Source organism: Pholis gunnellus (assembly GCF_910591455.1).
Source record: "Pholis gunnellus genome assembly, chromosome: 14".
Lineage (NCBI taxonomy): Eukaryota > Metazoa > Chordata > Actinopteri > Perciformes > Pholidae > Pholis > Pholis gunnellus.
In genome coordinates, this window is record NC_136541.1 from 11,308,494 (window position 1) to 11,422,517 (window position 114,024).

The window sequence follows — 114,024 nt, forward strand, 5'->3', positions numbered from 1 at the left end:
ATTTATTCGATTGAGGCTGAGCCGAGGTAAAGTTGACTAAAGGCGAACCAAGCCTGAAAATCCTCATCCCACCCCATCACACTGTGTTTGTTACAATACATCTCCTAAAGAGCCATTAGCCCACTGCTGATAGTCAGTGAGGCCGGCCAGCCATGTAGCTTGTGCAGCATCTGAACATCACCACCATTTGGCCAGCTGGCCACCTGGCAAAGGGACAAGATGGGGAGTGGGCTAAAGGGAGTTGGCCGGATAGGAGCAATTACGAACGCAGGCTGGATCTGGCAGAAGGTGCCCTTTAGCAGGCAAAGGGGGGAGGCCAAGAGGGATAAATGAATAAAAAAATGGAGAGAGAGGGAAGTAGGGCACAAAAGCTGGAACAAAAACTGATACAAAAACAAATAATTAAATCCCTTTGTTTGAATGCTACCCAGTGAGAACTGTATAAGCCTGATAGCGCTGATAAGGGTAACACGATTCTACTTTTAAACAAGTATTTTCTAATTTGGATGCAGGATTTAGACAAACAAAAGCATCATGGCCTTATTACAAGCTGTGGTTTCACAAGGGTTGAGTTGCACGTTAAAAAAAAACTGTCCTTTGTTTGACTTAATCTCTGGTGCGCTACTCAGTGGAAAAGTCTAGCGCAGCAAGGGAAGAATCTCTTTTTTCAGAAAAGGAAAAGAGATTCAGGCTAGAGTCTGGATTGTAAATGTTTCTATTCGGAGTGCCAGATTGCAAACACTTCAGTCCATGTTGGACTTTCCTCAGTGAAAGAGGAGACATGTACCCTTTAATGAGTGACTCTACAGGTGCGCCTATAGTCATCTAGGGCTTGATTGAATGCACACGAGAGCAGCAGGTCAAGTCATTAGAGACACACCAGAACATAACAAATCCATAACATTGATGAATTACAGGCTCTTTTGAGATGAGCTGCGCCTCGCCTGGAAAGTGGACGACAGCAGGCGGCGGCAGCAGGAGGTGTTGAAAAAAAGAAATTTGCGGTCAAGTCGGAGTCAGTTTACAGCTGCCTTCAAAGAATAAACAGGAAGTCACCGAAACATCCTATTAGATCCGATCTGTAGGCTACTTGTAGTTTAGAGACCTCGTTCGGATTTATTCATACGAGTTTGTAAATATATATTTATGTGGAAACTTGCGTATATCTGCATTGTATGCTATCCTTTGTTCTTTTATGTCTGCCTGTGAAACCCTTTGCTGCTCGTCTTGATATGTGTTATATAAATAAGCTTTATTATGATCAATTACACATGTTTTTAGATTAAACCTTCATTTCACAACATGAGACTAATAGCCAACAATCTAGCGTTTATTACAATTACATAAAATGGGATTTTCTACAAAACGTAGTGTTCGTTGTCTAATCTAAGAGCCAATCAGCTCTTCCCCCATCATGCCCTGGGTCATACAGTCGGTGGAAAGCAACTGAGGCCGCCTCAATCTCGTGAGGTTATCGTCGACCACTTGTTCACGACGTCAGAGCAAGTCGGGATCAAGTCGTTCACAAATCGAACTAATTGTGCGGCTATCGCCGGTGATCGATTCTGCGCAGGACTGGCTCGTCTCAAACGAGCCTAATGTCATACACATACAAATGCTCCAGTTTATATGCTGGAAATGGGGACGCGCTGGTACAGAAGGACAATAAGAGTGTCACATATTTAATTATGGCCACTGAGGTGTAGTTTTTTTAAGTAGGAAGATATATAAACCTTACTTGAAGGAAAACAAAACTTAAGAGGTTGTTATTGTCAGAAAAGGATTCATTTTATTTATTTTTATTAGATAATTGCTATCATTTACAGACGTATATTAAATACATATTATCTATCAAAATGGTTGAGACCAAAAATGGCTTCAAACCACAATTTCATAGAGAGAAATTAGAGGCACATTAAGTGTTTTGACTACATGATTAAGCAAACATGGAGAAGCATCTCATATGTTCAAAATGTTCACTGATGTTGCATATAAGCATATTAAAGACGATGGATGTTTCAGAAACAATATCAGACTTTAGGATGATAGGTTAAGAAGATTAACAACATAACAGGATATTTAAAACTATATATATATTCTACGCAGTGAGCGTGCTCCAATTTTAAAGTAGCAGCTGGAATTAAAACGTCATCGATCTCTCAAGATCAAACGAAAGTTTTCCTTGAGCAAAGTGCAACCGGAGGAATCCTTGAAGTGCTGCTCAGAGGACACAACGCTCGCCTCGGGTCTCACAGCTTGGCCTTCCCCGGAGTAACCTGCAGGTTCTGCAGCTTCATAGCGATGCCCATGTTCCCCGTGATCTTCAGCTTCCCTTTGAAGAATGCCTGCAGACAGGAGTAAAAAGGATCAAGATTAGAACGTCTAACTTCATCAGATTGCAATTTTAATAAAAAACATTAGGTGAAAAAGAAAACCTGACATTTTTTTTGACAAACATCTACTTCCATATTGGAAAAGACGCTTTTAAGTGAGCCACTATAAAAGGGTATTGGCTAGATCAACATGCATGGTTGTTGGAAATTCTTTTATGCTCTTTGTCCTAAAACAAATTCCCCGAGAGACAATTTAGGTTTCAGTCATCCAACATGCACTTCAAGTTAACACCCATCTGCACTACAAGCAGGCGAGGGCCGTTTGTTCAGCTCAGTGACATTTAGCAGAGGGCTGAGACTAATCTTTTAAATACACATCTCGAATTCTGCAGTCCGTCTTCTCAGACAAGAAGGTGGACCGCTGGAGCACACAAGCCTCCGAGAGAAGGCTGCTACGGGCAGAGATGTCGAACAGGTACACTGGTACATTCCCATCTATGTTCTATCAAATGCAGCCTTTTCTTTTTAAGATCATGCAACACGACCCAATGAGCGGTTTAAAAAAAAAAAGAGACTACATTCAGACTCAGAAACGTGCAGCTTTGAGCCTCTAGATATCACTCGGAAGTCTACCGCAACTCATTATTTTGAATAAACTCCCCTCTCTATTCCGTTAACACCAGCTGTTTGGTAAATGTTTGAAACGGTTTATTCGTTCCCTAAAACTATAGAGGCCCATGGCTTTGGTGCTCAGAGGCTGTAGAGAGTTGCAGAACAAGTCACCTACAGCTCCACAGCCAGAGGGTTACATGCTACCACATGGACACATTATTTACCTGAGCTCACCACTCCTGCACAATAAAAGCCATGTGGGGATCATGATGAAAAATAAATAAAAACATGTCCTACTTGCTCAATATCAGTTCTAAGAAAATACACTAAAATCCTGAATTACTCCATCTAAATGTAAACCATTTTCTTATTCTTTTATCATCTGTTAATTCATTAACCATCTTACACTCACTGCATTATCCAGTTGTGTGTATATAAAAGTGAGTTAATGGTGTTTTTTTATTTATTTGGCATCACAACAGGCAGTGTTTCATCTATACACCTACATGATATTTATGTTTCTCTGCATCGGTCTGTGTGCTTTCTAATTGCCAGCTGGATGCAGCTGCGCTGGCAGGAAAGCTTCAGTCAAAACTTGCAATTTGCAAAATATTCACAGCAGTGTTGATCATTTTTCCCCAGAGCTTATGGGGAGGCCAGCGCAATTAACATCTACACACCGGTAATGACAATTCACAGCTCTGAGTTTTGTTGCTTTAAGAAGTGCGCTGACTGACTAAATGGAAAACGTGCCTATACAGAAACCAATCAAATGGATTAAGTTGGTTAGCGGGTGGCAGACCGGGATGTATTTAGCGCATAACACGCAACAGACCGCTCTTAGTGAAAAGAAATATATGTCAATGGGAAGAGACAACAGATGGGTTTGGCTGATCAAAAAACCTGCACCAGAACCGAGAGCATTTCAGGACTTGTCTTATGGGTTTAATATAATAGTGCGTTAAAACACAAATCCGAGGAACCTGTTTGTGTTGGTGAAAACAAACTCTGGTGCTTTTTTTTGTTTAGTTTTTGGGTGTTTAGTTCCATCACTTTGTTTGGTGTGAAAGCAGTCAATCAAACTGAACATCTGGACCAAGGTCCCTCCCCAACTGGACTGTGGTGCAGTTTGTTTATGGTGTGAAAGCAGAAGTGGAGGACAGCTGACGGGTGATTTCAGCATTACATTTGATGGATATTGTCAATTGTTCGTAAATCGATCCTGTATATTTACATTATTGTACTATTCATATTTATGAATTGATTCTGTGAACCGTATAAGCGTCACCATGCGAGTACAGATGGATGCGGTTAATGTATAACTACACACCGTTTGTGGATTCAACTTTCCCGTCATCAGCTCCATAAGATCCTCGTCACTCATGGATAAGGTGCAGTCGGCCTTTTTACCTAAAAGAAAAATTAAGAGGCTTTTTCACCGTGGCTCACTACCACAATTTATCAAATGCATTATAATTAAAAAATTCCCGCAAACAGAAACAAATGCATATTTACTGTTCCTTACACACACACACACACACACACACACACACACACACACACACACACACACACACACACACACACACACACACACACACACACACACAAAGGAAAAATAACCGCTATGTGCAAAGAACAGAGACACAAGAGGAGAATGTTAGTCACCATTATGGCAATGCTCGAAATAGAAAGCACTTAAGAATACATTTGGCATTTGGATGAAACTTCCATTTGTGTAAAAGCACACAGGTCCGATGCAGTTTCTTCCACTGAAGTAGCAATCCAAACACTCAAAACTCAAAAAGCATTATCAAAATTGTTTGAAGGCAGGCTGCAGCATGCTCCACGGGAGATCCAAATCCAGGGGGCGAATACACACCTGATCTTCTCTGACGTAAACAGCCTCTGAGGTCTGCACTCACTCTCTAAGTGTCCTTCCAGTTCTCTGGAAATCATTTACTACATTTTCTATTTTACTTCTCGACAAAAAACACTTTAAAGTGAGACTAAGTACATTTTCCTGTGTACTCGAGGTACCCTAAAGATGATGCCAGCGTGTTTACTTCCCGTTTTTCTTTTGTGATCATTTCCATCTGTGATGTGTTATAAAATGTAGTGTAACATTAGGAAGAGAGAATATTTTCTACTGGTCAAACCAGACCAAGTAAGGCTGTAGCCAGACGTTTCTTTCCATTTTCGGAACAGGAAGTCAGGTGGAGAGTCAATGGTACTCTCAGAAATAATAGTTTGGATCCAGAGAGCATCACAAGATGAGGCAGCCTAATGAAAACAGCCAAAGGGGCTATTTCTGTGTGTGTGTGTGTGTGTGTGTGTGTGTGTGTGTGTGTGTGTGTGTGTGTGTGTGTGTAACACGCATGACTTCTGCCTCTGGCGTATTGACGATTTATAGAAATGCTGAAAGCATCAGAAAGATGGAAAAAAAGATTGTGTTTTATGTGCGTTGCTCTTTTTCCTGAGTTACACGTTTTTAATTAGTTTCATGTTTTGATATCCTTTGCAGCAGCTTCATCAGTATTCAAATCCAAAGAAGACATTTAAAAGATAATTGTTGTAATAACGACTGTGTTGAAAATGTCAACTGCTTTGATTGCTTCACTGGTGAGTTTTACTAGACTTATAAATTACTAGAATTGCAACTACACAGCCAGAGAACCAAAGCAATCTCTCACATCTTAACCCCCCCAAAATAATCTATTAAATAGCAAGCTTTTAGTTGTTTTGGCAAGAGACTCTCTAATACACCCCTACAAAAAGGTGAAGAGTTTCTCAATTTAAACCAGGATTTATCTGAGGGGATGGAAACTATTTATCTTTTCAGCTCCAAAGACAAAGAGCCAAACAAAGGAAGTGGTTCAATCCTGTTTCTTTTCTTACTTCCACAACACAAACCATGACATACATGCATGTGGTCTCTGTAACAAATGAAATTCAGTGAAAACTAAATGTTCATGTTCTGGCATATCTACCTCTCAGAGAGAAGTCTTACTATGTGAAAATGACTTAACACCAATTTCAGCCCGTCGGCGAGAGAATTTCTGAGAATGCCTTAGCTCGTGTTCATTTTGAACAGAATACAACATCCACGAGGCAAAGAATAGGAGAGAAAGGGCTGAGATACACACCTGGGTCAGTGGTGACAGAACCTTTGCCATTTTTCACATCGACAACCCAAGTCCCCTCTTTCCCATCTGGTCCATCCTTCACTTTAAAGGCAAACACTCCACCGATCTTCTTGACAAGCTGCTCTCCGTCCTGCAGGGAGTTCAGAAGGCGTTGGATTTGACACACAGTAGTTCTAGGCGAGAAGTATCTGCTGCTTGGGACAAATGATCATGCCTCTTGACAAATGATCATGCCTCTTACGACTGAATTTTGACAGAAAAGAAAGTGTGTCTCTGCCAAAAAACAATCTCTAAAATAGTCTGTGGACACGGTCGCCCAATGTTGCAAAACCACCCACATTTTAGATTCCTTCAGTGGTCAAATTGTGGAAGGAACTTCTTCAAACAACCCAAGCTATTCCGGGCAAGAACGTGCCGATAGTCACCTGAAATCATGTCAGCTCTTGAGAAATGTGACCAACACTTGCAACCACTAATCAAACTGAACTCTCTTGCATTTGTTCAGAGCCACAGATTCCAATAATCCCCCAGTGAGCAGCACACCGATTACTCAACGCAACATTGGAAAGTGAGTGAGGGTTGAACATGCAGAACGAGAAGAAGTAGCGAGTAAAGTCCAAACTAATAGGAACATGTGTTGTTTGAGTAATCACACAGAGGACAGTTAGCTCAAGGTGTGAGGTGGATTTTGTTGGTGACAGTGTGCCGTTATACCTCCTGTAGACGTTTTTCTATCTCTTTGAAGACAGGGTATGCTTTAAACCCCTCCAGACCGCTGGCTGCGCTGGTGGGCACTGCACCTACGTGGGAACTGTGGAAAGCAGGTACAAAAATGTGAGGCTGTACAAATTTCAATCTAGATGTTATATTGCAGAATTGAAACGGTGGATAAAGCAATGTAGTGTATCTAGAGGCCAGAAGAGAAGCGATATCCCATGCATTATGCCTCTGGTGTATTAATAAGCAGATCATCTGTCTTTTTGAGGATGCAAAAATGTATTACTAATAAAATAAATGCTACATAAAGAATCTAAACTGGAAACTACTTCCTCACCTGGACTCCTGAGGGAATCCCAGCCTGTAGAGAGCGACAACGACAGCTCCTCCTAAGCCAATGTTGTGTTGCAAGGCCACTTTGGCCCCCGGGACCTGTCTCCTGTCCGCCTGCCCTCGGAGCTGCCAGCACAGCTCTGCACACTGGGCCAGACCTAAGAGAGGACAAGGAGGCAGAGAAGGAAACGAGGGTGACGTGACTCGTACGGGGGAGATGTGGCGTAGGCTGCCAATGGAAGGTGTGGTTATTGAAGCTGTAAATGGATCATCACACCCCAACTGAAGAGAGAGGTACATTAAACAAAGTGAGAAAGACAAAAAATAATTGCAGATGTCATTATTGGGAACTGTTTTTTTGTTGGTTTTTTTTACACTTGGTTCATTATGTTTTGACTTATGGATTGATTTAGACTCTGAAATGTAGTTACTAGAAAAAAACACATTTTGTACAAAGCATTAGTGGAAGTATTGCAACTTCTTTTCAGGTGTATTTGTTGGACAGAACAAAAAGCCCCTCAAATTTACTAAACGACTATAAAGCAAGCAAGCTCAGTCTGTCTGTGGGTCTGCCCGCCGGTGGGTCAGTCTGCACACTTTGTTCACCAGTTAAATGTTAACAATGTTAATGAGAGAAGTGAGAGTGAAGAGTACATTTGCCGACTCCAAAACAAACACAATGAGCTGCTGACGGATGTTAAAATTCTCTGTGGAGCCGAGGGGGAAGTGCAGAGTTAGAGGTTATGCGTTTGTCACTACAAGAGTCCTAGTTCCCGTTACACAGTCATTGGATCCAATGTAAATACTAAATATTGAACGTAAAATGTCTAGTCAGTAGCAGAACGCTCATACCAGTGCCGTAACAAAGAGGCGGAGAATGAAAAATGTAGTTCAGACTCAAGAATACTGAGTGGCAGTAAATGCATTTCTTTGGGGGGGGGGGGGGGGGGGGGGGGGGGGATACTTTAGTATTATAGATGTATATATATATATATATATAGAGAGATAGTATGGACACAATCCCGTCACATGTCCCCAAGTGAAGTGACATTAAAGCATTCTAGTGTTAAACACAATATCTTCACAGAGGCGTGATGATAACTCCTTAATCTCGGCAGGGACAGCTCCTGCGCTAGCGTTACAGCTAAGTATTTCATCCCTTCTCCGTAATGAGCTTTCGCATTTCTCGATTACGCCATTAAGCTAAAGGACTTAAGGGTTAAGACTTCTTCACGGTGCGCCTCTTACATCCTGCAGCACTCTCCTAATCTTCTCCATGAGGACTTGTTAGTGTCGGAAGCAATTTTGTCTAAATGCCAATTGGAAAATGTATTGCAGGCTTGGCTACTTATCCAAATAAAGAGCCTCTGGATATCGCCTTGGATGTTATTTATACATAATGAAAAAGGAACGTCTTCTTCTAAAGAGAGAAAATTACAAGTGCACGTTTGATGGTAATTTACTACATACACACTTGTCTCTGGATGTCCGTTCAACATGTAAACATCTCTTCTTCCTGAGGTGGGGCTCTCTGCACGAGTGAGTGAATTAGCCATCTCTATTTCTGCTCACAGTGCTGCTCCCGAGGTTAGCGGTGACAAGGAAGATTAGGAGAGACACCGTGGATCAGACGGAGCTTAGCGTTGACCGGGGCACTCGAACACCGGGAGAGTGCCCCGGGAGATAGAGGGAGTATTGATGAGATGAATGGGAAGTCAATGCAAAAATAATGAGGGAGAGGGAGTGATGCTTGAGATTATGAGGGGAGGAAAGGGGGCGGGGGGGGGGGGGGGGGGGGGAGTGAGAAAGAAAAATAAGCACAATACAGAAAATAAATCAAAGAAAAGAGACAAATCTCATAATCTGTTTGAAATTAAAGACAAAGAATACAACAAACTTTCACTTTGTTGTCGTCCATCAGTGTGTGTGTGTGTGTGTGTGTGTGTGTGTTTGAGTGCATACAAACCTATGTATAATATTGAACAGTATGTGCATGATAAATGTCGGACCTGCAGAGTCAGCTGCACTGTTTAGAGATCAACATGAGAGATTACAGCGGAGGCTTGGCAAAGCCTCAGTCTGCATCCCTCTCACATGCAGGCTTACCCAGTTACAAGGCGGTCATCACTATGTGACACATGCCACCTAGTGGCCACTGATTGTTGTTTGAAGATTCACACCAGCATGCACGTCACAATCAGAGATGGGCAGTATTTCTATTACTTGTATTTGAAATACGTATTTCAATTACTTTTGAGTATTTTGTAATTTGTATTTGATAGGGCCGATTAAAAATCAAACGTAATTTGTAACAAAATACTTTAGAGTGGAGTAATTTTGTATTTAAAATACTCAAAATACTTTCTCCACGAATCAAAAAACAGTTCACGAGTTCAGTCTTCAGATCTTCAAGTTCAACGGATTGTCTGTCAAGTTAAATATTGTATCTGAGTGTGACAGACGTCAACTAGCTTGATGTATACTTTATGTCTGGGTCTGGCTACATAGCCTATTATTGTATATACATGGTGATGGTTATAATATCAAGCTAGCGATCGATGCTAACATGCTAATAACGCTAGCATGCTGTCTAGGCTAGTGCATAGCCAGTGTTTAGCAAGTTAACTTATCAGTCGAGTAGCTAGTGTAAACACATTAAGAATGAGCTTAAACAAATATGCTATATATTTGTAAACACTGCTATATATTTGTAAACACTGCTATGTATTCGTAAACACATTTAGTGACGCTTAAACCATATGCTATGTGCAGTAATCATAATATGTCTTTAAGTGTAAGTCACAGAGTGAGGCTGCAGTGATTCTCACCCACGCAGAGGCCCATCGTTAACTGACCAATAGCAGAAAGCAGGTACTCCCGGTCTTGCCACTGCTTGGTACAAAATAACAGTTTCAACAAAGAAGCAGTTAAGCGACCTTGGCCTCAGAACGCACTCTCTATTTTAAATACAAAATACATGTATTTTGTTTTACATTTTCTGGCACCAGTATTTTGTATTTTGTTGTAATACATGTATTTGGGGGTATTTTGTATTTTGTATCAAAATACATTTTGATGTATTTTTGCCCATCTCTGGTCACAATAAACACAATTCTTTACATCTTGTGTACAGTGTAGCAAATCCCATTCATCCGCTGCTCCAAACAAGTCAGAAATAAACATCAGCTGCAAATGCTTTTAGATCCCAATCTGGCATTTTCACACCAGGCTGGATTATGTATCGTGTGCCTTGTCCTCCTATATGACAAGAAGCTTTCATCAAGAGGCAGAGGCTTGACTTACCTGTGGCACCCAAAGGATGTCCTTTAGAGATTAGACCTCCACTGGGGTTGACCACAAACTGGCCTCCATATGTGTTGTCCCCTCTGTCAATCAGCTCTCCTGCTTTACCTGGTTGTGAAACACACAAGATGATCACAAAACGGAACAGTGTGAAGTTCACAGCATTATTATATTCAGGAGGGAGGAGGACAGCTAATTGTAAAGTTTTAAAATAGCAGTTTAGGGTTTTAGGAGGTGCGGTCTTACCCTCTGGACACAGCCCCAGAGCCTCATACGTGATGAGCTCATTGGCTGAGAAGCAGTCGTGCAGCTCAACCACATCCACGTCACTCGGCTTCAGACCTGCAGCTTCATAACACTTGTTGGCAGCCGACCGAGACATGTCATATCCCACCTGAACGGACAGTTTTGATTGGTTAATTAGCAGGAATGTAGCCTAGCACAACGTGAAAGTGAAAACGGTGCTCTGTTGATTTCATTTTGGGTCAAATGTTCTGGTTTCATTTTATTTCGCCGTCACTGTGAATGGCCCGTCTTCTTTTGATGCAGAGATGTGTGCATTAGCTGGAATGTAGCACAACATGGAAGTGAAAGCACTGCTCCGTTTATTTAAATGTTAAAGAGCAATAAAAATATGTGATCTCAAAACTGATCAAAATAGTCATGATTATCATTTGGTAAAAGCTAAAGGTGACACTATACCGTACAGCAGGAAGTGATAAGTAGGACAATAAAGAGCCTGAACTCACTGTATTGTACCAAAGCCACATTTTGATTAAGTATAAAATAAATATAGACCTTCTGCTTCGTCAGCGTTGTTGACACTGAAACGTTATTTTATTAAATGGAAATAATCGTCCTGAGCAACGAAACCTCCTAAATCTATAATTAAAGATGAAACCACTACCTCTGAAAACACGTTATAATCATTATCTAACAGACTGTGTGGACAAATGGTGCCGGTGGTCTTTGGGAGGGGAAATCATTCTGTGTGGCACTGACGGATTGATAATAATGTCTCGTGATCTGAGGGAGCGGATCAATACATCTTGAAAACGTTTATACAACTCAATGCTCTGACAGTCCTCCTGTCCTCCTCTGGAGCTTTATGGTCTGTTCTGTTTCAGGATTTTTTTTCATACGTGTATTGAAAAAAAAATCAACTTTGAGCCGTACTTAGATTTCGACTATTGAATAGTCAAATTGATATGATTTGGTTCAAACATTAGGGAGCCCTTCTCGTCATTAATGGCAGGAATCGAGGACTCATTTGCCATTTGTTTCAGTCTTGGGGCTAACATGTTGTCTGCTTTATCAACACTTCCAAAAATACTTTTGTTGAAAATTACAAATGCAATATAGTTTGCAAGTACCTCTCCATTATTGGCTGTAACGCAGCTAAATTTGTCATCCACATGAAGTACTATTAAACTTTAAATATGTAGTTTAATGTAGATCCAGACGAGGGGAGAATGTTACAGAGACGGTGTGTTGTCATAATTCCATACCATCTTAATGCAGCTGTTTTCTTCAAACGTGGAGGCGAGGTCAGTCACCATCTCTTGGGCCACGATCTCCACTGCCTGGTTCTCCAGACGGTGTTTCCTGACGAAGGCTTCGCTGGCCAAAACTGCTGCTCCGGCACCATCTGATGTCGGGCTGACGAGAGAAGAAGAGCGGGACAAGCTGACACGGTGGACAATTGTCTTTGATCAAATACATAGAACCCCTGACCCGACAGTTACACTCAAGGCCGGATGATCAATGGATTTTTAAGAGATGACGACACTAACTGTAAATCGGCGAAGCTCTTACCAACACTGCAGCAGAGTAAGGAAGTCAAACACCTTCCGGGAGTTAATCACCTGCTCCAAGCTGTACTCATCCTGGAACTGGGAATTCCTGCATGAACGTAGACACACATATTCACACACAAACAAACTTGAATAAAGTATAAATTCAAGGATATTTTGAAGCAATTCTTTAAAGGTAACCCTTTCTTACGGGTTGTTGGTGGAATGCTTGTGGTTTTTCCAGGCAATTTTGGCAAAGTGTTCCGGTTTTGTGCCTGGAGGAGATTCAAACATGGAGACAAACATTCACTGTGTATGATATAGTAAAACCATGACCTCAATGAAAGATCCATCCATCACGGTCACATGTTAGACCGCGTAAGATGTCTTTGTAGCGTGTACCATATTTCTCCATGTGCTCCCTGCCAGCGTTACCGAACATCTGTGCTGCTGCTGGAGCTGCCACCATCCCGTAGCGGTTGATCATCACCTCCATGTGCTTGTCCATTGGATTGGTCCGGTCCATAAACTAGAAGCAGGTATTTCTTAAATTACATTTCACTTTGTAAAAAAAAAAAAAAAAAAGACATTTTAAGAGAATTATGGTATAATCTGGTGAATTGGCATTTCCAGAATGTTCAATAATTTAGAAACAACAGTGTGCCAGAAAACAAACATCTGGAATGAGCCAACACATCTACAACGGCATACAACACATCAGTGCTTGTTTTGTTGATAATAGATACGTAGATATATTTCTATATTTTGGTGACAAGTAAAATACATTTTGAATGCTCAGCCTTTTTGTGTTTGAGGTTTGCTTTTTAAAAAGGCAGATCTCTTCATTATATCCACCACTCGATCCCCTCTGCTCCCCTGTAATAGGAATTCACTCAATAGCAATAAGTTGTTCACTGAGGCAGAGACGCATCATTTCTTCATCAATAAAGTGCAGCCACGCTAATTTGTTGAGAGTGCTGCGATGCGTTTTTTAATTATAGATCAATGAGCTGTATCCCTCTGAGGACGAGTGTGGAAATCAGCTGATATTCTCTGCTGCTCGCAAAAAACGACACAATTACAACAACACCTGTATGGTGGACTGTAAGATAATGTGGCGTGTTATTTTGTCCATCTCCTCTACATCCAATACAACAACGACAAAGCGTACAGTTCTTTTTATACCTTTGCAGACAAAGAGCCCTTCTCCATCTTTTCAAACCCGAGGGCCAGCACACAGTCGGCAAGACCTGCAAAAAGGAGATGACAAGTGCAGAGTTTACAGTTTCAGTTAACTAACAGATAATGGATTTAATCTGCAGAAGTCGTTGAAGAAGTTTCTATGGATATTGCAATATTTTTCTCTGTTGTGTCATCATTAGACTCCACTGAAACCGTGTGAGCCTCCTTATTAAAAGTATAGATTGTTGGGTGGTTTATCACTCTCAAGGCGTCCTGCTCTGCTCACCTCCCTTAACCAGCTGGCGAGCCATGAAGAGAGCAGTGGAGCCTGTGGAGCAGTTATTGTTGACGTTGATGATGGGGATCCCGGTCAGGCCAAGGCTGTGGTAAATGGCCCTCTGCCCACATGTGGAGTCCCCTGAGGGAATGAGATCGGAGAGACGATGTCATTCCTGATTTGTTTGACTGTTTGTTTTACTAAGGTGATTACAATATGAAAGGCACTTCAATATTTCATAGGAAAACATGCAAAATGTAAACAATAACAGTCTTATTTTACCATAGACATATCCTACACAGGCTTGTTCAATGGCAGAATACGGGACTCCTGCATCTGCTAGAGCATTTTGACCTAAAATAGGATGAAGACGTACAGGAAATAAAACACTTGTTATGCATCAAGATCCATTTCACAGATATTCAGATATGGTATCTTTTGAGCGACTGAACAACGTCCATAATCCGAAAGATAAGCACCTGCTTCCTTGGCCATGTCAGGATAATCATAGTCGCCTCGGGCTCCAGGCTTGTCAAACTGCAGCAAAGCACAGAAGAGTGTGACAGACGGTGAGAGTCAATCAACACATGTATGCACATCTGTTTTCCTGTTCTCGAGTAGAGGATGACTCAAACATTCAACGTTATTGTCACACTGATCAAGCTGTAATTATAAAAGGGTTGTGATGAACTAGACTTGAAAATAGAGCTGAAACATAAGCAACTATTTAGTCAAATGCCAAACATGCTCCTTTTGAAAATAAAAAAATGTGCTGCTATTCTTTGTTATACAGCATTGTTTAATGAATAAACATCTGCAGAATAATAAAAATATGTTGTCTTATAAAACTTATTTTATATGTATTTGTACATGCCCCCCACTCTACATCTGATTGGCTAGTACTGTCGGCTAAGCCAATCAGGTGAAGAGTAGGGCGGGTCATGTGTGAGGAGATGACCCTTTGCACAGATTGTAACTGTTGGCCATGGACTATGGACTCAAAATAAGTACATGAGATCCAAAGCAAAGTACGTTCAGCAGTCAACCCAGACCTGACCTATTGCTACATATCTTCAGAAAACCACCAAGTTTAAACACAAACCTAAACGGCAACAATGTTACCTTGTTCGGGCTAACCTAGCTAATGCTAGCTGATGTTTACAATGTGCAGTGTCAGGTGTGACACGGGTCGTGGTGGACACTTGTTGAAATAATATGAGCACAGTTAAAAGTTCATTACACTTTGACCTGTCGACTCACTGCAACAAAAGACGTTTTTAAAAAGGAGCATTGCAATCTGAAGCCAACTGTGCCAGCCTCAAGTCTCATGGGGACATTCATGTTACCGACTGAGACAATACTAATAACGTCAACATTACCTTGGTCATGCCCACACCGACGACAAACACCCTGTTCTTTCCGGGTGCCATGGTTGGTTCTGTGCAGCTGGTCCACACTGAGACAGGCAGGTCTGTGAGGAGCAGCGAGCAGCAGCGCTGACTCCGGTTATAAAGCAAAGATCGTCTGTGTGCAAGCTGAGGCAGCACTCGGAAAGGAAAAGCAAAACACCTTTCTCTCACGCTGGAGAGTTATCCTAAAGACAACAAGTGCTCTCTTTTAAATCTTATTACATAACTTTATTACAAATGCAGTTTTGGATTGCATAGATTTTGTGTAAATAAGCAGGTTTGATTGACCAACCAGTTTCTGTCATTTTTTCATCGACACTTGAACATATAATTATACTACTTGAGGCTGGTGTACTATAGAGAAGCTGATACATGTGAAACATTTAGTAATATTGTAAGCACTCATTTCTCCCTGTTAAATACTTTAATGTTAGTTTATCTCTTTTAGAACTTCACATAAATACACTTTTGCATTAGTTGTGCTGAAGTGTTAAATAAAATGTGGCTGACCTGAGGAGGTACTGCCTTTATGGATGAAATAAATAGTTTTACTACACGTCTGTTCATTTGATCAATGTATGAAACTAATTGTTTCCTGATGTGTTTTTTTATTGTCTTAATTCTATTTTATTTAAGGTGAGATCTACTGCATGATACAATCTATCCCCCACCCCTGTACGTTGACAGCAATTTCTAGACAGTTTACGGTACTTTGAAATACTGACAGAGTGAGATATCTCACGTTTCTTCTGCTTCGTCACCTTAGTTGACAGCAGTCACTTATCAGTCCTTTCTAATCAGCTCATGTTGCTCTTTTAGTTTTTGCTAAAGGGGACATATTTGCTCAGTCCAGCTTCATTGAATAGATTTGGGTTCATTGGGACCCAAAGCTGTAATAAGTTGTTTTTGACCATCTCACAGGTTGGTTCTGCTATAGTAGTGTGGTGGTACTACTACACGCACACTGACCCTTTAAAGTGTGCATAGAAAAAGCTCAACTCAAAAATGTCACCTTTTAATTTTATTGAGGCAATGAAGGGGAAAAACAGCCTAAAACATGTTGATCAACCCAAGACGTGTACGGACAACCTGTGGTTTTAATCCACACCTGTTAATGTTCATCATCATCCAAACCTCGCCACCTCAGCACCTGATGCATGCTTGATGGCCACTAAGAGACCTGAGGATGTTTGGCTGTAGTGTTCATTCGCCCACCTCGGAGGCTCTTCACTTGATGACATCAGCATTTGATAAACTGATGTGTGACCTCATATATTCCCACGGACTCCTTGACCTCCTCATCGTAGTCTGTCCAGTCCTGAAATTTACAAAAAGGGTGTTTGTCAAGTTGCACAGATGAAAGAGGCCGTTACAATCTGAACACACTGTTGGGATTATTGACACACACAAAACAGAGGCACAAATGAATGAAAGAAGTTGTAACTAAATAACTACTGTATTAAACTTAACACAAATTAATGATATACAACAGTGCAGTATCAAAGGTTGAAAGTCAAATATTCTTAATGAAGAAATTCTAAACTGGCATACTCTGAGGGACAAGTTGTTCCCTTTTTTTAAATAGACAAAATGTTACACACAAATAATTCAGATAAACAGCAGCACATAACATTTAGGTGGTATGATACACAAATAATAAAAAAAGATTTTAAAACAACACACACAGGAGTTGTTTTAGAGCGCCATCGTCTGGATTTACATTGTAAAAGAAAATATACTTAAGATGAAAAGAATAAACAAAATAATGAAACTAAAAGGTCTGTCCAAAATGTGTGGGCTATTTCCCAATAGGAAAAAAAAAGAGAAACTGTTTTTGTATCAGGGTTACAAATGGTACAAGAAATAACATCTGTAAGTTTATCGATAAGATAATTAGTGGGGTATATTTCATGTAACAGCCAAGCCCTCCACCAGTGTATCTTCTCAATCTTAGACCTTCAGAAACACTTGCCTCTAGGTCCAGTTTTATTCTTTCTTTGCAAAGTTGAGTCATAGTGGCGTAGTATCATACCAGAACTGAAGTTGTTCCCACCGCCATGGCCGTAGCCAGCGATGAGGTCGTCAAGGTCGGGACCAAGCTAATTATTTCCTAAAGTGTCCACTACCTCTCTGAAGCTATGCAAGCTGAACGGACAGATATCAATAAACAGATATCTGTGGTGGTGACGATGAGCAGGGTGAAGTGTGAGAGTGTGTGTGTGAGAGAGTGTGTGAGTGAGTGAGAGAGTGTGTGAGTGAGTGAGAGTGTGTGTAGGAGAGTGTGGGAGTGTCTCCAGAGCGCTCTGTAAGCCACAGCACAGTTGTGTTCACTGCCACAATTTTACACACACACAAACTACATGAAATCTAAAAAGCTATACTTGATGATACATGTACAGCATTAGAAGATATTATTGAAAGCTATTTGATGTTATCCTGGATTTCTACAGTCGATGATGACGTGCGGCTCCACAGCTGAACCACAAGCATCAGCAGCATACAGTCGGGCGCTCTTCTCTGCGCTCCAGTGGCGGGGATGTGATGGTGAGACACCTCCGATGAAATATTGAGCTGAATCTGATGCGAGATGAGTGTAGGACAGGTACACTTTTTTCTTGGAATATTATGACTTTATTCTTGACTTCTCAGAGAACATATATACGGGAGATGTTTTGAATGAGTCTTGCTGAAACTCATATGAGCTATTGAAGTCCACGGATTAATAAATGATGTAAAATGAATGAATACATCATTGTCATATGAACAATTACAGAGATTACAAACAGAAGACACAAAGGAGAAGGGAGAGTAAACCTACGTGTGCTGACTGAGCAGCGATAACATCAGCTCTGAATGAAAATAATTTGATCTACAGGAAATATAGGAAAGCAATACAGAATGCCTGAGAGACTTACTGCAGCCTATTACATTTCTATATTTTGAATATTCACCTGCCGCCTGAATTTTCCTTTACATGAATGCATTTGTCACCAGAATGCAGGAAATTAAGTGTCTGACGCTCACTAACTTCTAAACTCTGACTACTGCACTTACTTTTTCTTGCAGGTTAATTTCAGGAAACTGTGTTCCAGACTCTGGTCCTTGTGCAGCGAAGCCAGCCTGGAGTGGGTTAAATAGAAATTAAGAGGAGTCACATGATAATCAAATATGTTCCAGTTTATGGAGCTTACAACCTTAAGTAAACTGTCTGACTCAGGAGCGTAAATACTTCTTTTAAAAGCTTAAAAGCAAATATCTTGACTTGGCTGGAAGCACCAGAGTATCAGGCTCAGGCTCCTGGTGTCGTCGTTAATGTTATCAGTAACACCTGTGCTTCCCTTACAAGTTAAAATACTCACTTGAGGTTGGAAGTCAATGGGCTCCAGACCTCGACACTCAAACTGCACCATTGTCTTGAAGCGCTCGCTGTCCTCTGCCTTCAACCCAGCAAACATACAGAAAGAGACACAACGTCAATGGCTGGAAAAAAAAAGAAACATGAAAACAGACTGGTGCCATGTTAATAGTTTCAAAGTACAAGTAGACGTTTGCTTACATCATAAGGTTTGATTGTGTCTCCCAGGATATCTGTAACACATTCACATATTATACTTTCATCAAACCTTTTACCTCAGAAAAAGACAAAGTGAGTCAAATGGTATGTCAGCTCGCACCAATTGAATTTTCCCTGGCACAAAGTTTACACTTCTGCACCATGCTGGCACTGCTTCTTCCTCCTTTTAGTGGCACACTCTCCTGTGGAATAGTAAAAACAAACAGGTTGGACACTGTATGTGAGTGACAATGTGCCTATCTGTATGGACACTATAATCTCTTTACCTCTAGTGTCACATACTGCCATTTATCTGGGATCTCTCCACAGTTTCCACACTTCAGCTACGTTGAGGGGAAATGATGAAAGAAAGCATTGCTTGTGTAAATGAGACAGAAGGTGAGTGACTGTAACACATCACAGGTGAACAGTAAACAGTGAGTGAGTTAAATAGTTAGCATGCTAGCTTGATAGCCAACCTACCTTCAGAAACCAGCGGAAATCGTCGCCCAACGGTCTCACATTAGTGACATTTTCCAGAGTGGCTTTGAACTGGAGCCCAAATTTCTGTCACGATAAAAACGAGAGGTTAAAATTCCCCCAAAGTTAAGAAAACTGCTTCACTGTTTACATCAGAAACGACACATACCACCATCTTGAAGCTTTCCCTGCTGCCTTCAGGTACGCCTCGTACATTATGGCTTCTGGGGCGTAAGGAACGAGTTTTTAATTAGTTTTGTAGAAATCGAGCAGCACAGCTTTGCTTTAGTTATATTGTAGCTGGGGATGAATTTGGGAACACGTGGATCGTGCTTACAATATATATCAATATATTCGTAGTTTTATACAGCATACATGGTATGTCACACGCAGCTAAATCGTCACATTTCCGTTATCACTTAAAGGGCGCTTATTTCCAGTCAATTGTACCTCTAGTGGACACAATAAAAGCACAATGAATGACCTACTTATTGGTGCCCCGTGCAACACTACTTCATAGTGAGAAATCTTTGTTCGCATAACCACTAATAATACACTCACACGTGTATATTAGTCACATTAAAGCTTATTAACAAATAATCACACTCTTCAGACAAAGACACTCGGCTGCATCAGTTTATTAACCATTAAGCAATTGCTTCATTGTAATAAATCATTCCACATCCTACAGTACAAATCTCCTGGTACAAATCATTCATTCATTTATACACAATAAATACAGCAAGTGGAATACAAAATTGATTCGACAGTTTATTATAACTTTAAGTTAAAGAATGGAAACTGTCTTTTAGCGTGGATACTTACTGTACATGTTAACCTGAGGCAACTTTGCAGAGGCATTGCGGTGGGTCTTGGTGGTTAATGGCCACACACCTGGGAAAACTAATATTGCTGTGGCATTGAACACCCTTTTCTAGCATTTGAAAATGTTTTTTCCAACCTGAGAGTATACACGTCATATCGTAATCGTATTTTTAAGGGCTCTCTCATTGAAAATTAGGAATATTTAAGTAAATCATACATCCAAATTTAAATAACCATCTCATAGTTCTCATTAACAAAATAGTGCTTGTGTAAATTTGTTTTGATTGGGACAGCCAGCACTGTAATTAATTAGAAGGTAAGTGCAACAGTACCCACACTAGACTGGGTGAATACAGTGGTCAGCTGAACCTCCCAGCCTTTGGCTTCATTGATCTGGATGTCACATGATTCTGCACCTGACAATCAGTACTGAAAGATCATGTAGCATGCTGCTGCTGCTGCTGCTGCAGCAGTCATTGTACAGAGTCAGTGTGGTGGATACGTTGTAGAAAACAGAGTGAAACACATCCCACTAAACAAGACGAGGGAACTTAAATACCAAGAAAAGAGTTGGAAACACTCCCAAGATTGTCGGTACAAATACAGAGCGCAATCCCGGTTTCTTTAACTTGTGTTATAATCTGCATCCTTCTCGTCTGGCACCCAACCAAACATGTATCAGTCTCCCCTGCTGTTAGGGATTCAAGTTTTATCAGACATTGCAAAAAAGAAAAAGGGTTCCCCTCTTTTATTCATTAGCGGCACGATTTACCATGGAGCAGCAGGGGATACATAAAAAACAAAATGCAATTTGGGAGGAAAATGCATGAGGTCACTTTTAACCCATTTTTAACCTTCTGACAAAAAAAAAAAAATCCCAAGTTCAATAATTACAATGAAAGTACCCAATAACAAGAGTAGTCATAATAAAAGGCATTTCAATTATTTTCGCATCTCTCTTCCCCTCTCTTAAATACAAGAATGCCAACAGGCATTATTTACAGCGCAACCCCTCCACACCCCTCTCCGGCCTGTGAAGAGAGGTGTGACGAGGTCAATGAGGCCGGCTGCTGGACTCCGAGGTCCGCCGCTGACGTGGAGTACTGTGGCCGTTCGTGCAGCCGTTGTGACGCTTGCTTTGTCCGCCGTTCAGAATGTCTTGGATGTGCTGTACTATCAAGTTGATGGCCACTGCAGGAAACGAGGAAGACAGATGTTTACACACAGCACCCCACCGATTTAGCATTGCACTCCTTTAACAATGTCTCCTGGACAGATGAAGAAACGGTGTCTAAAGCAATGCGGCAGAACCAAAGTGCCTACATTACCTACAATGCAACTCTCTAGTCAGACATTTTGGTGATTTATTGCTAATAGCAGCTAATGTAGCCTCAAGCCATGGAGCTCAAGTAGCAAGGAGGAAGCTACAGAGCGCCAATAAGCTCACTTCATTGTTAATCCCCAGATATTTCTCATTTTAAAACTTGTAGTCTTCAAACCCAACCGATGACCAACAATAATACAATGTAGGCGTAGTGTGTAATAATTGTCCATACCAAGGTTGTCTGCTCCTCGTGGAATAATCACATCTGCATACTTCTTTGTCTAGGAGAAATAAAGATACGGTCAACGCTCAGGTCAGTTACTGGCCAAAAAAACATTTCTGATGATGAGATATACTTATACACTGCACAATAGAGCCACACAGACACTTGCAAGTTAAAGAAAATTGTGACCTAGATATGAATTCATTCTACAGTCAAAATTAAAAACAGTGCTCCCTGGTTGAACAATGTAATACAACACTTAAAACAAACAAGACACATACATTAAAACCAATATATCCGTTCTCAGCTAAAACTGGCTGATGATGCTGGGCACCCCCGTGCATCAGTTGGACTCTCATGCACAGATGCTTGTATGGTAGCAACATCACTTACTGGTAAACAGAACTCCTCAAAGGCTGGTTTCACAAAAGTGATGTACTGAGCCAGAACTTGCTCCAGCTCTCGCCCACGCTCACCGATGTCTCGAAGAACTGAAACCACACAAAAACAATATAAGTACTGGGCATTAATCACACCGACACAAGTTAAGGGTTGCAATGCTCTACACCCTCTGTGCATTAACCAGCTCTCACAACACACCTCGGCGAGAGAGCCGCGTGTCTGGATCTGTGTCGACAAACAGCTTCATCTGGAACAGATCTCTGATTTCCTGGGAGTAGAACATGAGGATGCCCTCAAACAGGAGCACATCAGCCGGGTACACCGTAATAACCTCCTCTTTCCTGAAACACAGATTTCCTTTTTGTCAGCGACTAGATTCAGACACGTCGTATGCAAATGTTCCAATTACACAATCAAGTTAATCAGGAAATGGTTCAACACGACTATTAGTGGTAATCTATTCTGCTAGAACACAATATTGGGTGTTGACCAAACAGCAACTGTGAAGCGTTACAGATAGGTGCTCACCTGGAATGAGTGACAAAGTCATAAACTGGGATCTGGACAGTCTCACCCTGCAGGATTTGTTTGAGTGTTTGCTTTATCAGCTCACTGTCAAAGGCATCTGAGGAAAAGAAAAGGCAAAACGCTCAGTTGGGATCTTTGCGAGACGTTGTGTAACTTAGCCCCAGTTCAACCGGCTTGGTGTGCGCCAATGCCCATGTGGGACCCCACGCTGCACGTTTGGTAACTCAGGAATCCCTTTCCTGTAACAGGTGTTGGGTTCAGTATCTGAGCCTTAGAGCAGCTGCCTCTGAGAAAGGCCTGCTGACTGTGGGGAGTTAAAACCAGCCGAGAAAGGAAGCAGGAGCTTCAGGGGGCAAAGTCAGACTCCAAAAATGGAGTTTATGCTTCTGCCAAGACGCAGTGATCATCGGCGCGGCAGCAATGCGTGCTGCTGAACACAAGCCTGATTTAAATGTCTTATATCATCTTGGTAAATTGCTTGTTTGAACTTACAAGTTATTGTAATCTAAATCTGTGTAGTCCTACATTAGCCTCAGCTGTTATTGCATCTCTTTTCATACAATATAAATTTGGGTTAAGTCAGGTAGGTGGAGAATTTCAAAACCACTAACCCACAGTGAAACTGCACTTGCAGAACCTGGTTTCAAATGATTTAGTGCTAATTAAATCTGTGATATGAATCACACATGCCTACACATGCCTGCTGCAAACCAGCAGAGGAGATATATATCCCATACACTGTGCATACCTGGGTGATCAAAGTTGAACTGGCCCTTAAGGGCTTTTGCCTTCTGCTCTGCAGTCAGCACCTTGTAGAAGCTGTCCTGGCTGAGGATCACCACCTGCCGCTGGTGGTGGTCGATCTTGTTCTGGCCCAGCAGCTCCATGATCTTCTCACACACGGACGACTGCAGAAACAGACAAATAGGAAAAAAGATAAACTTATATGGGTGTGGTTAAAAATCTGCAGGAACACCAGTATTTTTCACAACCGTCAACCTAAATGAGAGTGAAAACGCGTTTCAATTTAGTCCAAATTGAACAGAATTAAGACTTGTGTTACACTCACAACCATAAATAGGGTGTGTGGGGTCAAACACAATCATATGAAATGCTTAGCGGGCCACCATGTTTGTCCCCACTGACCTTCCCAACCAAATGAATCTCATACCCAGCGCTGACTGGACATTCTCCCGTTAACCGAGGCTCTGTTGCCTTTGTGTAAATGAAATTGTGTCACAATGACTCAATTCTCTCCCCCCCCACACCCACACACGATAGCAGGTGGGTTGTATCAACACACTCAAATGCAATAATTTCAGAGGAACAGACTAATCCACACTGACATTTAATAAGGCAATCTACAGCATAATTTGTTATGTTCAAAATCTAGATTGACAATCCATAAATAATCACATAATACATGAAGTGAAAAGCAAGCACTTCTTTTTTCATATCACTATAAATAATTGTTGATTTAGAGACAGCTACTTGATGTTCTAATCACTTGATGGGGGTTTGTAGTCTATTATATGGCAATATTAGTTTAGTACTATAAATAGGGATTGATGAGTTAATTGATGCTTAAGATTTAGTAACCAAGTCTAAACTGTTGTTGTCATTACTGATAGAACAAAGAAATGCTTCTCTGTATTGAACCAGAACTGCCAACCCATCCTTAAAACCCCAGCCTCAGCAGTGAGGCAGAGAAACAGCATCTGCATTGCTGCCACGTTGAGCTGCGGGCTGCTACAATTCTTCCAATCCATGAGTAGTCACCTTACGACTGGTGTAGTCTGGCGTCAAAACAGTACAGACCACCCTCCCTTCAGTACCTTGTGGAGGGGCTTACAAGAAGGAAAACCCTGGCTCGATGCCAGTGCGGAGATATCTGGGACAAAGTTGGGAGGAGGGGCCTAACCAGAGACAGCAGAGTGGAGGAAAAAAGGCGATTGTCTGCCCTCATATCTAATTCTGTGAACCTACACCGCAAGTGAGACCAGTGGGAGCAAAGATTCCACAGTTTGTTTCTGAATGCCACTTAAATTGTGGTCGTCACTGACAAGCTTCTATGTTCAAATAGTGCCTCTAGGTGAGTCTTTGGTGACACGGAAAGGTCGCAAAATATACCGGTTCATAAACAAAGAAAACTACGTCATAGAAAATATCCACATCCGTGGAACATGGGTGGGTGCGTGTGTGCCAGTGGCGTGCACTGTCGCCTAAGTTACTGTAAAAGGCATATTTAACTAGCGGGTGAAAAATAAGTGTCTGTTAAAGCTTATTTCAGCTAATTACATACAACAGTAGACTTATAGACTTTTTGTTTTTTTAACGTTACCTAAACAGAACAAAGGACGTGGACGCGATGGCAAGACACATATTTAGATCCTGTGTCTGTTAGGACTGTTACACCAACAACTAGGTTATGTTGACGTTATTTAACTTAACGTTAGCGGTTATCCCAGGTCACACACTCGGGTGGCCTAGAGACAAGCTAGCGCTCATTGTCTAGCTACCGTTAGCACAAACCGGTACTGCTCCAATGTGATGGAATTTAACCGGGCAGCTAACTTGGCTAAAGTAAGCTAAAGGCTGACATCAGTACTTTCCACGTAGTCTGACAGTGGTTGGTCCTGCTAACGTACGAAATGGAAAAAATGAACTGAAATTCAGTAACGTTAACGTACAACATGCGATGTTAAACGCAGTGCTTAAAGCCGGTGCTAGCGGACGTTTAGACAGATGATAAGAGCTGTCAATCAAAACCCTAACGTTGAGCGCATGGGGGTTGAGTCGCTGTAGCCACGCGGTCAACTAGCACCCGGCTGCCGACAAACCTCTCCCGTGATTTAGCTCAAAATAAAACAACGGAAATTCGCAATAAAGAAACGTCAAATCAGCTAGCTGGAGTGCCAACCTTGCCGCTAGCGGTGCCTCCGGAGACACCGATGAGAAAAGGCTGTCGGATAATGTTGTTGGTGTTCTCGACACGGTCCTTTAGGTGGGTTTCGCTGTCCCCGGCCATGCTTGCAATGTATCGTCAGAGCTGCTGTGCTGGAACATAAATGAGGCGGAGCTCCTCCCACAACGCCAACGTTCATTGTATGACATCTTCGACAATGAATCTACATACTTTTTACATACATGTATTTACATGTATCTTTTTCAGCATAGGTTGACGTTAAAGTTTATATTCGATTAAATAAGTAATTTGTAGATATTACCTTTATATTTCTTTTTTTTGTGATTGACAGGGAAAATAACCAACCGTCCGTTACGCCTTGATGGCTGCTAGATTCCAGCTACGGTCATATTTCACTTGCCCCGCCTCCTGGTTGCTCAACAGCAAAATCATGTCGTGAACCGAACATTAGCGTTTATGAACAGTTATTTGCGTTAGAGTTATAACCTTAAAACACGCACCAGTTGGGAAGACGCCTGTAAGTAAGTTTTTTCAGCGTTAAAGACAATGGTGAAACTTAACAAATGACAAAGCGAGGAAAAATAAGTCTGCACGTTAACAGTTTTATACACTTGTTGTCGCTAACTTTAAACTGTTACCCGTTAGTCGCGTGAAACTCCTTTTGACGTTTTCTAACGTTAAGTTGTCGGTTTTGTTTAAATGAAGGGACGGTGTTACATTACGTTTACCAGCAGCATGAATGTTTTCCAGTTAACGGCTAAACTTCAAGCAAAAGAGCCATTTGGAGTGACGTTATGCTCCAGAGGCTCGCTGCGTCCTTGCGGCTGCCCGCTGCTGCGGCTCCTCTCTCGGCGGCGGTACGATGCGTCTCCTCGGGCTCAGTGGACATCAAGGTCCCGCTGAACTTCTGGGCTGGGAAGAGACAGACGACCCCAGAGACACGTAACAAGGAACATGTTTACGAACCTGCAACAGGTAAAGCCACACAAATATTGACGCTGTTTCCTAACTGGACTTTGATCATTGCTGTGTGAAATGTCTGTCTGGTGACATCTGACCTGTGAGCACAGTATAATGTATTTTGTTATGATATATTGACTTTTCTGATAGTCTGTTTACATTATACATTTTCCATTTATGACATTTACTTATTCAAGGAAAGACTACTTTGCACACATGCTTTTTTTTTTCAGCAACACACTCCTTTACATGCTTATCCACATATCCCTGTAGTCACACATAGCCACAATCTTGTGCAACCAGTGATGGCCCCTGACCAGCTTCAGTGGGCAATATGGCCGCTCCCTAGCTTTTATAGCTTTTGTGGTACACTGCAGATTTTTCAGTCTTATTGATCTTAATGGCTGAAACACGGTTCTCTGTGCAGTATGCAGCTGAATCAGGTGCTTCTCAGCCTGAGGTCAGCAAACGTTCAAGGGAAAGCCTTTAATTGTGGCTTGGTTGCTAGTTTTAATGCAGACTCCATTTGAGCTAGTACACAACTTGTGTGCAGCCCACTCTTCAGACAAAAGTATGCTTCTTATCTTATCACTCATCCCGGAAAAGAGAGTGTCGATGCCATGCTGCATTTAGTATTTTACAGGCCTCGTCTTTATTAAAGGATGACTTTGAACCAGTAAAAACTAAATGAACAAGCATGCTTTATACTTAACCTGTGTACCTCACTGTTGTCACCATCACGTATTTCACTGTGCAGGGCGAGTCTTGTGCCATTTGGAGCCGTGTGGCGCTGTGGAGGTAGATCAGGCTGTGAAGGCTGCCGAGTCGGCGTTTGGCCATTGGAGCAAATTGTCTGGGATGGAGAGGGCAAAGATCATGATAGAAGCTGCCCGTATCATTGAGGTGTTTTTCTGTTTGGTTCATTTGCTACCCCTGGTTTCCAAAATCATTCAGTGTGTCTGTAATTTAATGGAAGTCTTCCTAAAATTAGCATAACAAAGATCTAAAGAGTGGGAATCACCATCCATTGTGTATATTTAATGTAAAAAGAAAATACTAGAGGCATCTTTACTGTCTCAGCATTTGAAGAGGTCAACACCTCAGCAACACTTGTAGCATAAAGAACTCAGCTGAACTAAACATTCATGAAAAGAGTTTTGTATTTCCAGTGTTGCATCTGAGATCTTGTCTAACACAAACAAAAGGTGTTACACTTACTCTGGCTCTCATGTTCAGAGCAGGAGAGAGGAGATAGCTGAAATGGAGGTGGTCAACAATGGGAAGTCCATCACAGAGGCCCGTCTGGATGTGGACTCTGCCAGACTGTGTATAGAGTACTATGCAGCGCTGGCTAGCACCCTAGCAGGTTGGTACATATCTGTCAGTATTGCTCTATGAAATATATTATTTACATTTACACTGTCGGCACTTTCTTTTAACCAAAAGCTTAAAAATGACATCTTTTTATAAATGTTTTGACAAAATACTTTCGCCTTCTTTTTGTCCAGGCCAGCATGTCCAGTTGGCTGGAGGTTCCTTTGCCTACACCCGCAGGGAGCCTCTGGGAGTGTGTGTCGGCATCGGTGCTTGGAATTATCCTTTCCAGATCGCTTCCTGGAAATCAGCTCCAGCCCTGGCCTGTGGTATGGAATACTACTAACGTTACTAAAGACATAAATTATAACCTTGAGGACACCTAAATGGTTTCCCCTGTCAGGGAGGTTATGTTTTTTATTTAGCAGAATATCTCAAAAACTACCTTAATTTAAGAGATTCAGTGACATTTGTTAAGAATTTAGAGAAAGGTTTAGGGGTTTAGGGTTTGGATAACACCACAATGTCCACATTTATAAAGCATTCACATAACTCCTCAACAGTAAGTATTTACAGTAGGAAAAGGTTTCACGGTTTTGGGATATTGGATGAATCGGGTAATTTTTCGTTAGTTGGGTTCCAAATTATTTTAGGTTTGACTCATTAGACATAAACTGCTACAACTTACACACTTAAAACTTTGCAATAGCAGCCAAGTTTAAACGCACATTTACTCTTAGCAATCCTGACAAATGTAAAGGCTTTTCACCTGTAGATGGCACTAGAGCAACATAATGTGTTTAAATGGTCACATCCCAGTGGGCATGAGTCTGTTTCTTTGCACAAATTGCATAATTTTCTGATGTAATAAGCTCTAACATTCCAAATGTAGGTATTATCCTCAAACCACAGCTGATGTATGTGCCTTATTGTGTCGACTTGACATAAGTCTGATCTCTGAGTGATTTCTTGTTGATTCGATAAGTCAAACAATGGGTCTAACTCTGTCGTCTGTCGTCTAACATAGGCAACTCCATGGTGTTCAAGCCGTCCCCGGTGACGCCTGTGACAGCGGTCATGCTGGCAGAGATCTATGCCGCGGCCGGAGCTCCAGAGGGGCTGCTGAACGTGGTGCAGGGCGGCCAGGAGACCGGCAGCTTACTCTGCCACCACCCAGACGTCGCCAAGGTGTCCTTCACCGGGAGTGTGACCACGGGCAAGAAGGTCGGTGCTATTGACACGGTAGAACTTAAAAATCTACACACCGTGTCAACTTTGACTGGTTTTAATAGCGGGGTGTATTAAATAGTAAACACAACTGATCGATTCCCTAGATTTAGGATTTGTAGATCACTAAATGTGAGCAGAACAATCGATGGTTATTCTTCCATGTGACCCACAGATTATGGAGATGGCCTCTAAGGGGGTGAAGCCGGTGACTCTGGAGCTTGGGGGGAAATCTCCTCTGCTCATCTTTCAGGACAGCGATCTGGAGAACGCTGTGAAGGGAGCTCTGATGGCCAACTTCCTGTCTCAAGGCCAGGTAGATGTTTTATATTGTTATATGCTGACACAACATGTGACCAATCTACAAATTAAAAGCATATTCTATTTGATTTAAATGTAACAACAGGTCTGCAGCAATGGTACAAGGGTCTTTGTCCAGAAGGATATTCTGCCTGAGTTTGTGGAGGAGGTGGTGAAGAGGACGCGGGCCATCCAGATAGGAGACCCGCTACTGGAGAGCACACGAATGGGAGCGCTGGTCAACCGGCCACATCTGGAAAAAGTCCTCTCCTTTGTGGATCAGGCAAAGAAAGAGGTCACACTCGTCCTAATCATTCATTTTGCTTCTTGCGCAGCAACTTTAATGAGACCTTTTTGTAAATTCTGTTTGTAGGGAGCTACAGTGCTGTGCGGAGGTGAAGCTTTTGTACCATCAGATCCCAAACTCAGAGGTGGATACTACATGACTCCATGTGTATTGGGTAAGACCTCCATGAATCAAGAGTCAAAGGGGATTCATCTGGACTTGAATACAGTCTAGATAGGCGACTGTGAAGTCACACTCAGTGTTTGTCCTTTTCTTTTGTTCCTCGTTCAGGCGACTGCACAGATGAGATGACCTGTGTGAAGGAGGAGATCTTCGGTCCCGTCATGTCTGTGTTGTCCTTTGAGACAGAAGAGGAGGTGCTGCTGCGAGCCAATGACACCACCATGGGTCTGGCTGCAGGAGTTTTCACCAGGTGAGGGCGACCTCACTAGTAAATGAGACTTTTCAACCGTGGTTGTCTTCAAACTTGAAGAATCTAGATTTAAGTTGAAGGCAGCAAAATGACCAATAGTTTTAGTGAAATATAACAATTGATAGATGTGTACATATTGTTAAAATGAACACTCAACTTCTGTAGGGACGTGAGGCGAGCCCATCGTGTTGTGGAACACCTCAAGGCTGGTTCCTGTTTCATCAACAACTACAACATCACTCCAGTGGAGGTTCCCTTTGGAGGCTTCAAAATGTCAGGTACAGAAGGACCAGACGCCCGACGCCACTGGCCTGTTATCTATTTTAATTAAAATATATATATTTTAACACCATCACAAAATAACATCAGTAGCTAATCTGATCATAGTTTGGAGTACTTCCTTTGATTCCTTGTAATCTCTACATTCACCAGGCATAGGGCGCGAGAACGGCCAGGTGACGGTGGAATACTACTCGCAGCTGAAGACGGTGTTTGTGGAGATGGGAGACGTGGACAGCCTCTTCTAGGACACACTCATCGAGAGGAACGTGGAGCTGTGACCCAGAGACCGAAACCGACGGTCTGGACTAGAACAACACTTCAGGGAAAGATCTCAAAGTGAAGAGGAACACGCCTGAATCAGAGGAGCACAAGTCTGTACTGAAAATATGTTTAATGTTTTTTGAACGTGAAATAAATGTAATACTGAAGCAGTCTGAAGCAACTAGCTGTGTAGAATAGCAGGAATCTTAAAACACATTTTAATCAAAGTTATCATGTGTTAAATGGATCAAGTTAAAGATCGTTGCTGAACCTTGATTGATTTCAGCTCCTAGAGAAGAGAGATGAGTCGCCTACTGTGATACTGTGATCATTTGCACTGTACGTTTTCTCACAATGCCCATGTGCAAAATAACTTTAGTTGTACAGAAAAGGGTTTACAAGTTGAGCTGTATTTCTTGATCAATATATTTTTATAAACACAAAATACAAAAGAAATGGAGCCCCTTGAATGTTTGATTTAATTCATCAAGATTGTACAGTTCATTTCTGCTTTTTGAACAATGTTTAAATTAGAACTGGACAGTAACATATAAATGTAATAAATATAAATAATTATGTAAGGAACTAGTCGTGACACATTTTCATGTAAAATATATTGTAACATAACATAAAACTGTTTAACATTTCAATAAAATGAAGAAATAATTCATGTTTGTGTTCACATTACTGTCGGAGCTTTTGTTTTGTGAAATGTCTAAATTCTTCTTTTCTTCCTTGACAGATTTCTGGCAGCTGCATTTCTCTACGATAGACAAAAACAAACAATCACCTGTCAAGTTTGCATTGTGTCATACATCGTAAATATATAGTGATCAATTTGACTCGGACAGACGTGATCCGTATGAGAGGGTTCCACTGTGTAATCGTGCCTCTAGTACAACTGTACCTTTGTGAGGGGTCTTTTAGGTTTCTTGAACTGTGCCGACTCTGTTAGAAGGAAAAGTTAACAGTGTAAACCTTTTGATGTATTTTCACAGTTTTGTAACAGTAGCAGCACAGACGTACCATCTTCAGAAGGTAGATCCTCTTCGTTGTATGTATCCTTACGAGGATCCTGTAACCAGACAATTATAACAAACTTACAGCAAACTGACCAGCTACAAAAATAACCTTGTTACATGGGAGAACTGACAAAGACAGATCAGGAATGAGCTAGATTTAGCCTTTTAATATCCCGCGTTCTGCACCCACCGTGATCGTTTCCTTCTCTTGAGGATTGCTCTGAGAAACCTGCTTGGTCTCCCTCAGATGGTTCCCTTCTTGAAGCTTCTCCAGCCGGCCTTGTTCCGCTGACACGCGCACTCTCAAGGTGTGAAATGCCGTCTGCACCTCGCCCACCTTGAAGTGCACAGCCATGCCTTCGAACCAGAGGCTGTCACATTCGCCCTCCTTGAATCCCGGTGGTTGGTAGTCAGCTGGGGTGACTTTGAAAGGAGAGCAGGAGGAGACGTTTTTACAGTGTGCGACCCAAGAAATGACGCTAGAGTCTTCAGAGAGATTAACGCATCTTACCGTCGTCATAGTAGTAGAGCTTCATGGTGAGGTACACGTCGTTGGGGAGGACATCCAGGTTCTGCATGAGCAGGAAGAGCTTCCTGATGAGCAGCACCGAGGCTCTCTTGGTGTCCTCCAGCGTCACCTCTATCTCCACATCGTTGTTCCTGTGATTTCACAGAGTCATCATCACATATGGAGGCTTTATCCAACACATCTATGCAAACATAGAAACTCTATCCGAACCTGAGGATGTCCATCTCTGGTCCCTTCTCCGTGTATTTGAATTTGAACTGGTAGGACTCAATGATGCACTGCAAAGGCAGAAATGTTTCTCAACATTCTATTCAAAATCGTACATAATTCTTTCGGTATTTTCGGGGCCAACTTACATTTGGTTCATCTGGATTAGTGTAGACCTAGATTTAAAAAGCATGCACAGAGTTACTGCTCTGTTTTGTAAGCAATGTGTTAACTATAAATGTTTCTGTAGCGACTTAATTTACGTACCCCAATGAATACAATCTGGAGCTGTTAAGAGGACAACATTGAACAGCAGTTAAAAAAAAAGTAGCAGTATGGATCAAAAGATGAAACATTACAAATGAAAAGTGTTCACGGATGCACTTACAAACTGCTTCTCTAACGCATCAAAGCAGCCCATCATCCTGGAACATAAGAGATCAAACAGGATGAAGACATCAATTAGGAAAGGAGATGTCCTCCAGCCACCTAGTGCTGATCATCACTGCCCACCTCCTACTCCTGGTGCTCAGCGAGACCAAATACACACTGCTGTGTGTTCTGGAAGCATTAGAACAGGAATATTATAGTTACCATTTAACAACTTTGCTGGCACCAGCGGCGTTGCAGTCCTCACGCAAAACTTTGATGGACAAATCTGGTGAAATGGCAAAAAATGTATTAGTTACTGATAATAAGCAACGTTTACCAGCATCACCCTATCAAGTTATGTGCATTTTCAATACGACTCTACTACTTTTGCTAGAGGTCTAAAATGTTACTTTTCTAGGTTTCCAATAAGGCTGAAATTACTATGTAGAAAAACACAGTTAAAAACTAATGAAATGGGTAAAAACGAGTCCTGATATTGCATTAGGTTTATTCTAATGAACATGCATGAATGTTCCTAATTTATCCTAAACTATATTTATGGTATTTAAGGTCACGTATGGTCGTCTGTGGTCACCGTCCAGATATCTGGATCTGTAGGCATCCTCTGGAAAAATCCCCCTGAGGTAGGTGATGTTGGAGACCGCCACAGCCATCAACCTCTTCACGAAGACGAGGGACTCCTGCTGTGTTTTCAAGTCCTTCAGGAACAACCCGGTCCACTTTAAAACAAACAAATACGTTGAGAAACAGGAGAAAACATCTGGACTAAATTGGACCACACGATGGCGCAGTTGTCCACGTCAAGTGTCCCCCAGAGACTTGATAATCATGATAAATGTGGTTTTATAAAACGCAGAAACTCATTAAATCAACTCATAAACATGTTGTCGTTTAATTGTGTGTGTTGTGTGGTCAAACCTCGGCTGTTTCCTCTTTAGTCTTCCTGATGCACATCTTCCCAGCGGCCATGTTCTCCTCCTCTGGTGCTGGAGCTCTAAAGCTAACGGTTAATTAACCAAGCTAACAATATGACAACAGGCTACACCAGCATCAAGCTAACACAGAACTACACTATAACGTTAGTAATGGCACCTTTCCCCAAATAAATATGTAATATGTTGCTCTATGTTATCGTGAAAAGCCTATCTCAAGTCTAAACAGGCTAGGCTTAAGTTAAAGTTCAGGTTAAAGTTACTCAAACGGTATAATTACTCAAACATTAGCCAGTATATGTAGTTTGCCTTTCCCGCCAAAAGTATCGCCGTCTCTCTACATAAATGACCGGAAGTCCATTTGTAAATATTTATCTAATATGCGTAATCATCAGGATTGAATGAATAAGATATTAATATTACCTTTCCATGAGAAAATAACGATTGTTTCTGCACTTAATCCACTTCCATGAATTAACATTAACATCTAATTTATTAATTTAAGTCAAATACTTTAAGAGTTAATTTACTACCAGAGGTACTTCTTAGTTAGCAGCTCTATAGCAGCAACAACACAGGTGTAATGAATACTATTAATGATGGCCCGGTTTGATTTAAGGGTGCCAGTTAACAATGCACTTTGTACTTGTATTTTAAACTTCACACATTGCTCAGTGTCACAATGTTTTACATGGACATAATTCAGCATAAGCCTCAATGTTATTTAGGATACTTAAGACTGGAGTTTATCTTCCACCTTTATTTTTATTTGTTTCACTATGTGCTGTAATTGTTCACTGAGGTAATAGTTGTGATAAATATAAAATAATCATAGTACCTCAATCTAATGCTGTGCTATTTTAAAAGTACACAAAAAACATATACCTGACTTGTTAGATATACTGCTAACGCCATCAAAAACATCCCAACATTCCCTTTGTGATGTTTGAAGTAAATATGTTCCTTTAGGTCAGTGTTGTTAACTTCTTTATTCAGATGAAAGAACATGTGTTCACTGTGAAAAAAAAAAAAAAGCAGACATAATTTAGAGATGTGCTTGTGGCTTCATTTGTATGGTCCTCTGCAGTTAACAATAGTAAGGAATGTCAGCCTGACAGTAAAAATAGCATACATTACCACAACATAATTACACAATGATATACTTTGGTCATAAGTGCAATATTCCCTCTACAGACGACTGAACACACACAGCATGTTGACAACGGAAACTGGCTCCTAACTACTCCTCCACAGGCACAGCGGCTGGTTCTCTGGAAATGTAATCTCTAAATGAAATCTCCTACAGCAGGCTGCAGACTCTGGGCTTGTTACTGCTTGGAGAAGAAGTCTTTGCTCTTCTGGACGTCAGGTTTGATGGTGTCACTTCCTGGTTTCCAGCCGGCTGGGCAGACTGAAAAGATAAGCCTGTAATGAGTCCTGGCCCGGTAGACAAAACAGTAAAGACTTCTGCCAATATGACGCACATATACAGTATATATAACCTCTGATGCCTTTGGTTTGAAGCAGGGAAATGCATCAAATGTTTGGTCTCATAATGAAATGTATTGCGCTCCTTTCTACATTCATTTCTCAGTTCACATGAACATCAGCACCAATAAGAATGTTAAATGCTGAATTTGAATAAACTTTTTTAAGGTCTTTGCCCTTGTCATGTATGTCGCAAAAACTATTTGAAAATGAAACTTTGGATCCAAAATAATATAATGACGATAACTTAACAAAGGTTAAGTTATCGCCATTACCATATTTGGGTCGTGAAGAGCAAGGTGGGAGTAATATCACTCACAGCACATTTCAAAAACCTTACAGCAACAGAAGGGTTTAATAAACTAATGTTATATGCTAAAGGACACCAACAAAATATGTCACATACTTTAAAGGGCCAGTGTGTAGCATTACGGGGGATTTATGAGTAGAAATGTAATATAAAAGTCATAACTATGTTTTCATTAGCGTAGAATGACTCCTTTACATCTACATAGAGAGCGGGTCCTCTGCACAGAGTCCACCGTGTACAGTAGCCCAGAATGGACAAACCAAACACTGGCTCTAGAGAGGGTGTGTCCACGTTGTTACGTTACGTGAAGGCCACCGTAGTTCATGCTTGTGACACTACTGTAACGTGAGCTGCAGAGAGCAAAACCGTGGTACAACCAGCCTGCCGTCTGAATTACGTTGCACCTGAAGTAGTGTCATTACGGTATGGATGGCCTCTGAGCGAGGCGAATGGCGTTTCCACAGTTTTGCACGCGGCAGCTCATGTTAAAGGGAGAGGTGAGCGGAGGGGTATTCAGTTGGTCGCCAGGAAACCCTACACACTGTCCCTTTAAGATCTGCAGTACGTTACAGCAGTAACTTACCTTCTCCGTGTTTGTCAGTGAACTGAAAGGCTTGGACCAAACGCATGGTCTCTTCAACAGAGCGTCCAACTGGGAGGTCGTTGATGGTGATCTGTCTCAGGACGCCCTTGTCGTCAATGATGAACAGACCCCTGAAGAGAAGAGAGAAAGAGCCGTTCACGAGTCTGCAAAGACGTAATAAGTGAACGCAGGACAGTTCATGTTGTCCCAGTCGCTGCCTGAAACGTCTTTAGGTCGGTGCATTTAATGACATGGAAAGAAAAGTGTGCCATCTCCCTCCAGCTGGTTTTAATGTGTCTAATCTTAATAAAACTCCACACTGTTAAACCCACCTGTAGGCAATGCCCTCATCCTCCTTCAGGACACCGTAGTCTGTAGAGACGGTGCGCCGTATGTCAGACACCATGGGGATCTTCATGACACCCAGACCGCCCTGCTTTCGTGGTGTGTTGACCCTTTGAGAGCATAAACCCCAAAAAAGGACACAAGTGAGAGGTTTGCCAGAGTGAATCCACACAATCAACGTGTATAAGGTAAAGCTTGTAACTACCATGCAAAATGGGAGAAGTGGGAGTCGACAGAGGCGGCGATGACCTCACAGCCGATCTTCTTGAAGTCGTCGGCAGCGTCGCTGAAAGCAATGATCTCAGTTGGACACACGAAGGTGAAGTCCAGCGGATAGAAGAAAAAGACGACATATTTCCCTGCACCAAAGGAAAATAAAACAGATACATCTATTGCGTTTGTAGTGCCACAATGGACCTGCGGTAATTACAGGCTCATTCATTCTAGTCTTCAGTAGTGTAAATGAAGGTCTATTCGATACATTGAAAGCAGCAGTGAATCATAGCCCAGAAGAGAGCGTCATCAAAGCGTGTCCTTCACAGGAGACACAGGCTGAGGTGTACCTCTGTAGTCGGAAAGCGTCAGGTCCTGGAACTGTCCGTCTGGCATCAGCGCCTTCGCTGTGAAGTCTGGGGCCAGATTTCCAATTTGTGCTTTGCCTGCAGCCATCTTCAGTCTAACTGGACAACAGAAGAAGGAAACGGGTCGATGTGTTACGCAATCTCTTCTCTAATCACAGCTGTGCATTGTTTATTTTGTGTGTACAATCATGGATAAACTGAGACCCTTCCATTTACAAGACAAAAAACGTGTGTCTCCTTTATATAGAATTGTTTCTGTCTCTTATGAAAAGCACTATGAGCTCTAAGGCTGCAACTAATTATGATTTCCCAAAAGAACTCATCTGCTGATTATTATCTGGATTAATCATGTATTTGATTGTAAATAATGAAAGTGAAAAATGCAGATATCTGTTTTCCAGAGCCCACGGTGACAGTTTAAAACCTAAGCATATTGATTTAGCTATGAAGTAACATAGAAACACATCAAATCATCACATTTGAGAAGCTGGTGCCAGAAATTGTTTATAACGTTCGCAAACAAAATTTGATCAATCAACTTATCAAATAGTTGGTAATCAATTCATCGTCATATCAAAAGTATTTTGATAATGGATTGACTTAAAGGAAATTGTTCAAGCAACAACACCAAACATTCCCTTGTATAGTTTCTCTATGATGAATTTCTTTAGATTTTTGACTGTTGGTCAGAACAAATTATCTGTTGACATCATTTTCATTATTGTCCTAATAATCAAAGGTGAAGCAAGAAAAGTGTTGTTATAAAGAATGTCTTAATCTATGCACATATCAGTGGCATATAGAAGTAAGAAATGTGTACTACTGTCTATAATAGTTATTATAAAACCAGAAGAGATAAAGAAAAACTGAAGATTGTTGCTAAACTCGAAATAAAAACCACAAGCATTTAAACTGGCAACAACCGAAACCTATGAACCATTTCCACTTCTTCTCTGTTTTTAAATTAACAGGTGTTTCCGCGTATGGATATCTACAACAATGTTGTATCAACAGCAGCACTAAACATTTCTCCTGAGATTTGAGTTATACCTCCGGACCATCCACTCTGTCATCAACCGTAACGTATAGTCCTCTCTGTCAGTGGAAACTTCCAGTCAACAAAAACGAAACAACAAATTATCATTTTCTTTAACTCTCAAATCGCTACTTTTAAAATCGCGTCGGTTTTCCAGAATGAACAAGAAAATAAATGTGTAAAAAACCCACTTGATGAACTGTAAATCCTGCAGCTAACGCTACGAAACTAAAACAAAAAAACTGATAGAAAACAAACTAGCAAAAGAGCATAATAAAATCATAATTAAATGCATTGTATAACACATACCTCAGTTCTTCTCACACCACACCAACAGACACAAGAGAGTGCGAGGACTGGCAGACTCGAGTGAGGGAATATATACTGAGGCTCACTTCTCGCGATACTTCTGTCAGAACGGGACTACAGGCGCCTTCAGTTGGTCCCGCGCTCTCGTCTCAACCAACTTCCCACTACACATCGTGACTTTGCACTTTTCCTTATGACTTATTCTGGGGAATTTTGTGCTCTTGTGAAACCCCATGTAATCAAAGAGGAGGAGGAGGAGGCCACAGTAAATATTCTCCACGCTTCATTTTCAAAGTCTCACACTTATTTATAATAATCCCTGTGGGACACCTGACCTTCCTCCATCTTCAGTAATCAGGGCAACCTGAATTAGTTCTACAGCTAGTTGTGATGCACAACACTGAATCTATTAATCTAAACATTTTAGAAACAGCTGGTTTTTATGGCTTGTAGTTCCCTAATCCAAGTTGACATGCAGGAGTCATGAGGTTTCATATGACCCAACCTCTTCCAGGAGGCTGAGCCAGTCTGTTGTCATCATGATTAGACATTAAACATCACCTTTCCTGCTCTCTGTTGCAGCCTTTTAGTGCCTTATCAATGATTTACTGATTAACTTTCCCCTACCTCATAAAACCCACATTCTTTCATTTATTCTGTGTACTGACCGTCAGACAAGAAGACAAACGTGAGCTCACATTCTACATTGAAGTGTTTTTTTACATTATGATGGTGAATTGAACTGAGGGAACTCATTTCCATACTAAGAATAGAAACAGGAATTCCCCATAACAGATACAAACTATAACGAATTCAATGTACTTGATTTATATTAATGATAGACTGTGACGATTACACGTTAAAATGTTGTTCATTATATTAAGCTACATAAGACCATTACATGTGCTGGCCAGTTTCCTCCATGTTTCCTGAATCTACTACCAAGCTCTTCTGTATTTACAGTGGCACATGGGTGGTGCACTGTTGCAACACCTTGTAAATCCTGTTGGCTGCAGAAGGACTTTTTCATTTCCTCCTTGCCACTGCTATATTTACTAAATGACGAGGCTGAGGAACACCAACAATGCAATGAAAATTGGCATTTTACCCCTTACAAAGAGAGTATGTTATAAATAAGATATATATCATTTATTAAGAACACCTTCTTTTTTAAGTTACAAAAAAGTACTCTGCTATTGTTTAGTTTCGTGTGTCTGCTTGTTAATCTTTCACTAAATATTGATGCTAGTTTAACAAACATCAAATAACTTCTGTTGCCATATCATAAGTAAGCGTTGGGAGATACTATCCTGTTGAGTGGTCATGTTATATAAAACAATCCTCTTAAATGATTGGCTGTACGGCCCTGATGTCACACTGAGAAGTGTTATGTTGACTCCACACGACAGTTGTTAAGACCCTTCATTTATTTTATAACCCTTAGTTTTACAGTTTATTAAAAAATTAAGAGCATTTACCCATTCATTTAGATATTCCCAAATTTTCCCTCACACATATACTTCAGACAGTTGGACAAAAGTGTAAAGCTCTGACAGCTAACATGTCTAACTTACACACAAGCATAATATCCCGTACTTTACAACAAGCCTTGTGTGCGACAATTATGATACTCCAAGAAGTGAAAACACAATGAAAGGGAAGTGAACCACAGTGTCACGGCACCACATGACGTACAGGTCACAGTGTCAAACTATAGCTGATAATAAATACTCTTTAGTGACCCTAAAAACAAATCAAATATCTGAGTAGAGATGCTGACACCTTGATTTGTAAGGAAATAAAGCTTTACACACTGTATGTTTTTTCAGTGAAATTTGTGTTGTTTTGCGTTAGTGCACCTGAGTCTATAACCTGGAGAGACAGAGGCTGTTATCTGCTCTAACAGCTCCTCTTTTCAAGCCTCTTTTTCTCCGCTGTCACCAAGCGATGTCTTTGCATGCCGTAGCCATGGGCACCGCATCAAGGGCCAGATAAGAGGGGGCCACACAATAACCTCCTGTTAGAAGCTCCATGGTGGGCTAGTCATCAAACGTATCCCTGTGTTCAACAGCCGTTTCACAATATGCACATAATTAGTGCATCTACTCCACTGCAAGGATGTTTGAAAGGCAGGTCACATTCAGCCATGCAAATGATCAAAAACAGTTTAAACGGATGAAATAAATCGTGTAAAATGCTGGTGCTGATATTGGTTATAGCAGTTCTGTGTCCCCTTTGAGTAATTCCCCAAATTCATTAGCATGAGGGTGTACAACATGTTGAAAGGCTTCACATATTGGTTCAGCGGTGGATTGATGGTGCATGCATCATCTGCTGTGTGCGGTGTTCATCAAAGGTGTGTTGGTTATAAGCTCTAACACGCCCAACAGATGGAAGCAACAGATATCAAAGTATCTAGAGTATAGTAGAGTATTAAAGTGTTTCAATTCCCTTTGGAGTAAAATTGCATTTAATTTGTACATGAAAATAAAAACTTAAATCAGTTGAGAATGTTTTACCACTGAAGTGTACTTCTGTTGTGTCATTGACATGGCATTAAATGAAATAAAAAGCAATATTTGACATTTTGGGAAATGCTGATTCACTTTCTTGCTGAGAATTAGATGAGAAGTTTGATTCACTCTTAAACATGAGAGTGGTATAAATCCTCTTATCTAACTCTCAGCAAGAAAGCAAATAAGTGAATGAACCAAAATGTCTTATATTTAAAGATACAAATATACTCTTGCCCTCTTTACCAGTGAATGAGTACACAATATAGACTATGGCAAACAATGAAACATGTTTTGTAAAGCCTTCAACCTCCTGCAATATTGATTTTGACCAAAAATAAATTCCCCCGAGAAGATTCCCTCTCAAACTGATTGCCTCTAGATTGAAAGAAATGTGAGTTAAACGAGCTGCGGTTTGCTGTGCTGGAGGATTTTACTGGGAAATTATAGCTGTTGTCTCTGATGACGACAATGTGAGGAGGGTTGAGTGCGGTTGTCTCAGTGTGAGGTTGATTGGATGCCAGGTCCAGACTTGTGTTGACGAGGCAGGGACACGGTGGAGCCAGCAGGAGGTGTTCAGAGGGGAGCTGGTCGATCCCTGTCCCTCACAGCAGGACATGACAGCAGCACTACACACACACACACGCACAAACACACACACACACACACACACACACACACACACACACACACACACACACACACATATATAGAGTACCACCACCACCTAATTTTTATTATATTCTACTGAACAACCAAAATGCTCAGTATCATATAAAATACAAAAGAAATTACATGTAAATAATCAAATAGCCTACATTTGTATACTTACATACATATACAAATACTTGATTGCAGGTCATGGTTTGGGTTTGGCGGGGACTAGCTCACTAGGCTAAGCGGTTGTCTGGTAACCGGAAAGTTGACAGTTCGATCCTTAGTTGAGACGTGTTCTTAGTCGAAGTGTCCTTGAGCGAGACACTGAACTCCTAGCTCTCCCCGGGCGCCTGTAGTGGGCAGCACACTGCTGGGACAAAAGCAAAGAATAATTTCCCCCTTAACGGGATCAATATAGTATATATTTAAAAAAAAAAAAAATTATAACATTTTTTTTTTTCAGTATTATTCAACTTTATTTCAGACTCATGAGTCCATATAATAAAACAAAAACACAAACACAACAACAATATATAAAATACTATACAATACGAGGACACCAAGACACAGATGTAGTCATTGCAGTTAAAAAAAAAAAAAAAAAAAAAGTCACTTGTTAAAAAACATACAGACATTTGTGCCAATGTTTCCAGAAACAAGTATTGCTTCAAGATACAAACGATCTTTTATTATATCGTTTGTATTTTATTTTTAACACTATAGTAGCAGGTGTAGTACCCTTACAGTCAACTCGTATTGGTCTAGCTTTGCTCTGTGCCTTTAAGAATTATCCCGCGCTGGTTTACGAACACGGAAATCGACCGGAAAAGGCAGTAATATTTCGCGCCAAATTGAAACAACGGAATAGTAACTCTGAGCACCAGTAGGGACGAGCTGCAGACACACAAACCAACCGGCACCGCTTTTTAACGTTTCAGTCGCTATCTCTCGGACAAGGTATACCATTTTGTTCAATACAAGACTTTCACACAGGAAGTTAACATTTATAAAGCTATACGGGCCCAACTGATTTATCGGTTTGGTTAAAGTGTGGTTTAAAAGTTGTTTTCTGTCTGTCCAGTTGATCAAACATGGAGGAGGCCAACAAGCTAATCGGCTCGGGCAAGAAGCACCTGGTGATGGGAAAGGTGGTGGAGGCGGTGAGCGCCCTGCAAGAGGCCTGCGGCATGCTGTGAGTTTAACTAGGAGACTATAGAAAGAAGCTTCAAACACATGAAGATAGCAAGTCAGACAGCTGACGGGCTTTAAACTAACAACACTAAGAAGAAAAGGTCTTTTTAAACGATTCTGACAATGATTAATGTGAGAAAAAAAATTATATCAAGCCCCAATTTTAATTTCTATATATATTAACTTTTACTCTTACAATTATAGTTTAGTTACAGCCTGCTTTGTGTTTTTTTTAATGGAAGTTAAAGGTGTATTACTCAATTGATAGAAACTTCGTGCAGCTGTTTTGCATATGCAATAATCAGTGTTTACCAGGTGCGCTTTCATACTGATTATAATCTGACATTACCGCTTAATTTGTCTCTTTTCAGGGCTAAAAAGTATGGAGACACCGCAGACGAGTGTGGAGAGGCTTTCTTCTGGTGTGGTAAAGCGCTGCTGGATTTGGCACGGTAAAGTCTTCAGTCTTGGCTGTACTGGTCATTCTGCATTTTTAAGGAATTTGTGAGAATGTAGACCTAACTTGACGCTGTTGTTGTAGGATGGAGAACTCAGTCCTTGGTAATGCTCTGGAAGGAGTACCAGAGGAGGATGAAGAAAAACCCCAAGACTCAAACGTTGACAGCACAGAAAACATTGATGGTGAGGGAGTTATTTTAAACGTAATGAGAAGCTTTTCTACTTGGGCTTGTTATTGTGCTGTTTGAGCAACTGTTTTTTTATCAGGGAAGCTCCTCCTAACTGTCCCCTCCCAACTTCAACAGAGAAGACCAGAGATGAGCTGAGGGTGCAGGTGTATGACGCCATGGCAGAGAAGAAGAACGAAGACGTCGAAGGAAAGCCGAAGGGCGACGCGGAGAAAAAAACCGAAGACATCGACGGGAAGAAGGGCGACGCGGAGAAGAAGAAGGGTGACGCGGAGAAGAAGAAGGGTGACACGGAGAAGGCTCACGCTGGTGAAGAGCAACAAAACACTCCAAAGAAAGAGAAAGATGAGGCAAAAAACAGCAAATGTGATAAAGATGAAGACACGGAAGCCCAGAACAAATCGGGTGATAAGGAAGAGGAAACTGAAGGTGACTTTTCTCTTCAACGACAGACCTTGATTGCAAATGGCTTTCTGATGGTTGTAATGATACGTTGCCCAGTTTATCTAAACGCGTGTTATTGACGTTTCAGATGGCGAGGAGGAAGATGACGATGATGCAGAAATGGAGGCTGAAGAGCAAGGCGAAGAAGACGGTGCTGCTGAAAAGGTACTTGACCACACGTCAAAACCACTCTGCTCTGCCATTTCTTTTCTTTTTTTTAAGTGCGGGATCTTAAATCTATGATCGTGTGTTCAGGACAGTGACGAGGAAGAGGAGGTGGGGAACCTGCAGCTCGCCTGGGAGATGTTGGAAGTCGCTAAAGTCATCTACAAAAGGTAACGGAGACACCAGCTGTGTACTGAGCCACGATGGAGACGATGTGAATGTTATGGACTCTAAGCTACAGCCTCCATGTTGACTTACGTTTCGTTTTTCTTTAACAAGGAAAGAGAGCAAAGAGGATCAACTCATGGCAGCTCAGGCTCACTTGAAACTGGGTGAAGTTTCTTCTGAATCAGGTACTAACAGATCCCCCAATGAATCACATTATTTTCAGACTGTAGAGTAACTTTTAACAAAACTGACGTGCCTTTTTTAAATTGTCCTTGTTGAGAAGTGTCTTGAGTCGCTGCCTGTCTTCCAGGGAATTACACTCAGGCGTTGGAGGATTTCCGGGAGTGTCTGAAGCTGCAGGTGAAGCACCTGGACTCGGACAGCCGCCTGCTGGCCGAGACGCACTACCAGCTCGGTCTGACCTACACCTTAGACGTCCAGTACAGCCGGGCCATCGAGGAGCTCAAGAGCTCCATCTCCGTCATCAAGAGCAGGCTGGGTAAGCGGGTCTCGGCCGCCATGTTTTCAGCCGATTGTGACCACTGCCTCGGCCTGCGCGCCAACGTTTGTGCGCTAACGTTCCCCGCTTTTGTCCGGCAGACAAACTGCAGGAGCTGCTCGACAAGGCTGAGGGTGCGGATGCTCTGCCAGAGGAGAGGAAGGAAATGGAGGAGCTGAAGGCTCTGCTGCCGGAGATCCAGGAGAAGGTGGAGGACGCCACCGAGGGCCTGAAGATGACGAGCACAGCTGCTGAGGAGGATGGGATGGGTGCACTGGTAGGTTAGGGATTTAAAGGGGCGTGGTTTGTCATGTCACGATGTCGGTATTTCAGAATACTAGATCCACGTATGATGTACTCTACTATGAACTCTAGACTTATTGCAGGTGTGAATTAACAGGATCAATTGTATACAAGCTTGAGTGTGACTTGATTTAATGTTCCTCTCAGGACGGAGTCTCCACTTCCTCTGCGTTCCCCGCCTCCACTGTGCAGAACGGTGACGCCTCATCCAGCTCAAAGGTAAGTCTCACACTCTGAAGCATCTGTAGTAAAGAAATGAGGATGGGCCTCTGTGCGTTTATGAGAATAATAGATATATTTGGTGTCTCCTACAGAGGAATATGTGGTTTGGGTTAAACATTTTCACTCTGGCTAAGTCGTGACGCGTCTTGGATTTTGTCCTCCACACAGTCGACCGTCGTAGTCGGCTCTACCAACGGACACGCCTCCAAAGCTGCAGTCTCAGACATCTCCCACCTGGTCAGGAAGAAGGTGAGGGAGCTAGATGTTGTTGTTTTAACGGGATCTAAAAATGAATTGCATGTCAGATTTTGTCTTATTTGCATGAACGTGTCTGTGTTTCAGAGGAAACCAGAGAGTCCGGTGAAGGAGGGCCTGGTGAAGAAGGTGAAGCAGGATGACGGACAGACTAACGATGTTCACAAAGCCAACGGAGACACTAACGGACACGCTGACAGTATAAAAGTCAAGAGGTGAGAGACGCCAACTCCTCCAGAATAGTTTAATGTTGCTTCAACCATTTATAGCTCAAAGTGAAAGAAAGCCGATCTCTAATGACTCCAGAGCTTTAATGTTCGTTTGTTTTCTGCTGTTTGAGTCTAACTTCAACTCATTTTCTCTTCCAGTCAGTGAAGATCGACTTTTTTTTTTGTGCCTCCGCCCATGAAGAGATTCTCCAGCATGACGAGCTCTTACTGGCGCTCCACTTGTTTGCTGCTGTAGATATGTGTGACTTTTTCTATGCCTGTTGTGATGTCGGTGTTAACATATGTAACCTTTAAATTCAATAAAGAATATTCTTTGATAAACCTTGTTTGATCGAGTTGCTTTCTGTATAATTAAGCTGCCCAAAACTATCGACCTGTTTTCTGATGAACAATGTGGCTACAAATGAATGGAGATGGTTTCAACCTGGGAAATACGTTTTATCATCCGGTGTTCAAAATGTTGCTTCTAACTATAAAGTATTAATGAGACTATGGTGGCTCTGGTCTGAGGCCCAATCCCAACATCTCCTAAAGCTTTAAACTCTCAGGGGCTAACTGACTTTGCCTGGTGAATGGTTGTGTGGAAGGCTGGAAGTGGTAGAAATACAAATGAGACATCGCTCATGAACAATTGTGGCCAATTTATGTTTTCATCCCTTTTTATTTGAACATCTTCCAGCATCCTGCCTCACAAGATGGGAGGTATTCAAATCTATTTACTCATTTTTTGTCAAAACGGCTTCAATATAGAAATGGTTAAATAAAACAGGTTTAATAGTTTAACCTTTTTTTTTTTAAGTCTTCACAGTTCCACTGGTCCAATAGCACTGACTTAAACCAGTGGAAGCATGGAGACTTAAGAAAAAAAGGTAAACGGACGAGGGCACATGTGTTGGAACATAAAAGCAAAGATTACATTAGATTTATTCAAACATTTCATCATTGAAGCTGTTTCCACAAAAACAAGTAAATAATCTGAAGTTACCATCTTGTGAGGAAAGAGCCAGGAAGATGTTCAAATCTGAGTAAAAAGTATAAAATACCCACAATTGTACATATTTTCTGATGTCATAGTAACGTGACATGTTGCAGCAAAGTGCTGTCCCGTTCCTATTTACACCATTTCAAGCCCTCGCAGCCTCACTCAACCACTTTCCAGGTGATGTCAGTAAGTCCCTGAGGGTTCAGGGTTTAAGGCTTTAGGGGGGGACATTGAGAGCCCCCCAAACACTCGACTGGACAGCCCTGAACCCTCAGTGTGTGAAGATTGGGACTGGGCCCATGTCTGTCTCAGTGACCCAGCAGGACCATAAACAGATCCTTGGAACCAATTGACAGCTGTGCCTTTCCTGCAACGACCAGACAAACTGTCTGTGAAGACGTATCTAACTTTTGCCTGAAATATATTTGCTGCTGAACTTTGAGACACAGACACACTGAAGCTTCACAGCAGACAGAGATAATAATGCTCTTGTCCAAATGTTACAACCCTGTATTGTGAGACACCTTCATGGAATTAATCCATCGGACGCGTTATTAGTAATCTGTGCTTTTCCTGCTGTGACGAGTTAAGTGTCTGCTGTGAAAAACCTCTTTAAACTCAAATGAAATGATAAAGTTACACAAGTATAAAACTGTCAAATGTATGTTTCCGTAGCTGCAGCTTTACTGAGCATTTTAGTGAACACTCATTATCTCACCACAAAGCAGTGCGGCATCAATAATACACCACAGTAGCCAGATTCATATTGAAACATATCAGCTTGTCAGGAACCAATTTTTATTAATATCATTAATAATGTGTCATCAGCATCATCAATGAAATGAGTTAGTCTGTTTAAAGCAGAATCAAGTGTGCATTCATTGCCCTTCTTTTCTTGATGAACACGTCAGTTCCACAAAGCGAGGAAGAAAAAAGGAAGAAGGGGAGGAGGAGGAGGAGGAGGAGGGGAGTCGAAGAGGACCGGGACTGCAGTGAAGGAGGAATCGCAGGGAAAACAACGTCTGGCGGAGCAGGAATCTCCCCCTTCACTGGGATATGATTGGTTTTTCCCTTGTGCAAGAATGACAACAAAAAAAAAACAAAAAAATCAAAACAAAAGAAATTCAAAATGGTGCTCTAAAAACAAAAGATGAGAGGAAGAGGGGGGATTTGCTTGCTGGGATGTTTTGTTGGCATTTGTGTTGTTTGATGTTTTTCTTTTGTTCCGTAAAGCCACGTTAGGATTTGATGCAGTCGTCGTCGTCGTCGGAGGTCTGGCTGCTGCTACTGGTTTCCGACTCGGAGCCCTCCTCGACGCGCGCCTCGGCCACACTCCTCCAGGGGGTGAAGTGGAGGGTCACACCTCGCGCCCTTGGGAGAGCCCCGTTCCTCTGCATGCCGTTCCTCTTCAGCTGGTCAAAGGACACATGAGGAGTGAGGACCGAAAACAAGACACAACGAGGCATTCCAGGAACACAAAGTCCTTCCGTCTGAGCTCACCTGTTCAGTTTTAGTCTGGAACTCTCTCAGCTCGTCCTCGGTCAGAGGCAGGAAGTTGTCATCATTTTCTGGGTACTCCTGCCAGCCCATGGCCTTCAGCAACCTTCAAAAGCAATGCAAGTTTCTGCTTAGTGGATTGTTGTGAGAGAAGGTGCGTGCGTGCGTGCGTGCGTGCGTAGAAGCCGGTCAGCGGTGACCTACCTGTGCTCTGCCTCCAGGGAACTGGACAGGTGTTCAGTGTCGGAGTCACTGAGGGAGTAGGACAGACCATTCTCGTGGCAGACTTCCTCGCTGTAGGCTTTGGGCTCTGGGGTGCTGCTTTCACCCTGACAAAATGCACACAACACACTAAACATTTACCTCCTCCAACTGCAACACAGTCAAAAGTGCCGCAACCCGATACAACAACACGTCTTGTTCTTTTGCAATATTTAGCACTAGAATGTCATGTACCAACTGTCCTTGTTGTGTCTCATCTAACATGACACAAGCATTTCCTCCTCTCTGCAACTACTGTGCGAGTTTAATAAAGTTAAGTCAAAGTGGCGCCTACTTCTCCCGATGTTCCTGGGCTGCTGCTCGTCACCAGCTCTCCGGTGCCCTCGTCCTTCAGAGCTCGCAGGAACTCGCTCTTGCGGTCCGGACCGCGCCGCATTAGCTTCAGCCTTGACGGGGCGATGTCTATGGGAGGAGTCGTGCTGGAAGGGTGCTGTAGGAGAGACGGCGCCGCAGGAAGAGAAGCCATTGAAAGAGGTTAATAAAATATTCCTTTTTGCTCAACTGGGACACCAATTTATCAACTATGAAATCCATTTGGGATTAGGAGGCAGAGCCAAATACATGTTCTTATAATTGTTTTTTTTAAACCAGATGTGTCATTCTTTTGTAATGTTTATGTACCGAGGTCACTCGCATAGATACTGGTATTGAAAATGTGACGTTTTTCTATATTAAAGCACTTTTTAAATAGAGAGTTCAGATTTATCTAACTGCTTGCAGGTGTTGTGCATTCGAATCGTTGACAGATTCACTCCCCTCTCACAGTGAACATTTTACTACTCTTGACAGCACGTGCACTGCTGCAGAGGAAAACCTTCATGTGCACGTGCGAGTAAGCATCTCAGTCGCAAACCACACCGACACATAATTACTACGTTTCCATAAAACCTGTGATTTACTCAAACAGTCACGAATGCAGCCATAAGAGCTGAGAGCTGAACACTGCCACACTTAAACTGTACGGGTTTGCTTGCTGTGCAGTTTCACGTGTAAGCAGGGTGTCTGAGTAAACTGCTGCATCATGTTGGGGTTGGAAATTCCCTTAAAGCTTGTTGTAATGACAGACTCATCCGTCCCGTTTCCTACCTCTTTCGGGGTGTTGTGCTGCGGTGCACTGACGGGGGTGCTGGATTTGACTGCAGAGACGGGGCTGGTGAAGACGGAATCTCGGCCCGGCATGTGAAGGCCGGACTTCGTGATCTCTCTACCACCGGATTTCCACTGGGTGCTCTGGAAAAAAAAGAGACAGCTTCCATCACAGCACGGCAACTACATAACTGGCATTAAAATACACGCAAAGCTCGTTATTTTAATGCAGATGTGCGTCATGCGTTTGTTGAAATGATTCCTACCTTGGTGGGGGCCAGGGCAGGCTTTGGGACCAGGTTCTTGTAGATGCTGGAGCCTGAAATGGGAACTTTGCTGCCATTGGTGGGCAAGGCGCCAGCAGTGGCAAACCCAGCAGAGAAGGCCGTGCTGGAGTCCTCCTTGGAAACCTTCTTGATAACCAGCATTTTGGACACCATCTGTTTGCCACTCGGGGGGTTTTCTGGAACATAAATCAGCGAGGAAGTGTTACAACGCTGAGGACGAGAAACTGATGAGCAGAGCTTGAACATTTGAACGGTCTCTGGGCTCGTACCCCACACTCCAGCACGGGGAGCCACTGCTCGCATCGGAGTCCCAGGCTTTCCAGTTGTTTCAGGGTTGAGGGAAGGCTAAAAACGAAAAAACGCCTGCATTAAATACCGTAGCATTCAAAATGTTGTATATTCAAGTTAAGTCAACATCCAAAAGTCTGAGCATGTTGTTGCTCACAGGATTGAGCCTGATGGATCAGTGAAGGGAAACCTCTTGTGATGTAATAAACTAAAGTGTTTCTAACAATAGTTTTGATAATCTAAGGATCTATGTTAAGGTCAGCTACTCACAAAGTCCTCTTCCACAAACTTCAGCTTGTCGTCCTTGCCGTCTTTGCGTTCCTCGTTGGGGAACTTGTCTTGGTACGAGGGGCCCTTGCGGGGATGAAAGTTGCCGTTGCGCTGCCGGTGCCCCGCCTGCCTGTCCCTGTCGACTCCTACCCGCTTGGGGTGGCGTCCCTGGTGGTGGTGGTGGCCGTCCTGGGCACCCCGCGGCGCTCCGTGCCAGCTGGGTGTTTCCTTCCAACAGGAGCCCCCCGCCAGCCCGCCGTGCCCTCCTTTGGCCACCCCCGAGTCCACCGAGTCATGCCTCAGAAGCAGAGAGGGCTGCTGCCATCCGTCACCTTGAGAGAGAGCAGATATACAGCGTGTATAAGAGTAACGTCGGCATGATGGAGTAAGCGCTGAATACCAGGGATGTATTCACAGACACAGCTTCCTGAAATAACATCTGAACAGACGCAACAAACTTAACCGAAGGACCAAGAGCATCTACAGCAAAGGTAAAGTGAAGTGAGGGGCCCCTGAGACTGCAGGACAAATGGAAGAAGAACCTGTTTAACAGGAAGCTTAATTGACTACTGCTTGGACACACGATCGACCTTTGCCACCGAGCCTGAAAGCATCCTGGTTGTACAACTGATCACAACAAAACCATTCATCCAAAACCATGACGCCGCACAAACCGAGACCAAACATAAATAGATGGAAACATGAGATTTCACCAAACCACAGAGCAGCTTGTTGGATCTTCAGCATCGAGCAGCAGGACGAGATGAGAAAGAATAGACTGGCATCTTAAAAACATCACCAGGATTCTTATGCCCACACATCAGCAGAGCAACGACGTCTACGTGCAGCGTACGGACACAGATATGAAACCAAATAATGTCCATAATGTAGAGAGAAAGGTTGTTTTGAATCAGTGTCTACAGGAGGAGACATGAGTCATGTAAAAAGGAAGATTCAACAAGGGAAAGGACTCCAACGCCACCTGTCTGCTGCTTGCAACACTGCTGTCATGTCTTCTGAGTAGGAGACCTCAATCATGTCCTCTTCAAGTAGAAGTCATCTATATAACTTCCAGCAGAATTATTCTATCATTACTTGGCAAAACTGATTTAATGTTTGAAACGTAACCGGCATTATTTCCATCCTGAAAGCTCAATAAGGTAGAGACCATTCAATGAGTCTCCACATTCAATCCGTTCATTCGTCACAAAAACAATTAACCCACAACTATGACCAGCTTTGACAAACAAAGTGTTCAACTTTAGTATCCGTCTTTATAATCAACCAGCTCAGGTGGTGGTTTGAGAAATGTTCCAGCCGGATGCTGAAAAGGTGCAAACCCGTCTGCCTCTCTCCCTCCGTGCTTGTGAGAACTGCAGCTAAAGTTACACTGAAATAACCTGTTTTTCTCTGGTTCGATGAAGCAACAAGAGAAACACGGCTCCAGCGATTTCTCCACATACGATCAAACACAGCTTTCTGATCTCTGGTTAGTTCAACCACTGAATGATCTGCGTGGGGGATGGAGCGGGTTAGCACCCATGATGAAACGTGTATCTAGTTCACAACTACGATTCAGTCGCGCTAGCTAAAAACGTTACTGCTGTAGCAGAAGTGCAGAAGTCGTTCTTCTTCTGGTGTTTTTGGCAGTTACCGAACAGCTCCAGGTGCAAAACAACCACCACCACCTCAACAGGTGGAGACAGGCCCTGATTTGCATGTAATGGGGAAAAACCAAGACGGATTGTCATCAGATTTGTAATCTGGTCAACAGAGACACTACATGTAGACACCACGCACACAGGTGTTTCCACTCATGTGTCTGATTGGACCTCTCAGGTCCCCTCATCTCTGTTGGTTTTGTTGCGCTTGTAGGACGGGACAACTTGCCTGGCTTTCCTTCTTATTAGTCCATATAGTTTGGTGACATTACACATTTCCCAACAAAGCCTTTAACATACGATTATGTTACGCAACACTGTGGTGCAGCAGCACTGCGTCGTAGAGGATTCCGTCATATTGCTCAGGGTTTCTGCAGCAACAGTAACCGGGTTAAAGAGGGTCACCGCTCTGAAGGGTTACCTGCTGGAGCGCGCAGGGAGCCGTTGTTAAAGAAGCCATCGGAGGAGTTGTGGCGGCGGCGGCTCACAGCGTTTCTGCCGTCTCTGTGGTGGTGGGGCTCACCTTGTTTGTCAAGGTTGGCAGCAGGGGACTGGAGGAGGACAGAGAGGGGACATGGTCAGTCAAAGTGGCACCGAGACGGTGGACAATGATTCACACAAAACTACAGAAACAGCCATTATCCTGAAATGATATTTCAGGACTTTTCTCTACATCATCCTCTTGTGAAGAAACATAGACTAGCAGAAGTCCTCTCCATACTTTGAGTTCCTCTCTTTCTACCTCAGAGACCTTAAATACCTCCAAGTGAAACCATCACTGTGAGGCTCTATTCTTAGTGAGCGACACATCATAGGAACTGAAAACAATCTTGGAATGCTTCATCATGAGAGATGTGCCGCTGTGGAAGAGATCCTGAAGTCACTGACACAGCTGTGTTTCATAATATCGTCTGCATATGCTCAGCTCCATCTGAATCATATCCTTGACATAAGCGGAGGTTCAAAGATTAAATTAGACTGCGTCCTTCAGCCTCTCTGCAGGCGTCATCTCATGGATGTTTTTATAACTTCCACAGACAACATACAGAAATACGATGTGAAAAAAAAAACAACAACGGAGGAGAATGAACTCTCGCATGTGCATGCAAGTTAATCTCTGAAGACAAATGACATTGAGATGAAGTCATCCGTCAGCGGGACAGTGACTGTGCACTTGTTTCTCCGTCTTGCCTCTCGGATTCACAGACTGGCCTCATAACTGAGCAACTTCCTGATCTACAGTTTAAAAACACAAATCAATACAATCGTTCACCAACAACATTCACCCATCTGCAATTTCCCTCCAACAATTTTACTCACAAGAGGCAATCTGTAACCAGATCAGTGCAGTCCACACTCTAATCAGTGCTCATCGTATTTGGTTAAATATCCTAAAACATGAGGAAAATAAACTTGGCTCGCTCACAAATGTCACACAGCCGGCCTCCTCGTCTGCTACCAAACATCTGCTGAATGGACAACACATTAAGTAGGTTGAGCCGTCAGTCTCCAATAAATCTCAGTGAGCTCAAACATTTAACGATAATTAAAGAGAGCCTTTGTTTCAATGTGTAACAGTGAGGATGCCTCACCATCTTGATTGCAGTGTTTTTTTTACTGACTCAACTTGCTACAACTGTTAAGACAGCTTCAGTGTTCACCTTAAAAAGTGATGTTAGAGCAGCCAGCTGTGCCAGTCACTTACTATTACTTTATTATTAATAAGGCAAGTCAAATCCTCTGCCAAAAACAATAAAGCGATGGCAACTAAATTGCTATTTAGTCGTATCTGAAAGTATCGGAATGATAGAAAGCTAAATAAGTGATAATGTGGATACGACACAAAGCAGGTTGAGTATTTGTTCTCAGCTGCAGCAATTAAGCAGTTTGAAGAAACTGCATCACTTGACTGCAGCTTTAAGCAGCATATAAACAGTCATGTTAGGATAGCCAGACACCTTAGTACTAGTAATGTAATATACCTCCATCTACAAAACTGAACAGCTAAAGTTAGAGCTTCCAGGCATTCAATTTGTTATCCTTCATTGAATCCCAGCAATTTCATACAATCTGTAATTTATCTGCAAGTCCCTCAAAGTTTGGCTTTTTAGAAAAGCAACTGCAGATTTAGTAAAAAAAAAAAAATTGAATTCTCAACCAGCATGCTGAGTTGTCATTAAAATGGTTTATTTTCTTCCGTCAGTCTTTTTCATGGAGGTACACTGCTTCTAGGTGTCCCTCTGCTGAACTATGTGCCGACTGCACCGCCGCTCCCCGAGGCTCACACGTCGCTGACTTCACACAAACACTCAGGTGTACAGAAATACATCCGGTGTTCGAGCAGTGACACCGACAGGTATCATTTCAAGCGCTGTCTATTTCAATTCTCCATTTTTTCCCTGTGATAAAGTGGCACACACACACACACACACACACACACACACACACACACACACACACACACACACACACACACACACACACACACACACACACACACACCTTGGCAGGCTGGGGCGTGGAGAAGTTAAGCCAGGCAGGGACAAAGTCATGCTGCGCCATTTAGGTCCAGTGTTTCCGGTCAGTGGATCGAGGCATCAAACCTCATGGCCAGGATCTACCAGAAGAAGAGGACAGAAGGAATGACATCTTTACAACTCACACACACACACAGCGAATTCAAGCCCAGAAACATGAATTCAATTCCCTTTTCGCAGCCATCCATCTTTGATTTCATGGAATTTCTTTCAAGTGTTTTTTCTACCAGCAGTTCTTTAGAAACTCAGTGCGTATTAAAAGACTCAGAGGACTATTCTTAGCAGGAAACAAAGCTCGACTTGCTGAAGCTGATAACTGGTTGACAGCCTGGATGGAAAAATACAAGTTATATTCTACAACATGTGTATGCGATAAAAATGTCTTCATGCTTCTTCATTTTCCTTTAACGGTTTCCATACAAGGTGGAATATGAACACCTGCTACCCACAAAATGTTGACAAAAGACTTGTTTAGGACCACACTACAGCAATTAGTCCCACGTCTATTGAGTACATGCATGTGTGCAGCAGCCACAGCAGTCGGGTGAAGCTGTATCGTTACCCCAGAGTCTGTGGCTCTGAAGTCCTCTGCCTCCTCTGTCGGTCCGGCTGGGCTCGGTTCCTCAGGCCCGTTGGCACTGATCACAGAGAGCAGCACACAGACGACCCGCTCTCCACCTCCTCCAGGACAGCACAGCCCCTTTCCCCAGAGGCAGATCCCTCCGTCCAGGATGAAGCACTGAGAGATCGGTCGACAAAGGTTGCAGGAATGATCTGGAATGGCGATCCAGAAAACTGGCCGGGGCGAGAAGTAGATTTTTTTTTGTTGAAGGACCGACTCTCCTACTGGAACCGGATTCCCAAACGGCTCCTGTGGAGGTCACGTCTGTGTGTTGCCGTTTACAGTCCAGGTTGTTTGTTTTTTTCCCCCCCAAGCAAAATTAATCCGTCATTATCTCTTATTGTCTGGAGTAAGACTCAAAACCTGATTGGATTTTATGCTGAATTGGTTTGACAGGTGATGCGTCCCACCGGTGAGGAAGAGCCAGGTTGTGTTATTATTAATATAAGGAAGCAGTCTGTGAAAGTCGGTCGCCCTGGAACAAGGACAGCAGATTTTGTAGCAGTTCCACTCTGACACCAGATGAAAGGAAGCAGACGGGTGTTATCCTGCCACACTGCGTGCCAGTACGTCTTCACGTCGACTCACCTCTAACGAATCATTTTAGGATCGACCGTAACACATGCAGAAAAGAAAAAAAAGTGAGCTAAGAGACAGTCTTTTATTGGCGATGGAGGTCACTGAGAACCACTGCTCACCTCATTAAACTGATGAAAAAGACTGTCCGGGTTTGAAAAAAACAATGCTCCAAAGGTTCAAAGTCACATGACAATGAAGGAAGTAAAACCCGATGTTACATTGCCGTCATTTTTAGTTTGGGTTAGTGAAATAGAGATGCTGCTGGATGATGCATTATAATGCCGATTTTATCTTTATATGTTTTAATATCACATTTGTAAGACGCCCATTTAATGATGTGCTGTTTTCGGATTGAAGCAGATAAAGGGTATAGCTCTGATTTCATAGATATGCAAGCTCCAAAGCTTCACAAAAATATTCCACAAGTCCAACGGTCTCCGTGTCAAATGATGAACAAGAGTTCTTCAGCAAAAGAAAAATCAAAACGTGTTCAAAAGTAAATCCTCAAGATAGCTCAATCCACTTCTTTTTTCTCTCCGTTTTGACAATCCGAGAGAGTCACGCGAGTCTTTCCTTCTTCAATGAGTTTTTTTCGTCAGACATGAAGTTACAGCGGTGCAGTTTTCCGTTGTCTTGCTGAGGGTTCACTGGTATTTGCACAGGAACACACCGGACCTGCAAATAAAGAACAACAGCCTCAGTTAAATAAAGAATATCTCAAAGCTACAGGTTCAGAAATACACAAACACTTACAGTGCCAGTTTATTTGGTACACCTAGCTTACAATGAATACACCAGTGCTGCAAAGAATAAATAAATAAAACACGACCTTCATGAAAACTGTAATGATTCGGCTGTATGCTTATGTTGGAGGTGTGTTAGTTTGTATTGTGATACGTTACTAATATTTAGTTAAGCCATATTGTTATAAAAAGGTGCGACAAATATAGCATAAAACACCTCCAAAATAATGCATGCAACATAATGTAACAGATGAATTGCAGGGCTGTTGTATTAGACAGAGAATTTAAGCTTAAACCTCCATTTATATATCTATACCTGTCAGACATTAAACCCCAAAATAGTTCCCCATTCAAGATGCAACCAATGCCTTAAAATAAACTGCTTTTTGACACTTGAAATACACTTTGAGACGAGAGAGTGAAAATATGACTCCGTGAACTATGAACCATGTTATGCTGAATGTTGAGTCTTTTATAAAAATGCGTCCGCTTTGGTAAATGAATTATTTATAACGGTGTAAAAATAACTTCATCGGTGCTTCTCCCCAGACCGCTGCGCACCCACACAGACCAATGCTGGATGAAAGTGAGGTTTACAATCGCAATAGATATTCAGCCGTACGACATGTTCAACCATTACACAAAACAAGACACCCCAAAAAAATGAAACCCCGCGCGCACAAACTCAGAGCTACCCCGTTAACGTGTGCCCACTGACATAACCGCTCAACATCAATGAGTTTGCCACGGACACGCGCTACAATGTGCAGCACAGACATTTAACATGTATTCAATGTAAAAACACTTCTCAGATGAATGACAGCAAAGCGCTATTCTTGCAAAGTACCCAGTTTGACATTATTCCACCATGTGGTCCGCATGTCCACAAACACTGCAGCAGATCAACCCAACACACAGTAGCGTTACATGCACGTTTCACCAAGCTAGCTACCGTTAGCTGAGCGATGCTATACGATAAACTGCATGGAAATAAATTACCACGCAACACGGTCGCGGTGTTAAACAGTCAACGTTAATCGGTCACTAGTAACGTTAACGTTATCAGATCTGTCCCAACTCTACTGCTGGCTAACTGCTTAGTTAGCTAAGGTTAACGTTAGCATAGCATTTGTTAGCTAATAGATAGCGTTACCCAGCCTATTAAGTAACGCTAGCCAGCGTAAACGGCTAGGTAGTTGAAATTAATGAATACGGTTCGAAGGCTTAGCACCGTAACAACGCACTCAATGTGCTCACGGTGGCTGAAACTGTCTATTTGAGCAGCTGTCACGTACATACAATAGAGGTAAACAGACCTGGCTTCGTTGGAACAACACAGTTTCAAAATGGCTACCTTAGCAGCGACAGCACACATTTATCAGCTTGCTAAGTGCTAGCGAGCTAACTTGCAGTGTTTCATGACGATACCGTGTACCTTCTCCTCAGCAGCATAGCCTCCGATAGAGAGTGGTTCGAGTATAAATATAGAATCTGAATTCATTAACCAGACTTCACCGTTTCGCAACTATACACTTCTTTACGAATAGGCTATTGATGTTTGTTTGGATTTTCGGAGGGCTTACCACTGGCGCTGGCGCTGTGGGACTCGAACAACCTCAATGATGCTACGTTCAAGATCTGTCGCGATTATGCAACTCAACGAGGTTTCGCAGTGTTTTTAAAGTCGAACAGGCTTACGAGTTAGCGTCTGTAAATAATTTCATATTTAAATAAAATAACGTGTCCACATGTGAAATTATGACACGATGTTTTTTAAAATATTTTATAATAATATATATTCTAGAACATGGTGTTGGTAGCGGACATGGGTGATTTTGCCATCTTGAATATAACTTAATACCTCCCCCGCCACCGATAGCCCAACCAGTCGATTCAAGCGTCGGCCTTATTCAGTAGGAGACAGGCATTTAGTCGAGCACCGATAGAATGGTAGCCTGCAAACGACCTTTAGTTTAGCTAGTTAACATTACCTTTGTACCTACTAACTCTATGCAATTGTGCCTGCAGTGGCCGTGGCACACCATTGGATGACAAATAATCAAAGGGTAAGGTTTAGTTAATTGCAACAGCTGTGTTATTGGTTGTTACAGTCGGATAGCTCTGTGTTGCATCAGGTTGAGATTATGCATGCTAGCTGTTAATGGCACCACCGTTAGCCCGCGGTTGTTGTATCATAAATACAACTTCAGTGTGTTTGTGCTTTGCAGAGTGTTTGATTACTAATTAATAACGTCTCTTTTTCAGATTGAGGATGATTAGATTTGCATCTCGAAGACGCATCATTCCTGGGGTGAGAAAGATACTTTGACTGTTGATCACTGCAGCGTGCTCCTTTCTAATTAATACAGAGGTACTATGTGTGCCAGCATTATAACAAGAAGTCATGGTGTGTATTGCCTGGGTCCAAACCTTTGAATCTGCCCACTCATGATGTTTATGCACTTGTATGATTATTATATTCTCAGGTTCCAGTATGGAGATGTCTTCAGCAGACAACCAGAGCACCAAACGTCACAACAAAAGCTCAGCTGCCGTTTCACTCCAGAGCCTCCTCAGGGTCAATGCCATCCAGACTAACTCCCACCAACGGGTTGTTGAGCATCAGGCCTGTGAGCTGGCCGGTCTCGCGTCTATGCCACAGAGATTCACAAGGCACCTCAGAGAGAGGCGACCGCAAAGAGGGTTTCAGTTTGAGGGCCCTCGCCCAGGCTCCCAAACCAGCTCTTTACCTGGGTGTCTCTGGGCTCATCCCTTTCCTGTCTGTCCCTCTCCTGATGGCTGCCACACAGTCCTTCTACCCTGAACTGGCATATGCTCAAGTGGTCTATGGAGCCTCTATCATCTCCTTCCTGGGAGGTGCCCGCTGGGGGTTTGCTCTCCCTGCCGGTAGTCCTGCTCAGCCTGACTGGATGAACTTGGGCAACAGTGTGGTGCCTTCCCTTCTGGCCTGGCTGGCACTGCTCTGCAGGGACAATATTGCAGAGGGAGCCCTGGTAGTTATTATGGGACTGGGTCTCTCTCTGCACTATGACCTGACCCTGCTGCCTGGCTACACTTCCTGGTTCAAAGCCATGCGGACTCTCCTCACTCTGGTCGCCACCTTCTCACTGGTGGCCACCCTGACAATTAAAAACCTCTGCACTGAGAAGAAGATCAAAGAGATTCAGAAGTAATTTAACAGTTTGTACTTTGAGCCATTTGGACTCAATACAAATGTGAAATTAGATGCAGATGTGCAGACAGTCAGGTGGGTTCATACAGTACACCAAAGCACAGCAGACATTTTGTTACCTATAGTACTTTTAATATCTTTTGGGACAAATGTGACATGATTAAGTGTAGCATATCATTTAGAAAATGATTAAGAACGGTTGCAAAATAGGCAGACATTTCCAGCGAGTTTAAAATGTAAAAAGACTTTGAAATGAATGAAGCATTTATCAGAAAACATTTGTAAAATCATTCTTTGCTGTGACACAAAGTAACCTAATTGAAATGTTTGAATATGGCAATTTATAATGTGCAAACTGGGGACAATAAACATTGGACTATTTGTATACCTTTCTATTCCAACTCCAAACTGATACAAGTCAGTAATGTACAGTATAGTTCTGTTATTAATGTTAACGGTTCAATAACATCCTCACCGATGTGTTTCACTTTACAATATACGACTCAAGACGGCAGAATTTTAATTAGTCACATAAAGGAGATACATTTTCACACATCACAACCTTAAAGGTCAAAATGTATCTCAATGAGTTTTACTGGAGGTTGACATTCAACGTAAATCACGAGTGCTGAGTTTAGTGGCAGAGCTGGAGGTAAGCGGTCCAATATTTACTTGTTTGCACAGTGCAGAAAATCTCTGGCAAACGTATACAGTCAACTCAGATGTGTTTGATTTGTATGTGCAAAATCAATGTGATGTTACACTGGAGGAGGCGCTGAGCCCTCTTAAGTTTTTTAAAATGTGAACTATCCTAAATAAGGAGAAAGGTAACGTAGCTGAAGTTTAAACCCAGCAAGGACATTATTCTTTTAAGTTTGAAAAGCAATCAATAAAAGCTATTACTATGGATTGGAGGTACTGGTATTGTGCAACGGCTTTCTCCAACATCCAAAGAGGAAACTTACCATTAAAAAAAAAAGATACAAATATTTCTACATACTGGTTTGGACATTGTCTTATGATGTTTCTTATTTCAACATCAGAAAGTTGAAATCTAAATTTTAGTAATGTCAGGAGTGAAATGACCAAACACCCTTGAGTGTAAATAGTGATTAAGAGGAGGCACTATTATATACAGTATCATATATATACAAAAATAATCCAGTGGAATAACTGCACTGGTGTGCTGTTCAAGTTTATAATTGTTTACAGGAGCCACTTCCCCTTTGGTTCCATTATTAAATCGGCTCAAGTGGTTTGATAAATCTTTCAAGTAGCAACGCACTCACCTCAAACGTTTCTTGAAGAAAAAATAAAGAGAAAACCAACAAAAAAACAACAAACAAACAAACAGTGCTTTCACATGTTATCCAAGAACTGTTCCCAAAGGTGCAGAACTCCATCCAAAATAGAACTCTTCTGCTATGAAAAATATCCTTATCGCAAGGATCGCTTCGTCTTCAAATACAAGTTTGTTTCCACTGATTTTCCTGTAAAAGTATTTAGTGGATTGAAAATAGAGACACAGACGAGTCGTGTATCGGTGGAAGTAGTTTTGGCAGTTTTTCCAGTTTCAGATCTGCTGTCATATGTTCAATGAATGTCGAACGTTCTGGACAAATAAAAAAAAGGAAAAACATGTCCAATCCATGTATAAATAACATCTATGATCACGCGAAAGCCTACATGAGACAGAAACACAATTGTGTGCTTCTTACGGTGCAGCTTTTTTTTTCAGTCAATGCAGTTTTGGGATGATTCAAGTGCTGATATGGATGTCCACAAGTTGAATATTCCTGGCTATCAGAGCACAGCTAGCCCGCCGTCACAGCGGCTGGTGATCATGTTGCCAACTTCAGTCCAGGTATCCAGATGAGGGTCATAGATCTCCACCGAGTCCACCGTCACCGGGGCGGAGAAGTCTCTGCTGGCGGCCCTGCCGCCGACGGCGTACAGCAGCCCGTTAACAGCCGACACTGACACGCCTGCACGAGCTGTAGACATTGGAGCCACCTCCACCCATTTCTCCTGTAGAAAGACCAGTTACAGCGGTGAGGACACTATTGGGGGACACAAGATATTACAGAAATATGAAATGGTCCCACTTCACCTCTTCTGGACAGTACTTCTCCACTGTCTCCAGTGCACCGAGGGCCTCGTTCCAGCCGCCCACCGCGTAGATGCAGTTATTCAGGCAGGCGACGCCCACGTAGGCTCGACGCGTGACCATGACGGGCAGAGCGCTCCATCGGCGGGAGATCGGGTCATACACCTCGGCTGAACGCAGCTCCATTCCTTCATCACTGATTCCTCCAATCACGTAAATGAACCCTGAGAGAGAGAGAGACAACAGCGTTTAGTTTAGAGCCGCTTCACTGGGAGTACAAGTCATCAGAGAAGTAAAGAAACACACTGTGGTAAACCGACGTGAGAAGGGGAGTTCAGCGGCAACACTGAGAAAAGCACTTTACTACAACAAACCGGGAGGAACCCACCTTGTAGCTCACAGCAGCCAAAATAGTACCGAGGAACAGCCATGCTGCCGATGACCTCCCACTTGTTGTCCTCTGGGTCGTATCGCTCCATGGTCTTCCCAATCTCAGAGCCAATCCACCCCCCTACAGAGGCACAGTACAATCATCAGCTCATGCTTTTTGTCTGACGTGTCCCGAGATGCTGGTTATTGGTTGAATTGCACTTACTATTTTATCATTTCACAAAGTAATTTGTGGTATTTTAATGCTCCAATTTTCCATGTTGTTTTGTTTGGATATTAATGAGATTTGTGTCATTTGCTTGTAAGTCTTTGTTTACTTCTTTCACAATCTACTATGCGTCTACTTATTATTACAAACACTAGATCCTACATTTCACTTAACGCAACTCAATAGCATATTTCACTAAACCTTTCCCACCAGGTATCTGTCACTTTCACTCCAGTATTGACTCAAGTGCTCCAACTCCTGAAGAGCTTTCGTCAAGTCTGACAAATTGATTCAGACTCTGCAGAGCCACAGAAGACATTATGCAACTGTTTCTGAGTAGCACTAACCATGACTAGCAAACTGAGCGGCATGCTCCCCTTAAAAGCTTCCTTGTATTTTGGTTAAAAAGGGTGATAGTGTGGCATTTACCGAGTGCATACAGAGCTCCGTGGCAGGGGCAGACACCAACTCCACAGCGCGGAAAGTTCAGAGACGCCACAGCGGCCCACTGCTTGGTCACTGGGTCGTATCTCTCGGTGCAGTCAAAAATCATCGAGTCTTTCTCACCTGGTGAGAGAAAAAAAAATGATTCCTTGTTGAGGTTATTTTATTTTTGGGCTCGAACACGAACACAAGACGGCCCCAGCTCTCCCTCACCTCCCACCACGTAGATCATGCCCTCCAGTACTGCGACCCCCAACCCGCTGCGGGCCTGGTGCAGGGACGACACGGTGGTCCAGTACTGGTTAAAGGTGTCGAAGCGCTCCACACAACTCAATGCCCGGCTGTCACTCCATCGGCCGCCCTGCAGCCGAGTGTAGCCTCCTGCCACCAGGAAGTAAAAGTCCAAGATTAAATGGCAAACTGACATGCAGTCTTTATTCACCAAAATGCATCTGGTTACTCTTCTATGTTGATACAATATTTGAAAAGAACCTATGGCATAGAGGTATTTCCTGGCTTTTCTCCTGGGTCTCATCTTGGCTGGTTGCAGCTGACTGTACATCTTATTTTCTTTGGGAGACTTTGTGACTTCAGTGTATTCCTTCAGCAGAGTCTGCAGCGCCACCCGCAGGCTAAAGTCCGTAATACCTTTAATAATAGTCAAACATTTCAAGATGTTGTTTACCATGCGTGACCTACTCAATTGTATAGCAATTATTGTGAATAGAAATCAAAAAGAATATAAAAGATAACGGGGATGTGTGAAATAGTACGTGGCCCTCACCCTCTATGTACTTGAACAGTCTCTGTGGAGACAGCAGAGGGAAGCGGACGGGTTCCAACACCTCCACTACATGTTTTTTCCTTTTTGCCACATCTTGCAGAACCCAGTCCATGGCTGCAGTGAATACCTGGTACTCGTCCTCAATTCTCAGCTCCTCACTTCTCAGCAGCCTCACCAGCTGATCCTTCGACAATCCCCTGAACTCATCGGTGACACACACCTAAAGCAGTTGATAAGAGGCGATCTGTTAGCTGCAAACTAAATCTGCAACAGAGTTTGACAGCAGCACACACACATATATATACCCTATAAGGTGAGTTTATCAGAGAGATAATACAACCTACAGTGCCTCTTGTTGTTTCATACCTCCAGAAAGTGCACATGGATGTAGTTCTCAGTAAACTCCAACATGTCCATGCAGGCGATCTGCTCCAGGAACTGAAAGATGCCCACGCAGTTGGACGGGTCCATGTGGCCCTTGAGGAACCCTCCGCAGATAGACACCACCTCGTTCAACTGCAGCATGTCTGCTGCCACCATCATCTCCTGGACGTTCTCCACTGTCACACTGATCACGCCTGATAGGAGAGGGTACACACAGCCACTCAGCAAAAATTGTATGAAATTACAAAGATCTTGTGGAAGGTGATGGAAGGTTGTTGACGCGCACCTGTGTATATGAAGTCCAGCAAAACCTCAAAGACTTCAGTCTCCACTCCGAGGATCTGCACCTCCTCCTTATCCGCCTCCCTCATCCCCCCGGAGAACAGGGCGGAGAAGTACGGGCTGCTGGCGGCAAGCACCAGCCTGTGGACCCGGAAGACCCGGCTGCCGACCCTCAGCCCCACGTCACAGAAGTCGGTGCGGAGCCGCATCTTGTTCATCTGGGCCAGGATGAGTCTGGCGTAGCGGTCTGAGGCCAGCACAGCCTGCTCGGACGCCGCCTGGGCATCACCACCAACACAGCCAGTGGATGTTGACATCGAGGTGGAGGACATGGCAGCTGGGGTCGGTCTGTGTTAAACATGGAGGCCCACCTCTTCAGTGAGTCTCAGCATGAAACAGACCTGGAAGACACACGAACTGATGCACCAACGACAAAACAACGCGGAGTCAGTGACACGCCTGGAAATATCGGCAATTTAATAAGCCATAAACTTTCTTGACTGTCTCATGGTTAAACAAAGTCACTGTCCGTCACCCTGTTGATATATTGGTTATAAAAAAACACCCACTACTGCCGTTAGCCAGACATGCTAGCCAACAGGCATACCGGGGTGGATTCAACCATGTTCATCAATCAAATGAACTGCAATGAGACACATTTACAGCTCGATTAATCCCTTCTCCAACAGTGTCAATTTAAAGAGTATTACGGACTTATGTAGGGGGGGGGAAATGTCGAAATTCAGCTTGATTTTAGCTGCGACTTACCCATAAGTTTACTGATGAGGATGTCGCCCTCCAGACTGTCAACACTGGATCGACTCTTCAGGTCTGGCATCTCCAGTCCAGTCATAACTAATCAATCCTCGAGAATCTTGCATTTGAATGTTTCTGCATTCTTTTTGGTATTGTATTGACAGCCCTGGGAGACGGAACGTTAGATTACAGTAGGTATGGCTCATTTAGTTTAAGTTTACATTTTTTTTACAATTTTTTTTCTGTCAGTTTACGCAATAATTCTCAGTCTGGAGTTTGTTATAACACACAACACCAGGTGGCAGTGTTGCCTTTGAACAAGAAGTTAAACAAATGGAAAGTCCTTGACAACAACCCACAGAAACCTACCATGTAGTTAAATTATCATATTCTCAGCATGTCAGCCTATAGCAGCAGGGTCATTTTAAATGCAGCCATCTTCCACTGTATTGGCTGTAACCTCTTCCAATGAACGCTACGTTTTAGACAACAGGCAATGGGCAGTCTGGTTTGTTTACATCGGTAGCTTGACATCAAATTGATGTAAATATTAGGTTGGAAACCTGTTATCACTTACACAACTTTAGCATTGCCTGGGCCTATTAGAAAAAAACGCCTGTGACAGTTAGGCTGCAGGAAAAAAGCCATTTAACTGTCACTTGACTTGTATTTCCTGCTGTTTCAATGTGTCACCCAGAAACTAACAGCCAGTGATGTACTAGAGAATATGAGGTGGCACCAACGTTGGCCAATTAAAACTCAAAGGTAGATGTGGGCCAACCTGGCAACCCTTTGTACGACACGTTTGGTTTGGTCTGCCTTGTATTGTTATTACATTTCCAGCGTGTCCTGTTTCCCTAAAGGACATCCATCATTTCCATTATCTCAGCTGAACAATTAGCTTATTGGATACAGCTGTAATGGACTCTGAGTAAACCAATACAAAGCAAAGCTCACCCTTTTGAAAAAATACTAACTTTGCCTATCACTCAAATATTTTGGAAAATATTTGAAAATCGAGACTTACTATGTTACTTGTCTGCCCTGAGAAATTACAACGTTTATGAACATGAAAAGCATAATTTGTTCGCCAAAATAAATCTGTGATGACAGCCTAAGATACTTCACATATATCATATATGCATGATAATACTGCTATTTTCCATGATATACTTTCAGCATTGATCTTTCCATGAGCAAACTTGAACAGTCTTAATTTGGCAACATGTTTATCACAGGAGCCCAACAATCTGAAAACTTGGAAGGATGTAAACTTCATCCGTTGTTTTTTGTCAATGGTGGCTCGAGCCCTGTCACTTTCCACCCAAGCCTGAGTAGCGTTAATCACATTACATATTTGTGATCAGTCCCGGTGTGTAATTCAAGAGCCTCATTAGTTTCTCATAAGTTTGACAACAGACTCCCTTCAATCAATGGATGATGCATGTTAGTGAGGGACACACATGTTCTCTACAAGTCCAGCGAGATAAAATGTCCGTCAGAATGTGGTTTAATTAGTTGAGAGGCATTTGTTGTTGTTTGACTGACTTCATTACTAGAGATGGATAAAGTTGCCTCTGCTAACTCCTTTAAATGAATTTAATTGCTGCGTTCCCATGTGTTATCCCTCGTGTTAAGGCTTTATGTGTTTCATTTGTTATATGAATGTGTTTCTTTTCCTTTTCCTTTTGTTCTTTATGCTGCCTGGGCAGGTGTTTCCTGTATAACAGGTTTTAATAAGTAGGTGCTAAAATGAATTTGTGTGTGGTGACATAGCCTTCTTTTTGTGAACGGGATTCTGTTACAGTGTGTCATTATGCTTTTATTTTTTTTAGGAATGGCTCTAGCCTCTCATTTTTTTTTTTTTCTCCTATAGGCAATGTTTTTACTTGTCATAATTTTCACCAATCACCATGTCTCTCCATTGTGGTGATGGGAGGCAGAGTGTTTGCCTTGCTCCCAGAATCTCCCATGTAGCGGGAGAAAAAGTAAATAGTGTGATGGTCATCCTATGGAAAGCGTTCACCATAATTACCATTCTGTTTTAAGTGCAGGGTATGTCTGACTTTTTCATCAGGGCTCTGTCTACTGGCTAGACGTTGCTGTCACCAAAAAAGAAAAACATCATGAGAGGAAGCTGACAGCTAAAGGGTTCTTACAGGGTAGAGTTCAGCCTTTACTTGGTACTTGTACTTGATTTTAAATCAAACCAAATAATGCAAAAGAAGTAATAAAAGGGCTCTGTAGGAATTTTTACATATAACTTATTATGTAAAAATATCTGTTGTAAGATGAGGGTATTTTATTTTGTGTTGATCATACAATATCCTTCTTATTACAAATACATTGTAGTTTCAAAAGTTATTTCATCTACAAAGCTCCTCCGATCACCTGACAGGACTTGTGAGTTGCGTAATTCCTACTTTATCTTGATTGAGTTCACCACCTACAATGTACACACAGCATTATGCTTTCAGACCGAGCTGGATTTTTGGATTTGAACTCTGAAGCTCCTCAGTCATCTGCATTCAGTCGGTCCGGTGCAACGTTGGTTTTTCTGGCCATGAGCCTGCTGGTTCTTTTTAATCTATTTGAGAGCTGAACTCCCACAATGAGATTGTCCTGAGAGCTTGCGGGACGCTGAGGTCCTTCATTTATTACAGCTGAAATCATTAGTGAGGATTTTTTTTTCCCTTGAGAAATAGAAGTACAATGTAATATGTGTGCCATGCAAGCTGTGGAGCATTTATCCAAAAGGATGGTTATCATTTTAGAGTTGAGTATCTTGCTCGACCTGTTTCAAGGAGCTGGGATCATCTTTCATGTGGTTATGGATCTGGATTTCCATTTCCACCTGAATGGTTTGTCAGCAAGCAGCATTAAGTTATCCCCTAATAAGAGCTTGCTCAGTGTCACCCCTCATCTCAGTGTGATCTGAGCCCCGTCTTCAATCACTGTCACCAGAGGTCACCGACATTGCAAATAGATGAAGCATCAGTGACTAGTAAGTGACGCCACAGCAGAGAATTCTTCTTTATCATTAAAGTTTCTTTAGTGGAGTTATTCCATGCAATTTCACTTATAATTTAGTCAACTTGAAATTCAAGTTAAAGTTGCAATTCATATAATGATTCATTCTAAACTGATTTGATTCAGGATCCATGATCTAGTGTCATTTTCCTCTTTTTTTGTTTTTGTTTGAGTTCACAGATCAGTAAAGCAAGAGACGTCTGGTAGGACGTCTTAAAAATCCCCGTGTGCCTAAATGTTATCCTAAATATTTTGTTGAATATGTACAATAGCCTCTTCATTGTAGCATTCAATGTATTGTTCAGCCTGTATAGGGGGGGCTTCCTGCAAGAAACCAGACATGTTGTTGTTTGGGGTATTCTTTAAATGATAGCCAAGATATTGAGGAATAAAGTACCTGAAGAGAAAAGCTTGCGTACAAACTTTCACAACATCATTTTCTTTGTGAAACTGTTTGATTGTGCATCAGTTTCCCATAATCCAGCCAGGCCTGGAAACAATTTTCCACCTTAAAATTCTAACTTTTTCCATGACCTCAACAACTCAACAAGGGTGATCAACCTGTGAACCGAAATTGTTAATTTATAGATACATACACTGCATATAAGAGACATTCAAACGCACAGATAAACAATATACAGACAAACTGTTATGTCTATTTGTGGTGGTATTAGAGAGGTTTCAAAGGAAACGTGGAGCTGGTATGTTTAAGGGTTCAGTCTGTAGCCTACATGCTGCTTGGCAGGCAACAGGATCTCTTGCCTTCAGCCTATAAGCCAGCTATAATGTGAGCTAGTAAAAAAAAAAAAAAAAAAAAACGAGAGAGAGGGAAAAAAAAAATGCCTCTTATCGATTCTGCCTCCAACATAGCAACTGGTCGCTGATTGGTCGTCACACCGGCACGTTCTCGGCCTCCCATTGGCCCGTCGGGTAGCGTGAAAACGCTGGAATCGGACGGAGACAGAGGGGAGGAGAGACGCGATTGGCTGCTGCCAAACTGAAAGCGAAAACCTCTTCCTCCGTGAGCCTGTGAGACAGTTGATGGTGTGTGTGTGTGTGTGTATTTTAGGCGTGACTCCAAAGGTAATTCGTCCTGCCCCCCCCCCCCTCCCCTTCCACGGCCAGAACTTATTTAAATTGAGAACTGTAAAGCACAATGACTATGAATTTAAACGAGCAAGTTTATGCGACTGAGGTGTACCGATAAGAGAAGAGAAAGGGAAGATAAGTAGCCTACTATGTGTGTGAGCAAGAAAAAAAAGACGTGGGGGCTTTTACATAGATTAAACTTTGATTCAAGGAGCCAAGGAAAAGTGGGACTGGGCAGTAAAATGCTGAAGTGCTGTGAAAGCAAATAGCTTAGGTAAAGCCAGGGAGGAGGGGGAGGGGAGGGGGGTAGTTTCAGGTCAAAGGAAACATAGCAACGGCCTAACTTCACCTTTCCGGCCTTAATGTTTTTTTTTCATACCATCCTGTACAGGAGGTAGAAAAATGCATTCTTCCTGTTCCTCCTCCTGCCCTTGTCTGTCTACCCCACACACTTTCTCTACCCACTCTCTCCTGAGTGTGACTCAGCTGTTGGTACGGTCTGTTCTGTCTTTCCTGTCGGCCTCCCCTGCATCTGGTGGGTCCATCCTAGCAGGGCACGCAATGCATGCCTGTCCACCGGCTCTCTGTGTGCTGACACAGGTAAGAGGGAGTAATCCGTGGCCTGGAACTGAGGCTCTACCCCAGGACAACCCTGCCTTCTGCACCTCATTAATCCCTACCTAACACAGACTTTATGTGATAGTTGAAAGAGGCCACCTGTTGCTCTGGTCACGGAGGACCAGTGGTGGTGTCACCGGGGTTGAGGGTGCTCATCAGCATCAGTGACAAACACAAGTGTTTCTTTATAGATGGTTATTAAAAACAAAATAATAACATTTATCACCATAATAATACCCAAACTCAAGCTAGCTGGTGCTAAATGTATACGGATGAGCGGCATTCCTTTCACAGGCGCTTCAGGAAAGTCGTCTTTAACAGCGTGGCAAATTCCTCGCGAAGTAGGTTTGATGAATTGTTTTCTGGTGACTCAACGGCAGCCCGGGCTGAGTAGGGAAAGGGCCGGCACATATCCTGCTATTGTCTTATCGCTTCCTTTCTCTTCCATCTGTCCACAGCGTGTCCTCCGGTGCCCTCGCTGCCTCCTATCTCTGCTGACCCGAGGATAAGCTCAAAGGACGACAAACGGCTCCACTAGAGACATACGGTGCATTTTACAGAACTACTTATCTCGTTTTGTCAGTCTATGCTTTGTATTGGATATTTCTACTCGTGTCAAAGAAATACCGTAAGTGAAAAAAACAGACATAATGCAGGGTCTGTATTTTTTTTTTTCAGCGATAGACTGTGAAAGAAAGCAACGGATTACGTAAGTTGACAAAACCCTCATCAGTTTATTGTCTTTCAGCAAGAAAAAGGTCAGGATCTCACATTGCTTAGCTTCACCCGAGGAGTTTCCTCAATCCCCCAGTGGAGTTATATTTTTATAAGAGGCTTAATCACCCTCCTTCCATAAACCAACCTCAGAAATACATTTTACAGTTTCTCTGTACAGAGTATCTATTGTCCTCAAACTTGAAAAATGTGCCAAGTTCAACATGGATTCCTTTCCTCTTAAGCTATGTAGTCTGCATGTCATGAAAAAAAACATTCATAGCTCGAGCAATGCCACAGTTCAAGTAATGGAGGCAGGATACTTCCGGACCTCTGGCAGTTCACACAAACATCGGAGGCCACATCATACCGACACCACCAAAGAGAGTGCATTTTTGTGGCAAATGTCAACCTCTCATAACAGCATTACCTTCACCACCGCCATCATCATCGTCACACACTGCAACAGTAGAAATACTGTTGGATTGCACTTTCTTCAAGCTTTCATCTTGTGGCATGTTTATAGAAAAAATATATATAGAATACAAAAAGGTTATACTTCTTTGAGTAACAGAATATAACATACAGTACTTCAGATTATGTTTTGATCAGCACATCAGCAGGTGTACATTAATTGCCCTCCCCTCGCCCTAATTGCAATAACCAGACTTAACAGGGCTGTAGTTTTGCTCACTATTAAGTGCTTTGGTCAATGGGTATAACATTGAGTATGCTCTTACAATGGTATTCTACAGGATGTTAATGCTACATAGTTGTCCACTGTATATGAATGTCTTGTTAAGAAAAGGGGCAAATTGTCAAGATGCACCACGACTTTTCACATATTCACACGTGGCATTTACCCCCAAAGAAACGGTTTGGTCCACCAAACCAGTATGACGGAAATCAGCCTGTTTACAGCACCATTTCCCCCCTCCCCTCACAAATGCACCAAGTAGTAGTAACGCATTTCTCATTCATGAGAACACAACGGGACATTTGGAGCACAGAAAAATACATTTTACAATCAAAAATTGTATTTTTTTAGAGTGTCATGCAAAGAATTATTTAATTTGAGTGAACTAAAAGACACACTTCTGACAGTGTTGCCTGTTATCCACACCTGCACCACAGTTTTACTCGTTTCCACTCTCAATGTGTGACTTGACGCTAGTTCACTGTTTCTCTCACTCTCAACATCTCGTCATGATTGTGTAAAGACAACTGTATATATACGGCGGTGGAGGCTCGGTTCATTCCTACGAAAGTTGCTCAGTGGCGCATGAAGCAAAAAAAAGTTTGACCACGGGGTAGAAAATTACCCGGATCTTCCGTCGGTCTTACGCCGGTCTTACGCATTTTACAACTTTTAGGACCGAATGATTAAAATGAGGGCTATTCAAGTGTCAAACAAAAATTGTCAGCTAAGTTACAGACATCTCTTTCCCACTGTAAGTCTATGGGGAACAATCTTTCTCGGCCCCATGGCATCACGTGACAGAACTGGAAATTGTAATTCCCCCGTTTGGCCACTATGTAGATTTACTTCCGATTCGGCGTGTTACAATATGCCACAATGCCAGTCAATCATAAAACCGGAGTAGGTCATTTTCTGATTGTTAGTATTTTCGGTTACTAGGAGAGTAGGCAAGCAGGGAAGCACCAGAAGATAAGCATGATTATAAGCAGCTCCACAGAAGTAGTCTAAGCGGGTTTGGTGACATACCTGGTTTTATGAACCTTTGTTAGTTACTTTATAAGCTTGCAGCCTAGTTATCTCGGTAGGTTGCTAGCTAACGTCTGCCATACACGAAGCAGCTAGCTAAGCTAATTGGCTTCCTTTGTGATTGCCAGAGCATTGTGTAGAGCCCCGAATATGTACATGGCTAGCTGACTTAATTGACTAATTACTATAAACCACCTTATGGCATTCTTACAAAATGAGGTGTAGCACCCTCTGGCCAACAAAACCATTAGATTTAATGAAATGTACACATCGAGAGGGCAAATGTTAAAGAGGTTCTCATTCTGTGCTTACGTGGATATTAGCAAATAGGTAAATACATTGATTGAGGAGGAAAAAAAAGTATTTTTTTTTCTTTTGCTCAAATTAAAATTGTCTTTCCATGATAAATAATTAATCTACTAAATAGAATTGATGTGTTCCAAAGTGTTTTTTCTGTGCTCACAATGTGCCATCACACGCTCAGGAATGAGGCACAAATATAACTCCAAATATATTTCTAAACTATTTGTCAAATTTTCAGAACTGAATACAATTTAACTAGAGAAATGGACATCTCCAGCAACTCTGGTTGTAAAAGTCAAAGTCAAACAAAGGTGCAGCACCCGATGTCAGTGAGCAATTTTCTGGTTGTCAACCTCCCCACCGAAAAAGGTGTCCATTAAACAATCGGCAATAAATGAAGTACAAAAAAAAAAAAAAAATTATAATAAAAGCTTAAACAGTCTCTTCGAAAACAAAAATAAACAAGTTCAAGCTGACATTCAAGTTCCACTCCCACTTCAATCTGTGAAATCCCATTCACAGAAACGATGGAATCACTGTAGTGCAAAACGTAACACGATGCACCTTCGATGCAGTCATTCTCGCAGGATACAGTAAACATGTCCTTTTTTTTTTTTGTCTCTTTCCCGATGGATTACATCTCTGGAGCGGCAGGCGGGAGCCCCGCCGTGTGTTTCGGAGTCTGTAAGAGTTTGCGTTCCTCTGCGTGTTGAGAAGGCATGGTGGCTGCAGCTTTCGCGTGCACGGGATGCGACAGCCGAACATCCAGGGCGTCATTGTGTTGCGCTAAGGAGTGCAGGCGATAGTGCAGGACAAGGTCTTTCAGTGAGCAGTGGGCGTCGTATGGCTCAGCAAAGCCGTATCCCTGCGGTGTGCTATAGATCATACAATGCTTCACTTCTTCATTCACGCTGTAATAAAGAAAGAAAAGGAAACTCATCAGTGAGTGTTGCACAATTACACCATGCATAATAATCTCAAAATTCGATCCGTTGTCCAGATACTGCTTTCCAAAATGATTACACTCACACAACAGAGCAGGCGTAGCATCCCTGTTTGCTGCTCTCGCGGATCAGGAACGTTCCAGGAGCCTTATCTTGAAGCATCTCCTCGGCCTGCGTCCGGCTCAGCTCGCCAACAAACCAGTTTGTCTCATCCTGATGTGGCAAATTCTTCTCGTCTCCCTTCAACACATATGTGCTGGGAAAAAAAACAAGAGTTGTGTTGTAACACCTCCGTAACAATTGTGTTAAAAGTCTCTCATTTATAAGCTAAAAGTTGCATTGTTAAATGTTTATTTTCATACTTACTCATCAAGGCTGTCACTCAGTATCCCCAGCCAGTCGTTTATGCGTTTCTGCCTGACGCCTTTGTGATTAAGCCAGCTGCAAGGAGAAGTGTAAAGAAAAGGTTTAATCTTGATATAGAATAGTTATACTAGCAGCTAGAGAAATGTTTTCCGCAGATACCACAAACAATGTTGTGACAGTACACTTACTTAAGGTACAGGTCTCTGATGTTGCGTAGCTGGATGATGTCAGGCCGCAAGCTGTTAATCTTCCTGTCCGTCTCTCTGTAGTCCTCCACCTGCGTTCTCAAGTCATCCTCCAGATGGATTTTGCTCTCGTATATCTCCCCGAGACGGCACTTCAGCTTCTCATAATTTATCAAAAAGCTAACAAGGGGAAGTAAAGGTCACAGGTCTGAATGCAGTTCACGACAATGGCTCTATATGCAGCCAAATTGAACCAAATTTAGGGACATTCTTCGGACCGAGATGTAATGAATTACCTCTCCAGATCTTTGTCGGCTCCATCGGACTGATTGTTCATCTCAAACTTTTCTCCGTAGCGCTCCTGTTCGCGACACTGCTCCTCAAAGATCAGCATCGTCTCGTTAAAGGCCTCAATTGCTGTTCGCTTCATCTGGATCTCCTTTGTCACAAACAATACATCCACTTAGAAAAGACTCAGGAGACCGATCAATGTAAATCCTACTGTTCAGAAAAAGTACTGATGTCACAGAGAGTAGGGAACAGCAGAGCTCATTTAATAGGTTTGCTTTTACCTGTGAGGTCTTTGTGAAAGCTTCATAAAGCCGATCAAACTCCTTTGACTTCTCTTGATAGTGACAGTGAACCTCCTTGAGCTTTCTGCCAGCGACATCGACACTATCCCCTTTTACCTGAAGTAAAAACAAAAACAACACTTAATATGTACAATTGACAATCCTCCGTATTAAAACAATAACATGTTTTTACGCTTTCAGACTCTTGAAAATTAAAATACTGGTGCTTTACTGACCTGCTGGAAGCGGGACACGGGATGCGTGAGCATTAGGTCCAGTGTGGCGTTGTACTCCACCAACGGGTGGTGCTGATAGTGCCAGATGAGCTCCACCACCGAAGTAAACGTGAGGGGGTCGGAGAAGCCGTACTTCCCATCGCAGTGGTAAATCTTGATCAGCTTGTTGTGCCCGTCTTTCCTGAGAAAGCGGAGCGTCGTATCGCAAAATTAGATTATTAATGTGAAACTGAAACGCTGTTGATGGCGTTTGTTGTGGTCGTGCTGTTACGATCAGACTCTGTCACTGCTTACCTCAACGTCAGCGTGAAGTCTCCTTGTAGCTTCGTGGACGCGTCGCGCACCAGAAAAGAGCCATCAGGTGTGTCTCGGAGCTTCTCGTTCACCTCATCCCTGAAGGGGAAATCAGTAAACGGTTAACGGGTCTAACTTTACCAACACGCTAAACTATCAAACAACACGTACTCAGTGTTTGTAGTGTTTAAAGTGAAGAGCATTTACCTGGTTACGTCTCCCCAATACCACTCGGCGTCCTGTAGCGTATATGTAGGTGGCGAAGGGCAGTTGTTGTTCATGGTGGAGGACACTGGCTTGGTTGACCTGGGAGGGAGAGCTACAAGCAGAAGGGAAAGGCGGTTTAAGAAAAGGGAATGCAAAGGATCTATCAGAGATCACATAGCATTGATCTGTTGTGAGATCAGGTGAAGTACTGTGAACGCGGCTCTCTCAATATTATGACTATTGCATTCAAGGATGTCTGTGTATATGCGTGTTTAGGAAATGCAGTGTTCTCAATGTATACCCCCCCCCAACCACCCCACCGACACACGCACACACTCTGTCACACCCTTGCTTGATGGAGCCTATCAAGATCTTGGGACAAGTCCAGGCATGTCTCCAAGAGATATCACTTGCCAAATCATTACTAAGTGTGGTCAGCACTAAAAAAAAAAAGTAAATGTGGCAGTCCAGCCTCATTTTCTGAGCCCCATCAGACAACAAATGTGAAACACGTTTTCTTTTAGCCTTCCAGAAACTCCAAGCTTTATGTGCTCAGCCGCCTGCAACTCTTGCAAGGCAGATAAAAGTCCGACTTGTTAAGTTTGCAGCAGCCTCTGGGTCTGTCCCGAACTGCACGAAAAGGCATTGAGTAATCCATAAATTATATTATTAGTCTCTTGGACCACCCCTCCCATTTTCATAACGATTGCACGCCAACAGACACTCTTTAAGTTTTCCATCAACCTTTCAAGGAATATTATCTGCGAGCGTGGCTGAAAGACTAAAGCGTTTTCCCCTAAAAATGAGGGCAAAACCGCATCAAGAGGAGGTGAAGGGCGATATATTTCACTGCGGGACAACAGTGCCTTTCATGAGGCAGTAGGGGAGAATACAAGAGCAGCCTCAGAGAGGAGAAAATGTGGGTTTCTCCCACCATCCGCTCTCCTCTTTTTCCTGACCTTAAAATAAACAAAAGGCAGGTGCAACAGCACAGTGGCGGGCAACGAAAACGTAAAAAGCCGAAGCTCCTGAACTCAGCAAAATTAAATCCGCACACCTTCCCCCTTATCCGTGTCCTGCCAAGAAACTCTACCGGCTTCCAAAACACACACACACACGCGCGCGCATACCAGCACAGACGAGAGCGTGTAATAATAATAATAATAAAATAATAATATGTGTGGAATAATAACAAATATCAAATCAAATGTGTAGCTACAATTCACAAAAGACAGTGAAGTCTGAAGTGTCACTAAAAGTGTCTACAGCGCAGACATCATAGGAACAATAAAGCGCGTCTGTATTGTTGTTATGATGTGTCAGTATAGTATACTTTAAGCCCTCACTCTATTGTGTCATATCAACTGCAGTAGTCATTCATAATACACATAAAATAGTTAATTACATTATGGTGCAATTTTAATTAGCTGGTGTCAAATTAAATCAACCAGGTTGTTATTTAGAATAAAGGCACTATGGCGCCACAATTAAAGTGTTGCGCACATGTTAATAAGCCAACGCAATAACGCGTGGAGGTCAAGTGACAAAATGTAAATAAGCAATGAAGTGTTCGTGAGTTGCCCGGAGTTAAGTCATGAGACGAGCTGTCTAGTCCCGCTTGCCTCTAGCCTACTTCCAGAGCTAGCGCACAAATTAACCACGGCTGGCTGCAGAGGAGAACAAAGCGGTCGTTTCATGCGGCGCTTTATTAACGCAACCCTCTAAACCACGTTCCCTTTCTAAAAAAATGCACTCTTCACGTTGTCACCACGCATGCAGTGAATGCATTTGATTCGTGAGGGAGAGATGCGAAAACTGTCATACGTTTTGTGTCCCAAGTTTTTTGACATCTGCGCCCGGGACAAAAGAAAGCCACTGCGCCTGGTTCCACCGAAAGGTATTACGTAATTGGCAAGTGAATTGCGCTATGCATGCCTGGGCAATGCCACTGGGGGAGCTCAGCACCGAGGACCCGGGCCATTATAACGTTTTTACTATCACCTGCACGGCGTTTGTCAGATGTCAGCTTTAGTAAAGGCGTTACATGAAAGGATGCAAGCAAAAGGAGAAAGCAAGAAAAAGCGAATTTTTTTTTTTTGGACCCTCCGCAGATCAGACAATGGCTGCCTTTAACCCTAACTTACCTGGTGGTGCTTGATCCATTTCGATGTAGAATAAACCTTCGGGAGGATAAACCATTCCTGATCCAAAAGAGTAGTCCAGGTTGCTGTTGCTGTCTTTGCACGTAAATGAAAAACAATAAAGAAAAACGCTCGTTTCTTTGGCCGCAAATTTAGACTACTTCAATGCAGTCGCAAACGCCACGTCCAGCATAGATTCGGACAAAAATAAAAGTCCTTTGATTCCGAGTTCATGAAACATCCCAAAGTCCAACTGTGTATTCTCAACATATCCTGTCTAACTGGGGTGATTTCGCACAGATAGATTGTCACTTCGTGCCTTCTTGCTGCGCGGCGGAGCTCTACTTTACTTCATCTCGGAAGTAGAGCGACTTTAAAGGGCTGTTCGTAACATCATCTTGGCGCGGTCCAACCCACAGCAGGGGGATCCTTTTTTTCTTGCAGGTCTCATCGTCATGTAAAACATTCCCAGTCAAGTTTATGTTTCATAGTTAAATGAAAACAAGACTTTATACGTATCATTTGCTAAATACAATTTAAATATGTGAATTCCACTCGCGGATAGTTGGTGTGTGCCACATTAGCTACACCCTAAGCTGTAATGGTTCATTCCAGACCGTTTCATTCAGCTCTCCTCAACCTGCACAGTTAACAGCTGAAAAATTCCTTTCAGAGCATGAATGGACATTGAAAAACCTAGTTTATTAAGCTTGAATCATTTAATGACAACACAACCTATGCCTTACATGTTTAAATACTTTCTACAACCTGGAACTAAAGCATTTTTTTCTGACACTTTAGCTTTGCCCCAATTTACCGGTCAGTGAATAGGTTTCAATAGAATGACATCATGCAATAGATTTTACGATAATAAAAGCGTCTTCAGCTGTTTGGCATCCAGAGAGCACCAGACTCAGAGCCCTTTGTCTGAGAGGTGACAGAGTTGCCTGCCTATTTGACAAGTGTGTATTATATTCTTGTTGAGCTTGTCGAACACGTTCAGCAGCAAAAAAATGGAACTGAATTACTGCTGCTCTGACACCATCCAGTTGAAGACATGATAGGTAATAGCAGGTGTGTTAACATCAGGGCCTTGAAAATCAATGTAAAGGTATAAAGAATGTATTATTTCATGATGGGAAATTCATAATGTTCCTATCTTCATGTGGTACAAAGTACCAGGAGTAATATCCCCATGTCGGGTGAATGCATGCGTTGTTGTTCGTTCATGACACAGAATTAACGTTGTGCTATAAATTTAAACAACCAAGGCCTCTTCATCCAGCTGACAGACGTAGCTGCAGGGAGAGTGAAACAAGGCCTGCATGGTCAGAGGTCTGTCTCTGTTGGTGTCCCGGCATTTATGGCCGTTCCCCTTTTGACCCGAGGACAGAGAGTCAGGGAGGTAATTGCCTCCAGCATCCCTTTTTACCCATCAGTAGGACCATTCTTGCCTGTGTCCATGTCAGTGCCCATGAAACGTCCTAAACTAACTGCCACGATGCAGCGTATTTCGGCAAGAGAGCCTCTATGCATGCTGCACTCACAGACAGACAGGAGAGAAACACACTCGACAGGTACTTCCAACAAATACAGCGTCTCTGAAAATACAAAAAAAAACGGTGTATCATTTGCATGTTTTATGCAAATGCTGTTGAGCTTTCCAAAAGGTAGTTATGGGACGTTAACAGGTTTCTTTTTTGGCATTATATCCACCATTTGACAGGTATGTTATCGTGTGGGTGTGTGTGTGTGCACACGTTGGGTGGACACGTTGAGCTCCTGTGGTAAGGAATCAGACTTAATACATGGGGAGCTCGCTCTACCAGTTCAGTAGACCAGGGCGCCAATGTATGAGTGCTTGTGTGTTTTACATGTGTTCCTACTTTGAGCCTTCGAGGCCTGTCACGACATGTCACTCCCCCCCCCCCCCCCCCCCCCCCCAAACTCTGGTGTCAGAAGAGCACAGAATTTGCCCCTTTAACTTCTTGGTCTGAACTCCGTGACACATTTCACTACCACCATCCTCTTGTAACACAACGCCATTGGGGCTCCAACAGACGTGTCAGTGACAGTGAGGCAGGACAAGCTCCAGTCTCTGGGCCTCGTGTTTGGAATATGCCGCCTAATCCATCATTAGCATTAGAAAAACGTGGAAATATTTGGGGTTTGCTGAGCATTTGTATGTGCGCCCCCATTCGTGTTGTGCGTGTGTAGTGACCAGGGTACGGGAGGGCACGACTTGCAGGATAAACCTTTCGGCTTTGCACCCCAGATCCAGGCAGTCCTGATGGGATCAGTGAAGGCTAATCGTAAGATTAACGGGATAGGCTGATACTGCAAGCCTGCCAGCTGCCTGCTATAGCTGATGTGACTCATCTTGAGATCCACCATCGCAATATACCACTTGACTGTGGGAGTGCTGGGAAATGCTGCACGGGTTTCAAATTAATAGACAGATGTTTCTCTGTGCTAAATGTAGATAACGGTTCAACTCTAATTCTGTTAGCTTTATGTTTTGACACTGATCTCATAAGTGACTTAGAATGACTAGAGAGGAACTGTTAAAAGCAGCAAATATTAAGGAGAGTTGGTGTTAAAGGCGTTAAAGTGTGATCTATTCTGTTCTCAGGACAACTGAGTCAGGAAGAGAAATATAAATACATCAGAGTAAAGGAGAATGGCGGACTTGTTTTTTTGTGTCCTTGAGGTTATTAGGTCAGTGAGGTTCAGTGTGTTGTCCATGAACTCTGGTGAAATTTTGGAAAGTGCTTTAATCCCCATATTTAAGAGTGTTAAATGTGTACATGATAGGCCTCCTGCTGTCATTCACTCAGCCAGCCTAGGTCACAACAACCAGTATTTGTAGAATCAGGGGAATAATCTCCTGGCTTTTTAGACTAATGCTTGTTTAGATTTTGTTCACTAACTGTGTCAAGGAATATTGTGTATCAACTGTTTTGCCACTAGGATGCATTTTATCAGGAGTTGTTTTGTTTGTTGTCGGAAAAAGAAAAAGACTCAAAGACACAACACGGAGAAACAATGTCAGGAATTAGTTCAGTTCACCAGTGTTGGTATCTGTGTCATGGTCTCGCATTGTAGCCCAGGGTGGATTGTACATCTCTCAAGTCTTCTGTACTGTAGTGTGCTGCTATTCACGGCCATTGAAGGCATGCATAATGGTTTTGGCAGGGCGTTCGACATCCACCATGGAGAGACTGTGGGGTTTCCCTGATAGCCGGCCAGAAGCAGCACACAAAGCACGCAGTAGTCCTGCCAGAGGCAACTCGACTGTGGGCAGAGTTTAGGGCGGCAATGGTCTGGCCCCCAGGACCCTGCCATTGTGGAAATGTAAGTGGGGACAGTGTCTGAACGGCTTGAGTTGGAACAGAAAACTTTGGATGACCAAAACTATGAGCTTCAAATAGCTGGGCCCTGGGAAACATAGCTTGTTCTTTTAAGGAGGTCAAAGAGAAGCCAAAAAGAGGAAAAAAACCTGAAAAACCAATGTTTGGTGGATGTCAAATTGGAGGCTACTGTTACTATAGACATCAGCAAAACTGACATACCATATTTCTTAACACTCCAGTGTCTGTTTGCCTCTTTGTCTGTCAAGTCCGGCCCTCTCCCTCTCTCCCTCTGTCCTGGAGCACCCGGTGGTCATACCCAACACTCATCATCTGTCACTCCATTCTGCCAGAGTCTAATCTTACTAACAGAGGTGACAACTGAGGTACTCGCGGCATGCCACCACATAACGTTTACCAGCTGAGTGTCTGAGTAATGCTCCGGATTATGATCCTGTGGTATCAGCAGCCTCTGTCTCTCTAGAAACTTTCCCCACCTCTCTGCTTAAGTGATGCGTCAAATAAAGGCCCGACCATGAAGAATAGAAGTGGGACGCTGCCTGTTTTTTTTTTTAGTCCTTGTCAGGTAAGGATTAAAGTGTTATTTTCACAGTTGAATAATCTGTTGGTCTTTTCTTCCGTTTTGTTGTGAATTAATGAAATAATGAAAATTCTCCAGCACAGTTTCCCAGATCTCAAAGTAGCATCTTGACACTCACAGCTCGTTTTTGTCCGACCAACAGTCAAAAGCCCAATGATATTCAAATTGTTATGATGTAAAGCAGTATTTTTGGCTTGATTCATGATGGATCATAAAAATCATTTCCGGACTAGTCGTGAATAAATTCTGAAATTCCCAATTGCTCAAAAACTAAAACTGCATTGTTCCCGATTCAGACTGCCCACCTGCACGTCACCATGAGAACAACTTCCGCGATGCATCTTCAACTGTGACTCAACTATGAGTCTCCACAGAGAGGATGTGTGTCAGTGAGCGAAGGATTCATGGCTGGAAGCTCAGAGCAGTTAAGCTGGTAACTTAACCCATCTCTCTCTCTCTCTCTCTCTCTCTCTCTCTCTCTCACACACACACATATATACAAAAATGCACACACACACACAATCCCTGGCTTTCATGCAGAGCAAAAACTGAGAAGCCGTGGACTCTTTAAAGCTCCTCGGCTGGCTGTTGCCCCCCTTTATATAAAAAGGACACTACTCTCCTCGGCTACACAGCCATCACATCAGCACTATAACTCTATTAGGCACAGCTCCAGGACACACTAAGCAACCCATGGCCCACAATGGCATCATTGTCAGCCGGGGATCGCAGCCATTGTCGTCCATGCTACAGGATTTATTCCCCTCCTCCCATATTGTGACCTTCACCTCTGACCCGTGCTTGCCATCTCATATGCTCTGGGACCGAGAGCTTGTGAGGCTTTATGCCTTCCAGGTCTTAAATGTTCCATTACAATGACCCGAGCCTGCTAAGTGGCTTCCCTCCACAGCGCCAGTGTTGGGATGATTCAGGTTCGTGTCAGCGAGTAGAGAGAGAGAGAGAGTGAGAGAGAGGGAGGGGAGGGGAGGGAGGGGAGGGGTCACAGTAAGGAGTTGTGGTAGGACTGATTGACCCTTGGAAAAGGTCAGTTGGAAGGCATAAGAGGAGAGGTTCTACCTAAATGGCTCTTTTCTCTCCTTTTTCTCCCCTTGGCCAGGGCAGAGACTCTGTATGGTTATTTATGAGCGTGTGGGAGAGCGAGAGGGGCTGCAGTGAAACCCACCAGCCCTCTTTGTTTTGCGAGGGCTGGGCTGGGCTGGGCTGGGGTGCCTGTCATTGGTTCGGTTCTGTCATATATATATATATACATGCACATGCACGCTCACGCAAAGCGCTCACACTCACCATTAAGAAACCCCTCCCGAAGCTGCAAGGACAGAGGAGAAGACTCTGTTGCATGGCAGATTTGGAAAATGAGGTGTGCCTCACACAATAGCTGTCAGCAGTTTGATAGATGCCTCTCAGGCAACTAAACCCCGTGAAACTTCCAGAAACTGGAGGCCATTGATATGGCAGATATGTTTGTATAATGTCCACATTGTGGCAAAAGTCAAGATGTCATCGAATCATTTTTTTTGGCGTGCGATAGTTAAATTATATGATCATCTGATTTCATGTGACTGTTCTAATTACATGTCTCTGTCTGGCACACACCAAGCTGACACTTTACTTTTTTAAAGTTTATGATACATGTTATATAACGGTACACACACCTAAAACATTGTTATGGTATTGGTGCTCAAAATATGAATTTGACAGTATTGTCCTGCTCCATTGATGCACAAGCCCAGTCGAACCGTTTCTCTCGGTAAATACACGATGTGTGAGATTATCATGAGTCACATATTCCTCATGAGTGTGATATTCTCCAGAATAAATTAGCCGTGCCTTCCCAGAACTGCATAAAGTTACTGTTCACACCAGAACAGCACTCTGACAGTGTAACATACACCATTTTTTTCTTTCCCCTGACAAAGTTAAATTAAGCTCGATTTCACGCTGAAGTCAAATGGTCATGATGTCATGGTTTGAGGACAGAATGACTCGGTTTGTCTGTTGACTGAGAAGGCCTATTCTTGCATGTTTGGGTGGGAGCGTAGCATATAATTGCAGAGCGGGATAGCATGAGGGGATGGGGGGAGGGAGAGAGTTAGCACGCAACATGAGTTTTGGCCCACAGTTGCTGGTGTGGGTGCCAAACTTGTCCAGAGGGCTGCTGTGTATATCTGTGCACGAGGCTCGTCTCTGCTCTGCCGAGAGGCTTGTGCTGTTCCAAGACACATCTTTCATTTGAACACGCTGAATAGCTTAAGGGAGCCCGAGGCAGTTTGGACTGGGGACGGATCTGGCTTTTTTGGACTTTTTAGGGGATGTTGGTTGGTTGCCTGGCTATGTGAGTGTGTGTGTGTGTGTGTGTGTGTGCGCACACGACGCATGGAGTCCGAATTTTTTCTGGACGTGCAAAATTCTTTTTGAGTGTCCCTTCTTCAGTGAAAACCATTGCATTGTTTAGTTGTCAAGTTAGTTGTTAGGGAGCAACCAAACCGCTGTACACGTGTTGCAGCCATTTGAGGATTACACTGATCCAAAAATCTGACAGTAAAAAGAAGAGAATGGAAAGCTTTGTCGGCCTTTTCATATCCTCTCAGTGGGAGGTAGAAAGGCAAGACCTCCAGACCTGGGATTGCAGTGGTGGGTGTTAAATGGGTGGTGGTGGTGGTGGTGGTGGGGGGGGGGGGGGGGGCTCTCAACTGCCAACCAGATGGACAACCAAGCCCTGCTTATTTAGGGAGATCATATGGGATAACCTTGCACAGACAGCTTGACATTTTGCTGACAGAACAAACCACCCCTCTCTCGCACGCAAGTCGCCCCCTTCCCATTTTGCCTCCACACACAGGCGCATGCACTCTCATACAAATACTTTGAGTGGTATTTGCTTACTTTGGTCTTAAAGGAAGTTATTTCAGCATGTGTTAAGCGCTCCGTTAGGAGCCATTACAATAAGAGGATAGGACAAAGGAATCTAGGATTACACGTCTCCTGCACAGACAATGGCAGCGACGGTGACGTGTGTAAATGAGACCACCTTGAGCCGTGAGCAATTTAACTCATTTTCTGCGTCGTGCATTAGGATGTACTTTGGTGCCTTAAAGCCATAAGTTGGGATGTATGTTGAAGAACGTCATTAGCTGTTTAACTTAACTTTGTGTCCCCGTTATCTCCGGTAATAGCATTAGGCTACTTTATATCAGCAGCAAACTAAACTAGGTCTTTGATTCTTTTTCACTAAATGTATCTATTGTGTTGAATTTATATTACTGTGCAGAAGAATCAAACCATATCAAATTCCAGCATGTGTCCCTTTTTTTTGCCTCCTCCGGTCTAGTCAAAATAGTTCACTTAGTTTTGGAAAAAGTTTCACAAGAATAAAACATTCTCTGACATTAAAGGACAGAATAAATACAATTGAAATGATCAAGAGGCACTCTGGTCTGTTCCCCCGAAATCTCTTCTGCAACAATCTGAATACACGATTTATGCCACATAAACTCCCTCCCACACACACACACCACTAATTTACATTATCAATACAACTCGCACCAATGCTTTGTGTTCCAAAATACTGATTACAGTTGTTGTCATAACGAATTACTATCATCTTTCCACTCCACTTGCCTTTCCACCACACAGTCAATCTCAGGACGAGAGAGTCTCAGTTGAGTGACGAGTGTAAAACTGCTGACTGCGGAGCACGGGCTGAAATTGTCGTAGTGACCCAATAAAATGTAAAGATTCAAGTATGAAATATATTGTCATTATGCAACACAGGTTTACACGACAAAATGCAGTTGTAGCCCGTTTACAACCCAAGAAAAACATGACAAAACAAAAGAAAAACAGCAGTGGATGTTTTGATTTGACACCAGGAAGACATTGTCAATCCGACTATGTTTGAGCACCAATCATTATCGATGTATACCTCCTTTTGTCCCGTCATGCGTTCTGTCTCTTCCCATTCATAGCAGCTTGATCCGGGACGCCACGATGGGACCAGGTCTCTGTGAAGATGTGGGAAGGCTTATTTCATCCGTCTTATTTTCCTTTTACCGGACATTAGCCAGGAGTAGGCTGGGTGGTGAAGTAGCCTTAAGGCCTAGCCGGGTTAGCTTCGCATCCATCTCTCTTCCTGGGGCAGTCGACTCCGCTTTCGGTGTTTATGCCAGAGGCAGCTTTGTTTTTGTTTGTTTTTCCAGCAGAATAACAGCCAAATTATCATAATCGCTTACGTCTTGACAATTTATAAGCCAAAACAGGCCACACTAGTTCTACAATGTCATTAAAATAAGTCTGAAAGTAAGAGGAAAAAGACAAACTACACAAAATCATATAAAATAACGAAAGAATAACACCCATAGAACATTTAAAAAAAAAGAATAATATATATATTTCATAAGAGATATAGTTTAACAATCGGATGTAATTATAATGGTGAGAACCAGAAGAAATCAATAGACAGGTATCTGTCTTTTATTGGGGTCTGGCACAATTTAATGAGGAAAGTTGTACCAAATGTAATTAGAGGAAGTCGAGAAAGAAAGTCCGTAATCTCAGCCTCACTAACAGCCTGCTTTGTGTTTTTATGTCCCACCACAATGGTCTGTGGCGCATGTGTGGGACACCAGAATGTTGTGGTGACATCTCTGTGTGTGTCTGTGTAGACTCACAACATGTTTCCCCCTATAGAGTGGATGATTTGAATAGGTCCTGGACATAGTTATTAAAGGGACGGAATGGGTCCAATGCCCCTTGGTGCTGTTGCCCCACTCTCCCTGTAAAGTCCCCGCGGAGTCAAGACTAAGATGAGCTTAGTGAACGGATTCAATCCTGTTTGATCGTCTGACGAGGATAGAGCATGTCGCTCGAAGCTCAAAGGCCTCTTAAGCTTGTATTACCTTTCTCCGACAATTAGGCCTGTCAGACAGGGTTATCTTTTATCAACACCTGACATGTTGTCAGGTAAACAGGTCAAAAGTGTACTTGTGTACACTTGTGTACCTGGGCTTTAACGGGAGAGACGTTCTGGGAGAGACGGGAGAGACAAAGGTATCCTCAACATCACGTGGTCCTGAAGATAGTTCATTTCGCATGTCTAACCCGTCTCAGTTTGATTACACTCATCATGTTCAAATTTATGTTAACCACAGAGATTCTTGCTCGTGCTATTTTAGTAAAGGCCGTTGCTTGGGCTTGTCTCTGACGATCCAGCTCTCTGCAGCTTCGTCTTGCACTCTCTCCATCTCTCTCACACACACACACACACACACACACACACACACACCTCTCTCCCTTTCTCTGTCTTTCCCTCGCTACCGCTCTAGCCACATTGCCACACTCAGTTTTCCATGGCCTCTCATTCCCGAGTGCTCTGCGAACTAAGTAAATGAACGACATAATCCGGAAATAGTGTTCCAGCCGGAGATGGTGGGAAGGAAAATCCCTTGACTTGCGCTGGCAGGAAGGTAGGGAGAGAGAGGGGGAAATAGTTCTGCAGTTATTCACACTTCCTTTCATGAGACTCTCAAACGCCAAGTCTCGACTCCTCATATCATTTTACTGTTAAACCAAACTGTTTAGCAAGGGGGGAAAAAAAACACGTTCACGTAGTTTTCCTCGTGCGCGCTAACATAACAGTGTTACCAGAGACCATGTTGGTAGCTTTGCTCCACGGTAGTAGAGGTTAACTTATCTTTAGACCAAGAGGTCAAAGATCAATATAAGAAAAGGTTCAGATGTCTCTGAGGAGGCTGGCGTGGAGGAGTGGCACATAAGCTGCTGGGTAAATGTTGTCAGGGTTCGCCTGGAGTTTGGCAGAGGAGGGTGAAGACAGGAGGTGTGCCGGCAGGTTAAAAACAGGGTGAACTCTATAACCAGGGTGTTATCTCGGCTCCTCTCCGTGACTGCCAATCACCATCATACCGCAGCGAGACCAATGACCTGTCGCTTGCAGCAGCTTTAGAAAGGGATTGGACGGTGGTTCATACATGCTCAGGAAATGTTCCAGCTCTCTGGCAAACCTTGTGCAGTGGCCTCTTGGTCTGGGTGGTGAAACGCTCCTCCTGCGTTTTGTCGGAGGATGTGGTCAAATCTCAGCCGAGAAGCTCGGGGCTGCATTTGTGGAGCAACAGTGAGACACTGGTCATTTTAGATCAGTGTCACTTAGCTCCAGTATGATTTTAAAAGTGTGTTTTTCTTTAGAATATGCAAATAATGTCACGGATCTTTCCTTGACGCCTGTTAAATGGCCAACAAATGCCATTTCATAAGGGGAGGATAGCCTGCGTGAGTACATCTCACTATAACAGTAAGTAACATGAGATGGGGAACCACACAACCGCTAAATCAGTAAAATGGGAGCCCAGAGTCACTGTAATTTGGGAGAGAGCTGGTTTACCACTCCTCATAATGGATGGTGTTTCTGTTTAGCCTAAGGCGTTGGAGCTGAGGTCATATGCAAACAAGCCGGTCCAAGGCCTCGGCTTTTACACAGTGCAAAATGTTTTGCGCATTCATATCTTTCACATAATAAGGACCTCATAAAGGAGGTTCTTAACTAGCTGTATGAGGCTATATAATCAAAGTATATTAAGAAATGTAATATATTACCCATTTTGCAGCCAAAACGTTTGCACCACACCCTTAATTTACTTTATGTAAAACAGAAAATTAGCAATTATTTGAAAAACACCTAAGGGTATCTTGTTTGCCAGCAAAGCTGTTCCATGAAACTTAAATGTATGTTTAGAGACTCCTCCATAGAGTCCATAGACCAGTTCCCCCTAATTGTTTTGTTTGTTGACCATTAAGCTATGCACTTTAGAGCATTATTGTGTCCTACTACATCTATCTTCATCACACAGAAAACACTAATAGCCATGAGCCACTGAATTCAAGACGGGTGCCACAAAACTCCTCTACATGTCTGTCTTTTAAAAAAAATGTTTATTAATAGTTCACCTGTTGCTCTTTATTGACTTCTATCCGCATCACATTCCTGCTTACAGCTACATTTATTCCCTTATTGCAGTCATAGATACACACACCCGTGATCACAAATGATTAAAGAGCTGAAACACTCCTCTCTATACTCCAAGAGACTCTATAAACTAAAGTCCAATGACATTAGATCAAACAGCAACTATTTTGATACTATTTGATAATAACCAAGCAAAAAACACTAGCTTGTCCCGGCTTCTCTAATGTGAGGATTTCCCGCTTCATTCTGTTTCAAATGATTGTAAATTGAACGTCTTTGTGTTTCGGACTGCGGGTCTGACAAAACAAGCAATATGAAGACGTCACTTTGGGCTCTGGGGAATTGTGATGAGCATTTTTAACGATCATAAAAAAATAAATAAGCGTTGATTTAGGTGTTTGTACACGGTCATGTCAGCTCTACTGCAGCCTTGTATCTATGGCTCCCATATTTATTTTTGGGAATGTCCCTTTAAAACATTACATCATTCTTTTTTGCTCCTTTTTTTTTTTTTTTTTTTGTCTCACCACATTTCTCAGTGTTCAGCCTTTTTCTGCCCAGAGACAATTGCTTAATTCACCGGTGTGTAACACTGCCACCTCCTGATCCACGATACCATCGAAGCCGACACACCGTCGTCGTTCAGTGGCCTGCTTAGTGTTTCATGATGTTACACATTATCCGTCACACCTCTCTTGATCAGATCACTCTGCTCAGAAACAAAATGGCATTACCGTAGTGACTGTACTTTTCAATATCACTGGATGTTCAGTGACATTTCCATTGGTAGAAAGAAATTACACAACAGATGCAAGTGCTTTGTGTTCACCTATAATCCACTTTGAGCTGACTCGGGTCTTTTGGTGTGTGCCGTGTGTGTGCATAGTGCTATTGTGCCATCTAGTGGCAGAAAACAAGAAGGCTCTAACTCTTACTCCTTTATCCATGTATACAGTGACATTCTTAGCCAAAATGTTCACACCATGATGGAGTGTAAAAACATCTTTCTGTTGCCTGACATATCTTTTGGATATAGAAGTACTGTGGTGTTTCAGTAGTTCTTTGTGTTGTCAGCTGACATCCACGAGTCTGGGACTTTAAGAGCCAGTCATGACACCACTGCACAGCTTCCATGAACACTTAGTGTCTCTTTGTTATCCGCCCCATAAAAACCACGGCGCTGGAGGGGAAGATCCTTCAGCACAGAGAGACTTTTGTTTGGCAAAACATATTTCTTTTAATACGGCTAATTAAGTTTAGCGGTGTGCTTTTGCCTTATTCTTTGTGTTCCTGTGAGTTTGTGTGGAGATTGTTTCATAATTTCTGGAGCTCAAATTACTCTCAAATTTGGCATCGGCCCATTTAACGTGATTGCTGCTTGCCTGGTTCATGCAATTAGACAGCAATAAGCGGAAAAGACTACGACAAATAACGGGAGGTTACGCAAACAATTACACCAAAGAAGCCATTCATCTATTTGAAACTAATACAAAACAACTACAAATGTGAAAGTGAGTCGTGCTAACGTCGATATCCACCAGAGAAACCCTAACTCCTAACCCTCCTGTATGAAGAGGAAACAAGTGAGTGATACATGGAAGAAAATAAAAGTTGATCATCTGGTTATTTCGTGTCTGTCACACCACATAATATCTCATTTGAAATACAACATGTTGTTTGTTTTATGTCCCGGAGCATCTGACCAAACAAAGAAAGTATGAATGATTCAGTGAGGTGGCATCCATTCAGCTTGTGTTTAGTACAGCGATGGCATATTATAGTTTCTGTGTTGTGGATAACTAGGTAGCTCCTTGTCTCCACATGTTGGATTGTCTTTAGCTGGACACCACGTATCCTGACACATTGAGCACACCTTCAGTGCTGCTCGATGATTTCTTAAAAGGCAGCCTAAGAGTTTGTTCATGAGAACGGCTGGCCTGTTGTCACTGTTTATGTCTTCTTTGCAAAGGCATCCTCATGAGCACTTCAAAAAAATGGAGGAGTCAGATTTAGTTTCCTCTTCGTACGTGAAGTTATTGGAACTTCTCTGTCGTATGTTTAACGATACAAGTGAAACAGAGTCTCGTACTACTCAACCAAACGTAAAAGTGAAAGCAGAATTTCTCCGTGGAGCTGATTTCTGCTTGCATTTCCCCTTCTCAGCTTGGCCTCGTTCACAATGTATTCAGAGAGCAGCTGATTTCTTCAGCTGATCCTCCTGCTGGGAGGCACACAGAGAGTTCAGGGAGGCTTTGGCTTTCTTTGCAGCGACAGAAGATGCTTTATGGCTTTAAATCTGGCTTTCAGCTCACACGTCCAGCGGAAGCAAAGCAGACACACAAAATATGGCTTTTGCTCATGTAATAGTTTAGTAGTTCATGGTAAAGATTTAGTTTTGTCTCATGTTATGATAATGTAGGGAGGTGAAATCAGTGCTAAAAAAAGTTATATATATACACACACACATCATGTAAACATACTGTATATATGCGTATGTAGACATAGAAAAATTGCAACATGAAACAACTTTCTTTGAAAGAAAAAACTATTTCCTTGTACATGTTGCACTGGGTTTGGTTTTGAGACATGATTGCATCAGCTTCATCTTCGTTTTGTGTGATATCTTTTAAACATGGCTCCTGGATTTCTGTTTATGTGTCCATTTCCCCATTTATCTCATATAGCAGTCGTTCATTACATTACATTACAGTCATTTAGCAGAATTCCTCTGATTGAAGGACAGCCCTGCTATCCACTTCGCCACAGTCGCCCCCATTAGCATAGTTGTTCATTTTTAACGTATTTACATTTCTCTTGATCAAAATGAAGAGTCGGAGATCAACAGAAAGTTGCCTCTTGCCTTGGCTACATGCACGTGGATTTAGAATTGCAGATTAATTAACTATCATCTGCCTCCTGTCCTCTGGTGGAAAACCTCCGGACAGGAGGCGGAGCGGCGGTGAGGTTACATCAGCTCATGTCCGACAGCACCAACATGACCGACAGTGACGCTGTCGCTCTGTCAGCCCCTCAGGGGGTCATGTTGCTTTGACCCACACGGGATGGACGACAATAATCACACATGGAGGACACAAGCAGTCTCTGCTGCACAGATCGAAGTAGAGGCAGACGTTATGTATTAGATATGTTTGTGGTTAACTTGCCTTAAAGGTATTCACATGTCAATGTGCACACAGGGATATATTGCCTGTTTTTCTTGCTAGCTTCTATTCACAGGACTGCTATGAATTCAGTACCACCCTGTACTGTGCAACCTGTGTAACGATATAATGATAAGCATGTCCGTTCGAATTGCATTCAAACCACAAGGTTGTGTGTCCACATCCCCATTATTATATTATGTAGTGCTCAAGTTAAAAGGCAAAAACAACAGCAAGAAAAAAGGCACCCAGACACTGACAGGATTTGTCCTGATATTGACAGGATTTTTATTACATTTTAATGTAATTAATGAACACATTCAATACATCACCTGCCCAACCTACTCTCCATTTGATCAATATTATCCATGCACAGTGCAACGTAGGTTTCTGGGTGAAGCGCTGGCTATAAAATTGAGTTTCTGCCTAATATGTTAATGATGACGTTGATGACGACTGACTGCTCGAAATATGTACAGCTTTCAGGAACTTTAATCAGTAGGTGGCGGTATTGAGCCACACAGGGTGAACGGATTTACAGCGCATAGTAATCCCATCACTGTTTCCTTCAGGTGGGCCTCTGCCGTGTTGTAGGACTCGAGATCCGTCTCAAGACCACTTCTTGACCGTATATTTACTCTGTCTGGTCTCAGTCTCAGACAATGAGGACTCAGGATTTTATTTCAAGACCACAAGTGTGGGGACATCACTCAACTGCCTGTGCATTGTCTCATAGAAAACAATAGAACACTCCCACAAATACAATTTACAAATCTTTATGAATACAGTACAGCTTGGTTTTTATGCGGAAGAGTAGAATATTCTGCTTCCCTTAAAGTGCCAAGTACCAAATAGTACTGCCAGTATCCCTCGGCTCACAGCCCTTCGTCTTTGCTCTGTCCAGCTCTCCTTTTGCTAATCCCAGTTACCGTGACCTCTGACCCCTTGACTGCATCTTATGTAAGGAGCTGGTTAAAGAAAGCACACAGGAGCAGCCCGTGGAGTGTTGGGTAAGCTCATTAACAGTTACTCCAGGACGCCTAACAACGGCTACAAATAAACCACAGTAGTGGGAATAGTCAACCAAAGAAGGGATGACACGAGATAAAGGTCTTAGGTTCTGTTTACGGCTTCCTAAATAGTCTGAGTTTCTGTATTTGGAACATGTTTGACTTGATTGTCTCAAAAGTACTGAAACTTGCACTTGCTGTGCATTAAAGAAACAGTAATGAGTAGCCTACAGGGTTTGTGTGTCTGCGTCTGATTACACTCTCTTACATTTCACCCACGTCACTGACATACAATCTCCCAACATGTGAGAATAGAGACGGCAGACGGAGAGAAAACGCACCATGTGTAGGTTCAAATACGTCACTGTTTTTTGTGTTTTAATGTTCGTCTTTTAGAAATACATGACCTCCACAGCGGAAACCTTTCTACCCCAAACACACACACACACACACACACACACACACACACACACACACACACACACACACACACACACACACACACACACACACACACATCCTTTCTTTATCAGTGAGGATGAGTCACTCTGCGTAGATAGTCTAATATGCAGCCATTAAAGCAGCTGACTAATCAAACCATTGCTTTGACTGAAGCACCAGTTTTTCTACCAAACTGTAACACAAGAGCATAATACTATTAGGATGAGTTTGTCCTTTGCCTCTCTCTCTCTCTCTCTCTCTCTCTCTCTCTCTCTCTCTCAGTCTAAAATGTGAGTGAGCATGTGTCATGATCACAGCTGACAGTGTGTACTCTGCAGTGGTAGACACACTGTCCTCCTCCAGTGTGACACATTTGTTTCCCAAAAAACGTGTCACGCTGGAACTTGTAAAGCTCCAGTGTGACAACTTGCAGTTGTGTGGAGTCGATATACTTTTCTTCAGTTTCCAGAGTGCTATAAAAACAAGTTTTTTCCAACTGCTTCTTAACAAAAAGTCTCATCTGTCTTCAGTTTTTCTGCAGAATAAAATCCATCCTCTCAAAATTGGACAAATGATTTTCTCTTGTTCTAAAGTCTAACCTTTGACAGCCCAGACCGCATTATTCTGATCCATCAGCTAAAGCACAAGTGTCTCTCTTTAGATGGGTTTTCCTCATATTTATGGAAATTCTTGCTCATCCTCATGCTTCCATATCCTGCAGGCAAACCTGAGGCTCGACTGTTGGTCCAATCCTCTTCTTCATTTATTTGCCCCATTTGGCCATACCATTCAAAAATATGTCTCTTCCATTAGTATGTTGTGGACATTTAATTTAATCTCTCTTTAATTAAAGCCCCTGAAAGCTTGTTTTCAATTCTCAAGTTTTGTCTCCAATATCAAATATTCATGCCCAAATAAGCAACCGTCAAAGTTTAAAAAACACTCCTAGTTTTTATTTATTGAGAAAATATCCGAGCGAACCTGCTTCATCAAGACGCTGTTGATGTGGTTTGATTAAATTTACCTTCAAAACATCTTGCCCCCCTTGTGTTGAACCATATCCAAATGTATTTCCTTGATTTGAAATTTGACTAGACTTCAATGATGAAGTTGACGATGAAGTTTCAGTTTATTTTGTTACTCATAGTAAGTTATCCATATCCATGCTGTCATATTCAAACAAGTCAATTACTTAACTTGTTGGTATCACTCAGACTTCTCTATTTAACCTCCACAACAGTCCAGAACATTACAGCAATACCTCTGAACAAGATTTGGAAAATAAACAGTCTTACTCCTATTATTTCCTCCTTTCACTGGTCCCGCTTTAGTCGCAGACTATTGGTACAAACGGCACTGCATGGTATACATTGCTGAACTCCTTCCCCTAAGATACCTGAGGTGCTTTTATCAGAGCTTTTATCTGTCGCTCACTCAAAGACAAAATCATGTGGTTCAGTAACTGACCAAAAAGCTGATGAGATAATCTTTCCTCTTCTGTTAAATCTTTTTTCAGTCTATTCGTGATTTCAACAAAGAACTTAAGGAGACTTACGGCTTTTATAACAGTGCCTGACCTCTTATTTTTATCCTGTGTGTTGTCGGTATGTCTCTGGGTGAGTGATGCTTTTGTCCCACTTTTTGGATTTGTGCATTTATCTTTGCTCCTGTAAAGCTCAAGAGCCCAAAAAATAGAAACAGAAATTAAATTTCACATTTTAATTATTGTACCAAAATAACCACTAACACAAATATAGCACATCCTTGTTTTGTCTCTCTCTTTAAAGCACATCAAAGTGAACATTTAGACACACTCTGATTCAAGCAGAAATAATTTTCTCCAACAGTGCGTTATATTATGTGAAACCTTGTATAATATGTATGCAGATGGCTGTAGAGTGTCTGCTCGAGGCAAGCCGAGAGGTGCTACCAAGGGACAGCAGCCATGTGACCATGGTTGCAGGGATTGGTTTAGTGCAGATGTGACATCAGCGAGCCTCCCTCTCCCTCCCTCCTCCCTCTCCCTCCCTCCTCCCTCTCTCTCCCAGTCTTTCTCTGCCTCTCTCTACCTCTCTCTCTCTGCACTGCTCTGCTTTTTTTCTCCTTTGCCTTTCCTCAGCGTCCCCCCTCTCAGAGATGGCGTGTGTCGGTGCTGCTCGGGCGGCCGGGGCCTAACGTGCACACAGAGAGGACCCCCCCCTCCCCCGCCCCCATCCCTCTTATTTGCTGCATATTCCTCGGGTGTCTCTTTTGACTGTGTCCTCCGCTGCTGCTGCTGGCTCTTGAGATCTTCCCCCACCCCACCTCCCTGTGCGGGTGTCTGGGAGTTGGGCCCTTGGGGGTGGAGGGAATCAACATCGTGTGCTTCGCTGGGGAGCTGTGCAGAATTAGCTATGCCCTGCCCAGGCATCCTTTGACCGGCTGGATTTCTCCATTTCTGTCCGCCTGCGCACCGGAGGACAACATAGGATGAACATCGGCAGTCATGATGCAAGGTAAACGATCTGTGCACTCCTTCCCTCTGCGTCCTCCTCCTGCCCTCTTGTGTCCTGCTGGGCCATTGAAGCTAATGAATCCAGTGATGTGATCCGTCGTAACGTGAGGACCTTTGAGCTGCAATGAGCTACGTGCAATGACCAGTGTGACGGTGTCATTCTGAGTGTGTGTGTGTGTGTGTGTATTTGTGAGACGTTGTTTGTGACAGATTGAGAGAAAATGTATGAGAGCAAAGGTGTGTGAGGTGTAATTTGTAAAGGAAGAGCAGTGCGGTCGTGCACTTGCTAATGTCTGGTTGTTTGTGTGTTTACATGTGTCTGCATGTCTCTGTGTGCATGTGTGCACATTATAGTTCTGTCTGTAGCTACACACTCAGTCTGTATCATAGCAATCATAGCAATACGTGTTTCAGGAGTGGAGGAATCTGCTCTCATTCATTCCTCTGCTGCTGTTGCTGTCCGTGCATGATGTTATATCATGCCAAAAGGATGATTAAACAATGCATAATTTGGTGCCTGTGTTGCATACTTTGAAGTAAAGAATGCTGTACCAAAGTTAACGGTGGTGAAATGAGGTAAAGTACATTGTAAACTATGATGGAGGAGCTGAATCATAGATCTAACCCTCCATGACAGTTGCTGGGCCTTTACCATCCATTAATGCCAACGTGGTAATGGAAGTTGGCTATTATTAGCAAAAGGCCTGCAGTCAGCCTACCATGATATTGTCAGTTCATGGGCTACACAACAAGGCAGATGTCACAGGCTCATCATAGCCCTCGTACACACACACACACACACACACACACACACACACACACACACACACTATAAACTGTCAGGTGTAGTTGCATTCAGTACATTTGATTTTGACTCAAACATGGCTGCAGAACACAAGTGCTGCAATTGCAACCTTTTTGTTAATGCAACATTTGGTTTTATCATCTCTCAAAATAATGCAATGCAATATCTCCAGAACATGTATTATAATGTTAGACAACCTAGAAATGAGAATCTAAGTCGTTTATCAAATATGTGAAAATGAACTCTTTTTGACCTGTAAGTATACAACTGTGGATCGACTCCATGGTCCGTACCGGTGGTTCTGCATGTCTCAGCCCTGTAACTACAAATCAAACATACTTTACACTAATGTCAACCAGCAAACAGAGAATGGCGTACGGTGTTACATTGATTTCCTTTCTTCCAAGCAGCCTCTTGATGCAGTTAATCCCAGGACTGTATAAAATCAACTTGCCAAAACCTGAAACATGTGCAATCCATTCCAGGGAACACTTAAAAAGACAAAAGGATGCTCTATGCATCATCCAACCACACTGCAAAGCCAATTAGAAGGTGGACTGAGAAGCTAGACAACATAGAAAAGAGTGTTTTTACAGTAGAATATGAAATATATTATAATCATCAGTAGGTGGTGGTAATGTACCATTTGTTTGTTTGCTCACTGCCAAAGACAAGGTTTAGTTGGTAGATGCTTATGGGAAGCTAACACAATGTTCTTCACATTTATATAAAAATATACTGGAGGTCAAGTCAACAACACAGAAAATAGAAATACTGTATTTACAGGTACACACACACACATGGAGTTAAAGTGTAGGGCCCGGGGTGCTTGCAACGTGTATCAGCTCTGACGTTGTTCTGAAATAGTTGGTCCCAACTTTGGTTGTATTGCTTTAGTCTTTCTTCTTTGATTCAATCCTCCTCTCTTATCACTGGCCACTGAGGCATGGTGTTGTTAAGCAGGCAGTGTTGGTGTAGCAGAGCAGAGGTAGGTGTGCAATGAATTTTCACACCTATACACAACAGACATCCAGCATGGATAACTGACAGTTTGTCTGTTTTAGGAATTTACAAAAACTGAAGCAGTGACAGCAGGGACGGTCTTCTTGCTGGTTTGTTCAGATATTTGTTTGAAACTCCATCATCAGAGATGTGAGAGTCCGCTGCTGAAAAGGTTGACTGCGATGAGCTTGTCAGAAAACCAAACCTAGAGGATAAAAAAGTTACATTTTAGGGTCATTTTTTACCTTAGAAATAATAGTACAAAAAAAAAAACATTTCTTCTGGAGCTTTCAGTCGCATCTGGTAGCTTTCATCTGCACATGTTTGCTCACTTGTAAACTCCATGCACTGATGAATCTCACTTCAGTTACCAGATTTCTTCTGGAGCTTTCTGCTTATGAAGACTAGAAGATGCGGTTGAAAGAATTCTAGCAAGTGGACCTTGACTTGAGAGTAAGAAAGTTGGAATGTCGTGAAAATGTTTTGAATCAAGTTAAAAGTTGCTGTTTAATGACCGGATATCACGTCTCAGATGTTTGAGTTTCCCTGAAACATTTCAACATTTTGTCAAGTTTAGAGTGACTCAATGAATTTCATACCATTTCTTTTGTGTCAAAGCATGACTTTTGAAACCCTATTTTTTAAGTGGAATGTTATAGTAAAGAACGATGCTGCGTCACGTTATGAGTTACTGATAAATGGTCAGCAGTCATGTGTGAAGTATCTGCCCTTTTTAGTAAGCAGAGTAACACAAATCACCACTGTGGTCCTAGCAAAGGCTTTAGCTGAAATGTGTCCTTTATTGTATTGTTCAGCAAGTTTGTCAGATATTAATGTCAGGATTGATTCTCTATTTTCACTCCTTATCACAGAAGACACATGCAGGTTAGAAGTGGACAGAAGGCTCGCTGTCTCCACAGATAAAGAGCCGTGATGCAGGAATAATCTGTGCTACTGAGCAGCCCGGCTATAGCTACTAATACATCACAGGCCCTGACACGTCCTTCAGTACCCAGGAGAGCTTCGTCGCACGTGAAGCCGGGCTGAGCACCAGGCTTTCAAAATGCAACAACAGATACATGACTCTGTATTGAAATAATATTTATTTCAAGTACTTTATTGGAATATAAAACGAGACATCAACAACGCGAGATGTCTGTTTAGGGCACACAGTACAGTATGTTCCTGTTCTTTTAAAACACAGCTCAGAAATCACAAAACGATATCATGAAACAGAGAAGAACACAAACTGAGCTGCGTCTGAGAAGCACAAAATGTTCATCCACCCAACTGTCCATCACGTGTCCCTGTTGCTCTTGTATGGATGTGAGAATCAACTGTGCTCTCTTGTCGTCTAAGACACTGTTATGCAAACACGTCACTTGTCTCTTTTGGAAGAAAAAAAACATGTTACACAGCCAATATATAAAAAAGAGAAAATTCCTTTTTCTTCAGGGGGTTTAGCTGTTAGTCTGTGTGTTTTACTAATATGGTAAACTGTCTTTCTTTTATCAGAGGTATCATACAGGTACGTGTTAAATACAACATATTACATCTTTAACCCGAGGGAAGCAGGAGGATTGTCAATGTTAACGAACTCATTAAGCTTCATTAAGTCGCCACACTCATGACTCTCTGGATAGAAATGTCCGTCTGTCTGTGGTCCGTTGGTCTGTCGGTCCACACTGAAATGTCTCAACAGTTATTGTAAGGATTGACATGACATTTTCTACGGACAGTCGTGATCTCCAGAGTGTGAATCTTTCCAACTTTATTGGTTCTTTGACTTTTCCTTCAGCGCCACAAGCTGGTCAAAGTTTTTATCCAGGAACATTTCTCTCACCTCAGCTGTGCTCTGTGGTTCGTGTTGGTTAGCAGCTGTTAACATGCTAACACACTAAACTAACTGACAAACAAAGTCATAGAGTCACATCTGCGCTGGCCTTCATCTTACTCAGCATTTCTTTCATCCGTCTTTCTGAGAAAATGAAGCATGTTCCTGAGGTTTACTCTCCATTTTCGAAGATTAAATCAAACATCCACTACAGCAGCTGCTGCTTTAAATTCAAACAACAACATATACTTTGTGTGCACAACAAAAACTACAGCTTCCATGAAAACTTGACGAAGTGACGATGAGCACAACGGCGCGGCTCATCGTCACTTAATTTCATCCATATCCATAAAATTCACCAACACTCAATTAGCCAACTCTTTAGCTATAATCTCTGCTGGCTTAAAGCGTTTGCTGTGTTCACTCCTCTCTGTCCTGCTGTTATCAAAGACATGTCTGAGCGCACCACGCCCCTCGACTCTCCTCTTTTTGTCATGCTGTGATGTTTAGCCTAGGTCTAGGGTAATTAAATGCCACTAAAAAAACGTTCTTATCCAAACATATGAAGCGGGCCACACGACACACTGTTAAAAACGGCTTTTTTCTTTTTGTTTAATAGCATTGTTACGAATGTCAGCAGGTTTTTGGATACGGTTTTGGTCCTCCTGGAACATATTTTATAAGACAACAAATCCAAAAACCTCAAAGACTTTACCATAACACGGGAACATATAAAAACAAGCAAATCCTGAAATGTGAGAGGCCGTAAACTGCACTGGCATTTTCCCTTTAAAAATAACTGAAACAATCATTCAACATAAATTAATCAATTTCTGTCAGTCCACTGACACAGAGGTAGCGTTACTCTAGAATCACACCTATAGCAATATTTAACTATGCAGGAACTTTCAGGCTTTCATTGAATTATGTCCTTTTTGTGTGTAGTTCCAGTCGTCCTGATTCGAGCGCAGTGTGGTGCCAGCCGTCAGTGCTGCAGGCGTCTTGGCACCCAGTCCGGCTGACGGTTGCTGCCTAGTAGATCTCTCCCCACTCGCCCCTGAATCTCACTAATGAAGTGGACACATTGATCAGCCTTTGCTCGTGTTTTCTTTCCATTTTATACAGTCAGGGAGGGGACACTTAAGGGGATTTGCATCTGCGCTGCTTCATTTTATTTGGAGGCTTTCTCCAGATGGCAGGATGTTTGTGTCCTGAATCGATACATTAATTCATATCAACTTATTGGGGTCACTGTGTTTCCTGTGTATCCGCTATGACAGTTTCCTCCTCAAGTTACTGTACATCAAACTGTTACTCTTTTCGTGTTATTTGCTTTTAAGTGCATTTTAACGACAAGACAGTTAACTTTATATTAGGCTCTAAAGCATTGAATTAATTCTTCATGATGTTGTTCTCCCTCTCTCTGCAATAGGACTGAAAAACCGAACCAGGAAAGCCCTGGGCTTACGCAAGAGAGACAAGGATACAGATGCAACGTGAGTTTGCTCAGGCGCATAATTAACATGCTGAGTTTTCCAACCACCCAACTCTGAAACGGCTTGAAAATTCATCAGTTTGAGAACGTGAATTAATAGAGGGAACCTAAATAGTCTTATGGTACTGTCCAAGTTATGTCTCCAGCCTTGGCAAATATTGAATGGTATTTATATATATATATACATATACATATTTTGTCCAATGTCCAATATGTAATTTTTTTGGTTTTGTTTATATTAGTCAAGGTTAGATTGTATCAGTACCAAAACTCAAATTGTGAATTTGAACTGGTCTTATGATATAATTGGTTTCTTCTTCCCTGCTGTTCAAACAGGAGTTCACCTGACAAAGAAGGAACTGGAAGCGGAAAGAAAGGAAATGTATGTAAATTTGTACGTTTTCAGTGAAAAAAGTGTGACGTTTCCTCTCTGTTATCACTCTTCCTCTCAGGGTTTGTAAGGATATCGTCCTATTTAACAAAGGAACTCATCCAAGTACAGAAGTGATAAAGTGATACTTTAGACATTGTTATGTACCACTGCCCCTGATTAACAGTGTGTTACAACACAGCTATAACTGCATTTAAAGGATAACTTCGGTTTATTACAACTTGGGTCCTATTTTTTTGTAGTTGTGGTCGTAGTTTGTGATGATAACTTTTCACCGCAGTCAATTCTGAGATCTAGAAACATGGTGACATCGAGGCAACAAAGTCTGACGAGGCAAGAAACATGAGAAGTCAGACAATCTCGTAAACAAGCCAACAACATTTTATCGAAACCACTTCATTATCGGTAAAAACAAAAGTGAACCCATCTGAAATCAGTAATCATCCCTCATCGCACACAGCTACGTCAACTATGATAGGTTAAAGTTAAACCAGAAAGACTAAAGAGTCTACTAGAGTCTATTGTAATGGATGTTTACAACCAGTTTGGGTTCTAATGTTACCGTTTGTTTTTTCTTCCAAATAAGTTAACATAACATTGGGGGTTTAAGTTAAATTGATTCTTTATCTTAACGCTCAAAGCTCTTGCTCTGTCTTACTTATTTTTAGCAATTTTGCCACAATTCACTGTGACATAATGTTATTGTTACCGATAGGAATTACAGGAATAAGAACAACCATATTGTAATACACCAGACTCTTTTTCGAAAGAAATTATACTATTTGTTCGTCATTTATTGACAGAAATAATTATTTGCACTGCCACTTTTAGACTGCCTTTACTTGCTGTAGGCTTTATGTAGCTCTCCTTTTTTATTATTCTGTCTGTTCTCCATTTTCTTCGCTAGAAAAAGGCCAATGGAGCACCGAATGGTTTCTATGGGGAGATTGACTGGGACAGATATGTAAGTACACTCCTTGTTCTACTTGCTCGTCCTCCTTCTCAATGTTTCTGACCAAGCAGCGACCTTGCAGCTTTGCCATGATGAAATACTTGCACTGCGCTGTGGCCATCGGTGTCACGCAACACTAGGTGTAAAATTACCGAGTAAACAGTGAGAATAGTGATAGCTGCATAATCTGTGAGTCAGCAGGAGCTTCAGCCAGGAAGTTGAACGTCTCAGGCATGACATCTGCGAAATCTGATCCGCATTGATATGCAGAGCTGTTCACAGGGAAGAGTTTAGCGATGTTACAGTGTGTGACAGACTGGAAACGGTTATCACCTTTCTCCTCTCTCTCTCTCTCTCTCTCTCTCTCTCTCTCTCTCTCTCTCTCTCTCTCTCTCTCTAACAGGCCTCTCCTGACGTGGACGAGGAGGGCTTCAGCCTCCGGCCCGGTGAAGAGGGCGATGATATCCTTTCAGTGATGAGAGCGAGCAGTCTTGGGACTCTTCTCCTGCAAAACTATTGACCTGTTTGGCTGAGTGACTCATTGGATGAGTGCTTCTCCGCATTAAATAGGCCAAATCAATACTCTCTCCCTCTCTTGCCACATCACATGAGTATGCCCCTGCAGCTGCAAAAAAAAAAAAGAAAAAAGAAAAAGAAAGGAGCAGGAGGGCCTCCGGACAGTCACATTACCTTCAGATTGCCTTTCCAGTTGTCACTGAGCCACAGTAGTCATTAACAACTGACCCCCAGCTCACTGGTATTTTAAGTTGTTTTCTCCCGCAGGTGTCAGCAGCTGTAGGTTTGAAATAGATTCATAGAGAGCTGGTACAGAGGAGACTACCCACGAGCACGATGATTTAACCGGGTGTCAGTTAAAGCAGGTGTATTGTAGTTAACTGGGACACAGCAGACAGAGACACAGAGCTGACATCTCCCTCCTCTTTCGAGAAATTTAAAAGAGCACGTTATCTTAAAATGGATTGAATTAGCCTCCGTATTTCACATTATTCTACTTTGTCCTTGACACGTGTTCACCGGCTTCCAAAGGGAAGCAGTTTTTCTCCTCCAGCGACTCCGAGGAAGACGAGGACAGCAAGAAGAAGTTCAAAATTAAAATCAAGCCGCTGGTGGCGGACAGTGCCAAGTGTGTCCCTCCGTCTATGGACGAGCTAAAAGCCTCAGTGGGAGGCCTAGCCCTCTCTCCATCTCTGGTGAGTGCTGCTGAACAACACACTCTTGATCTATACTGAAGGGAACACACGCTGCAATTTATATATTGTAACAGCTGTTGAATTCTGTCTTACACCCTCCCCGTGGTTCTCTTTTCTCCTCTCTTCTCTGCTGTCATCTTGTAGAAGAGAAGTCCGGTAAGCCTCTCATTCATTTCCACATCTGTATCACCACCAACAAGGATCCCATGGCATGAATTCACTTGAGATGCTTGAGAAAGTTTTTATCTCCGTTTGATAGTTCATTGATAAATCGTCTTTATAGCGTCACCCTTTTTTCTGCATGCAGTTTGTGTCTCACCCTCAGAGTCCTTTTCTGTCATATATAGTCCTTAAAAATACCCCACCTTGGTTTTTTTTCTTCTGTTTAGCCACAGCTTTACTTGAACCTGTCTGGCAAAGTGTCTGTGCTACATAATGCACGGTAAACATAACACTCACACAAAGCTCCAAACCCATTGATTTGGTCTCAGCGGAGCTTACAAGCCGAGCAACCTGCTAAATTGAACGCCGTGTGTGTTGCTGGTATTGTCCTCATAATCTCAAAGGTGTTATGGCTCATGTTGCATTATTAAGGCTTTGCGGTGCAAGTAAAGAGGTGCGATGTGTGCAGTTTTTAGTGTTGTGTCCATTTGACTGATTATTCACTCACTCTCTGACCCAGGTCTGTTCTCTCTTCCTTTTTGCTGGTCTCAGAGACGCAGCCCGGTGAGTGTCTTACGCCATCTGCTGGCTGTTTCTGAGAAACACAGCTCTCTAATCTCTGCTGTCTGATCTGTCTCCAAACATGTAGTGCAGAAAGTTAAAGGATATGCATCAAATAAGAATAAGACATCTAAGTCAATCGTCATTTAGTATTAAGTAGTGCTAAGTATAGAGAAAAATGTGATATTTCTGGTGACAAAACGAAATGCATTTCCTTTTGTTTACATGAATATGTTTTCTTGATATGACTAAAGTGATCTACCTTATTTAAGATTCCGCTGAATATGTCTGCTTTGGTACTTGTTTTAAGAAAAAAACAATTTAAAGATGATTTAAGATGGACGTTTGTTTGTGGTGTTCATTGTCACAATATATTGTTTGCCTTTATCCTCATTTTATCTTGTGTTTGGATTCTATCTTTTACAGGGGCAGATGAAAAGGAATTTGTCCTGTAAGTACACCTATTGCTAACATGCTTACAGTGACAATGCAAACGTGCTGATGCTTAGCAGGTCAAATGTGTATCATGTTCACGGTTTTAGTTCAGCGTGTCAGCATGCTGACATTTGCTGATTAGCGCTAAGCACAAAATACAGTTGAGGCTGGTGGAAATGTCAGTTTTTCACGAGTTGGACATAAACCAAAGTGTTGGAAAAAACTGAAATTTTGACCTGATGATAGCGTTAGATGAAAACATTCATGGATCACCAAAGTGACTGATGGGAACATGAATGTCTGTATCAAATTATGCAGCAAGGCCAAGATCCTCCTTGAGGCAAACCTGAGATTTCTCAGTCTGGACCAACTAACAGGCCGACATTACCATCCCGAGAGCCTCACCGCTAGATAGACTATAAATAAGCTTTTTGTGATATAAGTAAATACAAGAGCTATATAGAGCAACAGTTGAGTTTGCTTGTGTTTCTCAGGTGAAGAGATTGCCAGACCCAGACGCTCCACCCCCACACCAAGTCCTGCCCCTGACACGCCAAGGTCTGTCCCTGTTATAGCATTACTGACCACTGACTGACCTTCAGTCCATATGTTATTGGTACCACTACAGATGAGCCTTGAATAATGTCAGAGCAGGAGTTTGTTTTTGATTGTATGTTCCCTCTTGCAGTGACAGGCTGTCGCAGAACGTTCCTGCCTTTTTTGGGCTGCCGTCAGAGACCAAATATGCCAGATATGATGGTCTGTTCCCTATTGATATTACATCACCTTAATTGACACTACGCACGTCATGCAGCAGAAGCATATTACAAGACGTTTATTGTTTCTTTGTCCTAATCCGATCACAGTGGTCCCTGCTGATGCATGGGGAGAATCAAGACCGCGCTCAGAATCACCGCTGAGCAGAAGTTTCCCAACAGGAGGTGAGTTGGCATGAGTGAACCTCAGTAACATCAGGTCATATTTGAAATGTTGTACTCTGTAGTGCTGAACTGGACTGAACTGTCACGCGTGTTGCAGCTCCTCCTCCGCTTCCTCCAAAAAACATTCCATCAAGAAGTCATTACGCCTCTTCTTCAGATTGTGCTGGTAAATTCAGCTTCAACAACCAGCATTGTTTATCCGCTAAATCCCTTGAGAGCTTTGTTCTAAATGCTGCCTCCTAATCTTTGCAGCTCGTCTACCCAATGGAAGGGCAGGTCGCAGGTCAGCCCCCATCTACCTGAACGTCCTGTCTCCCGCTTCTTACCGGGGCTCCTCGGCCCCCGACCTGGACGACGTGTTTGGCCCCACGGACGGCACCCGCACCGACGAGGAAACAGTGTCTCCCAGATGGGTTACTTTCACCAGCGACAGACCCCCGCCGCCCGATGAACCCGCGCCCCCTCCGCCACCGGACTCTCCTGCTCCAGAGACGCCCTCGTCGACGCCCTCCACCCCCTGCCTCTCTCCAGGACCGCCGCCCAACGAGCCCCCGCCTTCGCCTCCGTCGCTTTCGCCCGGGTCTCCTCCTCCTTTCACGCCACCAGAATCACCCCCCTCCATCGTGCTCGGACCTCCTCCTCCGGATGAGCCAGCCCCTCCCCTGCCTCCCGACTTCTCCCCCTCGAATTCGCCTCCTCTGTGCTTCGACGACGAGGGGACCGATGAAGAGGTGCTGCAGTTTGCAGAGTACTGTTCGTCCCCGGCCCCCACCAGCCCCGTGCCCCCTCTGCCAGCAGAGCGGAGGTCTCCTCGGCCAGGAGTCACATCTCCTCTGGTCCTGGGGGGCGTGGGGGGAAAGAGGACTCCAGAGGGAGCGTACCTGAGAGATGATATCCCAGACTTTGTGGGTTCACCCAGAGAGCTGACGCCGAGCTTCAGGGGCACGCCACCTCCTCTCCCTCCAACCATGTACAGGTCTATTATGTCTTCCCCAGGGCCCTACTCAGGCAGCAGTGAGTACACATGGTCTCTTTCTAAATGTCTTCAGTGATAACTAAGCTGCCTGCACAAGATTGGAGCAGTCTATTTAAACTCTGGAGTGTCCTTTAGGCTGGTTTGTTTGAAAAAGTGAGAATGACGCTGCCATGCATACCATCGAAACATCACACAGAGATGTTTCAAATGCAGTTCCTCTTGCTCCGTCATGGTCTGTTCACATTTTGTCATATAATCTGAACCAGCTATCAAACAGTCATCACCATCTCATGAACAGCAGCCATTTTTTTAGGTTTGCTGTTTCTTTATCAGTAAATATAAACATTATTCCTATTTCTATGATTTTATTTGGTGGATACACAGTGAAACGTATTACTGTTACTACCTGACTCATTTATTATGTAGGAAGCACATAAGAGTGACACAATTACGAAAATTCTATATAATGTTGCCTGCTACATTCACTTGATACTAAATAGTATAACATTATATTCATACAGTCACCAAAAATAAGGATTTCATAATTTATGTAACACTTGATTAACTGATAATGTTGTACAAATGCCAACTACTGTTATTGTAACTCGTAAGGATGCAAAGAATATGATAATTTCATTATTAGACATATTCATTACTTCATCAGTATAAATGTAAAACCTCTTTTGAGGTCAGAGTGGTTGATGTAACTATTCAAAGTACATAATCACATTATCACATAATCTTCCGTTTTATGAGAAACTTTCAGTATTGCTTTGTTGGTTTGAGCTACACTGGCTAATGAAAGTACTTCTTCTCGTTCACTTGTTCTAGAAAGAGTTCTCACAACACTGCTGCCCTAAAAGAAATATACATCATATGTTAACATAATGTATTTAATTAAAGCTATTTCGTAATCACAGATCAAAGCGTTATTTATAATGTCATAAGCAACACTGATTGTGAGGCAAACAAAAATTGTACATTTATTTCAAATACAATTTTATTTTTGACTAACCCACAATTGGTGATTATAGATAACGGATGTCCCATGTCAGACGTTTATTAAAGGAGCCTCAACAGCAGCATTCACTGACCACCTATGTCACAGGGTCGAGTGTGATGAATCAGTTGAAAAGAGTTAGAAGTAAGAGATGATTGTTTTTTTCATTACTTGTAGAAGTAAAATATGTTAAAATACCACAAACAGCTCTTCAAAATATTCTTGAATTTTGCCCACAATTTCCGGTCGAAAGAATGTTCCGGTGGGGGGGCGAACAGTACTCGCTCTGTGAAAGTGACATGAGTGGTAATGTTTGAGCTGATGTTGAATGATAATCTCTCTCACTGTGATCTGAAGGCAGTGCTAACCACAGACACTGGTATGTGCCGCAGGCCCCTCGTCCCCAGCTCGTCCCGCCACGCCTCAGTCTCGAGGCAGTCCGGTCCCTCCGCCTCCTCCTCCTCGACCGTCCTCGCGACCAAAGCTGCCCCCAGGGAAACCATTCACAGACCCGGTACATGTCAAAAGTCCTTTGTCTCTGGTTGCTTTCCTCTCCTTTGATGACAGTCTCTCTGTTATTTGAATAAAATAGGTTCAATTGTTGTTGTGTGCTCTGTCCAGACTCGGCCCTTCAGTCCGCCGGTTTCAGGCAGCCCCCCACCTTTCGCCCCCCTGGCCCGGGCAGAGAGCTCTTCCTCCATCTCCTCCATTACTTTACAGAGTGCAGCATCCACTCCAACCTTAGGACGGGACCTCAACATGTCCGCCGCAGGTACACTGCCGGCATCGCCATCTTGCTCTTCCTGTTTTACTTTAGCCTCTCATCTCAGTCTGTGTCCACGTTGTCTGTCGCTCATCATCGTGTCCTTGCCTCACACTTTTGTCCCTCTCCATGATTCTCTCCTCCTCATGTCTCTGCTCACTCAGAGGCCTCACAGCCTCTGGTATGGTTTGACCACGGCAGGTTTTATTTAGCTTTTGAAGGTGAGTCGAGCCAGATTGCTACTGTAGTCCCACCAGTGCATGGGCCAAAAGCAACTGCCCTCCTTTTACCTGCAGCCCTCTCCACGCTCATGCTCACTGAGCCAGAATGTTGCCGCCCATCCCATCCCATCCCATGTCCCGCTCACTCACCCACGATCTGGTTTCTAGATGGATTGTTGAGTTTTAATTGTTTGCTTATTTTGGGTTTATACTCATCTATCCCTTGTGTACAACCCATAGCTAAATATTTGAGCAAGACATTAGACATAGTCTACATGTACATGTTGTGTATTTAGTGTGTGTGTTTTCGACAGGATGCTCCAGAGGACCCAGTCCACTCACCATGGGACCCCAGGACACTCTGCCAGTGGCGGCTGCCTTCACAGAAACTATCAATGCCTACTTCAAAGGCGCAGACCCCAGCAAGTAGGCCCACATTTTCTTGTTTTGGACGACCAGAATGCATTGATGAAATTCAGAAATGTATCATTTTGTTGTGAGTAGCAAGATGCAGGGTCTCCTTTTATAGACTAATAAAGTGAATACATTCCTGGCACATGCAAACAGATATTGACACCAAAAGGGATTCTGGGAGTGTGTGTTTTTATTTCAGCATGATCTCTGAGATCTGCCTCTTCCCTCCCTCTGTCCCAGATGTGTTGTGAAGATCTCAGGGGAGATGGTGCTGTCCTTCCCCGCGGGCATCACCAGGCATTTTGCCAGCCACCCAACTCAACCCATCCTCACCTTTTGCATCAGCAACTACAGCCGACTGGAGCAGGTCCTCCCCAATCCACAACTGTTGTGCTGGTAAGAATTACAATACAGGCAAACACACAATACAATATCACTGGTCTTTGTTTGTACCAAATACGCCCCTCTCGTCCCTCAGTGACTCCATAACAGACAGTATGGACACCAAGGAGTTCTGGGTAAATATGCCAAACTTGATGAGCCATCTGAAAAGAGTGGCTGAACAGAAGCCTCAGGCGACATACTACAACGTGGACATGATCAAATATCAGGTATCAAATATCCATTTATCTATGTCTCTAGCTGATCTAACTTTAGTATCTATCCATCCATATACCTCAACGTCTTGTGTTTCTGTGTGATCTCAGGTGTCAACAGAGGGGATCCAGTCCAGTCCTCTGAACCTGGCGGTGAGCTGGAGAGGCGACGCCATAAACACAGACCTTAGAATAGACTACAAATACAACACAGAGGCCATGGCCGCCCCCGTGCCACTACACAACCTCCAGTTCCTGGTTCCTGTGGATGGAGGCATGGCCAAACTCCAGGCCATGATCCCCCCCGCCACCTGGTAAGGGCTTGCAATCAGAATCGGCACGTGGGTCTCATGTACAGGGGCTAAGGCCAACCTCGCACCATTACCGACCCTTTGGACCAAATTATGGGATGTTTAGATGCTATGTTGCAAGTTTGAAATGTGTGTTTTTCGATCAAAAAGTGCTACATAAGACTGAAAATGTAATATGTCTTCATGGACATGCAATTTGCTTCCTATGGCTTTAATGCATATCAGACAGCAACATGTCCTCTGTCATGTGGAATTACTTTCTCATAAAGGAATCCAGAGCAGCAGACGATACAGTGGAAAATCCCAAGTCTCTCTCATAGATCTGAAAATGGAGGCAAGTGTTCTTTTTTGTCTTCGTTCATTATATTTTCTGTTATGTGACTGGATTGAACTGAAACCCCAGTTACAAACCATATCTATATGTATCGGTCTCCTAGGAGTAGGGGCTCTTCTGGGCCGGTTCCAGATCACAGAAGGTCCCTGTAAACCCTCACAGCTGGCAGTCCAGTTCAGCAGTGAGGGGTGCACTCTGTCAGGGTGCGACATCCAGCTGGTTGGGACTGGCTACCGGCTATCGCTGATCAAGAAGAGATTTGCTGCAGGTCAGTTTGAGTATCAGAAATGTGTGTGACCTCTTCTAAATGCACACAGACACTCCAGGCTGAACGCCTCCGCCTCTCTGACGTGTTTCGTTTTGCTTCACAGGGAAATATTTGGCGGATAATTAGTGGACCTTTTTGTGAACGGAACCAAAAGAATCAATGGCTTAAAGACTGTGAAGACTATGGATCCATCCCATGTTTAGTGCATTTGAAACGTTATCTTTAGCAGCCATTAGAGTCAATGGTTGAGATTTAACAGAATAACGGAACACACACACAGATGATATTTGACTTCATAACATCATATTCAGTAGACCGACTGCTGCTGAGTTTATGCAAGGAAATACAAATCATTCGTTTTGTGCACTTGGGAGACTTATGGAGTAAAGTATAAACCCTGATTCTTTGTTCTTGTTAACTTAATTGTGGATTCATACAGTGATCCAGCCTTATTCATTGCAGTTCTTTTTGTCTAACTGGTCGTCATTGCAAATGCACTGTAAAAGATAATGTGAATAGATTATATAATCTTAAAACAATCCTAAACACGGTGGAAAAGGCTGGAAAATGTAAAAATAAAAGAAGAAGAAGTGTAGTTTAGAGTTGCTTTGCAGTTGTATTTCAGTAAGTTCTAGGTTCCATGGTAATATCTGATTTACACTGCCACATCAAATCAGAGTTTTTTTTCCCACCATGTGAAACCGATCTTTTGTCGTTGTCGAAAACAGAATGGATGTTTCTGTGTAGACAGCCTTTGAAATGTCACAGCCCTTTCCATCAGTCTTGTGATTGAAGGTGACTGGTCAGTTCACAGATCAAAAGGTCCCGCAGCGCTGGAACAGCACTCTTAATCCGAAGGTGCTTTTGATATGGAATTATATTTGTGTCTCACTCCGGATCGCATGAAGGGGAATTATGAGCACACTGAAACTTTGTTTGCAAGAACATGAATTATATTTTGTTATACATTTTATATAGTAGCACTGGTTCACATGATTACTTTATGTGAATGAGGTTGCTCGTAGTGACAAATCCCACAGAGAATATTCCCCCAAATAGCGTTCATGGTTTTAGTTTCCCAGACTGCAACTTAACTGATGACTCAGATTAACACGCTGTCAAAGTTAGCAACTAGCTGGTGAACATTGTGGAGCATTTAGCTTCTAAAAAGGCAGACTTTCCATCAGTCGTCGGTAGGGACTAAAAACAGGCCTAAGGGAAGACTAAATATTGGGTTTACATTCATCCAGTGGTCAGAAACATGAACATGTGTTGATGTGTTATAGGCAACTGTTCACCATGTCATATTAAAAGATGTGTTGTGTTCACTGCCAACAAGTAGACAATAAATCATCAGATTGCAGGTTTAGAGTGTGTGCTTATGATTTTTCTTTTGCTCAGATGAAATCATTTTTTTGGTGATGATAATTGCTCTCCAAAATATCATTCATGTGCTTGCAAAATAAAACCCACATCTTGTCCCGTCCTGCGATCAGGATCGAAGCACACGTAATGCAATATGTTTGCACATGCAGCTTTTGCCACTACTTCAATGGCTTTTTGCCGTTAACGGGTCACGAGAGCAGAGAGTTGAAACTGTAAGTAAATCAGTTCCAGAGGTTTGACCTCCTGAAGAACAAAAGCATTACTTTAACACTACGAGCTCGTGCAATGCTGAGATACATAAACTTTTCCCACGTCAAAGGACTAGACGCGAGACTAGTCGTATTTGCGGTGGTGTGCGAGTGGTCAAATTTTGTAACAACAAGGCGATACTTGTGTGAATAACAGAAGCTGCTACTTTCACTGGATTCAGTTAATTTGTTCTGTTAATGTTACAGAAGTTGTGTTTGAAAGGGCCTTGAGATGTAAGACGCATACAGAGCCAGACGTGAGTGCCATATGGTGGTGAGAACGAGCTTTAAGATTCAGGATGAATACAGAGGGCTGACGATTGTAGGAGTTCCCTCTGATGCTGCTTAAAAACTTGGCCAATTCCTTTGACCGTGATCTATGATAGAGGTCTCGAAAAAGATTATTGGGGACGTCACAGAAGAAAGAAATGACAGCTCTATTCATGTCCCTGTCTTATTTTCTTCCTTTTCCACCATGTTAAATAATAAATGTTTTATCGTTTTCTAATAGCAATATTTAAGTGTAAAAAGTGTACATAAAAAAAAAGGTATGTTTTAAATATTTCTCTGGGCATATGGATGTGTCTGTGATTGTCTCTTGATTTATTGATGTCAGCACTCATGATGAATTAGGTCCTGTGTAACAACACCACCACTCTTCATCTATTGTTTGACATGTGGGTTTCTTGTACCAAAACAAAGTGTTGCTGTTGAAGAATAACCTCAAACGGTGCCGCATGAGATCTGCATTCGTCCATTCCAGTCTTATCAACGCAATACCAATACATCCATTTCAATAAGGTCCTGATACGTGTGTTATTGTATAATCGTGCTATGAGAGGAGACTTTTTGCCTTCACTTAAACCTCCACTCTCTGTTTTGCTGTTGTTGCACCTTCAGAAACTCATTGTCAATAAATTTGGCATGTATTCATTGATATTCCCATTCCATGCATCTGATATAGGTGTTTGACATTCTCCTGTGTTTGACTTGCACACGAAACACACTTTAAATTTCATTAATAAAACAGTTCATGGACTTATGTCACATATGTTGATATGTGTTTGAACATCACATTTTATAGAATGTTTTAATGTGTTGACTCACAGTTTGGGCCTAGGTGTAATATTTATTTTAGTTTTGAGAAGAATTTTAAATATAAATTATAATATGGTTATTTCAGTCAATTGAGAACAACAGTTCTCAGTGTTTCTGTTAATGATGTTTATGTTTTTCTTTGCCTTATTTTTGAGCATTCTCTCATATGGGAGGGTTTCTGTACGTTTCTTTTTTCTACAACTTGTTGGCTGTATTCCTTTCACTGCATTGACACAGAATATGCAAACATGTCATGTAAATTTCCCATCCAAAGATTTTCAAAGTAAATATATGTAAAAAAATCAATATAATGTAATACCTGTTTTACTTGGTAATAAAGAAGAGGAAATATGAGACATTTATATCCCTCTCATTTTTTCCAGGATAGAAAAGTATACTTTGGGAATATTTGCGAGATTATAAAATGGCACTGCAACATGTGAAGTGAATCTCTCAACCGGATTTCCACTATTAAATTAAGAATATTTTATTATTATTCTTCATGATCAACTTCTAGGTTCCTCAAAGCCTCAACTCGGACCTGTGGGCCCTCAGACAGGTGAAGGTTTGGGGACAAAGTGTTAAAACAATCTCACTGCAAGGTCCATTTAGTCCATGTTGTGGGCGACTTACACATCCATGTTGGTTTGAAAGCTGAGGTCCAAAGTTAATTATTGACCTTAGAAAAGTGCTCAGATAAAAAAAGAAATGTGAACATCTTTAAATCCATGGGGCAAACTCCATACTGAATAATGGTGTGATCAAAAAACAGCTACTAAACAGACCTACCGTGAGATTGTTTCTCAACTGCTGTTTCTAAGGTCAAGGAATGATCTGAACTTAGATCCTCTAAGTTGCTTTATTTTATGCGCTTTCAATCGCTTTCAGCTACATCTCACAGTCTTTGTCAGCAGATGCAGTTATGAATAATGTATCAGTGAAATAGTCATTTTAATATCATGACAAACGTTGGAGCCGTTAAGCAGCCGTTAGGCCTCCTGCATGGAAGCCCCGCCCACTGAATGATGGTTGCCATGACAACACCAAGCTCTACTGGCTCTACTCTACTTTGCTCTGCTCTGTTCAAGAGATCCTGAAACCGGTAAAAAAAAAATTGTTAAATTTCCCTTCTGTAATATTTCTTTATGACCAATTTAACACGACATAACCTATAACATCTTTGTCTAAAAGTTGACAAAAAATAATCATGGGTTTACAAACAAGCCAAACAGCTAACAACGCTAGCGTAACGTTCGCTAATATTACCCAGAAGGACTAGCGAAACAATGTTTGCATAGTTT

At 42.6% G+C, this 114,024-nt stretch overlaps 12 protein-coding genes across 17 annotated transcripts; 4 read left to right on the plus strand and 8 right to left on the minus strand.

Moving 5' to 3' along the window:
- Positions 1-1,787: 1,787 nt before the first annotated feature.
- On the minus strand, positions 1,788-15,184 carry scp2a (sterol carrier protein 2a). The gene is made up of 16 exons (XM_079172448.1): positions 15,076-15,184; positions 14,176-14,233; positions 13,979-14,050; positions 13,706-13,837; positions 13,423-13,487; positions 12,640-12,766; positions 12,449-12,512; positions 12,260-12,346; positions 11,953-12,103; positions 10,691-10,838; positions 10,445-10,552; positions 7,146-7,299; positions 6,806-6,902; positions 6,092-6,221; positions 4,276-4,355; positions 1,788-2,345 (listed from the first exon to the last, which is right to left on the minus strand). The coding sequence occupies exons 1-16, from the start codon at positions 15,124-15,126 to the stop codon at positions 2,250-2,252; spliced, it is 1,620 nt and encodes a 539-aa protein (XP_079028574.1). The 5' UTR covers positions 15,127-15,184; the 3' UTR covers positions 1,788-2,249.
- Positions 15,185-16,119: 935 nt separating this feature from the next.
- Positions 16,120-19,342, minus strand: czib (CXXC motif containing zinc binding protein). Its single transcript, XM_079173623.1, has 8 exons — positions 19,308-19,342; positions 19,142-19,225; positions 18,946-19,002; positions 18,780-18,861; positions 18,662-18,693; positions 18,465-18,542; positions 18,160-18,225; positions 16,120-16,423 (listed from the first exon to the last, which is right to left on the minus strand). Exons 1-8 carry the CDS (start codon positions 19,311-19,313, stop codon positions 16,346-16,348), a joined length of 483 nt encoding a protein of 160 aa, XP_079029749.1. The 5' UTR covers positions 19,314-19,342; the 3' UTR covers positions 16,120-16,345.
- Positions 19,343-19,769: 427 nt separating this feature from the next.
- Positions 19,770-25,492, minus strand: uck2b (uridine-cytidine kinase 2b). The gene is made up of 7 exons (XM_079173787.1): positions 25,361-25,492; positions 23,189-23,348; positions 22,441-22,537; positions 22,111-22,253; positions 21,904-22,001; positions 21,520-21,568; positions 19,770-21,154 (listed from the first exon to the last, which is right to left on the minus strand). The coding sequence occupies exons 1-7, from the start codon at positions 25,466-25,468 to the stop codon at positions 21,018-21,020; spliced, it is 792 nt and encodes a 263-aa protein (XP_079029913.1). The 5' UTR covers positions 25,469-25,492; the 3' UTR covers positions 19,770-21,017.
- Positions 25,493-25,769: 277 nt separating this feature from the next.
- Positions 25,770-31,088, plus strand: aldh9a1b (aldehyde dehydrogenase 9 family, member A1b). 2 transcript variants are annotated; one of them, XM_079172878.1, is made up of 12 exons: positions 25,770-25,883; positions 26,117-26,341; positions 27,084-27,229; positions 27,563-27,692; positions 27,835-27,969; positions 28,668-28,864; positions 29,043-29,183; positions 29,274-29,462; positions 29,541-29,628; positions 29,745-29,886; positions 30,052-30,164; positions 30,319-31,088. In XM_079172878.1, exons 2-12 carry the CDS (start codon positions 26,161-26,163, stop codon positions 30,411-30,413), a joined length of 1,557 nt encoding a protein of 518 aa, XP_079029004.1. In that variant the 5' UTR covers positions 25,770-25,883; positions 26,117-26,160; the 3' UTR covers positions 30,414-31,088. The 2 variants fall into 2 exon arrangements, with proteins under 2 accessions (XP_079029004.1, XP_079029005.1); XM_079172879.1 differs by having other exon boundaries at positions 25,789-25,887.
- Positions 31,089-31,321: 233 nt separating this feature from the next.
- Positions 31,322-33,552, minus strand: zte38 (zebrafish testis-expressed 38; the record flags this gene model as incomplete). Its single annotated transcript, XM_079172967.1, has 11 exons — positions 33,499-33,552; positions 33,155-33,299; positions 32,782-32,845; positions 32,576-32,612; positions 32,455-32,475; positions 32,337-32,363; positions 32,191-32,258; positions 31,963-32,111; positions 31,642-31,874; positions 31,456-31,504; positions 31,322-31,377 (listed from the first exon to the last, which is right to left on the minus strand). The coding sequence occupies exons 1-11, from the start codon at positions 33,547-33,549 to the stop codon at positions 31,322-31,324; spliced, it is 900 nt and encodes a 299-aa protein (XP_079029093.1). The 5' UTR covers positions 33,550-33,552.
- A 934-nt stretch (positions 33,553-34,486) lies between these two features.
- On the minus strand, positions 34,487-38,216 carry prdx1 (peroxiredoxin 1). Of its 2 annotated transcripts, none has more exons than XM_079172611.1 (6): positions 38,165-38,216; positions 36,802-36,918; positions 36,444-36,597; positions 36,226-36,348; positions 35,894-36,024; positions 34,487-34,923 (listed from the first exon to the last, which is right to left on the minus strand). In XM_079172611.1, the coding sequence occupies exons 2-6, from the start codon at positions 36,905-36,907 to the stop codon at positions 34,841-34,843; spliced, it is 597 nt and encodes a 198-aa protein (XP_079028737.1). In that variant the 5' UTR covers positions 36,908-36,918; positions 38,165-38,216; the 3' UTR covers positions 34,487-34,840. The 2 variants fall into 2 exon arrangements, with proteins under 2 accessions (XP_079028737.1, XP_079028738.1); XM_079172612.1 differs by having other exon boundaries at positions 36,802-36,914; positions 38,165-38,203.
- Positions 38,217-42,195: 3,979 nt separating this feature from the next.
- Positions 42,196-45,732, plus strand: LOC306706510 (nuclear autoantigenic sperm protein-like). The gene is made up of 14 exons (XM_079173630.1): positions 42,196-42,291; positions 42,416-42,526; positions 42,897-42,977; positions 43,067-43,167; positions 43,290-43,601; positions 43,705-43,781; positions 43,872-43,951; positions 44,061-44,134; positions 44,260-44,448; positions 44,550-44,725; positions 44,899-44,970; positions 45,142-45,222; positions 45,316-45,443; positions 45,597-45,732. Exons 2-14 carry the CDS (start codon positions 42,426-42,428, stop codon positions 45,601-45,603), a joined length of 1,479 nt encoding a protein of 492 aa, XP_079029756.1. The 5' UTR covers positions 42,196-42,291; positions 42,416-42,425; the 3' UTR covers positions 45,604-45,732.
- Positions 45,733-47,206: 1,474 nt separating this feature from the next.
- On the minus strand, positions 47,207-57,900 carry gpbp1l1 (GC-rich promoter binding protein 1-like 1). Of its 2 annotated transcripts, none has more exons than XM_079172527.1 (12): positions 57,876-57,900; positions 54,911-56,224; positions 54,314-54,428; positions 52,233-52,362; positions 50,151-50,482; positions 49,862-49,937; positions 49,572-49,768; positions 49,306-49,449; positions 48,494-48,649; positions 48,142-48,266; positions 47,941-48,043; positions 47,207-47,852 (listed from the first exon to the last, which is right to left on the minus strand). In XM_079172527.1, exons 3-12 carry the CDS (start codon positions 54,371-54,373, stop codon positions 47,679-47,681), a joined length of 1,497 nt encoding a protein of 498 aa, XP_079028653.1. In that variant the 5' UTR covers positions 54,374-54,428; positions 54,911-56,224; positions 57,876-57,900; the 3' UTR covers positions 47,207-47,678. The 2 variants fall into 2 exon arrangements, with proteins under 2 accessions (XP_079028653.1, XP_079028652.1); XM_079172526.1 differs by lacking the exon at positions 57,876-57,900 and adding an exon at positions 57,728-57,865.
- Positions 57,901-58,223: 323 nt separating this feature from the next.
- On the plus strand, positions 58,224-59,486 carry LOC306706682 (transmembrane protein 69-like; the record flags this gene model as incomplete). Of its 2 annotated transcripts, XM_079173838.1 has the most annotated exons (3): positions 58,224-58,358; positions 58,558-58,603; positions 58,779-59,486. In XM_079173838.1, exons 2-3 carry the CDS (start codon positions 58,565-58,567, stop codon positions 59,484-59,486), a joined length of 747 nt encoding a protein of 248 aa, XP_079029964.1. In that variant the 5' UTR covers positions 58,224-58,358; positions 58,558-58,564. The 2 variants fall into 2 exon arrangements, with proteins under 2 accessions (XP_079029964.1, XP_079029965.1); XM_079173839.1 differs by lacking the exon at positions 58,224-58,358 and having other exon boundaries at positions 58,557-58,663.
- A 1,784-nt stretch (positions 59,487-61,270) lies between these two features.
- Positions 61,271-64,899, minus strand: ipp (intracisternal A particle-promoted polypeptide). Of its 2 annotated transcripts, XM_079173835.1 has the most exons (10): positions 64,853-64,899; positions 64,089-64,501; positions 63,785-63,996; positions 63,419-63,638; positions 63,127-63,282; positions 62,848-63,015; positions 62,620-62,757; positions 61,981-62,103; positions 61,596-61,816; positions 61,271-61,513 (listed from the first exon to the last, which is right to left on the minus strand). In XM_079173835.1, exons 2-10 carry the CDS (start codon positions 64,414-64,416, stop codon positions 61,289-61,291), a joined length of 1,791 nt encoding a protein of 596 aa, XP_079029961.1. In that variant the 5' UTR covers positions 64,417-64,501; positions 64,853-64,899; the 3' UTR covers positions 61,271-61,288. The 2 variants fall into 2 exon arrangements, with proteins under 2 accessions (XP_079029961.1, XP_079029960.1); XM_079173834.1 differs by having other exon boundaries at positions 62,848-63,282.
- A 5,398-nt stretch (positions 64,900-70,297) lies between these two features.
- Positions 70,298-77,590, minus strand: LOC306706492 (phosphatidylinositol 3-kinase regulatory subunit gamma-like). The gene is made up of 10 exons (XM_079173607.1): positions 77,269-77,590; positions 75,125-75,236; positions 74,918-75,016; positions 74,624-74,804; positions 74,388-74,504; positions 74,112-74,254; positions 73,819-73,995; positions 73,631-73,705; positions 73,350-73,520; positions 70,298-73,231 (listed from the first exon to the last, which is right to left on the minus strand). Exons 1-10 carry the CDS (start codon positions 77,321-77,323, stop codon positions 72,955-72,957), a joined length of 1,407 nt encoding a protein of 468 aa, XP_079029733.1. The 5' UTR covers positions 77,324-77,590; the 3' UTR covers positions 70,298-72,954.
- A 22,807-nt stretch (positions 77,591-100,397) lies between these two features.
- LOC306706058 (SH3-containing GRB2-like protein 3-interacting protein 1) lies at positions 100,398-110,117 on the plus strand (the record flags this gene model as incomplete). The annotated part of the gene is given in 24 exon segments (XM_079172969.1): positions 100,398-100,456; positions 100,792-100,837; positions 101,754-101,810; positions 102,202-102,259; positions 102,834-103,009; positions 103,154-103,165; positions 103,724-103,735; positions 104,159-104,183; positions 104,662-104,725; positions 104,856-104,926; positions 105,034-105,108; positions 105,206-105,274; positions 105,361-106,122; positions 107,477-107,598; positions 107,706-107,856; positions 108,012-108,068; positions 108,383-108,494; positions 108,682-108,710; positions 108,713-108,878; positions 108,961-109,093; positions 109,190-109,392; positions 109,659-109,729; positions 109,833-109,991; positions 110,095-110,117. Coding segments are annotated over 20 exon segments (2,367 nt in total). The 5' UTR covers positions 100,398-100,456; positions 100,792-100,837; positions 101,754-101,810; positions 102,202-102,259; positions 102,834-102,958.
- Between the last annotated feature and the right edge of the window lie 3,907 nt (positions 110,118-114,024).

Excerpts from the sequence above, each read along its gene's own strand:
- uck2b (XM_079173787.1), bottom strand. The coding sequence starts at position 25,468 with ATGGCCGGGGACAGCGAAACCCACCTAAAGGACCGTGTCGAGAACACC. Across the intron at positions 23,349-25,360 it reads GAGGCACCGCTAGCGGCAAG|TCGTCCGTGTGTGAGAAGAT; the intron begins GTTGGCACTCCA and ends CTGTTTCTGCAG. Across the intron at positions 22,254-22,440 it reads GACTTTGTCACTCATTCCAG|GAAAGAGGAGGTTATTACGG; the intron begins GTGAGCACCTAT and ends TCTGTGTTTCAG.
- gpbp1l1 (XM_079172527.1), bottom strand. The coding sequence starts at position 54,373 with ATGGCGCAGCATGACTTTGTCCCTGCCTGGCTTAACTTCTCCACGCCC. Across the intron at positions 49,769-49,861 it reads TCCCCGTGCTGGAGTGTGGG|AAAACCCCCCGAGTGGCAAA; the intron begins GTACGAGCCCAG and ends TTTATGTTCCAG. Across the intron at positions 48,650-49,305 it reads AGCACAACACCCCGAAAGAG|CACCCTTCCAGCACGACTCC; the intron begins GTAGGAAACGGG and ends TCTCTCCTACAG.
- ipp (XM_079173834.1), bottom strand. The coding sequence starts at position 64,416 with ATGTCCTCCACCTCGATGTCAACATCCACTGGCTGTGTTGGTGGTGAT. Across the intron at positions 62,758-62,847 it reads CATGATCTACGTGGTGGGAG|GTGAGAAAGACTCGATGATT; the intron begins GTGAGGGAGAGC and ends TTCTCTCACCAG. Across the intron at positions 61,514-61,595 it reads AGAAGTACTGTCCAGAAGAG|GAGAAATGGGTGGAGGTGGC; the intron begins GTGAAGTGGGAC and ends GTCTTTCTACAG.
- czib (XM_079173623.1), bottom strand. Across the intron at positions 19,003-19,141 it reads ATTTCCGCTGGTTTCTGAAG|CTGAAGTGTGGAAACTGTGG; the intron begins GTAGGTTGGCTA and ends CCCTCAACGTAG. Across the intron at positions 18,694-18,779 it reads TGCCAGGGAAAATTCAATTG|ATATCCTGGGAGACACAATC; the intron begins GTGCGAGCTGAC and ends AATGTGTTACAG.
- aldh9a1b (XM_079172878.1), top strand. The coding sequence starts at position 26,161 with ATGCTCCAGAGGCTCGCTGCGTCCTTGCGGCTGCCCGCTGCTGCGGCT. Across the intron at positions 27,970-28,667 it reads AGCTCCAGCCCTGGCCTGTG|GCAACTCCATGGTGTTCAAG; the intron begins GTATGGAATACT and ends CGTCTAACATAG. Across the intron at positions 29,463-29,540 it reads TGGATCAGGCAAAGAAAGAG|GGAGCTACAGTGCTGTGCGG; the intron begins GTCACACTCGTC and ends TTCTGTTTGTAG.
- scp2a (XM_079172448.1), bottom strand. The coding sequence starts at position 15,126 with ATGGCACCCGGAAAGAACAGGGTGTTTGTCGTCGGTGTGGGCATGACC. Across the intron at positions 14,234-15,075 it reads TCGGTGTGGGCATGACCAAG|TTTGACAAGCCTGGAGCCCG; the intron begins GTAATGTTGACG and ends GCTTTGCTGCAG. Across the intron at positions 7,300-10,444 it reads ACATCCTTTGGGTGCCACAG|GTCTGGCCCAGTGTGCAGAG; the intron begins GTAAGTCAAGCC and ends GTCCTCTCTTAG.
- prdx1 (XM_079172611.1), bottom strand. The coding sequence starts at position 36,907 with ATGGCTGCAGGCAAAGCACAAATTGGAAATCTGGCCCCAGACTTCACA. Across the intron at positions 36,349-36,443 it reads CACTTCTCCCATTTTGCATG|GGTCAACACACCACGAAAGC; the intron begins GTAGTTACAAGC and ends ATGCTCTCAAAG. Across the intron at positions 36,025-36,225 it reads GATGAGGGCATTGCCTACAG|GGGTCTGTTCATCATTGACG; the intron begins GTGGGTTTAACA and ends TCTTCTCTTCAG.
- LOC306706510 (XM_079173630.1), top strand. The coding sequence starts at position 42,426 with ATGGAGGAGGCCAACAAGCTAATCGGCTCGGGCAAGAAGCACCTGGTG. Across the intron at positions 44,135-44,259 it reads TGAAGTTTCTTCTGAATCAG|GGAATTACACTCAGGCGTTG; the intron begins GTACTAACAGAT and ends CCTGTCTTCCAG. Across the intron at positions 44,971-45,141 it reads ACGCCTCATCCAGCTCAAAG|TCGACCGTCGTAGTCGGCTC; the intron begins GTAAGTCTCACA and ends TCCTCCACACAG.
- LOC306706492 (XM_079173607.1), bottom strand. The coding sequence starts at position 77,323 with ATGGTTTATCCTCCCGAAGGTTTATTCTACATCGAAATGGATCAAGCA. Across the intron at positions 74,805-74,917 it reads GACTTCACGCTGACGTTGAG|GAAAGACGGGCACAACAAGC; the intron begins GTAAGCAGTGAC and ends CCGCTTTCTCAG. Across the intron at positions 73,706-73,818 it reads ATCAGAGACCTGTACCTTAA|CTGGCTTAATCACAAAGGCG; the intron begins GTAAGTGTACTG and ends TTCTCCTTGCAG.